This window comes from Semicossyphus pulcher, unplaced genomic scaffold (genome assembly GCF_022749685.1).
Source record: "Semicossyphus pulcher isolate SPU_LCO1_2020_fin unplaced genomic scaffold, fSemPul1.0.p SCAF_23, whole genome shotgun sequence".
Lineage (NCBI taxonomy): Eukaryota > Metazoa > Chordata > Actinopteri > Labriformes > Labridae > Semicossyphus > Semicossyphus pulcher.
The window spans coordinates 15,341,322-15,485,500 of record NW_027211697.1 but is presented as its reverse complement, the minus strand read 5'-3'; the positions used below and the strand labels follow the sequence as shown (position 1 = coordinate 15,485,500).

Sequence of the window (144,179 nt, the reverse complement as noted above, 5' to 3'; positions counted from 1 at the left end):
ACTTTCTCTGTAGTTTCCTCGTGAGTGTGAAATCTAATCAAACCAGCATTACTGTGACTCACATTCATTCAATTATCTGGCAGTGATAGAAATTCCACTGATTGACTCAATGTTGGGATCTTTTTTCATCTCATTCAGCTGAATCTGAAATTCACATTCAACCTGAAAATCAACATTAATATAGAAAGTTGTTTTTTCTCTCATGAAGAAGAGAGCCAGAGAGTCACAATAACACAAACCATCAGCAGAGCTGAACAAAAACCCCTCAGTGCCTGAACACTTGTAACATGAAGCCACCAGAGGAGGAGCCCTCAGACCACTAATGATTATAACAACAGTCTCAGTGGGACAAACAGGCTTTAAATAGTGTATGTAACATTTATATACAGAAGTAATGAAAACATTTGAATGGTTATGTCAGATATAAAAATAAATGTGTTAGTGTATGAATACTTAAAACATGTTTAAATGTAAGAGACTTGTATGAAACTAAACTGACCAGCATCACTTTCTTAAATGGAGGATGTATTTGTTATGACTGAGTCATATTATGAGTCCAGCTGTTGTATTGAGAGTAATGATGTGGCTCTGCCTCCTTGCCTGGGGTGGGTGCTATTGTCTCTCGTTTTGTGTGTGTTTTCTCTCTCGGTGCTGTGTTGCAGGTGGCTGTTTGTGATTGGGGGAAAACTTGTGGCGCCTGTTTTAAAATCGAGCTGCAGAAGTAGACTTTGCCCCGCCTCCTTTCTTCACTCCCAACCCGAACGTAGTGTTGCAGCGTCTTTGAGACAAGTGGATGATCGCTTGAGCGAAATTCTGTAAATATTGTAAATAGAGTAAATATATATTTAAAGTCTGAAAAGCAGGGCCGCTGATTTAGCTCAGCTGGTAGAGCAGGCGTCCCATGTACAGAGGCTACAGCCCTTATTGCACTGATCGCAGGTTAGACTCCCGATCTGCCGATCATTTGGTGCACGTCATCCCCCACCCTCTCCTCCCAATATTTCCTGTCTATCTTCAGCTGTCCAATCTAATAAAAAAAAGCCAAAGAAATAAATAAAAATCTGAAAAGCAGTCCTGGTAATAGTAGGGCAGAGGAGAAGTTACTTTTCACCCTTCTTTTGCTCCTGTTTTCTGTTAGGGAGTTAGGTAAGAACTTTGCATTTTCTTTATTGAGGTGAGAAAAATTGGTTTTGGGTAAGAGGTTCTGTTGGTTGTTTTGGCCTTGCTCTCCCTGAAGATTGTTTATGCTTTGTGTTGGATTAAATAAATCAGAGATTGTGGACTGCATATTGGTTTGACTGGTCTTCCTTGGGAGTGAGGAAAAGGAGGGGGTCACCTGTGTGCTTCAGTTTCCCCTGGGCCGGGCGTGACAGCACTTTTAATGCATGTGGATGTATTATGAAATAATTGAGCATGAACCTGTTACTTCAAACATCATTTCTCCTGTTTGATGAATGTTTTCAGTATTTATCAACAAGTATTTCCAAAATCTGTGAGAATGTGCAGCCTGAAGACACTGCTGTGTATTACTGTGTGCGTGTCAGCTCCACTGTGATACAAACCACCAACACACCTGCACAAAAACTCAGAGACTCAGCTACCTCACTAAATGTTAACTTTATAAAGACAATACTCTCTGATTAGTAGATAAGATAAATGTTTATGTAACTCACAGAATCAGAGAGTTCAATATCTCAAAGTATCAAAGCAGATCTAGTTTCACCTTTACTGCAGCCGACATCAGTACAGAAGAATCAGAGAGAAGCTTCATCTTGTGATACCTAGAAACAGTTTGTTTCTGTTTTTATGGGATGGGGCAGAAATTACCATCTGATAATGTAACTACATAAACATTATAGCTCCCCGTCTCACACAAACAGGAAACTATTTTCCCTTTTGGAAATCGTCAAGATAAAAACAGGCTCTAAACTGCCTAACCATGAGTTAAAGATCGTCAGTGAGGAGAGAAAGGTGTATTCTCCTTCTCAGCTGCTTCAGATATGAGTTGCCAGGACTCTGATATTTTACAGTTTGCTCTGCTGCTGTAGAGATACTCGACTTATGGAAATGTATCTGTGTCACATGTTCCCTTTTAAACCTGCAGAGGGAGGTCCATGCAAACTCTTCCTCTCTTATAAACACACCATCAGTAACCTGTGGCAGAACACCGGGACACTTTAGTTTATTCTGTAACACTGAGATCAGAGAGAACTAAACTACAGGATGGAAAAAACGATTATCTGGAGTTTAGTTTTTGTAGTTTCTATTCATGGTGAGAAAATCAATTCTGCTTCACTTTTTAATGTCCAACCTGTTCTTTACACGTTTGTTTGATAATGATCACTATTCATTTTTCTACAGGAGTTTGGAGTGAGATCAAACTGGAGCAGTCTCCCTCTGAGGTGAAAAGACCTGCAGAGACAGTGAAGATGTCATGTATCATATCAGGTTATAGCATGACAAGCAACAATATGAACTGGATACGACAGAGGCCAGGGAGAGCTCTGGAGTGGATTGGGTGGATGAATACAGGCTATAACTCTGCTAGCTATGCCAGCTCCTTTCAAAGCCGTTTCATCATGACTGAAGATGTGCCCAGCAGCACTCAGTACCTCCAGGTCAACAGCCTGACAGCAGAAGATTCTGCTGTTTACTTCTGTGCTCGACAAGACACAGTGAGTGAAGACAGTGGAGCAGCTGCACAAAAACCTCCACAGGGAAACAGCCATGTGATCTCAATGACATCTGGGTTTACATACCATAATCCTTTTTACCGAGTCATTTGATTTGGTGTAGATTACAAATCAACACTCAGTCCTAATCACTTGTACCTGGAGAAACTCACACATTCACCTGTACAGGCTCTGGACTCAAATTCAGCAGCTGCAGGATGTCCTGGATCAGACAGGCTGCAGGGAAAGGACTGGAGTGAGTTACCAAGATGAATAATGCTGATGGTCAATGCTACTCTCAGAGGGTTCAAGTTCACCATCTTCAGAGACGACAGCAGACAGCCTTACTCATCCCGGACAGAGACATATAATGAGATCGATGTAAAAAGTACATCCAATCCATCTCAAAGGATTCAGGGCTGTTTTAATCCTTTCAGGTGACAATATGTGTGAATGTGTTTGTCTCGTGTTTCAACTTGCTTGTTGAGAATGCAATGAGAAAAGTCCAGTCACCATGAAAAAGACAAAGTGGTTTGGAAGCTTGAAAGAATCCTGGTACCGCTCTACAAACAAAGTTGTGTCTCACGTCAGGCTATAAAACTCATCAGTGCAACGTGTCATTAATTAATGAAAGGGGTTATATGTTGCTTCTACTGTCTGTCTGTCTGTCTGCTGAAATCTGGCACCAAAGACTCGATCCATTCAGTCTGATTTATCGTGCACGTCTTGTCCAACCAGCCCTGAAACCTCCAATAAAAAACAACATGGAAATATGAGGCTAAATCTTCATGCTTCTATTTTCAGCTCTGTGAGGCGGAGTCAATGCAAATCTACATCTCTTCCATCGTTATTAATCTCACTGCAAACTGAGGACAAACCAATCCACCAACCAGACATACAAACACATTTTCACAATGACTTTGGATGTTTTTAGTTTCCATTAGTGCTTATCTTCATTGTTATAGCAGTGCTGATTCTAATAACATTTTCTATTGTCCATGAATGTTAAATTAACATGAAGTAATAATGTTTGTCATTTGAAAATGAACATAATGTTTCAGTATCATATTTCTTTCAATGCAAAACTTTCAGACATTAATATTCTGTAAATGTTGGGACATTTAAATGTAAATGAAAATATCACATGTGAAGCAAAGGTGATTTCCAGGCATGTTTCCACTCGACTGCCCCTCCCTGCTTCACACACATAACATTCATAAAAACGTTTAAATCAAGAATGTCATGAATTAAAATAAAACTATTTAAATAAAGTTATTTAGAGGAACACCAATACACGTATGCATGAAGTAATAATTCTGTAGTGCATTTGAATTTGTGTTTGCAGCTGAGGGGAAATGTAAACTGCAGAAACGAGATAGGCCTGAAAGTATGGCTGACATCTTAACATTAATAAGTCAACATCTGGGTAACATTGTCCATCGACTTTGGCTACAATACAGCCCCAAGCATCACTGATGTAAACACACAGTTTACAATGTGAACAACAGGAGGAGCCCTCAGACCAACAATGATGTCAACATCAGTTCACTGTTACAGCAGCAAGAAAAACTTGAGACTTCATGAAAGAACTCTTCTGTTTCCATCAATAGAACTGATCATTATCAGAATCATGTGAGCATTGGAAACTGAACCAGAAGTCACCTTTATTATTCAAACTACAACAAATGAAGCTTTCAATACCAATCTAAACTCTGGGCAGATACCCAGAAACAAAGGAGACAAAACCTCCCACACATGTCGACAGTGAGATCTATAATGAAAGAACATCACGGGCAGTTAACACCTGATAGAGGTTTATATGGGAGCAGATCTTCTGGTGTCAAACAAGAGAAGAACTTACTGCTTTAGTCTGGTGTGTGAGTGTGTGTTATTTGCCTTCTGTGTTGATGTTGATGGACTTAAGTTCAAGTTAGTGAATTTAAAACAATGAAAGAAGAAACAAGTGGTATCTTAGTCAAATAGTTGTCACCCTCCTGTGAGGAGGAGTCAATGCAAACTGTGATGTCTTCCTCCTCTACTTATGTGACTGCAGAGAGGAGGACAGAGAACAGTGGACACACAGTTTAACATGATGGACTACAGGACAGGACTGCTGCTGTTAACTGTCTGCTGGGCAGGTGAAGATCATCACTATATTCATGTTACATAGCGTATATATCTGTCAGCAGCTGATTTCACTTGATGTTTTTATCCTCTCTCCAGGTGTTGATGGTCAGACTCTGACACAATCTGAACCAGTGGTTAAACGTCCTGGAGAATCCCACAGACTGACCTGTACAGGCTCTGGGTTCTCATTCAGTGGCTCCCACATGGCCTGGGTCAGACAGGCTCCTGGAAAAGGACTGGAGTGGATCGCTTTCATCTACGATGATAGTAGCGGCAAATTCTACTCTCAGTCAGTTCAAGGCCGGTTCACCATCTCCAGAGACAACAGCAGACAGCAGCTGTATCTGCAGATGAACAGTCTGACGACTGAAGACACTGCTGTGTATTACTGTGCCAGAGACACACAGTGAGAGACAATAACAGGAGAGTCGTACAAAAACTACTTCCTCTATTTACAACCATCAACTTTCATTTGTCTCAGCATCACTTTGTAAAAAGGCTACACAACACTGGCTCAACAACTTATATTGGACCAAATGTAAAATCTAAAAGTAAATAAAAATGTAATAATGATCGCAGAGTTGAAGTTCATAGAAAAAGAAAAAATCAGCTGATCGGTCTGCGGCTAAGCAGCCCCATACACAACAATGTGATGCTCTGTGTGTTCTGACACCTGTCTATCAGAACCAGCATCAACTTTTTCAGCAATTTCAGCTACAGTAGCTCTTCTGTTGGATCGGACCACATGGTCCAGCCTTCACTCCCTCCTTGAGCGTACTGACCGCTGCAGACCGGGAACACCCCACAAGAGCTGCAGTTCTGGAGATGCTCTGACCCAGTCATCCAGCCATCACAACTTGGCTCTTATCAAAGTCGCTCACATTCTAACAAATCACCAACTTTTTTTACCTGCTTTCAACACATCAACTTTGAGGACAAAATGTTCCCTTGCTGCCTAACATATCCCACCCACTGACAGGACCCATTGTAACGAGATTATTAATGTTATTCACTTCACCTGTCAGTGGTCACAATGTTATGGCTGATTGGTGAATATTAAATGACCCTTGGCTGCTTGATCTTGAGGAACTTTAGTTACAGATCAAGTCTGTTCCAGCTGTACGTTCTGGTGAGGAGGAGTCAATGCAAAACTCAGATGTATCATATGTAAAGCAGAGGTGATTTACAGTCATGCTTTCATATAGTCAGAGCAACACTGATGCTTCATATGTTTGATTCTATGCAAACTCAGTGAGCTTCCTTGTTACTCGGCTATAAAAGCTTCACATCAGGCTGTCAGTGGAGTTCACAGCACGTCACTTTAACATAAAGCATGTTTTCTGTAGCTCTGCTGCTGCTGTTGGCAGCTGGATGTGAGTCTCTCTGGATTTGTCAAAGTCAACAGTTCTTCTTTTGCACTTTAACTTGATCATTTCTTACAAAACATGTTCTTTATTTTAACAGGTGTGAAGTGTGAACAGTTGACACAGCCAGCCTCTGTGACTGTGCAGCCAGGTCAACGTCTGACCATCACCTGTCAGGTCTCTTATTCTGTTAGCAGCTACTACACAGGCTGGATCAGACAGCCTGCAGTGAAAGGACTGGAGTGGATTGGAATGAGAGCTGGATCAACAACACGCTACAAAGATTCACTGAAGAACAAGTTCAGTATCGACTTAGACTCTTCCAGCAACACAGTGACTCTAAACGGACAGAATGTGCAGCCTGAAGACACTGCTGTGTATTACTGTGCCAGAGAGCCACAGTGAGAGACAATAACAGGAGAGTCGTACAAAAACTACTTCCTCTGTTTACAACCATCACTGGGAACATTCAGTTCTCTCAGCATCACTTCATAAAAACTGAGTGTTATTATCTGTCAGTGGATAAAATGATGGTTATTGAATGTTTTTTCTTTTCTTTTATTTGTTGGAAGGTTTAATTCAGGTCCAACTTCACAAAAACAGTGAAATAATTTCAGTTTTTACTTGTAAGAAATGTTCACAGACACTTATGAAAGATTATGTCCTGTTTCAATGCTGATTAAATTCATTTTAATTAATGTGGTTGAACTGTGTCCATGTGTATTCAACATGTTAAAGCCCTTTATTATTATTACTGCAATATCTACAGTGGAGTGGGCATTTGTGATGGAAATTCTGAGGCTTCCGTTAAAATAAGCAAAATGAAACATAATTCTACACAAAGAAAGTCAAAAACAAACAGTAACCACCTCTTTACAGCGGTTTGAAGAGACATCCAAACATCTAAACACATTTTAAAGAGTGGGAAACTGAGTTTAATTTGATGTTCAGAGAAGAAGAAAGCTGTTAATCTTCAGTTTTCACATGAACTCTTTTAACATCAGTGTTTTTTGTGTTGATTTACTCATGGCTTTGCCCGACCATACTGCTGTTAAAACAGAGGAGAATATGATCAAATATGACTGGTCAATACAAAGAGATGTTCTCTCTGTGAGGAGGAGTCAATGCAAACTGTGATGTCTTCCTCCTCTACTTATGTGACTGCAGAGAGGAGGACAGAGAACAGTGGACACACAGTTTAACATGATGGACTACAGGACAGGACTGCTGCTGTTAACTGTCTGCTGGGCAGGTGAAGATCATCACTATATTCATGTTACATAGCGTATATATCTGTCAGCAGCTGATTTCACTTGATGTTTTTATCCTCTCTCCAGGTGTTGATGGTCAGACTCTGACACAATCTGAACCAGTGGTTAAACGTCCTGGAGAATCCCACAGACTGACCTGTACAGGCTCTGGATTCACATTCAGCAGCTACTGGATGGCCTGGGTCAGACAGGCTCCTGGAAAAGGACTGGAGTGGATCGCTGACATCAAATATGACAGTAGCAGCAAATACTACTCTCGGTCAGTTCGAGGCCGGTTCACCATCTCCAGAGACACCAGCAGACAGCAGCTGTATCTGCAGATGAACAGTCTGAAGACTGAAGACACTGCTGTGTATTACTGTGCCAGAAGAGACACAGTGAGAGACAATAACAGGAGAGTCGTACAAAAACTACTTCCTCTATTTACAACCATCACTGGGAACATTCATTTACTCCAGTAGCTCTTCTTTTTTGTAATAACAGTCGTGATAAACTGTCAGAGCTGGAAATGATAGAGTTGATTGAATAACAGAGTCTTATTTCATCTCATGTGTCTGAATGGTAAATACAATTCTATCATTTTCATTTATTTGTGATGTCACAGTTTCTCAATCATGTGAAGATGTTGCCTCTTCCTGCTCCACACACATAGAACATAAATATAACTATTTAAAGTTAGAATAACATAAATAAAAATGAAACTATATATAAGGTTATTCATATTCACAGACACCTTTACACAGAGAGGATAAATAATGATCTAGTGCATTTCTTAAAATGTCTTCTAGGGGAATGTAAACAGCAGCAACGAGATCGAGCTGAAAATATTTCTGACATCTGAACATTAACAACTCAACATGTGTGAAACATTGTCCATCAGCTTTGACTACATTTGAGCCCCATGTATAATTGATGCAAACACAGTTTACACCAGAGGAGGAGCCCTCAGACCACCAATGGTTTCAACATCAGGTTACTATTATAGCAGAAAGAAAAACTTTACACTTCTTCTGTTTGTGTTTTTATGTTGGAGCAGATCTTCTGGTGTCAAACAAGAGAAGAACTTGCTGCTTCAGTCTGGTGTGTGAGTGTGTGTTATTTGCCTTCTGTGTTGATGTTGATGGACTTAAGTTCAAGTTAGTGAATTTAAAACAGTGAAAGAAGGAACGAGTGGTATCTTAGTCAAATAGTTGTCGCCCTCCTGTGAGGAGGAGTCAATGCAAACTGTGATGTCTTCCTCCTCTACTTATGTGACTGCAGAGAGGAGGACAGAGAACAGTGGACACACAGTTTAACATGATGGACTACAGGACAGGACTGCTGCTGTTAACTGTCTGCTGGGCAGGTGAAGATCATCACTATATTCATGTTACATAGCGTATATATCTGTCAGCAGCTGATTTCACTTGATGTTTTTATCCTCTCTCCAGGTGTTGATGCTCAGACTCTGACACAATCTGGACCAGTGGTTAAACGTCCTGGAGAATCCCACAGTCTGACCTGTACAGCCTCTGGATTCACATTCAGCAGCCACTGGATGGCCTGGGTCAGACAGGCTCCTGGAAAAGGACTGGAATGGATCGCTTACATCAGCAGCGGTGGTGGCAGCACCAAACGCTACTCTCAGTCAGTTCAAGGCCGGTTCACCGTCTCCAGAGACGACAGCAGACAGCAGCTGTATCTGCAGATGAACAGTCTGAAGACTGAAGACACTGCTGTGTATTACTGTGCCAGAGACACACAGTGAGAGACAATAACAGGAGAGTCGTACAAAAACTACTTCCTCTATTTGCCAGCACCACATGGGACACTTGGAACACATTTTTGCAATACTGATTGTGATTAACTGTCATGTTCATTCTAACGGTGCCCCAATTGGTCGGCCACCGATCGTGATCAGCCGATATACATACTAACTGCTTTGATCAGTGGCCTGTATTAAAGGCCGATCATAAGAGCTGATCAGTTGATACAAAAAAACAATTTCTCTAAGCGACACTAAAATGGCGTCACTGGTCTGGCGGTTTTACTTGGTGTCTGAAAAAGATAATAAATTAGTCATTTGCAAGGTGTGTTCCAAGTTAGTACCTCGTGGGGGAACGCAAACGATAACATTCAACACCACAAATCTCAGACGTTTGAGGTTGAGTCACGTCAAAGAATATGACGAGTATTCAAAGTGAGCTTGTAGCACTAAGGAGAGAGAGCAGCTGGCATCAGCAACACTGCCACGACTCACTCAAACATCTGCAGCAGAGACATTTCAATGACAGCAACCAGAGAGCAAGGTCAGAAAGAAATCCACCAAAATAATGGTATTGATCACCAGCCGCTGTCAGTTGTGAAAGACGAGGGGCTCAGATGACTCATGTCATACATGGATCTACGTTACTCTCTGCCGGGGCGTAAATATTTCACAGATGTACGCCAGCCGCAGTTATACCAAACAATCTATACGCTTATCGACAGCCTTATGAAGAACAAGATCACTTTGATAAGTTTCACAAGTGACATCTGGAGATCGAGTGTGTGTCTCATGTCCATGTTGAGCCTAACTGGGCAGTTTATTGATCAAAACTTCAAACTAAACAAAGTTGTTCTTTATCCTCAAGAGTTCTGCAGGTCACACACCACAGTTGCATTCAGTGACATGTTACGAGCAACGGGGATACCGAAGGAAAAAGTGCACGTTATTCATTTTTCACCTGTTTGATTCAGTGTGATCTGTCCTGTTTAATGATCTTTAAATGCCTTAAACCACCAAGACTTTGAAAGCTTCTAGTTTTTCTTTAATATCTTAAAAGTACTTACAAAATGTTGCTATTGTTAGAAAATAAAAAGGTGTTGTACAAAAATGTAGAGGTTGAAACTAATGTAGAAGATTGTGATGCAACAGTTTATTGAATATCATAGCTGACTGAAGAATGGTAATGATGGGACTGATGTTCCACCATCTCTTTCTGTGAGATTCTGAGAAAAACAAAACATTTCATCGACACTTTGAATGATTGAATAAAGTTAGTCAGCTGATTAACTGTCCTGTGTGTGTAAATAAGCCTCCTTGTGTGTTGCCTTATAAGGACATGAAGTCTCTGTTGGACATGATACATTTCATGAATTATTTTATACCTAGAAATGATTAGGCACTATTATTTTTTCCACTCAACAGGGTGGAAATTCAGTTGATAACTATAAAATACTAAAATAATGTGGCTCCCTTTCTCACACAAACAGGAACTCATTTTCCCTTTTGTAAATCATCAAGATGAAAAATAAGCTCTTTTTTTACTTTCTTGGAGATGTACAACATATAGTTAATGTATTATTTCCTCCTCTGTCATTTGCTGAGGTTTGCTGTTGAAGAGATACTCTGCTGAACTAAATGTATCTGGTTCATATTTAAATTTCCCTGTTAAACCTGCAGAGGGAGGTCCATGCAAACTCTTCCTCTCTTATAAACACACCATCAGTAACCTGTGGCAGAACACCGGGACACTTTAGTTTATTCTGTAACACTGAGATCAGAGAGAACTAAACTACAGGATGGAAAAAACGATTATCTGGAGTTTAGTTTTTGTAGTTTCTATTCATGGTGAGAAAATCAATTCTGCTTCACTTTTTAATGTCCAACCTGTTCTTTACACGTTTGTTTGATAATGATCACTATTCATTTTTCTACAGGAGTTTGGAGTGAGATCAAACTGGAGCAGTCTCCCTCTGAGGTGAAAAGACCTGGAGAGACAGTGAAGATGTCATGTATCACATCAGGCTTTGACATGACAAGCAACAATATGCACTGGATACGACAGAGGCCAGGGAGAGCTCTGGAGTGGATTGGGTGAATGAGTACAGGCTATAACTCTGCTAGCTATGCCAGCTCCTTTCAAAGCCGTTTCATCATGACTGAAGATGAGCCCAGCAGCACTCAGTACCTCCAGGTCAACAGCCTGACAGCAGAAGATTCTGCTGTTTACTTCTGTGCTCGAGAAGAAACAGTGAGTGAAGACAGTGGAGCAGCTGCACAAAAACCTCCACAGGCAAACAGCCATGTGATCTCAATGACATCTGGGTTTACATACCATAATCCTTTTTTACCAAGTCATCCGGTGAGTTTATGTAGAAACAGTTTATGTAATATCATAGATGATAAAGAATGGTAATGGACATCTAGTAGGTTGGCGTTCAATATATCAATACAAGAGTATAAAGTAATGTGATTTAAATCAAATGCTTTATACAAACTATAATGCAAAAAAGTAAATGACCTATTTAAAACCTTAAATAGTTCTGCACTGTTTCTTCAGTGCAGGAAACTGTGTTGGGTTTTTGTACGAGGGTTTATCACAGTGTTCTATGGGGTGGGGCACTGAGATACAGAGCCATACAAAAACCTTACAGCAATAATCTCAAACTCAACCATTCATGTGATGGACCAAAGAGCACAGGACGAAATATATCCCTCTAAAAACGTGGTCACTACTGTGTCGATGACTTTGATACGCAGATTTGTGGTTAGAAGTCCGGTTTTTAGTCGTTTACAGCCACAGTTAGTCCACAGATGTAAATGTTACCTCTCAGTAAACCTCTACTTTAAAATAATATTTTGCATCACTCCGAGCCGACGCTTACAAGATGACACCAGGGTTTCACACTGACCGGGACTCCTGACCAGGACTTCTGTCTAATAAGGTTTTAACACATTTTTCTGGTACTTCAGGTTTTTGTTCAAGCTTTGAATGGAGGCGTATCACTGTGACTCCTTTGACTACTGGGGGAAGGGGACTCAAGTCAGCGTTTATTCAGGTAAGTCACATTTAATGTAATATATTTAGAGACTAGTTTCTTTTACTTTTCTTAAAATGATCATTGATGTTTGAGAGGTTCAGCTCAGTTCATATTTAGAAAAATGATTTCACTGCAGCCGTTTCTTAGAAAGCATTTAGAAAAGTTCCTCTTTGGCATTAAAAGTTCATATTTAAGAGATGGTTCGTTTTAATCTTTAAATCCACCCGGCCGATTGAAATCCATAGTTTTTGAGAGGTTTGTGTGTTTGAATACAAGGTCTCGATGCCCTTCAATTAAACTGTGAGTGAAGAGATTATTGAGCTCACACTTAAATAAAATGTTAAATATATATTATAAAGTTTCTTTTGAAATTCCAGGAGCATTGACTTTAATAGGACTATATAATTACACTGAACTGTTGATCAGTTTAAGTTCTGAGAAAACAATTCTCATCAAGTGTTTTATATGTCTTGTTACAATTAAACAATAGACCCACTACATTCTAATAATAAATACTTCAATACTTTATTAAAAGTGATTATTATCATATACGATTATTATGGCCACAGAACAGTGCAGTGACTTCACTGGCTTCACTAGCTTCTAACATTAAGATTTAATACGCAAGTTCATTATGTAAACATTTTTATTTAATCAGTATGTTTTTCTTTATATTACGTTTTATTAAAAATTGTATTATTTAAAGTCTTTTCAGCTTCATGTCTGTGAAATGCTTAAATTTTGTATAAAGATAACAAAATAATTTTAAATTTTAGACAGAAATTGTTCAGTATATCAAATAAGAATTCTTGAACAAAACATTTGGTAGTCGTAGTTTATAGTAGTTTTAGTTTTTAGTGTTTAAGTGTCAGTATCAGAGTCACATCCCTTGAAAGTGTCCACATACTTGGCCGATAAAACTGATTCTGAAATCTGCCGCAATATATTTTATAACAATAGAATAGTTGTTATTTATATATGATTCATATATGATGAGTTGTGATCATTTGTTAATTTCTATTAATTTTATTTTAACCTTATAAAATCTCTCTCTTTGAAAGCCTCTCCACCGACTCTGTTCCCTTTGGTTCCATGCGATTCTGGGACTGGAGACACAATCACTGTTGGCTGTATGGCAGACGACTTCTACCCACAGGGTACTTTGCAGTGGACCGATGCCACAGGGAACAGCTTGACTTCTGTACAATATCCTGCGCTTGTCAAAGACAACAAATATATAGGAGTCAGTTTGGTCAACGTACCAAAATCTGACTGGAACTCCTTCAAGTCTTTGAACTGTTCTGCGACTCATCCTCAAGGCCCCCGAAGTGTGAAAGTTGAAAGTATGTCATTTTTTACCCTCTATCGTGGCTCTCTTATGTGTAGTCTAAACGCATGACCTTGTTTTTATGTTAGCAATTGATTTTCTATTTTAAATTTTTATCTACAAAGTCTACAATGAACAATCTTCTTAACTAATCTTCTTCTGCTTTTTCATTACTACGCGTAGAGGCCTCGACCCCTCCAAAGATAAATCTGGTATCAGTGCCAAGAGGAGACACTCAGGCTCTGGTGTGTACAATTGAGGAATTACCTAACAAAGACCTGTCAGTAAAATGGAAGAAAAATGGAATCAATGTACAAGACTTCACTTCTTGCCCCGCCCAATCATCCGGAGACCTGTATTCATCTGTCAGTGTCCTGAATGTGAAGAACACAGACTGGGACAGTAATGCTGTTTACACATGTGAGATGACGCACAAAGGCACACCATATACAAAGAAGGCCTCTAAAGGTACAGTCATTACTGCTGTACTATTACTCCAAGTAACCTGGTCGTAAAATAACAGTGAACATTGAGCTAAAATAAGCTAAATGTTTTCTCTGTTTATCTCGTTTATGTAGCTGCTGTCACAATGACACTCAAACAACCAAGTCCCAAAGAGCTGTTCAATAACAATCAGGCACAGTTGGAGTGTATCGTTACTGGACAAGACAAGGCCATTGTAGATGTGATGAAGATAACTTGGCTAATTGACGGAAACAATGTGAATGACAACATAACAGAGAAAACAGAATCCAGAAACGGTCAACACAGCAGAACCAGCACGATGACTCGGAGTTTCTCGAAGTGGCAGGAAGTTAACAAAGTGCGCTGTTCTGCTGGAGGAGACAACAGGACACCGGTAATTCAAGAATTCACTGTCCACAAAGGAGGTATGTTACCGAGTGATGGAAACTCATTGATGAAACAGCAAGCTGTGTGTAAAATGAACATTAATCTTGTAGATGAACCTCATTGCTAAAACAAGTGTCTCTTTCAGATCAGACGAAACATACTGTGACAGTCAACATCTTCCAAGAGGATCCACTCACTGTGGTGTGTCTGGTCTCCAGTGACAAAGAGCAGGACTACTACATCACCTGGGCAGAGAATAAAGGAGAGAAGACTGGCAACTATGTTGATGGCTTTGACCTCCCCCCACAGAAGACTCCAAAGGGCTACTTAGTTACAAGTATTTACTATCCAACTGAGAAGACAAATATGTTTGTGTGCAACGTCTGGCCTGCTGGCAGCGAAAGATCCTCCATGATTCCAAAATCAGTGTCTCAGACCAAGGGTAACTCGAGTGAATGCGAAACAGTTTAGATTGCATGTGGTATGTAGTGCTCACGTTTTGTTCTGTCTGTGTGTGTAATCTGTGCTGCGGTAACATGTGCACCCTGTGATGTCACCAGTCTTTGTGATTGTAAAACACAACAGTCAACATGTCAATGTAGTTTTGTTTGTCATCATATGGTGTTTCAAACTGTCTGTCACATTGTCTAACAGCTTGAGAAGCATGCTTATTGTTCCAAATAAATGTTGCATGGAGAAAAGTTTGTTACATGTTCATGAATGACTTCTACATTTTTAAACAAACTGAAAAGCTTGCACAAAGTAACTCAATAAATAGGCTTTAATATTAGATTTATTTTGTACTGTTCAACTGGAGAAACCTCCACACGTGTGATCATAGAGTTAACAATGCTTCACGTTCACACACGCTTCAAAATAACCACCTTTACCTTCCTCTTCTTAGATTGTTTTGCTCTGAACTGCATAGATGATGCCAGTGAAGAGGATGAGTTCAGCAGCCTGTGGTCTACAACCTCCTCTTTCATATTCCTCTTCATATCGTCTCTCTTCTATAGCATGATAATCAGCCTGGTCAAGGTAAACATGGAGGTATTTTCTTCATTTTAGCTTTACTGTGTTATGATCATCATAACGTAAGTTATGAAATAAAGGCCAGTGACATACACAATGGAAATGCTGATGATAAAGGAAAGACACCTCTGACCAACTCATCTTTGCATAAGTGCTCTGAGTGCCACAGTTTCCTCTGATCTTCACAGACAAATATGTGCAGGAGAAGAAAAGACTTGTTCAGAGACATCACTGTGAAAGTTAGTGTAGTCTACGTGAGCTTGTGATGAACTGCAAACTCAAATACAGTATAATAATGGTCTTACTGATTATCAACGATCTGTAAAGTTTACTGGCACCAAATCATACATTGTGATACATTTTATTTTGTTGACGTTGAAGGACACAATTACACAATAAAGTGGTTAGCTCTGTTATGAAGAGTTTCAATGAAAAGCTTCTCCAAACACTTAAAATGTGCTGGTCTGTGCGTTTAAAATGCTCCACAGCACATAATAAGGATTAAACACTGTGCTGAATCAAATGCATTGCAAGTGTTGGAGTTCCTCTTGCATCAAAGCAAACCTTCAGGCAAATTATTCCAAAAGCAATAACAATGAAGGAATCAGTCCAACACTGAACACAACTGTCATTAAACATCAGTCGCCTGCAGCAAATCTGCAGGTCAGAACTGTCTTCTGTCTTGAAGACACTGGTGAACTCCAGTTTGATTAATCAGTCAAATTGTACTATTGATTAACAATCTGTATTGAATAAGTGAAAATAATCTATTGTTTGTAATTGTTTGATGTTTCTTTATTCCTAGATGAGGAGTCAATAAGGGACGAAATTGCTGCACAGCAGAAACAAGTATTTGTCTTCATTTGTTTGTCTTTTTTTTATCAAGTTTTAAAGCAAAGTACATAATGCTACTGCTGTATATCTGCTAAATAAAACTGTCATACATAATGCTTTAAATATTGTTTAAAGTGTACTTATATGTAACCTTTAAAAATATACAGAATATACAGCAGATAATTATTTTGCCATTTTATTTCTGACACTTTTACTGTCATCAAAATGTTGTGTAAGTGAGGTGTAGTGTAACTTTTCATTGGCGCATTAATAAATTGCACTGCAGTGAAAATGGATATATTGTGATGCTTTTTAAATTTTGACTTGAAATCTTTGCTTTCTACAAACACTCACATAATAGACAAAAACATATGAGATTATGGGAGACATAAAACTAAAGGGAGAAGGAATGATGGAGTGCTCATGATTAAAAGCTTTTGAGGATTTTGTTGTCACTCGAGGCCCAACAAAGGAATCTAAGAACAGCATGTGAAGTCAACGTCCTGCAGACTTCTGTTATCAGTTAAGAGCAGAAGGGTTTTCAATTTCCTGCCGCTGCTAAACATATCATCTTTCGAGAGTCACTTCCCCTTTTCTATGCACCTCTGGGACCACACCTGTGGCAATGGAACTTTGTAGAAACTGTCAGAGCTAGAAATACACTTCCTTGAAGTGAGACACTCATCTTTCACTGCATATATTTGCAAATCAGCACGTAACCAAGCGTGAAGAGGCGAATTTGCACACAGCAGACACATCCTCACAGACAAAGATAACATTAAAAAATGTCTAGAGAAAAGTGTTGATGAAAGCTTTTTACACAAACGTGAAGCAGCAGCATAAATCAGATATATCCAATACACAGAATATTGAAAGCTCGTTAAACAGTACAACAGAACATATGTATGTGTGTAGTGTGTTTGTTTTGCTGTGTGGTGAAGAGTTCTTGGTGATATAGAGAAGGATAGTTTCATATAAGCGTTCTTGGTTTGTAGAACATCATGGCAGCACACATCAGACAGAGCTGGAAGCCTCTGAGGTGGTGTTTAATGAGTCTGACCTTCTCACTGGTTCAATTGAGACCAAAGTTAAGAGGCTAGAAATGTGTGATCTTGTAACCAAATTGGCAGATATGAATGGTGATGACAGAGCCAACGAGCAGTTTGCTGCAGTTACTTATAAGGTATGTCATCCAACATTTCTAACAATGTTTAAATATATGTTTAATGAGCGTAATCAGCCTGGTGACAGTAACTTTTGGAAATGAAAGCTCGCTGCATCCCACTTCCTGATGGCACACACAACCTCACGCCGTGTGTGTGCTGCAGGTGAAGCCGCTAAAGAAAACCTTTCGCAGTATGTCCACTCAGTTACCAGCCAGTATCTGTAGCACCGAGACGAGGTGCCGCTGACAAAAGCACGCACCCCAAACGTTTTAGCCCAAACTGGATGAAGATTCAGCTGAGCAATTCATGAAAAAAGCAACTGTGCTTAAAGATGGAAACAACTTCAACATTTAGAAGAACTTCCTATTGCAGAAACGTGGGGTTTAAGCACATCGACGGTATCACCTTTAAGTTCATCACCTTTGTTTACTAAACAAACTCCTTTATTAAAAAGTCATACTTTACTAACCCCAGATACCATAAAAGGTTTGTCTGATATATGATCTGATAAATGCAATGTCACTTCTAACGTAGATGTCAAATTCATTTTGCGCATTCAGAACCTCTTGGGCCACCAGAAGAGCCACTTTTTGTAAACTAATTCAATAAAACTAACTTTAAATCATATTTATTGGGCAGTTTACTTGTATGTTGTTTATTGAATGTTGTACTATGTTTCATTCAAACTCACTACAACAACTATGTCCTCCTTGAGAATCATATCAAACCATCAGATGGACAGTTTCAACCATCAAGAAATGTTTCAGTTTCAGCTTGTTGATATGCAAGAGGGATATTTTGGTTTAAATGCCAGCTCCTTACTAGAAGTGGGAAAAGTAGGTAAAAACCACCATCTAGTGGCAAAAGCATCAAGTGTTCTGTCATATTGCTGCAGCAAATGAAGGGGACACAGTTTACAACTTAAACCTCTCCTATGTGAGAAGATTTTAACATTGTATAACACTGTTAGATTTTACACATTTATGACATTTGTTGTTTAAGAAAACAAATCATTACAAAGATATAAAAAAAAATACCTCTACACTACCACAACATTATTACTAATACTTTGCTGCCATCCACAGGCTTCTACTTTTACTGAACCAGCTGCCCACTCTGCCCGGTGTCACCACTTCACAACACATCATTATCTGACTCGACATGCAACGCTGATTTCCATTCTTTTTTGTAATTGATCTTTTAAAAGCTCAAGTGATGAGATAGATCTGAGATGACCAGCATCAGAGGAAGGGTCTAAATGATACTGAAATTCTCACACACAGAGAAATACATTTAAAAATATGCACTAAGGCTATAATTCATCCACCACTAAGATATTAAAAGCATAGACCTGACACTAACACCAGAAGCAGTGGAAGCAGACGGCACTGATTCAGCCCATATTCTAACATTAGCTGCAGCCAAATGCGTCTTGGTGTATGTTTGATGTTATAAAATATTCAGCTTTATATTCTTGTATTGCGTTCACATCGTTCACATCCTGCTTGAAAAAATCACATAAAACATCAAGAGAATTGCACTTTCATTTATTTTCATATTTTTGTAAAACAATCTCTAAACCATTTAAATTTTTATTTAAAATAAAATCCACTGATTTTCTGACCAAGTCAGAGAACTGTGTTGTCTCCTGCAGATGTGGTGAGGTTTTGTCATGTACTTTTGTCACTGTGGTAACTGATAGCAGCTGGGGTGACGACACAGTGTTACACACTGTAACCAAAACCCTGTTCATACATTCATCTCTCTTTTTAATCGAAATGGCAGCAGAGCTGCTGGTGAATGACCATCAGACTGTCACAGGATTGGTTCAGTAAAAGTACTTATGTTCATTTCAACTATGGAGATTGTAGAAATATAGCAAAAAACATGTTTAAGAGAAGTGAAATCCTGTGTTTATATGCAGAGAATATTGTCTGACTTGACTCTGCATTTACTAAACTGAGTCAGCATAAACGATGTCAGCTATAATGCCCAACCTTTTGCCAAATCTGAACCATGACATGATGAATGGAGATCCTGATAATAGTTGCCAAGTTAAACAGAAAAAGCTTGTAAGCTGTTTTGACATTGCTTCTTGAAGATTCACAACCGAGAATAATTAAAAATCCTCCAGTAAGAACTGAGTCAGAATGACTAAAATCCATATGTTACCTAAACCTAAAAAGTTAATGGACTAAAACATGAGATACTTTCAGTATGGATGTTGTGGATGATTGAGTGGATATGACAGCCCGATATCATAAACCTATATCCATGTCCAAGTAATGCAGCTAAATCAAGTATATCTGGTTATCCACGCTGCAGTAACTGAAGGTGACAGGAGGATGTGATAAAGCTGTACACCAACTGTTGGCAAACACTTAGTTTTATATAAGCCCCACCACAGGAAAGGAATACCTTTAGGGAAGTGGTTAATAAATGGTACATTGGGGATTGCTTTAGTCAGTGAAACATGTTTGCTTTTCATGGTTTTTTTCATTATAAAAATGTATGTTGGTTAAAACTGTACTCAAACTAACATTTAATCTTTAGTTAAAACATAAGATCAGAGTAAATATTACATATATACACTAATTTACTGAGTAAGTACAACAATTTAGAATATGATACAAGCTCCCAAGTATTTTCGTACTATAGTTCAATTGAAACCTCTCCTTACATTTCAAATGTCATTGATATCACATAATTTGACCTCAGTGGCGTGAAAGGCGTCTTTGAGGTGCTTGTTTTTGTATGTTGGATGTGTTGACATATCACACTGTGACAATGCTTTTGACATCTGGGGAAAAGGAACCATGGTGACCGTCACATCAGGTAAAATAATTCATTTTGGTCTTGATAATGACAATTTGGTGATTACACAGTTAAATATAAGGTATTTTGACCTCAGTGGCTTGAAGGGAGTCTTTGAGGTGCTTGTTTTTGTATGTTGGATGTGTTCACATATCACACTGTGACGGTGCTTTTGAGTACTGGGGAAAAGGAACGATGGTTACAGTCACATCAGGTAAGCCAAACACTTATTTTGTCTTTTTAATTTGTTTGTTTGATTTTGAAGCAGAATTAGGAAATCCAGTTTTGACTCCGTAAGTTAATGTATATCTGGAATACTGTATGTTAAAGGTGTTAAAATCCATAGACTCAATTTAAACTGAGCGGATCCAATTTCAAAGTTGGTAATTGCAGAGGCCAATGTAACTATGTAATAGGGTAGATTATTACAAAATCACACACTATGGAACATGTAGATGCTTGAGATCCAGGTTTTTGTATGCAGCGGTTAATTATTTGTTGAACTGTGACAACTGGGCTTTTGACTACTGGGGAAAAGGCACTATGGTCACTGTCACTTCAGGTAAGTGATTTTAATATGTTTGATTAGTGAATGAAACTCCCATTGATCCCATTACTAATGCAATTTCATCTTTTTTCATGTGGTCACAAGTGTTGAACAAGGATATCATAGCCAACAGTATTTTGTAGGCTGGCATAGAATCTCTGATAATATTAAAACTCCTGGCTGGTAGTTCTATGGACAGGTTTATATCTTACTTTGGTTTTGGCAACAGTTCAAATCAACTGTTTGATGAGAAGTTATTATTAAGGGATATTACAGTAAAAAGTAAGTTTTCGTGTTAAGTCCTTATGACTTTCTGAACTGTGACAACTGGGGTGCTTTCGACTACTGGGGAAAAGGCACTATGGTAACGGTGTCATCAGGTAAGATTTGCACTGCTAAATCCCTTTTTAAGTTACATTTAAATTGCTAAAACCTCTAAAGATTTGGAGTGTCACAAAATGAAAGTGTTTTACTATAAGGGTAAAAAAAAAAAAACATCTGTTCGCCGGTAAAAATTCTCTGAAGACACTGGTGAAGATTTATACTAAGTGTATTTTATTTCATTGGAAGAAAATATATGACAAAGCGAGCATTATTAAAAGTTAGAGTAGAGTAGAGTAGCTCTCAACGTTAGTAGACAGCCTTTTCAGACTAGTGGTTCAGTAATTTCAGCGCTGTGTTACTATGAAGCTTTTGACTACTGGGGAAAGGGTACAATGGTAACTGTTACATCAGGTAAGAATACTGTTTAATCTCAAACATATTTGCCTAATTTAAACAAAAGTTAAAGTTAACAAAATGATATGATGCCATAAACTCAGTACTGTATGTTTGTCAAATGTACAGCTACACTCCATTTAACTTTGAAAAAATAACAATGATTATCATCAAAGTTACGGACTAAACTGAACTAGACTGAAGAACTCCTTTGTCCGACTGAAGAACTCCTTTGTCCCTCATGCCATCAGGCTGTACAACTCCTCACTTAGGGGGAGGAGGTAACAGGGACAGACTCTCTCACAAGCGGTAGCCACTAATTCAGCTCACAAAGTTAATAGTAGTTAACTTCTTTTATTCAATAGTAATATTTATTTATTTCTCAAAGGGTCATATGTGCAATAAAAATCTGTCAATGTGCAATAATCTCTCACCACAGTGCAATAACCTAATTTAGTTTAATTGAACTATTACCCACTGTTTACTTGTACATTTTCTTGTTATCTAATTTTGTACTTTTTTTATATATATATATATATATCGATAGATATATATATTTTGATCTTTATTTTTTACCCTCTGTGTGCTGATTCTTTCCTATTGTATTGTACTGTATAAGCTGCTGGAGACTGAATTTCCCAGAGGGAGTCATCCCAAAGGGATCAATAAAGTTGAGTCTAAGTCTAAGTCTAAGTCTAAAAGTTATCGACATTTATATTTTAAAAAGAGTAGACCACAAATGATATTACTGAGGGAGGCTAGTTCATCAAATAACATCTAAAGAAATGTGATAAGATAAAGATGTATGTACGGAGCGCACTTCTCTCATTCAACATATGAAAAGGTTAAGGTATTAAAATGTATCCTTGATTGCAATGCTTTGCTATGCTTTTGATGAAGTAAGCCAACTTCATTCCATTGTTAACTTATGTTTGATGAAAAATATCTTATTTTAAATGTTCACTTCACTTTTTTAACGGCATTTTTGTTTCTACTTTGTTAGCATCTCCTACCAAGCCAACCGTGTATCCTCTGATACAACGTGATTCTGGGACTGGTGACCTGGTCACTCTTGGCTGCCTTGCCACTGGCTTCACACCGTCCTCAGTGACCTACACATGGAACAAACAGGGGTCTGACTTGCCGGAATTCACTCAGTATCCTCCAGTACTGAAAGACAATGTTTATACGGGAGTCAGTCAACTCAAAGTGAGCAGACAGGACTGGGACAACATGAAGCCCTTCCAATGTGTTGTGACAAATACAGCAGGAACAGGACAGGGGACATTCATCAATCCACGTAAGTCTTGTGTTTAGTCATATATAAATGCCTTTATAGTAGTTGATTTGAAATTTAGCAGGTTAACATGGCAGAGCTGTTAACATATTTTAGCATTGTGAAACAATTTAAAAGGTTTTCAAATTGATTGTGATGACACAAAGCGTACATGTATTGCCAGTAGATAACAGTAGAATACAGTACCAAATACATAAGATCCATTTCTTACGGTGCACTAATCAATAATAATAATACATTGATAAATGTTATTGGTTCAATGTGTCTCTACTAGTTGGTTTTATTACTGTGTTCTTTAGAGGTGTTATCAGAGGTAGACTAACCCCGTCATTGTACCTTTATCCTGAGCTGATATTTTGACGTTTGAAGTAAAAGTAAAAGTGAGCCATCACTGTTGTAATTGTTTTACAATATACTCAATTATGAAGGAACGTGAACACAAAGGAGAGCACAAAAAAGAATTTAGCTATTAAAAGGTTAGAGTGTTTCTAAGGTTTCTAATGTCATAATGAGCAGACCTGACCGGTTAACCAAACAGTGTGGTGGAATGAGAAGGTTGGCACTTTCTCGTGCACATACAGCTGCTGACTCAGTCTATATTATCTATTACTAATATTCTGCATGCCCTCTGCACCTGCTGAAGAACAAATTATTGTTGTGTGCTCTGCTTCTTTCCATCTATCTGCATAATCATAGCGATGCAGATAGATTGAACCTTTATGGTGATAATTAACGTTCAACTTAACTCCATGTTTGCTTGCCTGAGCAGTCAATGTATCTGCAGAAGCGAGCATCAGAGCTCTGCTGTTCAATTGTATTTTCCTCGAGTCCTTCTGCGCACTTTAAAAACAAGCTAAAGAGATCCTTTGAGTTTTATCAAACTACATGAACCTCTGCTTCTGCATATATATATTATACACACACACACACACACACACACACACACACATCCCCTGCTTGCGCATACATATATTTGTTTATATCTTTTTTTTTTTCAGATATGCCTTATCAGATACCAGATGTTAAAGTGTTTGTCTCATGTTATGAGGATCAGGAGGTTGCCTTCACCTGCATTGCCAGTGATTTTTCACCAAGTAATCAAAAAGATCAAATGGCTGAAAAATGAAGCACCAATAGCCGATGAAGCAAATGTGATGAAAAGCTCTTCTGCAGAGAAAAAGACAGCTAATGGACTGTACAGTGTTTACAGTGTTCTCAAAGTACCAGCCAGTGAATGGACTGAGAGCATTAATTATACATGCGAGTTTGAAGGGAAAGGTCAAAATGGTGCAACGTTCAATAGATCCACTGTGTCCTACAAACAGACGTCCTCTCCCTCTAGTAAGTAAATGAATACTAATTATTGAAACATTTTGTGTGAATTTCTATGGTTTATATTCTCATTGGTTTGCAGCCATTCCTGTCCAATAATGTTTCCCTTATTCCTCAGCCCCAAAGGTGACGGATGCAGTGAATTAGCTGCTGACGTAGTGATCAAAGACCCTTCACTGGAGGACTTGTTTTCAAAAGGAAAAGGAACAATAGTATGTGAAGTCAAGGTAAATACGCCATCAGTAGAAGAGGTACGTTGGGAGGACGAGGAAGGAACTGAAATCGCTAATGCCAAATCGAAGGACAAAAAAGGACGTGGAGGCCATTACAGAGTACCACTCGAGATCACATTTGAGGACTGGACCCGGGGGATAAAACCCAGCTGTGTTGTTATTCATCCAGATTTACATGAACCGCTCAAGAAACCCTTTGAAAGGAATATTGGTAAGAAAACTGAAGGGCTGTCTTTATTTTTTCTAATCATGCCATCAAATCCAGTGATCTTTCTCAGCTGATTATGGAGCAGAGATTTTCTTCAGCACTGTATGTGTGGCAGGAGGTTTAATGTTTCTCTCATGCTTGCAGGAGGACCGACTCGGCGTCCTTCAGTGTTTATGCTGGCTCCAGTAGAACATACTAGACAAGAAATGGTGACCTTGACTTGCTATGTGAAAGACTTCTACCCTCGTGAGGTTTTGGTGTCTTGGCTTGTTGATGACGAGAAAGCAGATTCAACATACACGTTCCATACCACAGAGCCTGTAGAAAACCAAGGATCCTATTCGGCTTATGGCCAGTTATCGCTCAGCCTTGATCAGTGGAAACAGAGTGATGTAGTGTATAGCTGTGAAGTGTCCCACGAGTCTATGGCTCAACCAAACTCAACCAAAGCTATTGTCAGGTCCATTGGGTACAGAATGCATGAAGGGAACAACCTGGTCCACCTCAACATGTTTCGACACATGCCAAAACTGCCTTTTTAAAATGCGTTGTTGTCTATTGAATTAACTGACCGAACAACTGTTTAAATCTGGTCTTACCTCGAAGGTTATAAAGTATATAACCCTACAAAAAATGACTCAAATACTTTTGAAATCCAAAAACCAACATTTAGCTTTGAACGTTTTACTTAAACTATGAAGGTCATAATTATGAAGATGTCAGACAAGTACTCATTGTGATATTTTATTATACAGTAATGTAGGCCTAACTGGAAAAGCAGGACTTTGATTACTTTGGTGCATTTTCACTCAACATTTGTTTTCTTTGTCTTCACAGGTTAAATGAAACAAGGTGAACTTTCTGTAAGACTTATTTTGTCTGCCTTTTTTTCATTAACTTAAGAGTCATTATTAAGAGTATTGTGTAAGTATTTTCCTTTGTTTTAATTACAAAAGCTTTATGTCTGCTGAACAAAAATGTTTAAATGTCATTAACCATTGATGTTGATCCATTTTTTGCTTTTCCATTTAATTGTTCATACTATCTATTGTCTAAATGTCTATTTCACCAAAACATTTTTTAATACGTAACACTTATTTCTTGTTATTGACATTTTAATTGTTTTATCATGTTATTTATTGCATTACTCTGTTTATCATCTCCATTGCATCAGCAAAAGACAAAAGTTCTCGGTTCTATTATTAAGAGACTTAAACCTTCAGCAGGTCCTGACAAGCAATGCAAAAACTATAGTGCATGTACACTGACATGAGACGACATGAGATATTTAAATGTGCACTCTGTTTCTCTTACTGGCATAACCCCACCTCACACCTGGTGTCTGTGATGCTCCGTTGCTCATAACTTTGTTTCACTTCTGTAATTTGGTACTTTACTAGGGGCGGCTGTGGCTCAGTGCTAGAGCCGGTCGTCTTTCAAACGGAAGGTCGGAGGTTCGATCCCCAGCTCCCTCACGCTCAGGTCGAAGTGTCCTAAATTGCTCCCGGTGGCATAGCCAACGGGTATGAATGTGATATCTGATTGACAGTTGGGCACTTTACGTAGCAGTCCTGCCATCAGTGTGTGTGAATGGTTGAATGTGAAATGTAGTGTAAAAGCAGCTTTGAGTGGTCGCAAAGACTAGAAAAGCACACAAGTACAGTCCATTTACTTTAGTGGGAGCTGGGTGTTACTCAATGCTTCCGCCTGCTGCTTGCCCTGATCACTCTACCCTGTCATGCTGCAACATCTGTGCAACAGACTTCCAGCCTTCTCTCCACCTAACTTTTAGGACACACACCATCTAGCCTAGACACAAAGGTATTACCATTTACAATTCAGGCCCACATAATGTAAAGGTATGTACAACTGCTGATATGATATCAGCTCATTTTTTATAAATAAACATCTAATAGTTAGAAAGAAGCAAGCAAAGGTAAAATAATACTCTCTCTCTCTCTCAGGACCGCAGGTTCTATCTCCAAACATCAATAAAATCAGCAATAAAAAAAAGGTCATAACTTTCTTCAAGGATAGGCTTATACTGCAGTACATTGTTCTCACAATACCAACACCCCTGTGTTACTTAGACTGTCCACAAGAGTGAGACAAAGCTCCACGTACAGCAATGTTGAGCTGCATCCTCTGTGAAACACCAGCTGGGTAGACATTTGATGATTCTGAACTGGACTTGCTAAATGCTAAGACACAGAGGTACATTCACTTGAAGAACAGAGACTGTTTTTCTAACCATTTCTGTTCCTCCATACATACACATGCAGAGTTACTGTCAATGTGTGCACATTCTGTCTTTGAGGTAGAACTGCTTGTTTGTATTGTTTATAGATGCCGATGGTCTCTTTTCCCATTCCCAGTGGAGTGTAGTGCTTTCAGTCTCTTTTCTGCTGCGTCACCATCTGACGTCACAAACGTGCCGGGGACAGGGTTAGTAAAGGTTTTTATTGTACCTATTACTCAGTCTGTTTATCAAACTCGGCACCCACAACTTGGAACGATGTTCGAGCGCTGCTTGGAAGGAGACGGGCGGAAATTGTAGCTGAGTTGACAAGGAGTCACAGAAGTTACCGACGTAGCATGGCATTGCGCCTGAAAGGGGGCGGAGATTAGCGTGTCAACATGGTTTTTGTGTTCCCATCAATGCCGATTGGAGACGAGGCGATAATTACCCGGGTCTACTGCAGAGTCATTTGACCCGGGTCTGAATGTTGATTGTAGCCTTTCCCATTAAGAAAAAAAGATGAGTGTTCCCGGGTGTTAGAGGGTTTTTCGACCAGTGGGGAAAGGGCTTAAGAGAGAGTGTTCAAACATGGTTAGATTAACGTAAGTGGTCCATTCAGGAGACAGGGACTCATATTGGCCCCCGAGCCCACGTTGAGGCACAGATCTTATTCAACATTAAACAGAGCTGAATAAAATTCCAACAAGGTCTTCCACAACATCTATACTTTGATGTTACAAGGGTGATTCCTTTCTTCCTAAACCCTCATTTACAAAAAAACATTGAGATTTCAATTATTTTCATTTTTGGAAATAATATAGTGTAATTATAGTTAATTATAGTGTAATAGTGTGATTAAAAAGCACCTGTAAAGTGCCTTTGAGTGTCATGAAAAGCGCAATATAAATAAAATGTATTATTATTTTAAAATTAAACTGAAATTTAATAAGTGAGCCACTTGTCCCAAACAGTCAAAAAGTACATTTCTATCTGATGCTACTTCAACACACAACCATAAAAATATTGTACCGACAAAAATTGTGACAACTTCAAATCTTCAATACAAAAACAAAAAGACACTTCACCCGTCATAGCTGCAAATGCACAGGTGTTACTCATAAAACTGATAGCTGTTTTATCAGTGTCCCAGTGAGCTGTGATAAAAGAGTCTTTGCTACGTCTTAACTTAAGGATGAGCTCTGTCTCCTCTTGGACCCTTTAACAATATAATGTGATTAAAATGTTTTTCTTGCTCTTTACTTTAATTAACGGGTTTTGCTTTTGCCGAAATTTCAACGTCATGATGCGGATTAGTAAGTAGTAAACATGAAGCTTTGTCAGGTCTGTCCTCAAGAGGAAACTACTTTTACAATGCTGGTTTGTTGAACGGAGGTCGGATTGATCATTTCTTATGCATTTAAAGAAGTCGGGAAATCTAAACACTGAACGGCTTTTGTGACACCGTGTCAGGAAATTTAACTCAAGTTGAATCTTGATCTAGATGTATCTTTAGCTGTTAGCATGATGTCTGTTTATAAAGATTAATAAAACACTAAATCATCGCCAGACAGCCGCTGATGGGAGCCGGGATGTCATCTGCCTGCTTTTGCTCTCCACACAGACTGTTTTTCCTGCATACGCAGCAGCCTGCTGATATGTGATTGGTCACAGCCTACAGATTAATGCAAATATTAGGTCTGTGGGTAACATGAGCTTTTAAAAAGTATGACATATACATGTATATTGACAATATGTTTATACTGATGACATGTTGGCACTGCAGTAAATATTGTTTGAGAAACTGACCTTGCTTGTTTTGTTCATCTTCTCGTTCTTCGGTGGAAAAAAGCAGCCAGAGTGTTAAGTTTATTACTGCCACCAAACCATGGATGCATGTGCTTCCTGGAGTGACCTTTGTTGTTACTCACTCCTGCAGTCCTTCCAGGGTGGATCGAGCAAAGTTCCCTTCAGTTTTTCAGACAAAAGGAACTACACTTGTTGGCTGCGGGGATACCCCAACTCATGGGAGTAGACACATGAAAGGCATCTTATGTGAAGTCTGCAGAAAGTTTGCTCTGAGGCCTTCGTGGAATGGATGAAATGTGGATTTGGAGAGCATTTCTTTGTTGCAGAAGAACAGTGGTAGAAATTCACGGTGGGAAATGACGTTTTTTGTACGTTTTTGGAGTATGTTTGCTTTTTCAAACATAGAAACAAAACAAGCTCCTCAGACTGGATCAAGTTTCCATTTGTTGGTAAGCCTCAGAAAGAAATACCTTAAGCAGCATCAAGAAGCTGCAGCATCTGTTGTCCGAGCGTTTGTTAGACCTACCTGTAGGGTTGCTAGCCTTTAGGGAAGGTGGCCTGTGGGTAGGATAAGTTTGTGGCATAGACTGGCAGGTTTGTTATGTTTAGTGAATCTCACCTGTGTGTCAATTGTAATTAACTTTAATTACTCAACATGTGTGAAACATTGTCCATCAGCTTTGACTACAATTTGATAATGATGATGTATAATTGATGTAAACACAGTTTACACCAGAGGAGGAGCCCTCAGACCACCAATGATTTCAACAGCAGTTTAGTATTATAGCAGAAAGAAAAACTTTAGACTTCTTCTGTTTTTATTTGGGAGCAGATCTTCAGTTCAAGTTAGTGAATTTAAAACAGTAAAAGAAGGAACGAGTGGTATCTTATTCAAATAGTTGTCGCCCTCCTGTGAGGAGGAGTCAATGCAAACTGTGATGTCTTCCTCCTCTACTTATGTGACTGCAGAGAGGAGGACAGAGAACAGTGGACACACAGTTTAACATGATGGACTACAGGACAGGACTGCTGCTGTTAACTGTCTGCTGGGCAGGTGAAGATCATCACTATATTCATGTTACATAGCGTATATATCTGTCAGCAGCTGATTTCACTTGATGTTTTTATCCTCTCTCCAGGTGTTGATGCTCAGACTCTGACACAATCTGGACCAGTGGTTAAACGTCCTGGAGAATCCCACAGACTGACCTGTACAGGCTCTGGATTCTCATTCAGCAGCTACTGGATGCACTGGGTCAGACAGGCTCCTGGAAAAGGACTGGAGTGGATCGCTGCTGATGGTGGTGGTAGCAGCAAATACTACTCTCAGTCAGTTCATGGCCGGTTCACCATCTCCAGAGACAACAGCAGACAGCAGCTGTATCTGCAGATGAACAGTCTGAAGACTGAAGACACTGCTGTGTATTACTGTGCCAGAGACACACAGTGAAAAACAATAACAGGAGAATCGTACAAAAACTACTTCCTCTATTTGCCAGCACCACATGGGACACTTGGAACACATTTTTGCAATACTGATTGTGATTAACTGTCATGTTCATTCTAACGGTGCCCCAATTGGTCGGCCACCGATCGTGATCAGCCGATATACATACTAACTGCTTTGATCAGTGGCCTGTATTAAAGGCCGATCATAAGAGCTGATCAGATGATGCAAAAAAACAATTTCTCTAAGCGACACTAAAATGGCGTCACTGGTCTGGCGGTTTTACTTGGTGTCTGAAGAAGACAATAAATTAGTCATTTGCAAGGTGTGTTCCAAGTTAGTACCTCGTGGGGGAACGCAAACGATAACATTCAACACCACAAATCTCAGACGTTTGAGGTTGAGTCACGTCAAAGAATATGACGAGTATTCAAAGCGAGCTTGTAGCACTAAGGAGAGAGAGCAGCTGGCATCAGCAACACTGCCACGACTCACTCAAACATCTGCAGCAGAGACATTTCAATGACAGCAACCAGAGAGCAAGGTCAGAAAGAAATCCACCAAAATAATGGTATTGATCACCAGCCGCTGTCAGTTGTGAAAGACGAGGGGCTCAGATGACTCATGTCATACATGGATCTACGTTACTCTCTGCCGGGGCGTAAGTATTTCACAGATGTACGCCAGCCGCAGTTATACCAAACAATCTATACGCTTATCGACAGCCTTATGAAGAACAAGATCACTTTGATGAGTTTCACAAGTGACATCTGGAGTTCGAGTGTGTGTCTCATGTCCATGTTGAGCCTAACTGGGCAGTTTATTGATCAAAACTTCAAACTAAATGTGGCAGTGACAGCGAGTGGAAGCGCATTGGAACAATATCTGTCTAATGTTATCAGATCAATTGAATATTTAGTTGCCAAACAACGCCACTCTGGGAGTTTCACCCAGAGAATTATTTAGTTTACCCACACTTAGGACACACAGATTCATATAGTCAGGAGGCCAGAGACGTGGTTCCAATACTTACAATACCAATACTTTATTTTTAAATCAGTTTTTTTTTTAAAGTACTGAAAACACACCATTCACACAAAGGGGGGGGGGGAGGAAAATAAAGAAAAACCTAATCAGGTGCTGAGGCTTACCAGATGGACGAGGGACTAGTGAAGGGCGGAGGGATCCACCAAAACAAACCAAACAAATCACCCAGGCACAAGTGACACACACACGATGGTGAAGTAACTAAATCCCAGGGGAGCACAGCACACAAAGGGGGGGGATACCGCCACCTGGATCACCAGTACCACCACCGGCCCTCAGCAACTGAAAAGGAATAACACATTTAGTGAAGTTGAAACAATAAAACAAACAAACAATATAACAAAACTATACTAACTTATCGGTAGGTTACAAATTAGACAAACTATACAAATTAACTTCCCAAATGAAACAAAACAAACAACTTAAGTTCACACAAAAAGGAAACTACCTACACACCCAAAGGAAAACCCACAAACTACCCAAATTCAAATAAAGGAACTAAGGAACAGGTAATCTGACTAAATCAAAATAATCAAACAACAGGAGTACACTTCTAGAAATTAATCTAAACAAAAAGGGACATAAATCCCCACCACTCGATCACACCATTAAAATGTCCATTAAATGCCAATAAGCGGTGTGGCTGGCATCCGTCTCCCTCTGAAGGAGGAGGTGAAGCAGCCAACTCTAGCAGGTGGCCAGACGAGCAGCATGCAGGGCAAGAGACGGACAACCAAACAACTTCCAAACAGTCAGTCGGATCCTCGAACACAAAGCAGCAGTGTTTCCTCGTCAGCTGATGGTGACGTGACGTATAGCGGCGAAATATTTACAGCCACTCAGTTCAACTTCACCTGTCAGAAATATTAACATTTACCATCTAGCTGACAATGATGCGGTTGCGACCTACAGTGATGGATCTACATACCTCTCAGCAGCAGCAGACCCACACACACACGAGAGGAGGGCAGAAGAGAGAGACCCAGGCAGCTACCGGCATCTCACTTGCGACCACACTAGCATTAGCCAGCTATGAGCATGCACAATAACGCAGAGAGAGATGAGAACACTCACCACAGCAACCCGGAGAGAGACATGCACGCGCCAGGGGCACACCAGTCGCTCTGTCACAGCCGGAAGTGACAGACAGGAGCGCAAAAGAAAGAGGCAGGGGGGAAGTCGCTGCTTAAATGCTTCCCTCTAGTTCAATGATTGGCCACCAGTGGCGCTCCGTTAATTGAAGCCGCACACTGCATAGAGAAATAAATATATTTCTATGCTGCTACATAAACAAAGTTGTTCTTTATCCTCAAGAGTTCTGCAGGTCACACACCACAGTTGCATTCAGTGACATGTTACGAGCAACGGGGATACCGAAGGAAAAAGTGCACGTTATTCTAAGAGATCATGCCAAGAACATGGAAAAGGCCATGAGGGATACGGATTTACCCAGCCTGCCGTACATGGAGCGTACACTCCAGCTTCCCGTTGCCGAAGGAGTTTCGTCACAATGAAGCATCACATTTGAAGCCTTTAATAGCCTCTGAAAGACGCATCGTTGGCCAACACTCCCAGCTTGCCTACTGGCGACTTCAAAGTATCCAGAAACAACTGGGTCAGTCTATCAAAAGACTTGAGCAAGACGTACCCACCCGATGGAACAGTTCGTTATTTATGCTACAGAGTCTACTTGAACAGAAACGTGCACTGTGCGCTTATGGAGCTGACTACAACAGAGTTGTTACTGTTGATCTCAAATCTACTCACGGCTGAAAGGACATTAAATTAAGCTCTCATCAATTTCAAACAATCGTCATTGCATCATTTTTGTTTATCCTTGTTTACAGCCTCTGGATTCACACTCAGCAGCTACTGGATGCACTGGGTCAGACAGGCTCCTGGAAAAGGACTGGAGTGGGTTGCTGCTGATGCTGGCGGCAGCACCAAATCCTACTCTCAGTCAGTTCAAGGCCGGTTCACCGTCTCCAGAGACAACAGCAGACAGCAGCTGTATCTGCAGATGAACAGTCTGAAGACTGAAGACACTGCTGTGTATTACTGTGCCAGAGAGCCACAATAACACAAACCATCAGCAGAGCTGAACAAAAACCCCTCAGTGCCTGAACACTTGTAACATGAAGCCACCAGAGGAGGAGCCCTCAGACCACTAATGATTATAACAACAGTTCACTGTTAAGAACAGAACAGACATATTTAGAAACAGGAAAAGTCAAAGATTATAATGTATAAAAAGATATTTAATATACAGTGAAGTGTCAACATGTGAAATAGTGACATTATTTCTCTTCACAACTCTGTCTCAAAAAGGTTTCCATGAAACAAATGAAACATTAAAGATGGAATTTCTGTCTTTGACTAAATAACATGGGGTTAAATGGCATTTATGTTCTGAGGGCTTACACACGTTTCCTCACTTTGTTGTTGAAGCTTCATTAATATCCACAAATGTTTTCTACACATTTATTCCTGCTGTTTTTTTCCTAATGATGTTCTGAGAAATAAAACTGATGAGAACTCAGTGAGAAAATAAACAACAGAAAGAAAAACTCTGAAGGTTTGATTTGTTGGAAAAACTCACTTTGGCAAAACTTTAAAGTGGCTATATGTAAGATTTTATTTATATTCATCAATCAAATATCTTTTTTTTTTAATTGCCAATGTGTGAAGGGATAGTAGAGGAAGTGAGATACGGCCCGTGGGCCAACTGCGGCCTGTGGTCCATTTCTAATTTGCAGCAATTCCTAAACACAGAATGGAATATGGCCCGCATGAGAAAATAAAGCTTGTGCTTGTCTGTATTGTACGTCTTAGTTTTGACACTAGGCGGCGCTGCTGTCTTGAACAAGGCAGCTTCTCCGTCCTCACAAAACAGGTGCAATCACTCAGAGAAGATTTTGCCACGGGTGATTAAACATGAAAACCAAAGAAACACAAATTAGCAAGTGAGTGCAGAAAGTTTCAGACATGGTGGGAAAATGAATATTTCTTCATGGAAGTCAAGGGGAAGTGTGTCTGTTGGATTTGCATTGAAACTGCTGCAGTGATGAAAGACTACAATGTTCAACGACACGATGAAACCAAGCATCAGTCCGACACGTCCTACACTGGTGCCGAGCCACAACAGAAAGTTAAGCAAATGGCAGCTAGCCTGTTAGCTCAACAACAGTATTTTTTCCATCCTAACAAAACACAAGAAGATGCCACAGTCACCAGATACGAGGTAGCTCAACTCATTGCCCGACACGGGAAACCTTCCTCAGAGGGTGACTTCATAAAACAGTGCCTCACTAAAGTGGCAGGAATAATGTGACCAGAGAAAATGCAGGAATTCAACGTCAGCACGTCCAGAAACACAGTCGCCCAGCGAATCCAAGACTTGTCAGCTGACTTAAAGCATCAAGTGTCAGATGAAGCTCGTGCTTTTGAGTTTTACTTGATTGCATGTGATGAGAGCACAGAGGCCACTTTGTTCTTTTTTTGTTTGCAGGAATTGACGAGAACGTTTGACAATAACTCTGTGCCAAGAAGGTCCAGCTTGGCGACGTGATGAACACTTCTGAAAACATATTTCGAGCTCGAGGGCTCTATCACAGAGAATTCCAGGCTCTCCTAAAATCGATGCTGAATACGGGGACCTAATCTTCCAATGTCCAAAGACCAGTTTGTGCCACAGCTTTACACACACATGAAAGCCTTCTGTGTGAAGCTCCGTCTCTTTGAGACACAATGAGGCAACTTCAATGCTGCACACTTCCCCACGCTGTGTGAAATTAAATCTGCTTTTCCAAAGGCCAACTTCTCTGCTAAGAAAGGGAAATATGTGTCTGGGATCATTTTTCTGCTATTGACAAAGACATCCAGCTGTTCTCTACCTCCTTCTTGATGGATGCAGAAGAAGTGGATGAGAGTCTGCAATTAGAACTGATGGAAATGCAGTGTGAAGACTCTGAAGAATCAACATCAGCTTCTCTTCAAACATGACTTCTACTGGATCTTAGAAGAGGCCAAGTTTCCTCTGATGAGGCGCCAAAAAGAATGATCAGTCTTTTTGTCTCTTCATACAAATGTGAGCAAACTTTAACACACGAGAGGTGAGGTAAATTAAAGTGGCCCAGTTTCTCTCTGTGAGGAGGAGTCAATGCAAACTGTGATGTCTTCCTCCTCTACTTATGTGACTGCAGAGAGGAGGACAGAGAACAGTGGACAGTTTAACATGATGGACTACAGGACAGGACTGCTGCTGTTAACTGTCTGCTGGGCAGGTGAAGATCATCACTATATTCATGTTACATAGCGTATATATCTGTCAGCAGCTGATTTCACTTGATGTTTTTATCCTCTCTCCAGGTGTTGATGGTCAGACTCTGACACAATCTGGACCAGTGGTTAAACGTCCTGGAGAATCCCACAGACTGACCTGTACAGCCTCTGGATTCACATTCAGCAGCCACTGGATGTTCTGGATCAGACAGGCTCCTGGAAAAGGACTGGAGTGGGTCGCTGCTATAACTGGTGGTGGTGGTAGCAACAAATACCACTCTCAGTCAGTTCAAGGCCGGTTCACTGTCTCCAGAGACGACAGCAGACAGCAGGTGTATCTGCAGATGAACAGTCTGAAGACTGAAGACACTGCTGTGTATTACTGTGCCAGAGAGCCACAGTGAGAGACAATAACAGGAGAGTCGTACAAAAACTACTTCCTCTATTTATCACCAGCAGCAACATCATTACAATAATATCTATATATATTTTTTTACATTTGAAGGACATTAATATTAATCCAAATCAATCTCTAAATCTAATCTTGTTTTATTAACATGTTACATGATATTTTAATTGCAGGACTTCAGAGAGTTTTTCAGTGATCATCATCATTAAAGTGCTCAAACATACTTCCTGTTTCTCACTAAAGTTACTTTCTCTGTAGTTTCCTCGTGAGTGTGAAATCTAATCAAACCAGCATTACTGTGACTCACATTCATTCAATTATCTGGCAGTGATAGAAATTCCACTGATTGACTCAATGTTGGGATCTTTTTTCATCTCATTCAGCTGAATCTGAAATTCACATTCAACCTGAAAATCAACATTAATATAGAAAGTTGTTTTTTCTCTCATGAAGAAGAGAGCCAGAGAGTCACAATAACACAAACCATCAGCAGAGTTGAACAAAAACCCCTCAGTGCCTGAACACTTGTAACATGAAGCCACCAGAGGAGGAGCCCTCAGACCACTCATGATTATAACAACAGTCTCAGTGGGACAAACAGGCTTTAAATAATATACAATTATATTCGGAAATAATTTAAAAATGTAATGGTCATATCAGATATTTCCAAAAAGTCTGAATCTTTTCATCAGTGATCATGAATGAAAAATGTACAAATAGAATATAAAATAAAAGTTTTATTCAAATGTGTTAGTGTATGAATTATTAAAACATGTTTAAATGTAAGAGACTTGTATGAAACTAAACTGACCAGCATCACTTTCTTAAATGGAGGATGTATTTGTTATGACTGAGTCATATTATGAGTCCAGCTGTTGTATTGAGAGTAATGATGTGGCTCTGCCTCCTTGCCTGGGGTGGGTGCTATTGTCTCTCGTTTTGTGTGTGTTTTCTCTCTCAGTGCTGTGTTGCAGGTGGCTGTTTGTGATTGGGGGAAAACTTGTGGCGCCTGTTTTAAAATCGAGCTGCAGAAGTAGACTTTGCCCCGCCTCCTTTCTTCACTCCCAACCCGAACGTAGTGTTGCAGCGTCTTTGAGACAAGTGGATGATCGCTTGAGCGAAATTCTGTAAATATTGTAAATAGAGTAAATATATATTTAAAGTCTGAAAAGCAGGGCCGCTGATTTAGCTCAGCTGGTAGAGCAGGCGTCCCATGTACAGAGGCTACAGCCCTTATTGCACTGATCGCAGGTTAGACTCCCGATCTGCCGATCATTTGGTGCATGTCATCCCCCACCCTCTCCTCCCAATATTTCCTGTCTATCTTCAGCTGTCCAATGTAATAAAAAAAAGCCCAAAAAATAAATAAAAATCTGAAAAGCAGTCCTGGTAATAGTAGGGCAGAGGAGAAGTTACTTTTCACCCTTCTTTTGCTCCTGTTTTCTGTTAGGGAGTTAGGTAAGAACTTTGCATTTTCTTTATTGAGGTGAGAAAAATTGGTTTTGGGTAAGAGGTTCTGTTGGTTGTTTTGGCCTTGCTCTCTCTGAAGATTGTTTATGCTTTGTGTTGGATTAAATAAATCAGAGATTGTGGACTGCATATTGGTTTGACTGGTCTTCCTTGGGAGTGAGGAAAAGGAGGGGGTCACCTGTGTGCTTCAGTTTCCCCTGGGCCGGGCGTGACAGCACTTTTAATGCATGTGGATGTTTTATGAAATAATTGAGCATGAACCTGTTACTTCAAACATCATTTCTCCTGTTTGATGAATGTTTTCAGTATTTATCAACAAGTATTTCCAAAATCTGTGAGAATGTGCAGCCTGAAGACACTGCTGTGTATTACTGTGTGCGAGTCAGCTCCACTGTGATACAAACCACCAACACACCTGCATAAAAACTCAGAGACTCAGCTACCTCACTAAATGTTAACTTTATAAAGACAATACTCTCTGATTAGTAGATAAGATAAATGTTTATGTAACTCACAGAATCAGAGAGTTCAATATCTCAAAGTATCAAAGCAGATCTAGTTTCACCTTTACTGCAGCCGACATCAGTACAGAAGAATCAGAGAGAAGCTTCATCTTGTGATACCTAGAAACAGTTTGTTTCTGTTTTTATGGGATGGGGCAGAAATTACCATCTGATAATGTAACTACATAAACATTATAGCTCCCCGTCTCACACTTTTGTAAATCGTCAGGATAAAAACTCTCTAAACTGCTGAACCATGAGTTAAAGATCGTCAGTGAGGAGAGAAAGGTGTATTCTCCTTCTCAGCTGGTTCAGATATGAGTTGCCAGTTGCCATCATACATGTAAAATATAAAGAACGTTGAACATTGTGTATGGGAGTTACAATGATTTTCTGTTTTTGGCCTCAAGCTTGTAATAACTTTGAATATCCAGTGTGTCAATAAACTGAGTTTGAAAAGGATCAGATGAAGTCCCTACGAGGAAGTCGTTAAAGTATGACCACTGTAAATCACCAAAAACAAGCCTTATTTTGAAATTCAAAGCAAAATGGATGACTTCCTGTTGGGTTTGAGGTATGGGTGCAAGAGGCTGTTTTGTGCATCTTGACCTGCTATATATACCTACCAAAAACCATATGTGTACGTCAGAGTAACCTTTATGGGGACCCCTTTTTTTAATTTTCTAGGGGGCGCTATGGAGCCATTTTGCCACGCCCATGTGCATAAAACACAAAATATAAAATTTTTTCGACAGACCTGATGCACAATCCAAATGTGGTGAGTTTTTTGGCATGTTTAAGCTGCGAAATCTGCACTTCATTTGGGGAGAAAAGAAAGGGTCTTTGCACCCATCGGTGCTCGGGCACCAATAATACGAGTGACTCTGGTTCAATTAAAAATGTCAGTAAATATTAGATTCTAGATTAAATTCTGAAAGCTATGTTATTCAACACAGTGAAATTTGAGGTGTTTCATATTCAGGAATAAAAGAAGGAAGATTTCTTTTATGTTCCAAAGAATGAGGAAACTGTACATGATCATTTTCTACATGAAGTTTTCTTGCTTTGCCCGACCACACTGCAGTTAGAACAGAGGAAACATGATGATCAAATATGACTAAATATGTCGAGAACACACAAAGAAAATCTCCCACCTGCCCCCAAAACACTCCTTTTCTCCCTGTGAGGAGGAGTCAATGCAAACTGTGATGTCTTCCTCCTCTACTTATGTGACTGCAGAGAGGAGGACAGAGAACAGTGGACACACAGTTTGACATGATGGACTACAGGACAGGACTGCTGCTGTTAACTGTCTGCTGGGCAGGTGAAGATCATCACTATATTCATGTTACATAGCGTATATATCTGTCAGCAGCTGATTTCACTTGATGTTTTTATCCTCTCTCCAGGTGTTGATGGTCAGACTCTGACACAATCTGAACCAGTGGTTAAACGTCCTGGAGAATCCCACAGACTGACCTGTACAGCCTCTGGATTCACATTCAGTGGCTCCTGGATGGCTTGGGTCAGACAGGCTCCTGGAAAAGGACTGGAGTGGATCGCTGCTATAAACCCTGGTGGTAGCAGCATCTACTACTCTCAGTCAGTTCAAGGCCGGTTCACCGTCTCCAGAGACAACAGCAGACAGCAGGTGTATCTGCAGATGAACAGTCTGAAGATTGAAGACACTGCTGTGTATTACTGTGCCAGAGAGCCACAGTGAGAGACAATAACAGGAGTCGCACAAAAACTACTTCCTCTATTTATCGCCTCTGAACATATTCAGTCGTCTCAGCACTGATACTGTTTGTTATAAACTATAAGTGATGAAAATTCTTAGTTGTGATTGAATGTCTTTTTTATCTTATTTGACTGAAATTGTTTTTTTTGTTTTTTTTTAAAAAGAGACAAATCTAAAAATGTCCATCCATCCGTTATCTTTCGATTATCCGGGGCCGGGTCGCGGTGGCAGCCTACTCAGTAAGGTGACCCAGGCGTCCCTCTCCCCAGCAACATTTTCCAGTTCCTCCTCGGGGATTTCGAGACGTTTCCAGGCCAGACGGGATATATATCCCTCCAGCGAGCTCTGGGTCTGCCCCAGGGTCTCCCCCCAGTTGGACGTGCCCAGAAAACCTCCAAAAGGAGGCGGCAAAGGGGCATCCTAACCAGATGCCCGAACCACCTCAACTGGCTCTTTTCGACGCGAAGGAGAAGCGGCTCTACTCCGAGCTCCCCCCGGATCTCTGAGCTCTGTACCCTATCTCTAAGGCTGAGACCAGCCCTAATTGGTTCATCAATGCCCCTACCAACAAATATGTCCATCCCTTCGCCTGTAGTCCATCACACTCTAAAAATTTACTCACAATTGAGGAAACACTTTAATTTATCAGGTATGTGCCTTTCTAGCCCAGTAGCATTCAATCATCTCTTCTCACCCTCCATACTGGACACGTCATTTAATCTATGGCATGAGAGAGGTCTGAAGAGTTTCAATGACCTTTTTATCAAGGACACATTTTCCTCCTTTGAACAGTTGTCTGAGAAATTTAATATACCAAGGTCACACTTTTTTAGGTACTTACAGATAAGGCATTACATTAAAGGATCAATTACACAGTTTTCCAACTAACCCCCCAACACAATAATCGATTCCATCGTGTCTTTAAACCCGACAGATAAAGGAGCAATTACATCTATATTGAGACTCATCTCTAGATTAGATCAACCCTCCATGTATGGTATTAAGAATGCTTGGGAACAAGATCTGCAGCTGGCAACTAGCGAAGGAATCTGGACTAAGATTTTAAAAACAGTTCATTCCTCCTCAATGTGCGCTCGACACTCCTTAATTCAATTTAAAGTGGCACATAGTGCCCATTTATCTAAATCCAAATTAGCTAAAATATATCCCCAAATCGACCCTACGTGTGACAGATGTAAGTCTGAGGATGCAACATTAATTCACATGTGTTGGTTATGTCCTAACTTGGAAGGATTCTGGAAAGCTATTTTTGATGCCCTCTCCACCATACTATCAGTTAGAATTGATCCAGACCCCCTTCATGCTGCTTCTGGTCAATTATTTATTTATTTATTTTTTATTTATTTATTTTATTTATAGCATCATTTGTACATCAGATTACCTTTGTTATCTAATTGCTTAACTGTTTGAGTGACAGCTAGGGGGAAGGGATTGCCGGGTGTGGGGTGGGTAAAATGTTATGTTCATGTTAATGTATGTGAAAATGTCAAAATTCAGTAAAAAGAACTTTGAAGAAGAAGAGCTGGTCCACTGTTCCACGGCCAGGTCGGAATCCGCATTGTTCCTCCTGTATCTGAGGTTCGACAATCGGCCGGAGCCTCCTTTCAGGCACCCTGGAATAAACTTTCCCCGGGAGGCTGAGTAGTGTTATACCCCGATAGTTGGGACACACCCTCCAGTCCCCCTTTTTGAAAATGGGAACCACAATCCTGGTCTGCCATTCCACAGGTACTGTCCCAGACCTCCACACGACATTGAAGAGATAAAATAATGTACAATATGTTTCAATATTGAACTGTGGTCAACACAATACATTTAAGCATTAATAGTTAATATATAAAAGCAGTGAACAGACTCTTCAATTGGCTCCACTTAAACCAACACTGATGCTTCATATGTTTGATTCTATGCAAACTCAGTGAGCTTCCTTGTTACTCGGCTATAAAAGCTTCACAGCAGGCTGTCAGTGGAGTTCACAGCACGTCACTTTAACATAAAGCATGTTTTCTGTAGCTCTGCTCTGAGACTGTGCAGCCAGGTCAACGTCTGACCATCACCTGTCAGGTCTCTTATTCTGTTGGCAGCTATCACACAGCCTGGATCAGACAGCCTGCAGGGAAAGGACTGGAGTGGATACTAGCTGGACGTGTGGGATACACAACATACTCCAAAGATTCCCTGAAGAACAAGTTCAGTATCGACTTAGACTCTTCCAGAAACACAGTGACTCTAAACGGACAGAATGTGCAGCCTGAAGACACTGCTGTGTATTACTGTGCCAGAGAGACACAGTGAGAGACAATAACAGGAGAGTCGTACAAAAACTACTTCCTCTGTTTATAACCATCACTGGGAACATTCAGTTCTCTCAGCATCACTCTATAAAACCTGATTGTGATTATCTGTCAGTGGATAAAATTCCAAGTAGTGATTGACTGAATATTGGAATCATGTACCACGGTCAGGGTGAATACTTGACTCTGATTGGTTGCAGTTTGTCACTTAATTTCTCACTTTGGATGGTTCTGGCCTCTAAGTCATCCATAAGTTGCCCCCCAAACACTCCCTTTCTCTCTGTGAGGAGGAGTCAATGCAAACTGTGATGTCTTCCTCCTCTACTTATGTGACTGCAGAGAGGAGGACAGAGAACAGTGGACACACAGTTTAACATGATGGACTACAGGACAGGACTGCTGCTGTTAACTGTCTGCTGGGCAGGTGAAGATCATCACTATATTCATGTTACATAGCGTATATATCTGTCAGCAGCTGATTTCACTTGATGTTTTTATCCTCTCTCCAGGTGTTGATGCTCAGACTCTGACAGAATCTGGACCAGTGGTTAAACGTCCTGGAGAATCCCACAGACTGACCTGTACAGCCTCTGGATTCACACTCAGCAGCTACTATATGTATTGGATCAGACAGGCTCCTGGAAAAGGACTTGAGTGGATCGCTGCTATAAGCCATGGTGGTGGTAGCTACAAATACTACTCTCAGTCAGTTCGAGGCCGGTTCACCATCTCCAGAGACGACAGCAGACAGCAGCTGTATCTGCAGATGAACAGTCTGAAGACTGAAGATTCTGCTGTTTATTATTGTGCTCGAGACCCACAGTGACCGGAGGAGGCTGAGCAGCTGTACAAAATCCTGTTTCATATTCTTTATTTTACATTATAAACATTATTTAAATAACAAACAAAATATAGAATCCTTCAAACTGCTCCTAAAATGTTTCTAAGAAACACAATAAAGATCACTGGCTCGAACAGGCCGAACACAAAACAACAGTTTGGTTGCTGAAATTATATTTTGTAATATTTTTTTTATCTTGTTCACACAAGATAATAAAAGATTATTTCCACAAGAGTTCAAACACAAGACACACACAGGGCAGCAAGTTAATACATCTCTGAGAAGATGATCGCATTGTGCGCACAAGATTTGCATCTGGTCTCAGATCCTCTGGCCTGCTTGAAGTTTCTTGTATTTCTGTGTCTTTAAACTGTGATAACACTGACACCTTTAAGAGTCTGTATGCAAACCTGCAAAGCAGCGCTATTAAATATGACTACTATTTACATGATGCTGACTGACGTCACTGTATTTCTGTTAGCAGCAAATGAGTAGAGTTAGTGAGAAAATACATTCATTCATAAATGCTACAATTAGAAACAAAGCTGTTTATAAATGTTCAAAGTCAATCATAAATTTAATGTAGCAGGCGACCGGTGATAAATTCTGTCAGGAAAACTGCTGAAGTAATATTTAAAGTGGATTTTAATCATTTGTAAACTTATTATTAAACTTACTGTAAATGTGGCTCATAAAGTAACAGATAGACAGCTGCTCCTTTAGACTCCATTAGTGCTCATCTTCATTATAGCAATGCTGATTTTAATGAATACATTTTCTATTATCCCTGAATGTTAATGTTAATATTCATAAGAGGAATAATTATCCTTATTGTTGTTCTCAATATGAAAATAAATTACATTATTATTATGTTTCCAGTCTGCAGATATAAAAGCAGTGAACAGACTCTTCTACTGGCTCCACTTAAACCAACACTGATGCTTCATATGTTTGATTCTATGCAAACTCAGTGAGCTTCCTTGTTACTCGGCTATAAAAGCTTCACATCAGGCTGTCAGTGGAGTTCACAGCACGTCACTTTAACATAAAGCATGTTTTCTGTAGCTCTGCTGCTGCTGTTGGCAGCTGGATGTGAGTCTCTCTGGATTTGTCAAAGTCAACAGTTCTTCTTTTGCACTTTAACTTGATCATTTCTTACAAAACATGTTCTTTATTTTAACAGGTGTGAAGTGTGAACAGTTGACACAGCCAGCCTCTGTGACTGTGCAGCCAGGTCAACGTCTGACCATCACCTGTCAGGTCTCTTATTCTCTTAGCAGCTACTACACAGCCTGGATCAGACAGCCTGCAGGGAAAGGACTGGAGTGGATTGGTAGCAGAGCTGGATCCACAACAAGCTACAAAGATTCACTGAAGAACAAGTTCAGTATCGACTCAGACTCTTCCAGCAACACAGTGACTCTAAACGGACAGAATGTGCAGCCTGAAGACACTGCTGTGTATTACTGTGCCAGAGAGCCACAGTGAGAGACAATAACAGGAGAGTCGTACAAAAACTACTTCCTCTGTTTACAACCATCACTGGGAACATTCAGTTCTCTCAGCATCACTTCATAAAAACTGAGTGTTATTATCTGTCAGTGATTAAAATGATGGTTATTGAATGTTTTTTCTTTTCTTTTATTTGTTGGAAGGTTTAATTCAGGTCCAACTTCACAAAAACACTGAAATAATTTCAGTTTTTACTTGTAAGAAATGTTCACAGACACTTATGAAAGATTATGTCCTGTTTCAATGCTGATTAAATTCATTTTAATTAATGTGGTTGAACTGTGTCCATGTGTATTCAACATGTTAAAGCCCTTTATTATTATTACTGCAATATCCACAGTGGAGTGGGCATTTGTGATGGAAATTCTGAGGCTTCCGTTAAAATAAGCAAAATGAAACATAATTCTACACAAAGAAAGTCAAAAACAAACAGTAACCACCTCTTTACAGCGGTTTGAAGAGACATCCAAACATCTAAACACATTTTAAAGAGTGGGAAACTGAGTTTAATTTGATGTTCAGAGAAGAAGAAAGCTGTTAATCTTCAGTTTTCACATGAACTCTTTTAACATCAGTGTTTTTTGTGTTGATTTACTCATGGCTTTGCCCGACCATACTGCTGTTAAAAGAGAGGAAAATATGATCAAATATGACTGGTCAATACAAAGAGATGTTCTCTCTGTGAGGAGGAGTCAATGCAAACTGTGATGTCTTCCTCCTCTACTTATGTGACTGCAGAGAGGAGGACAGAGAACAGTGGACACACAGTTTAACATGATGGACTACAGGACAGGACTGCTGCTGTTAACTGTCTGCTGGGCAGGTGAAGATCATCACTATATTCATGTTACATAGCGTATATATCTGTCAGCAGCTGATTTCACTTGATGTTTTTATCCTCTCTCCAGGTGTTGATGCTCAGACTCTGACACAATCTGGACCAGTGGTTAAACGTCCTGGAGAATCCCACAGACTGACCTGTACAGCCTCTGGATTCACATTCAGTAGCTACTATATGAACTGGATCAGACAGGCTCCTGGAAAAGGACTGGAGTGGATCACTGCTATAAGCAGTGGTGGTAGCGAGAAATACTACTCTCAGTCAGTTCGAGGCCGGTTCACCATCTCCAGAGACAACAGCAGACAGCAGGTGTATCTGCAGATGAACAGTCTGAAGACTGAAGACACTGCTGTGTATTACTGTGCCAGAGAGTCACAATAACACAAACCATCAGCAGAGCTGAACAAAAACCCCTCAGTGCCTGAACACTTGTAACATGAAGCCACCAGAGGAGGAGCCCTCAGACCACTAATGATTATAACAACAGTTCACTGTTAAGAACAGAACAGACATATTTAGAAACAGGAAAAGTCAAAGATTATAATGTATAAAAAGATATTTAATATACAGTGAAGTGTCAACATGTGAAATAGTGACATTATTTCTCTTCACAACTCTGTCTCAAAAAGGTTTCCATGAAACAAATGAAACATTAAAGATGGAATTTCTGTCTTTGACTAAATAACATGGGGTTAAATGGCATCTATGTTCTGAGGGCTTACACACGTTTCCTCACTTTGTTGTTAAAGCTTCATTAATATCCACAAATGTTTTCTACACATTTATTCCTGCTGTTTTTTTCCTAATGATGTTCTGAGAAATAAAACTGATGAGAACTCAGTGAGAAAATAAACAACAGAAAGAAAAACTCTGAAGGTTTGATTTGTTGGAAAAACTCACTTTGGCAAAACTTTAAAGTGGCTATATGTAAGATTTTATTTATATTCATCAATCAAATATCTTTTTTTTTTAATTGCCAATGTGTGAAGGGATAGTAGAGGAAGTGAGATACGGCCCGTGGGCCAACTGCGGCCTGTGGTCCATTTCTAATTTGCAGCAATTCCTAAACACAGAATGGAATATGGCCCGCATGAGAAAATAAAGCTTGTGCTTGACTGTATTGTACGTCTTAGTTTTGACACTAGGCGGCGCTGCTGTCTTGAACAAGGCAGCTTCTCCGTCCTCACAAAACAGGTGCAATCACTCAGAGAAGATTTTGCCACGGGTGATTAAACATGAAAACCAAAGAAACACAAATTAGCAAGTGAGTGCAGAAAGTTTCAGACACGGTGGGAAAATGAATATTTCTTCATGGAAGTCAAGGGGAAGTGTGTCTGTTGGATTTGCATTGAAACTGCTGCAGTGATGAAAGACTACAATGTTCAACGACACGATGAAACCAAGCATCAGTCCGACACGTCCTACACTGGTGCCGAGCCACAACAGAAAGTTAAGCAAATGGCAGCTAGCCTGTTAGCTCAACAACAGTATTTTTTCCATCCTAACAAAACACAAGAAGATGCCACAGTCACCAGATACGAGGTAGCTCAACTCATTGCCCGACACGGGAAACCTTCCTCAGAGGGTGACTTCATAAAACAGTGCCTCACTAAAGTGGCAGGAATAATGTGACCAGAGAAAATGCAGGAATTCAACGTCAGCACGTCCAGAAACACAGTCGCCCAGCGAATCCAAGACTTGTCAGCTGACTTAAAGCATCAAGTGTCAGATGAAGCTCGTGCTTTTGATTTCTACTTGATTGCATGTGATGAGAGCACAGAGGCCACTTTGTTCTTTTTTTGTTTGCAGGAATTGACGAGAACGTTTGACAATAACTCTGTGCCAAGAAGGTCCAGCTTGGCGACGTGATGAACACTGTTGTGAAAACTGTCAACATATTTCGAGCTCGAGCGCTCTATCACAGAGAATTTAGGCTCTCCTAAAATCGATGCTGAATACGGGGACCTAATCTTCCACTCTGACGTGCGCTGGCTAAGTCGTGGCTCCGTGCTGCAGCAGTTTTTATTCCCTGAGATCAGAAATCGACCAGTTTTTGAAAGAGAAGGACCGACCTCTTCATGAAGTGAGTGACCCTCTCTGTTTGGCAGACCTGGCGTTTTTAGTTCATCTGACTGGTCATCTTGACACACTGAACAAGAGCCCACAAGGCAAAGACCAGTTTGTTCCACAGCTTTACACACACATGAAAGCCTTCTGTGTGAAGCTCCGTCTCTTTGAGACACAATGAGGCAACTTCAATGCTGCACACTTCCCCACGCTGTGTGAAATTAAATCTGCTTTTCCAAAGGCCAACTTCTCTGCTAAGAAAGGGAAATATGTGTCTGGGATCATTTTTCTGCTATTGACAAAGACATCCAGCTGTTCTCTACCTCCTTCTTGAGGGATGCTTCTACTGGAGCTTGGAAAAAATGGCGCCGCGGATGGCTGCCTCGATGTGTTGGTGCCATGTTTTGTCTTGTTTTGTTTGTAAATACAATTTTTTGCCAAAACACACGCAGCTCTTACACCAGAGAAGAGCTCATGGACAGAAGGACTACAACACCATCGGACTTATTTCCCTCTTTGCTTATAGAATCCTAGGAATACTTGGACATTCTGGTTAAAGGTGCCCTCACCTTTGCCAATGCAGTGAAATGCAGGAGGAGAGGGAAACGGGCCGGCACGCTCGTGCATCTACGCATCTACATGAGTTTGCATCTACGCATCAACAGGAGTTTGCTTTGAGGACATCAAAAAAGTGGACCAGTGAAGCTGTGGAGGATCTTCAGGTGTGCTTAAACTGCACGGATTGGGACGCTTTCAGGACTGCTACCAACAGTCTGGATGAGTATACAGAGGCTGTGACGTCATACATCAGCTTCTGTAAGGACTGCTGTGTAACATCACGCACCACGGTGAGTTACAACAACGACAAGCCCTGGTTAACAGCCAAACTCAGACGGCTGAGGCAGTTAAAGGGGGAGGCATTAAGGAGTGGGGACAGAGACGGCTACAAACAGGCTAAATACACCTTCAGCCGGGCGGTGAGAGAAGCTAAGCGTCTGTACTCTGATAAATTACAACAGCAGTTTTCAGGCGGAGATGCTGGCTCAGTCTGGAAGGGTCTCGGACAGCTCGGGCAGCTCACCAGGGCAGGCTGCAGCGTATCATCCGCTCTGCAGAGAGGGTGATTGGCTGCAATCTGCCATCTCTCGAGGACCTGTACACCTCCAGGACCCCCTCTGGCAAGAGGCTGCGGTCCATCAGGACGAAAACCTCCCGACACAGGAACAGTTTCTTCTCCTCTGCTGCCAGCCTCGTCAACAAGGCCCCGACCCCACCCCACCCCCCCACGTGACATGGACTCTCATGCAGCCTCTCAGTCACTCAACATTCCACGATTGTTTAAGACTCTAGTTCAGACTATGCGTTACATTAACGCACACTGGACTTTTATATTGTCTATACGCTGCACTATTTTTATTCTTATCTTTAACTTTATACCGCAAGCTTTTGCACTCACTTATATCCTGCACATATGTACAGTTTTTAATTTTTAATTCACACCTGTTGTACATATTTTGTGTTATACGTGTTGTTTTTTACATTTTTATGCTTATTGCCTATTTTTTATCTTATTCTATTGAAGTCTTTTACGTATTTTATTCTAGTTCTGTGTTAATGGTTCTGCACCAAAACCACCAAAACTAATTCCTTGTATGTGTGAACCTACTTGGCAATAAACCTGATTCTGAAAAGGCCAAGTTTCCTCTGATGAGGCGCCAAAAAGAATGATCAGTCTTTTTGTCTCTTCATACAAATGTGAGCAAACTTTAACACACGAGAGGTGAGGTAAATTAAAGTGGCCCAGTTTCTCTCTGTGAGGAGGAGTCAATGCAAACTGTGATGTCTTCCTCCTCTACTTATGTGACTGCAGAGAGGAGGACAGAGAACAGTGGACACACAGTTTAACATGATGGACTACAGGACAGGACTGCTGCTGTTAACTGTCTGCTGGGCAGGTGAAGATCATCACTATATTCATGTTACATAGCGTATATATCTGTCAGCAGCTGATTTCACTTGATGTTTTTATCCTCTCTCCAGGTGTTGATGCTCAGACTCTGACACAATCTGAACCGGTGGTTAAACGTCCTGGAGAATCCCACAGTCTGACCTGTACAGGCTCTGGATTCACATTCAGCAGCTACAACATGGCCTGGGTCAGACAGGCTCCTGGAAAAGGACTAGAGTGGATTGCTTACATCTACTATGATGGTAGCAGCAAATTCTACTCTCAGTCAGTTCAAGGCCGGTTCACCATCTCCAGAGACAACAGCAGACAGCAGGTGTATCTGCAGATGAACAGTGTGCAGACTGAAGACTCTGCTGTGTATTACTGTGCCAGAAGAGACACAGTGAGAGACAATAACAGGAGAGTCGTACAAAAACTACTTCCTCTGTTTACAACCATCACTGGGGACAGTTGGAACATATGTTTGTAATACTGATGTGCCATAATGTAAATTCTTATTATAGATTCAATGTTGAAGTCTTGTTTAATCTCATTCGTCTGAATGTTAAAGTCGTTTCCATCAAGAATTCAACATCATTCATTTGTCATTGCACAACAGAGTTCCACAATGATTCAATGTTTTAGCCCATTCCTGCAACACACAGAACAAAAGGACACATTGTTTAAAGTAGAATAGAAAAAGATACATTGTCATATTTGAGTTATTTAGATACTAATACACTGGTTCATTAGCACAATTAAAATTATAATTCTGTTGCATTCTTTTTGGATTTGTTGTTTGGGGGAATGTAAACAGCAGCAACAAGATAGTGCTGATAACTTTATGCTGAAATCTGAACTTTAAAAACTTGACATCTGGGAAATATTATTAACTTTTACAATATTTGAGCACCAAGTATCATCGATAAAAACAGTTTCTCCCCTTGTGAACACTAACATGAAGCCACCACAGGAGGAGCCCTCAGACCACCAAAGATTTCAACATCAGTTCACTGTTACAGCAACAACAGAAACAGTCTTTAGAACATTGGAAATAATAGACAATGTTCCAATCACTGATAAAATAGTGTATGTTGTCACAGTAACAAACTCCACGATACATTATTAAATATTAAAGCATTCAACAACTTATACAAATGAGGTTGATTACTTTGCTCAGTGTTCCTCGTCTCTGAAAGTCAGTTCCTTTTTGAGAACATACTAAAAAATATCAAACTGATAAGTTATCAGAATCATACGTGCATTAGAGACTGAACCGGTCTTTAGCCAAAGTCATGGTGGTGTTTATTATTTAGGACATAAAACATGTGATTCAAACATCAATCTCATTACGTTTGATATGACTGAAGTTTCACCAACTCTTTCTGTGAGACGGAGAGAAAACATTTTAATAAACTTTACTGTCCCATGGATGTGAATAAGCCTCCTTGTGTGTTGCCTTATAAGGACATAAAGTGTCTTCTCCTCTTGCTGGTTTCTAGTTTCTATTCATGGCTGCTCCTTTAGTTTCCAGTAGTCCTCTTCTTCATTGTTACAGCAACGCTGATTTTAATAAACACATTTTATATTGTCCGTGAATGTTAAAATTGACATTAAGAATCATATTAATGATGCTTTTGGTTGTTTGCAATTTGAACATAAATAAAATAATGTTTCAATATCAAATTTACTGGCTATAAAAGCTTCACATCAGGCTGTCAGTGGAGTTCACAGCACGTTTTACATAAAGCATGTTTTCTGTAGCTCTGCTGCTGCTGAGGAGCCCGGACCTTCTAAACCTTCCAACAAGGACTCTGCAGCCAATACAGTACCAACTCTAACATTAAACTACATAAACATTCTATAATAACTGCACTGATACAATTTTGTCGTGTTACAAAGTGTTCTTCAAACTCTAGAGGGCAGTCTAGGACCGACTGAGTTTGATACAGGTTACTTGATTTGTCTTATGTGACATGAACACGACGACTGATGATGGTTCATTTGTCCAAATCAAGCCCATGTTCCTATGTCACCTGGTCTGATGATGTAAACTACTAATCCATCAAAACACTGACCTACAAATACTAAATGTCTCTTTGGCTGCTTGATTTTGAGTTTCATCAGAACTTTACATCAAACTCTGTGAAAAATTAAAGGAACAGATCAACTCTGATCCAGGTTTATCCTCCCTGTGAGGAGGAGTCAATGCAAACTGTGATGTCTTCCTCCTCTACTTATGTGACTGCAGAGAGGAGGACAGAGAACAGTGGACACACAGTTTAACATGATGGACTACAGGACAGGACTGCTGCTGTTAACTGTCTGCTGGGCAGGTGAAGATCATCACTATATTCATGTTACATAGCGTATATATCTGTCAGCAGCTGATTTCACTTGATGTTTTCATCCTCTCTCCAGGTGTTGATGGTGAGACTCTGACACAATCTGAACCAGTGGTTAAACGTCCTGGAGAATCCCACAGTCTGACCTGTACAGCCTCTGGATTCACATTCAGCGACTACAGCATGAACTGGGTCAGACAGGCTCCTGGAAAAGGACTGGAGTGGATCACTCAAATTCAAGTCACCAGCAAATTCTACTCTCAGTCAGTTCAAGGCCGGTTCACCGTCTCCAGAGACAACAGCAGACAGCAGCTGTATCTGCAGATGAACAGTCTGAAGACTGAAGACACTGCTGTGTATTACTGTGCCAGAGACACACAGTGACTGGAGGAGGCTGAGCAGCTGTACAAAATCCTTCAGGACTCATCTTTACTGCACTGATCGATCAACAATAACCATAGAACTCAAAGGCTGTCTTACAGTAATGATCACTTACTCATGTAACAGACAATAACAGAAAATCCATCTGCTAAAATAATTGTCTAGATATAAATTAAATAAATACTACATGTTTACATTATTGTTGCATTAATGTTTATATTATTTGGCGTCTAAAATCAGTCTCAGTATGAGAGTGAAAATAATAATGCAGTTCTCTTTATAGAAACACTAGATGGCAGTCAGTGTCCAGTCTCTCTCTGCTCTGTTACTGTAATGAGACACTCATGTCTACGGTGGCCAGCAAGGGCAAACGTGCTGCAACAGCCCAAACAATTTTGTTTAGAAGAAATGAGCTGCAAATTCAGAAACGATGTAAATTCAAAAACACAAGCAAAAGTCTAAAACAAATTCAACGACGGAAACGCGCTGCAAATGAAAAAACTGCTGCAAAAAGCCAAAACAAATACATTAACATCAAACACGCTGCAAATACAGAAACGATGCAAAGTCAAAAACACACAAACCCAGAAAACACATGCAAAAGAAAAACGCTGCAAATACAGCCAACACAACGGAAGAGCTCCAGGCCTGTAGGGGGCGCTCTGTGTGACAGGTTAGTATTAACTGGAGAGAGAGGGAGACGAGACAGTGAATTTATTACCTCTCAGACTTTCTCATTTTAGACGCTGCTGGAGCGGAGTGTCTCTGTTGGTCATGTACTACTGACAACTTTAAAATATGAGCAAAGAAATCACACACTTTTGTTGAGACAGGGCTCCCGATCAACTGATAGCTTTACTAAATTAACCGCTGCTAATTGTAGCTTCTGTTAGCCGTGCAGCTAGTGGTTCTTTATGATTACTCTGTCCGGTATCGGGCTCCGAGTACAGTTAAGTGTCCGTGTTAACTCAACTAGCAAAAGGTAGTTTGGGTGTTTGGGGTTATCTCGTCCGCAGCAGAAGTCACGGCCGGGCCGCTACCATATGGCCAGAGACCAACACTGCTCAGTTTGAGAACAGGGAAGACAGTAGCGTGGTGGTTTTCTTGCCGAGTTCGGCACCAGTGAGATTTCCCATCTGAACCCCCACTTAGGCTGTCTTCTGTGTCACGAAGCTGCCTTCTTTAATTAATTATGTCCTAACGACGATATCTTCCACGCTTAATATAGATCCTCAGCTGAGGTTATGTGTATATGGAAAGTATGCGAGCCGTAATTTTACGCATGTAAAGACACAGAATTAAGCCGTGCAGTAGTTTTTGACTTTGCGTCGTTTCTGTATTTGCAGCGTGTTTGATGTTAATGTATTTGTTTTGGCTTTTTGCAGCAGTTTTTTCATTTGCAGCGCGTTTCCGTCGTTGAATTTGTTTTAGACTTTTGCTTGTGTTTTTGAATTTACATCGTTTCTGAATTTGCAGCTCATTTCTTCTAATTGAAATTGTTTGGGCTGTTGCAGCGCGTTTGCCCTTGCCGGCCACCGTACATATCTGCTCATCTCATTGTTCTTAAATATCCGACACACAAACCCTGGACTGAAACAGACTTTCATCCTCCTCTGTGAACCCGCTCCACCACAACACAAACACAACATTGAAGTTGCTGGCTCAACAGTTAATGCAGGTTCATGTGTGGACATCGTTGTTGATCACCATCTCAACAAGCTGCTGCTGACAGCTGGATCCTGTGAGCAGCTTTAAACTAATAAACACATTAGAAACAGGGAATAATCAGATGAATGATGGAGATCATGTTGGTTTGTGTTTCCACAGGTGTGAACAGTATCGACCTCATCCAGCCAGACTCAATGGTTGTGCAGCCTGGACAGTCTTTGACCATCACCTGTCAGGTCTCTGGTTATTCTTTGACTGATAACAACTATGCAACAGGTTGGATCAGACAGCATGAAGGGAAAGGACTGGAGTGGATTTGTAATCGATGGGGAGGAGGAGACTTTTACCAGAATAATGCTCTGAAGAACAAGTTCAGCTACCACACACACACTTCAACGAGCTCGGTTACATTAACTGGACAGAATGTGCAGCCTGAAGACACAGCTGTGTATTACTGTGTGCGAGTCAGCTCCACTGTGATACAAACCACCAACACACCTGCACAAAAACTCAGCAACTCGGCTACCTCACTAAATGTTTATCAGAATCAGAATCAGGTTTATTGCCAAGTAGGTTCACACATACAAGGAATTTCTTTTGGTGGTTTTGGTGCAGAACCATTAACACAGAACTAGAATAAAATAAGTAAAAGACTTAAATATAATAAGATAAAAAACAGGCAATAATAATACAAATATAAAAAGCAATACGTATAATACAAAATATGTACAACAGGTGTGAATTAAAAATTAAAAACTGTACATATGTGCAGGATATGGGGCCTTGTTGACGAGGCTGGCAGCAGAGGAGAAGAAACTGTACCTGTGTCGGGAGGTTTTGGTCCTGATGGAGCGCAGCCTCTTGCCAGAGGGGAGGGTCTCAAAGAGACTGTGTCCGGGGTGAGTAGGGGTCGGCCACAATCTTACCTGCACACCTCAGGGTCCTGGAGGTGTACAGGTCCTCGAGAGATGGCAGATTGCAGCCAATCACCCTCTCTGCAGAGTGGATGGTACGCTGCAGCCTGCCCTTGTCCCTGGCAGTAGCAGCAGCGTACCAGACGGTGATGGAGCAGGTGAGGATGCAATTCTACACCACCATCGTTGTCTTTGGCAGGTTGAACTTCTTCAGCTGCCGCAGGAAGTACATCCTCTGCTGTCCCTTTTTGGATGAGGGAGCCGATGTTCAGCTCCCACTTGAGGTCCTGGCTGATGATGGTCCACAGTGGAACAGTAGAGTCACTGATGCTGATGGGGGGCGGGTGTGGCTGCTTTCTTTCTAAAGTCCACAACCATCTCCACTGTCTTCAGAGCATTACACTCCAGGTTGTTATCACCACACCAGGTCACCAGATGGTCAATCTCCCACCTGTAGGCAGACTCATCACCAACCGGAGATGAGTCCAATGAGGGTGGTGTCGTCCGCTTACTTCAGGAGCTTGATGGACTGATGACTGGAGGTGCAGCTGTTGGAGTACAGGGAGAACAGCAGAGGGGAAAGAACGCAGCCTTGAGGGGAGCCGGTGCTGATGGTCCTGGAGTCAGAGACGTGTTTCCCCAGCTTCACATGCTGCCTCCTGCCAGACAGGAAGTGATCCAACTGCAGGTGGAGTCGGGCACGTTCAACTGGGAGAGCTTGTCCTGAAGCAGAGCCGGGATGATCGTGTTGAAGGCAGATCTGAAATCCACAAACAGGATCCTGGCATAGGTTCCTGCCGAGTCCAGATGCTGGAGGATGAAGTGGAGGGCCATGTTGACTGCATTGTCTACAGACCTGTTGGCTCTGTAGGCGAACTGCAGGGTCTGTGATGTCCTTGAGGTATGAGAGCACCAGGCGCTCAAAAGACTTCATTACCACAGAGGTCAGGGCGACGAGTCTGTAGTCATTAAGTCCTGTGGTCCTTGAAGAGGGGGGGTTTCGGCTTGTAGCAGGTGAGCTGTCTGAGACCCTTCCAGTCTGAGCCAGCATCTCCGCCTGAAAACTGCTGTAGTTTATCAGAGTACAGACACTTAGCAAAATGCTCTCTGATTAGTAGATAAGATAAATGTTTATGTAACTCACAGAATCAGAGAGTTCAATATTTCAAAGTATCAAAGCAGATCTAGTTTCACCTTTACTGCAGCCGACATCAGTACAGAAGAATCAGAGAGAAGCTTCATCTTGTGATACCTAGAAACAGTTTGTTTCTGTTTTTATGGGATGGGGCAGAAATTACCATCTGATAATGTAACTACATAAACATTATAGCTCCCCGTCTCACACTTTTGTAAATCGTCAAGATAAAAACAGGCTCTAAACTGCTGAACCATGAGTTAAAGATCGTCAGTGAGGAGAGAAAGGTGTATTCTCCTTCTCAGCTGGTTCAGTTACTGTATGAATATATAAGTATTTAAGTCGCGGCTCTGTGCTGCAGCGGTTTTTATTCCCTGAGATCAGAAATCGACCAGTTTTTGAAAGAGAAGGACCGACCTCTTCATGAACCGAGTGACCCTCTCTGGTTGGCAGACCTGGCGTTTTAAGTTCATCCGACTGGTCATCTTGACACACTGAACAAGAGCCCACAAGGCAAAGACCAGTTTGTTCCACAGCTTTACACACAAATCATCACTGCTCCCACTGAGTGCAACGCTCTTCACATCTTCCCTGCTGTTTTGAAAATGAGCTGCCAGAAAAGAACGAAGGACACAAGCTACAATTTTAGGCCATTTTATTAAAGTCATGGACCACCGAACCCGCCCTCTTTTCTGTCACCTTCCTGAGACATTCATATTCCAACCCTTTGTGCTCAGGAACAAATGAAAACCATTCATGGAAAGCTGTGATGGAGGCTGTTTGTTTCTTTAAGCATATTCAATTACCAAGCATATCTTACCTTCATTGGATTGGTTTCACTAACTTTAATACACTAGAGTTGAGGTATGTTAAAGTCTGCAACTCTGGACCTGAAAGTTCCTGCTGTCTGCGCCTCTCCAATCTGTCCTCCTGTTTAGCTCTTGGCTCTGCTACAACCTCTTCCCCAAGGAATGGCATTAGCTGCATTGTGTCTATCTAATTGTCTAGTGTGCTTGGTAGTGAGGCTGTTGCTGACACTTCCTCAGGTGCAATGTGAGGGTCTGCCTGCTGTGCTCCTGAACACACTGCTGGCAGTCGTACAGAGACTGGAGCAACTGCAACCTGCTTTGCCTTGAAACGAGTTACTGCACCACAGAATATTTCCCATACTGTAGTGAATGAGATCATACAAGACTGGCAAATCTGAACCTAGCAGGATGGGACAGGTGAAGACCATCACTATATTCATGTTACATAGCGTATATATCTGTCAGCAGCTGATTTCACTTGATGTTTTTATCCTCTCTCCAGGTGTTGATGCTCAGACTCTGACAGAATCTGAACCAGTGGTTAAACGTCCTGGAGAATCCCACAGTCTGACCTGTTACGCCTATGGATTCACACTCAGTGGCTACCATGGGTTGGATCAGACAGGCTCCTGGAAAAGGACTGGAGTGGATCGCCTGGATTAGCACTGGTAGTAGCGGCAAATCCTACTCTCAGTCAGTTGAAGGCCGGTTCACCATCTCCAGAGACAACAGCATACAGCAGCTGTATCTGCAGATGAACCGTCTGAAGACTGAAGACACTGCTGTGTATTACTGTGCCAGAGAGCCACAGTGAGAGACGATAACAGGAGAGTCGTACAAAAACTACTTCCTCTATTTACCACCTCTGAACATATTCAGTCGTCTCAGCACTGATACTGACTGTGATTAACTATAAATGATAAAAATTCTGAGTTGTGATTTAATGTCTTTTTTATCTAATTTGACTGAAATTGGTTATTTTTAAAAGAGACATAAATGTAATTGAAGATTAAGAAAATAAATGTGTGTGATGTAAAAAGATTATTTCTTGTTTTATACAATGCTGCTGAATAAATTATTTGTATGAGTGTAACTGTGTCTACATGTCATCAGTACATAGCGTATATATCTGTCAGCAGCTGATTTCACTTGATGTTTTTATCCTCTCTCCAGGTGTTGATGGTCAGACTCTGACACAATCTGAACCAGTGGTTAAACGTCCTGGAGAATCCCACAGACTGACCTGTACAGGCTCTGGATTCACATTCAGCAGCTACAGCATGCATTGGATCAGACAGGCTCCTGGAAAAGGACTGGAGTGGATCGCTTTTGTACACACTGGTGGTAGCCTCAAACACTACTCTCAGTCAGTTGAAGGCCGGTTCACCATCTCCAGAGATGACAGCAGACAGCAGCTGTATCTGCAGATGAACTGTCTGAAGACTGAAGACACTGCTGTGTATTACTGTGCCAGAGAGCCACAGTGAGAGACAATAACAGGAGAGTCATAGACATTTGAACACAGAGAAGATTAAAAACAACAGACAAGTGATACAAGCGACTCCTGTTCAAATAAAATGTCAGTAAATATTTGATTGCAGATTAAATACTGAGATTGTTCAACACGTAGTGAAAATTGAAGTGTTTTATATTCAGGAATAAAAGAAGGAGATTTATTTTATGTTCCAGAGAATGAGGAAACTAAATGATCATTTTCTACATGAAGTTTTCTTGCTTTGCCCGACCACACTGCAGTTAGAACAGAGGAAACATGATGATCACATATGACTAAATATGTCGAGACCACACAAAGAAAATCTCCCACCTGCCCCCAAAACACTCCTTTTCTCCCTGTGAGGAGGAGTCAATGCAAACTGTGATGTCTTCCTCCTCTACTTATGTGACTGCAGAGAGGAGGACAGAGAACAGTGGACACACAGTTTAACATGATGGACTACAGGACAGGACTGCTGCTGTTAACTGTCTGCTGGGCAGGTGAAGATCATCACTATATTCATGTTACATAGCGTATATATCTGTCAGCAGCTGATTTCACTTGATGTTTTTATCCTCTCTCCAGGTGTTGATGGTCAGACTCTGACAGAATCTGAACCAGTGGTTAAACGTCCTGGAGAATCCCACAGACTGATCTGTACAGCCTCTGGATTCACATTCGGCAGCTACTATATGGCCTGGTTCAGACAGGCTCCTGGAAAAGGACTGGAGTGGATCGCAGCTATAAGCACTGATAGTAGCGGCAGCAAATCCTACTCTCAGTCAGTTCAAGGCCGGTTCACCATCTCCAAAGACAATAGCAGACAGCAACTGTATCTGCAGATGAACAGTCTGAAGACTGAAGACACTGCTGTGTATTACTGTGCCGGAGACACACAATAACACAAACCATCAGCAGAGCTGAACAAAAACCCCTCAGTGCCTGAACACTTGTAACATGAAGCCACCAGAGGAGGAGCCCTCAGACCACTAATGATTATAACAACAGTCTCAGTGGGACAAACAGGCTTTAAACAACCCTGATCGCTGTACGAGAAGCACTGAAGCATGTCGGGCTTTAAAAACATTTCCCCTTCAACAATGAAGAATTAACACTGACGCACATTTGATCAATGAAAGTGTGTTTGTCAGCATGTTGGGACAGTTCATCATGACTCACAGCAACAGCTGCATTTATGTAAATACATCATCAATACGACTGAACAGAGAACTGTACTTTAAAAAGCTCTATCACATTATATTCTGTTTTTCTACATAAACCTACAAATACATCTCCACATAAACTTTTACAAGTTTAAACACATTTTCACTGTATGACTCAAATCAGAGCGGCCCTACAAGTTTGATATATTAACCATCTAGATGGTGACATTTCATAAAGAAATAACAAATAAAAAATGACATTTGTTTATGTTCATTTGAGTATTTTATGTACAATGTGACAATTTCTGTTTGTCCTATTAATTGTCTTTTTCGGTGAGCTGAAGACATTATTCATTGCTAAATATTTATTGTTGCATTAATGTTTATATTTTTTGGCATTTAAAATCAGTCTCAGTACGAGAGTGAAAATAATAATTCAGTTCTCTTTATAGAAACACTAGATGGCAGTCAGTGTCCAGTCTCTCTCTTCTCTGTTACTGTAATGAGATCTGCTCATCTCATTGTTCTTAAATAACCGACACACAAACCCTGGACTGAAACAGACTTTCATCCTCCTCTGTGAACCCGCTCCACCACAACACAAACACAACATTGAAGTTGCTGGCTCAACAGTTAATGCAGGTTCACGTGTGGACATCGTTGTTGATCACCATCTCAACTTTTCTCACTCTCTCAAAAATGCAAACGTGAAAAATAAAACAGTTAAAAAAGTAAAAACAGTGGATGACATGTGTCGTCTGTAACTCTCTCTCTCTCTCTGAGGTCATTTCTCCTGTTTGATGAATGTTTTCAGTATTTATCAACAAGTATTTCCAAAATCTGCGAGAAATTCAAATTGATAAATTGATGCACAAGCTCCGCCCATTCTGCCGACACAATATAAATCCCTCATAGTGGAGGAGAAGAGCTCACATCAGTCCAGCTTCATCATCAGCCATGTTCTCTGTAGCTCTGCTGCTGCTGCTGACAGCTGGATCCTGTGAGCAGCTTTAAACTAATAAACACATTAGAAACAGGGAATAATCAGATGAATGATGGAGATCATGTTGGTTTGTGTTTCCACAGGTGTGAACAGTATCGACCTCATCCAGCCAGACTCAATGGTTGTGCAGCCTGGACAGTCTTTGACCATCACCTGTCAGGTCTCTGGTTATTCTTTGACTGATGACAGTTATGCAACAGGTTGGATCAGACAGCGTGAAGGGAAAGGACTGGAGTGGATTTGTAATCGATGGGGAGGAGGAGACTTTCGCCAGAATAATGCTCTGAAGAACAAGTTCAGCTACCACACACACACTTCAACGAGCTCGGTTACACTAATTGGACAGAATGTGCAGCCTGAAGACACAGCTGTGTATTACTGTGTGCGAGTCAGCTCCACTGTGATACAAACCACCAACACACCTGCACAAAAACTCAGCAACTCGGCTACCTCACTAAATGTTTATCAGAATCAGAATCAGGTTTATTGCCAAGTAGGTTCACACATACAAGGAATTTCTTTTGGTGGTTTTGGTGCAGAGCCATTAACACAGAACTAGAATAAAATAAGTAAAAGACTTAAATATAATAAGATAAAAAACAGGCAATAATAATAAAAATATAAAAAGCAATACGTATAATACAAAATATGTACAACAGGTGTTTATTAAAAATTAAAAACTGTACATATGTGCAGGATATGGGGCCTTGTTGACGAGGCTGGCAGCAGAGGAGAAGAAAGTGTTCCTGTGTCGGGAGGTTTTGGTCCTGATGGAGCGCAGCCTCTTGCCAGAGGGGAGGGTCTCAAAGAGACTGTGTCCGGGGTGAGAGGGGTCGGCCACAATCTTACCTGCACACCTCAGGGTCCTGGAGGTGTACAGGTCCTCGAGAGATGGCAGATTGCAGCCAATCACCCTCTCTGCAGAGCGGATGATACGCTGCAGCCTGCCCTTGTCCCTGGCAGTAGCAGCAGCGTACCAGACAGTGATGGAGCAGGTGAGGATGCACTTCTACACCACCATCATTGTCTTTGGCAGGTTGAACTTCTTCAGCTGCCGCAGGAAGTACATCCTCTGCTGTCCCTTTTTGGATGAGGGAGCCGATGTTCAGCTCCCACTTGAGGTCCTGGCTGATGATGGTCCACAGTGGAACAGTAGAGTCACTGATGCTGATGGGGGGCGGGTGTGGCTGCTTTCTTTCTAAAGTCCACAACCATCTCCACTGTCTTCAGAGCATTACACTCCAGGTTGTTATCACCACACCAGGTCACCAGATGGTCAATCTCCCACCTGTAGGCAGACTCATCACCAACCGGAGATGAGTCCAATGAGGGTGGTGTCGTCCGCTTACTTCAGGAGCTTGATGGACTGATGACTGGAGGTGCAGCTGTTGGTGTACAGGGAGAACAGCAGAGGGGAAAGAACGCAGCCTTGAGGGGAGCCGGTGCTGATGGTCCTGGAGTCAGAGACGTGTTTCCCCAGCTTCACATGCTGCCTCCTGCCAGACAGGAAGTGATCCAACTGCAGGTGGAGTCGGGCACGTTCAACTGGGAGAGCTTGTCCTGAAGCATAGCCAGTATGATCGTGTTGAAGGCAGAGCTGAAATCCACAAACAGGATCCTGGCATAGGTTCCTGCCGAGTCCAGATGCTGGAGGATGAAGTGGAGGGCCATGTTGACTGCATTGTCTACAGACCTGTTGGCTCTGTAGGCGAACTGCAGGGTCTGTGATGTCCTTGAGGTATGAGAGCACCAGGCGCTCAAAAGACTTCATTACCACAGAGGTCAGGGCGACGAGTCTGTAGTCATTAAGTCCTGTGGTCCTTGAAGAGGGGGGGTTTCGGCTTGTAGCAGGTGAGCTGTCTGAGACCCTTCCAGACTGAGCCAGCATCTCCAGCATCGCCAGCATCTACATAAACATTATAGCTCCCCGTCTCACACTTTTGTAAATCGTCAAGATAAAAACAGGCTCTAAACTGCTGAACCATGAGTTAAAGATCGTCAGTGAGGAGAGAAAGGTGTATTCTCCTTCTCAGCTGGTTCAGTTACTGTATGAATATATAAGTATTTAAGTCGCGGCTCTGTGCTGCAGCGGTTTTTATTCCCTGAGATCAGAAATCGACCAGTTTTTGAAAGAGAAGGACCGACCTCTTCATGAACCGAGTGACCCTCTCTGGTTGGCAGACCTGGCGTTTTTAGTTCATCCGACTGGTCATCTTGACACACTGAACAAGAGCCCACAAGGCAAAGACCAGTTTGTTCCACAGCTTTACACACAAATCATCACTGCTCCCACTGAGTGCAACGCTCTTCACATCTTCCCTGCTGTTTTGAAAATGAGCTGCCAGAAAAGAACGAAGGACACAAGCTACAATTTTAGGCCATATTATTAAAGTCATGGACCACCGAACCCGCCCTCTTTTCTGTCACCTTCCTGAGACATTCATATTCCAACCCTTTGTGCTCAGGAACAAATGAAAACCATTCATGGAAAGCTGTGATGGAGGCTGTTTGTTTCTTTAAGCAGTCCATCGTAGTGGTAAGTCCCTGGACCCCTGTGTGCCAAGACATAGGTGTCAACAATGTTGGCTCCCTCTGCCGCTGTCTCAGGGTTGCACTCTCTGACCCAGGTCTTCATCTCTGGATAGAGGACTCTGAGGTTCCGCTACAGGTCCATCTTCTCAAAGATTTCCTCCTTGCTGGCAGCAGCAAAGTTCACCCATTTGTAAAACACTTACAAGATGAATATACAGCTCCTGGGGGGACTCGTCTGCTGGCATGTCGAGGTTATGGAAGTGCTGGCATTAAGAGTCTCTGTTTACTTCATACTTCTTTAGAATTGCCTGCTTCAGTCTTACATAATCTTGAGTATGGGCTGGTTCCATGGCTTCTTCAAGAGCCCCCCCTGTGGCACCCCCTTCCTCCGGAGGCTCTGCTGGCTGCTTCTGCTGCTGCTGACTTGACTGCTGCTTGCTGGGAGGCATCCTGACCTTTTCTTCTGACACCATATGTAAGGATGGCCTCGTGGTTAAGGCTCAGAAATGAATAAAAAAAAAATCCAAAAATACAGCCCGAGTGAATTTATTTGCAGTGAAAAATCCAACAATCACGAAAATAACATTTGAAATAAATTAACAAAACACAAACAAAGAAACGATGGCTCTAGACAAGGCCCCAAAGTCTGGTTGCAGCTTCACTTCAGACAACCAAACTTCTGCTACAGCTCCTGCCACCACTCAACTGCCTCAAGGATTCTTCTTCTTTTGGATTGGCAGACTAGATGTGGCATTGATGTGGCAATGTCTCTGTCTGCCCACATTGACATTTCCCATCAGGATGTTTTTTAATCAGGGCCAGCCCTCTCTTAAACCCAGTGTCCTACTCTCAGCCTCAGGAGCTTTACCTGGTCCTCTTCCTGCCTCAAGGATCTCCAGACTTATCTTTTATAAGAGCTGGGGTATACCAAGAGTCAACAATTGACAATTCAAAATCAGCTAATGAGATAATAAAGGAGATATATATGCAGTCTGTTACATAACAAAATACACGCAGTAGCAATATACAGCCTACCAAACACATTTGAAGTAAGTTATTATTCAAAATGCATTTAAAATAACATTTCTTATTTCAACAATACAAAAACACCCCTCCACCTCTACCACATTTGGAGCCTTCCACTGGGAACACCCCCTTTTAAGCCACCGGCAGGTTTCCCTTCTGTTTGGCTGTTCCTGGTCTGAACAGTGGAGGGTGGCACAGGGGGAAACATGTATCAAACAAGTGTACACATGACAAACATGTGACACGGTAAAATACTTTTTATAACAAAATGGTCTTAGTGTGTTTTCGTTCCTTAAGCTACAGTCTTTGTGTTTTTCTTCCCATATGGTATTTTCAGGTGTAGAATAATGGTGACAATGCTAAGTTATGCTATGCTAACATTATCTCAGTTCTCCCAGCTGGCTTGATGTTGGCAATTATGAGAGGAGCTGTGTAGAATCATGTCAGTGTGCACCTAACTTTAGAGGACACAGGGTTGCCCTGTGACTGACATATCAGACATATTTAGAAACAGGAAAAGTAAAAGATTCTAATATATAAAAATGATGAACATATGTTCACAACTCTGTCTAAAAAATCTGTCTTTGACTAAATAACATGGGGTTAAATGGCATCTATGTTCTGAGGGCTTACACACGTTTCCTCACTTTGTTGTTAAAGCTTCATTAATATCCACAAATGTTTTCTACACATAAAAACCTCCATCATGCAGCTGAAGCTCGATAACAGAGCAACCAACTTAAAAATGCTTTAGTCAACATATCGCAGAAATGAAGCTGAAACATGAGAGGAACGACTCATCACACTGAACATTCATTCTCCTGTTTCATTAAACAGTAACTGAGATCCAAGTTAAACCCAGGTTCTCTCTGTGAGGAGGAGTCAATGCAAACTGTGATGTCTTCCTCCTCTACTTATGTGACTGCAGAGAGGAGGACAGAGAACAGTGGACACACAGTTTAACATGATGGACTACAGGACAGGACTGCTGCTGTTAACTGTCTGCTGGGCAGGTGAAGATCATCACTATATTCATGTTACATAGCGTATATATCTGTCAGCAGCTGATTTCACTTGATGTTTTTATCCTCTCTCCAGGTGTTGATGCTCAGACTCTGACAGAATCTGAACCAGTGGTTAAACGTCCTGGAGAATCCCACAGACTGACCTGTACAGCCTCTGGATTCACATTCAGCGACTACTGGATGCACTGGATCAGACAGGCTCCTGGAAAAGGACTGGAGTGGATCGCTTATATAAGCAGAGGCAGTTCTTATATCTTTCACTCGAGTTCAGTCCAGGGCAGATTCACCATCTCCAGAGATGACTCCAGCAGTAAGCTGTATCTGCAGATGAACAGTCTGAAGACTGAAGACACTGCTGTGTATTACTGTGCCAGAGAGACACAGTGAGAGACAATAACAGGAGAGTCGTATAAAAACTTCTTTGTCTATTTCCCACCTCTGAACATATTCAGTCGTCTCAGCACTGATACTGTTTATTATTAACTTTACATGAGTTGAGATTAATGTTTTCTTTTATTATTTGACTGAAATAAAAAAAAAGTGACAAAACTAGCAGATATTTTGCTGTTAAAACGTGTTGAAAACATTTCCCCTTCAACAATGAAGAATTAACACTGTGTGTTTGTCAGCATGTTGGGACAGTTCATCATGACTCACAGCAACAGCTGCATTTATGTAAATACATCATCAATACGACTGAACAGAGAACTGTACTTTAAAAAGCTCTATCACATTATATTCTGTTTTTCTACATAAACCTACAAATACATCTCCACATAAACTTTTCCAAGTTTAAACACATTTTCACTGTATGACTCAAATCAGAGCGGCCCTACAAGTTTGATATATTAACCATCTAGATGGTGACATTTCATAAAGAAATAACAAATACAAAATGACATTTGTTTATGTTCATTTGAGAACAAAATAGAACCTTAACCGATTCAAATTTAACTGAGATTACTTAAAAATATGCAAATATATGTAACTTGTACTTAAAGGTGTGTTTGTGTCAGAGAGAGAAGAGCTCACATCAGTCCAGCTTCATCTTCAGCCATGTTCTCTGTAGCTCTGCTGCTGCTGCTGACAGCTGGATCCTGTGAGCAGCTTTAAACTAATAAACACATTAGAAACAGGGAATAATCAGATGAATGATGGAGATCATGTTGGTTTGTGTTTCCACAGGTGTGAACAGTATCGACCTCATCCAGCCAGACTCAATGGTTGTGCAGCCTGGACAGTCTTTGACCATCACCTGTCAGGTCTCTGGTTATTCTTTGACTGATGACAACTATGCAACAGGTTGGATCAGACAGCGTGAAGGGAAAGCACTGGAGTGGATTGGAATTAAATACACTGGTGCTTCACTCTACAAAGATTCACTGAAGAACAAGTTCAGTATCGACTTAGACTCTTCCAGCGACACAGTGACTCTAAACGGACAGAATGTGCAGCCTGAAGACACTGCTGTGTATTACTGTGCCAGAGAGACACAGTGAGAGACAATAACAGGAGAGTCGTACGAAAACTACTTCCTCTGTTTACAACCATCAGTGGAAACATGTATGTCCCAGCATCACTTTGTCATAACAATAAAATTCATAATACTCAGCCTCACTCTTTAGCTAATGACTCTGTTTTTGTGTCAGAAATTCAGTTAAAACGGAGGAAACATGAAGATCAAATGTGACTAAATATGTCAAAGACACACAACGCAAAGCTCCCACCTGGAGAATCCCACAGACTGACCTGTACAGGCTCTGGATTCACATTCAGAGACTACTATATGCATTGGATCAGACAGGCTCCTGGAAAAGGACTGGAGTGGATCGCTTTCGTACACACTGGTGGTAGCCTCAAATACTACTCTCAGTCAGTTGAAGGCCGGTTCACCATCTCCAGAGACAACAGCAGACAGCAGGTGTATCTGCAGATGAACAGTCTGAAGACTGAAGACACTGCTGTGTATTACTGTGCCAGAGAGCCACAGTGAGAGACAATAACAGGAGAGTCGTAGACATTTGAACACAGAGAAGATTAAAAACAACAGACAAGTGATACAAGCGACTCCTGTTCAAATAAAATGTCATTAAATATTTGATTGTAGATTAAATACTGAGATTGTTCAAAACGTAGTGAAAATTGAAGTGTTTTATATTCAAGAATAAAAGAAGGAAGATTTATTTTATGTTCCAGAGAATGAGGAAACTAAATGATCATTTTCTACATGAAGTTTTCTTGCTTTGCCCGACCACACTGCAGTTAGAACAGAGGAAACATGATGATCACATATGACTAAATATGTCGAGACCACACAAAGAAAATCTCCCACCTGCCCCCAAAACACTCCTTTTCTCTCTGTGAGGAGGAGTCAATGCAAACTGTGATGTCTTCCTCCTCTACTTATGTGACTGCAGAGAGGAGGACAGAGAACAGTGGACACACAGTTTAACATGATGGACTACAGGACAGGACTGCTGCTGTTAACTGTCTGCTGGGCAGGTGAAGATCATCACTATATTCATGTTACATAGCGTCTATATCTGTCAGCAGCTGATTTCACTTGATGTTTTTATCCTCTCTCCAGGTGTTGATGCTCAGACTCTGACACAATCTGAACCAGTGGTTAAACGTCCTGGAGAATCCCACAGACTGACCTGTACAGCCTCTGAATTACACTTCAGCAACTACTATATGAACTGGGTCAGACAGGCTCCTGGAAAAGGACTGGAGTGGATCGCTCTCATCTACCATGACAGTAGCAGCAAATCCTACTCTCAGTCAGTTCAAGGCCGGTTCACCGTCTCCAGAGACAACAGCAGACAGCAGGTGTATCTGCAGATGAACAGTCTGAAGACTGAAGACACTGCTGTGTATTACTGTGCCAGAAGAGACACAGTGACTGGAGGAGGCTGAGCAGCTGTACAAAATCCTTCAGGACTCATCTTTACTGCACTGATAGACACTAGGAAACAGTTTAATACTAATATAACATATTTAATTAAACTGGCCTTGTAGAACATCACCAACAATAACCTTTAATCTCATAACTTAAAAGCTGTCTTTGTGTAATAATCACTTATATAACCAGCTTTTGAAAACAGACTCTGCTGTTCATTATTGTGCGACTCATGGACTGAGTTACAGCACTGCCATTATATATATCTAGATCAATGTAAATAATAATAAGAATTAACTTTATTTATATAGCACCTTTAAAAACAAGAGTTTACAAAGTGCTTTGACAGCCAAGCAAACAAAGTAAAGCAGAGAACAAGCAGATCATAAAACCAGCAAATCACAAAACCAGCAACTCACTCAGGACCAGCAAATCACACAACAAGCAAAGCACAAAACCCAATACCCAATAGGCAGCAGGAGAACCCACACAACCAAGACCAAGGGGACGAAGAAGTAGCAAGAGTAAATACAATAAAATAAAAATACCTAAAAGAGATAAAGAAAGAAAATAATGCAAAAAGAAATAAAAGCTGTAAAAGCAATAGGAGAGATAGAAACCAGTAAAAGGCAAAAAAAACAATAAAAGAGCTAAAACAATACAAGCAATAAAAAGGAATCAAATCAGTCATTTTCCCTTTTGTAAATCATCAAGATGAAAAATAAGCTCTTTTTTTACTTTCTTGGAGATGTACAACATATAGTTAATGTATTATTTCCTCCTCTGTCATTTGCTGAGGTTTGCTGTTGAAGAGATACTCTGCTGAACTAAATGTATCTGGTTCATATTTAAATTTCCCTGTTAAACCTGCAGAGGGAGGTCCATGCAAACTCTTCCTCTCTTATAAACACACCATCAGTAACCTGTGGCAGAACACCGGGACACTTTAGTTTATTCTGTAACACTGAGATCAGAGAGAACTAAACTACAGGATGGAACTACTGGATGTTTGATAATGATCACAATTCATTTTTCTACAGGAGTTTGGAGTGAGATCAAACTGGAGCAGTCTCCCTCTGAGGTGAAAAGACCTGGAGAGACAGTGAAGATGTCATGTATCATATCAGGCTTTGACATGACGAGCTTCTTTATGCACTGGATACGACAGAGGCCAGGGAGAGCTCTGGAGTGGATTGGGTGGATGAGTACAGGCTCAAACTCTGCTAGCTATGCCAGCTCCTTTCAAAGCCGGTTCATCATGACTGAAGATGTGCCCAGCAGCACTCAGTACCTCCAGGTCAACAGCCTGACAGCAGAAGATTCTGCTGTTTACTTCTGTGCTCGAGAAGAAACAGTGAGTGAAGACAGTGGAGCAGCTGCACAAAAACCTCCACAGGCAAACAGCCATGTGATCTCAATGACATCTGGGTTTACATACCATAATCCTTTTTTACCAAGTCATCCGGTGAGTTTATGTAGAAACAGTTTATGTAATATCATAGATGATAAAGAATGGTAATGGACATCTAGTAGGTTGGCGTTCAATATATCAATACAAGAGTATAAAGTAATGTGATTTAAATCAAATGCTTTATACAAACTATAATGCAAAAAAGTAAATGACCTATTTAAAACCTTAAATAGTTCTGCACTGTTTCTTCAGTGCAGGAAACTGTGTTGGGTTTTTGTACGAGGGTTTATCACAGTGTTTTATGGGGTGGGGCACTGAGATACAGAGCCATACAAAAACCTTACAGCAATAATCTCAAACTCAACCATTCATGTGATGGACCAAAGAGCACAGGACGAAATATATCCCTCTAAAAACGTGGTCACTACTGTGTCGATGACTTTGATACGCAGATTTGTGGTTAGAAGTCCGATTTTTAGTCGTTTACAGCCACAGTTAGTCCACAGATGTAAATGTTACCTCTCAGTAAACCTCTACTTTAAAATAATATTTTGCATCACTCCGAGCCGACGCTTACAAGATGACACCAGGGTTTCACACTGACCGGGACTCCTGACCAGGACTTCTGTCTAATAAGGTTTTAACACATTTTTCTGGTACTTCAGGTTTTTGTTCAAGCTTTGAATGGAGGCGTATCACTGTGACTCCTTTGACTACTGGGGTAAGGGGACTCAAGTCAGCGTTTATTCAGGTAAGTCACATTTAATGTAATATATTTAGAGACTAGTTTCTTTTACTTTTCTTAAAATGATCATTGATGTTTGAGAGGTTCAGCTCAGTTCATATTTAGAAAAATGATTTCACTGCAGCCGTTTCTTAGAAAGCATTTAGAAAAGTTCCTCTTTGGCATTAAAAGTTCATATTTAAGAGATGGTTCGTTTTAATCTTTAAATCCACCCGGCCGATTGAAATCCATAGTTTTTGAGAGGTTTGTGTGTTTGAATACAAGGTCTCGATGCCCTTCAATTAAACTCTGAGTGAAGAGATTATTGAGCTCACACTTAAATAAAATGATAAATATATATTATAAAGTTTCTTTTGAAATTCCAGGAGCATTGACTTTAATAGGAATATATAATTACACTGAACTGTTGATCAGTTTAAGTTCTGAGAAAACAATTCTCATCAAGTGTTTTATATGTCTTGTTACAATTAAACAATAGACCCACTACATTCTAATAATAAATACTTCAATACTTTATTAAAACTGATTATTATCATATACGATTATTATGGCCACAGAACAGTGCAGTGACTTCACTGGCTTCACTAGCTTCTAACATTAAGATTTAATACGCAAGTTCATTATGTAAACATTTTTATTAAATCAGTATGTTTTTATTTATATTACGTTTTATTAAAAATTGTATTATTTAAAGTCTTTTCAGGTTCATGTCTGTGAAATGCTTAAATTTTGTATAAAGATAACAAAATAATTTTAAATTTTAGACAGAAATTGTTCAGTATATCAAATAAGAATTCTTGAACAAAACATTTGGTAGTCGTAGTTTATAGTAGTTTTAGTTTTTAGTGTTTAAGTGTCAGTATCAGAGTCACATCCCTTGAAAGTGTCCATATACTTGGCCAATAAAACTGATTCTGAAATCTGCCGCAATATATTTTATAACAATAGAATAGTTGTTATTTATATATGATTCATATATGATGAGTTGTGATCATTTGTTAATTTCTATTAATTTTATTTTAACCTTATAAAATCTCTCTCTTTGAAAGCCTCTCCACCGACTCTGTTCCCTTTGGTTCCATGCGATTCTGGGACTGGAGATACAATCACTGTTGGCTGTATGGCAGACGACTTCTACCCACAGGGTACTTTGCAGTGGACCGATGCCACAGGGAACAGCTTGACTTCTGTACAATATCCTGCGCTTGTCAAAGACAACAAATATATAGGAGTCAGTTTGGTCAACGTACCAAAATCTGACTGGAACTCCTTCAAGTCTTTGAACTGTTCTGCGATTCATCCTCAAGGCCCCCGAAGTGTGAAAGTTAAAAGTATGTCATTTTTTACCCTCTATCGTGGCTCTCTTATGTGTAGTCTAAACGCATGACCTTGTTTTTATGTTAGCAACTGATTTTCTATTTTAAATTTTTATCTACAAAGTCTACAATGAACAATCTTCTTAACTAATCTTCCTCTGCTTTTTCATTACTACGCATAGAGGCCTCCCCTCCAAAGATAAATCTGGTATCAGTGCCAAGAGGAGACACTCAGACTCTGGTGTGTACAATTGAGGAATTACCTAACAAAGACCTGTCAGTAAAATGGAAGAAAAATGGAATCAATGTACAAGACTTCACTTCTTGCCCCGCCCAATCATCCGGAGACTTGTATTCATCTGTCAGTGTCCTGAATGTGAAGAACACAGACTGGGACAGTAAAGCTGTTTACACATGTGAGATGACGCACAAAGGCACACCATATACAAAGAAGGCCTCTAAAGGTACAGTCATTACTGTTACTCCAAGTAACCTAGCTGCTGTCACAATGACACTCAAACAACCAAGTCCCAAAGAGCTGTTCAATAACAATCAGGCACAGTTGGAGTGTATCGTTACTGGACAAGACAAGGCCATTGTAGATGTGATGAAGATAACTTGGCTAATTGACGGAAACAATGTGACTGACAACATAACAGAGAAAACAGAATCCAGAAACGGTCAACACAGCAGAACCAGCACGATGACTCGGAGTTTCTCAAAGTGGCAGGAAGTTAACAAAGTGCGCTGTTCTGCTGGAGGAGACAACAGGACACCGGTAATTCAAGAATTCACTGTCCACAAAGGAGGTATGTTACCGAGTGATGGAAACTCATTGATGAAACAGCAAGCTGTGTGTAAAATGAACATTAATCTTGTAGATGAACCTCATTGCTAAAACAAGTGTCTCTTTCAGATCAGACGAAACATACTGTGACAGTCAACATCTTCCAAGAGGAGGATCCACTCACTGTGGTGTGTCTGGTCTCCAGTGACAAAGAGCAGGACTACTACATCACCTGGGCAGAGAATAAAGGAGAGAAGACTGGCAACTATGTTGATGGCTTTGACCTCCCCCCACAGAAGACTCCAAAGGGCTACTTAGTTACAAGTATTTACTATCCAACTGAGAAGACAAATGTGTTACAGTGCAACGTCTGGCCTGCTGGCAGCGAAAGATCCTCCATGATTACAAAATCAGTGTCTCATGCCAAGGGTAACTCGAGTGAATGCGAAACAGTTTAGATTGCATGTGGTATGTAGTGCTCACGTTTTGTTCTGTCTGTGTGTGTAATCTGTGCTGCGGTAACATGTGCACCCTGTGATGTCACCAGTCTTTGTGATTGTAAAACACAACAGTCAACATGTCAATGTAGTTTTGTTTGTCATCATATGGTGTTTCAAACTGTCTGTCACATTGTCTAACAGCTTGAGAAGCATGCTTATTGTTCCAAATAAATGTTGCATGGAGAAAAGTTTGTTACATGTTCATGAATGACAAAGTAACTCAATAAATAGGCTTATATTTAAGGCAAATTTAAGGCAATCAATTGCCTTAATTTTTTTAAGTTTATCAACTTAAAAGTCAAGTGTTTTCAGAGCTTAAATATTTGGATTACATGCTACACATACCTTTTGATTACAGTTAAATTAAAGTGCTTATTAAGCCAACTCAAATATTTTTTGTTCATGTGACTTAAAGTTTTGATTCACCTATCCCAAGGGATTAAGTTAACAGAACTTTAACAAAATGAGTACACAAACAAACTCTTTTTTTGTTAACAAAACTCAGTATTTATTAGTCTCTTTTGTCATTATTCTTAATTAATCTCAACACAAACACATTGGTTGTGAAACTTAAAACCATGTGACTCAAAACTTAAAAACTTTGTGGCAAGTGATTGCCTCAATTACATCGAGTAAAACCAACTTTAACAGTTTGAGTAAATGTCTTCTATTGAACAGTATTTTCTTGCCCACTTCCATTTTACACACTGTTACGCCACGGTTAATAGGGATAAGACACAGAAAGACATTTTAGTAGAAAATGTGAGTACATTTTAGAGTAGATCTGGTCCTTGATCTTGGATAGGTGCGGTATAGTGCACAAATGAGTCCAATCATTACCAGGAGCAAGTCTGGTGAGGCTGACCACAATGTCTCTTTGTGACGACACAGATGACGACAGAGATTTTCACCACTTAGCAGTGAACTGGACTTGTGTCATTATCACTGATGACGGTATGGATGGCCACAGAAACATCTCCAAGCTCTGGCTCATCAGACTCGTCCTGAATGAAGGAAAGAGAGATACTAATTACAAACTAGTCCAGCTAGTATGAAGGTAGTTTAAAAAGAAAAAAACAAAATATGCACACTTTACTACGCAGTACTTTTGGGGTGTTTCAGATCAACAGATTTACTTTCACATTCAGACAGTTAGATTCTAAAAATTCATCAGTCAGTGTCCCAAAAAAAGTAGACCACAGTTTCCTTATTTGAGACTCGTTAAGTTGTTAAAAAGGAGGTGTCCATTGAAGCCACTTGACTCCTTAAGGTGGGTCGTAGTGTAGAAAAAAAATCAAACATGTTCATTCAAAAATGTTTGCTAAGCAAAAACAAAGCTCTACCCAACAACATCTTCCTATGTTGCTATATTTTTTGACTCCAACCTTTGGAGTTATGTTTGTAAGTTATATTTTAGTTAAAAATGTTTTTGAGAGTTGTGTTGTGAGATGGACCGATGCTAAGCTCAGCATATATTTGGAAATGTTTTACCAGACCTCCGTATTGCTGTGAACAAAACAACACTGATCTCATTCATTAGTAATGGGAAGACCAAATATATGGACAGACAGACTGAACAAGGGTAAGTGAGAAAATGTGCATTTTGATGAACTGTTCACTTAATATAGAGTGGTATTGGTAATCATTCAAGGAGACTCACTGTGCAGGTTCTGAAAGACTTCCTCACACAGATACAGAGGCAGGGCATGGAGAAGGGTGGTACACCTTGTGTGGATGTCATGAAGTCCCTAAAACAATAGGGAGAATAGAATAGAAGTGAAGTTTACTGAATAAACCTCATTTTAAACAGTCCAATCAGAATATATATCTACACTAAAAACCTACTCACATATTTATCAGTCGGGGAAGATGGGGGTCAAGCTCAGCGTAGAATGTGCTGGGCAGGCTCTGGCTTGTGATGTTTAAATTCTGCATTCACCTAAATTTAAAAACAGAGCGGAAGGACAATACAGCAATATCAATAAGTCAGTTCAAGAGTAATATAACTAGGTTAATGTGATAGTTGTGGTTCTTCCCCAAACAGTGGTACTTGTTCCTCCATACAAGTGTAATAAATACTCCAAGTTTGACCTGTCAACTCTTTCCCTGTGGCGAGAACGAGAGCATCACCTGTACTGTCAAACAAACATGTAGCGCTTCTTAGTGATTCAGAGACAAAGCGGTTCCACCACTTTGAAAGCAAGAGGGCTGGAAAAGAGCATTGATAATGAACTCCAGACAAATGTGTATTATTGTGTATCCTCAAAAACATCTTTCAGCTCAAACTTGTGGTGGAGTCAAACATGGAGGATCTATCACACTCCTATAAAGTAGTAACTAGCCACTAAGTGAGTAAGAACCACAACTATCACTTTAACCTCCACAGAATGTGACATATGTTATCAACAAAGAAAAACAGGTAAAAGAGCTAATCCGTATTACCTCAGACTCCATTTTGAGAGCAGCCAAGAGGTCCATGAGCTCTGCGATGATTTTTTAAAATGCTTTCTGAAATGACAGAAGAGAACAGATTCAGAAAAATGATGCTGAAATGTGCATTTAAAGGGCATATAAATGACAGGGCTGACCATGCTCTGCATCACTGATAACTCTGCCTGGGTAGTATCTTCTTTTTTTTTGCATGTCACCGTAGTATATGGTATATGACGGGATTTGTGTAAAAACAACAACAACAGGCTGAGCTGCTGCTGTCATTAAAATGAGAATAGCTGTTCCACCTTAAAGGTCAGTCCACCTTAAGTGAGACTGGCCTGAAGTTGTCGCTAGATTCGGAGCTAACCCCCTTCACTTTAAACGGAGTTATAGCATTTATTCACCGACAAATAGCCTAGACTGTACACACACTGACACTGCACCGCTATGTTTACAGCTAACGTTACTGCTAACTTTATACTTAACGTCACCCGCACTGTCTCTCTCTCGCTGACGTTACCCAGTGCGCATTTTCCCGTTGAAAATATGTCTAAAAATAGACGTTTAATTATCTTCAAATAGTCGATGAAAAACGTAAAATTTTCAACCAGTTTTGAAAGTCTTGAACGGAAAAATACGCACTGGACAGGTTCATTACTGTCTGGTTTCAAAGCATCACCAACTGTGGCCCCGGTTTCCCTGAAGTTAGGAATACAATGCTACTTTAAACCATCTTCTGCAAGCAGTCATAATTCCTTCCTCTAATGTTTCATTACTCTCAAACTAACATTTGGACGTATATTACAAGTTTATATTCTACAGTACCTTTGTGCAAATAATTCAAGCATTAATGTGAATCTCCTGACTCAACTGCTGGCTAATGTTAGCTAGCAATTATCAACACAAGCTCAACATTATCGATCCCAAAATATCAACAAATGCTTTAAAATATAAAGACATATAAATATTTAACACTTACGGTGAGAGAAATGCTGATTACTGCCGATAAGAGCGTAGTTCCACCTTACTGCAGGCATTTGTGGAGCTTTCTTGACTTCCGAGCCCCGCGTTCCCACAGCCTATCGTTACTGACGTTGATGACGTCAGACGCACGCATTTAAATTGAAACAATAGAAATAAGTACAGTGAAATTATACTTTTAGAGTGGTGCTTAATTAATCCGCAAGATAATTCAAGTAAATCAAAAATGATGAGTTTAGCTAACTCAAAAAGGAAGAAAAAGTCACAGGAACTGAAAATATTTAAGTTAGTAGAACTTTTTCCAATAATTAAGTTTACACTAGTTAATGTTTTTAATTAATTTGAACGTTTGGGTTTACAGTGCTGCAGTGAAAATTGATATATTGTGATGCTTTTTAAATTTTGACTTGAAATCTTTGCTTTCTACAAACACTCACATAATAGACAAAAATATATGAGATTATGGGAGACATAAAACTAAAGGGAGAAGGAATGATGGAGTGCTCATGATTAAAAGCTTTTGAGGATTTTGTTGTCCTGCAGACTTCTGTTATCAGTTAAGAGCAGAAGGGTTTTCAATTTCCTGGCGTTGCTAAACATATCATCTTTCGAGAGTCACTTCCAATTTTCTATGCACCTCTGGGACCACACCTGTGGCAATGGAACTTTGTAGAAACTGTCGGAGCTAGTGAGACACTCATCTTTCATTGCATATATTTGCAAATCAGCACGTAACCAAGCGTGAAGAGGCGAATTTGCACACAGCAGACACATCCTCACAGACAAAGATAACATTAAAAAATGTCTAGAGATAAACGTGAAGCAGCAGCATAAATCAGATATATCCAATACACAGAATATTGAAAGCTTGTTAAACAGTACAACAGAACATATGTATGTGTGTAGTGTGTTTGTTTTGCTGTGTGGTGAAGAGTTCTTGGTGATATAGAGAGGGATAGTTTCATATAAGCGTTCTTGGTTTGTAGAACATCATGGCAGCACACATCAGACAGAGCTGGAAGCCTCTGAGGTGGTGTTTAATGAGTCTGACCTTCTCACTGGTTCAATTGAGACCAAAGTTAAGAGGCTAGAAATGTGTGATCTTGTAACCAAATTGGCAGATATGAATGGTGATGACAGAGCCAATGAGCAGTTTGCTGGAGTTACTTATGAGGTATGTCATCCAACATTTCTAACAATGTTTAAATATATGTTTAATGAGCGTAATCAGCCTGGTGACAGTAACTGTTGGAAATGAAAGCTCGCTGCATCCCACTTCCTGATGGCACACACAACCTCACGCCGTGTGTGTGCTGCAGGTGAAGCCGCTAAAGTAAACCTTTCGCAGTATGTCCACTCAATAACCAGCCGAGACGAGGTGCCGCTGACAAAAGCACGCACCCCAAACGTTTTAGCCCAAACTGGATGAAGATTCAGCTGAGCAATTCATGAAAAAAGCAACTGTGCTTAAAGATGGAAACAACTTCAACATTTAGAAGAACTTCCTATTGCAGAAACGTGGGGTTTAAGCACATCGACGGTATCACCTTTAAGTTCATCACCTTTGTTTACTAAACAAACTCCTTTATTGATTGGGTTATTGAATGATTGTGGCTGCTGACTGTGTGAATGAACACAAGGAATATTGGGCGGTGTTATTTGAACCAGATCGCTACAAGAGCTTAAAGGGACACCTTCCGATGTTTCGGTTTGCCCAACCTTTTGCCAAATCTGAACCATGACATGATGAATGGAGATCCTGATAATAGTTGCCAAGTTAAACAGAAAAAGCTTGTAAGCTGTTTTGACATTGCTTCTTGAAGATTCACAACCGAGAATAATTAAAAATCCTCCAGTAAGAACTGAGTCAGAATGACTAAAATCCATACGTTACCTAAACCTAAAAAGTTAATGGACTAAAACATGAGATACTTTCAGTATGGATGTTGTGGATGATTGAGTGGATATGACAGCCCGATATCATAAACCTATATCCATGTCCAAGTAATGCAGCTAAATCAAGTATATCTGGTTATCCACGCTGCAGTAACTGAAGGTGACAGGAGGATGTGATAAAGCTGTACACCAACTGTTGGCAAACACTTAGTTTTATATAAGCCCCACCACAGGAAAGGAATACCTTTAGGGAAGTGGTTAATAAATGGTACATTGGGGATTGCTTTAGTCAGTGAAACATGTTTGCTTTTCATGGTTTTTTTCATTATAAAAATGTATGTTGGTTAAAACTGTATTCAAACTAACATTTAATCTTTAGTTAAAACATAAGATCAGAGTAAATATTACATATATACACTAATTTACTGAGTAAGTACAACAATTTAGAATATGATACAAGCTCCCAAGTATTTTCGTACTATAGTTCAATTGAAACCTCTCCTTACATTTCAAATTTCATTGATATCACATAATTTGACCTCAGTGGCGTGAAAGGCGTCTTTGAGGTGCTTGTTTTTGTATGTTGGATGTGTTGACATATCACACTGTGACAATGCTTTTGACATCTGGGGAAAAGGAACCATGGTGACCGTCACATCAGGTAAAATAATTCATTTTGGTCTTGATAATGACAATTTGGTGATTACACATTTAAATATAAGGTATTTTGACCTCAGTGGCTTGAAGGGAGTCTTTGAGGTGCTTGTTTTTGTATGTTGGATGTGTTGACATATCACACTGTGACGGTGCTTTTGACATCTGGGGAAAAGGAACGATGGTTACAGTCACATCAGGTAAGCCAAACACTTATTTTGTCTTTTTAATTTGTTTGTTTGATTTTGAAGCAGAATTAGGAAATCCAGTTTTGACACCGTAAGTTAATGTATATCTGGAATACTGTATGTTAAAGGTGTTAAAATCCATAGACTCAATTTAAACTGAGCGGATCCAATTTCAAAGTTGGTAATTGCAGAGGCCAATGTAACTATGTAATAGGGTAGATTATTACAAAATCACACACTATGGAACATGTAGATGCTTGAGATCCAGGTTTTTGTATGCAGCGGTTAATTATTTGTTGAACTGTGACAACTGGGCTTTTGACTACTGGGGAAAAGGCACTATGGTCACTGTCACTTCAGGTAAGTGATTTTAATATGTTTGATTAGTGAATGAAACTCCCATTGATCCCATTACTAATGCAATTTCATCTTTTTTCATGTGGTCACAAGTGTTGAACAAGGATATCATAGCCAACAGTATTTTGTAGGCTGGCATAGAATCTCTGATAATATTAAAACTCCTGGCTGGTAGTTCTATGGACAGGTTTATATCTTACTTTGGTTTTGGCAACAGTTCAAATCAAACTGTTTGATGAGAAGTTATTATTAAGGGATATTACAGTAAAAAGTAAGTTTTCGTGTTAAGTCCTTATGACTTTCTGAACTGTGACAACTGGGGTGCTTTCGACTACTGGGGAAAAGGCACTATGGTAACGGTGTCATCAGGTAAGATTTGCACTGCTAAATCCCTTTTTAAGTTACATTTAAATTGATAAAACCTCTAAAGATTTGGAGTGTCACAAAATGAAAGTGTTTTACTATAAGGGTAAAAAAAACAAAAATCTGTTTGCCGGGAAAAATTCTCTGAAGACACTGGTGAAGATTTATACTAAGTGTATTTTATTTCATTGGAAGAAAATATATGACAAAGCGAGCATTATTAAAAGTTAGAGTAGAGTAGAGTAGCTCTCAACGTTAGTAGACAGCCTTTTCAGACTAGTGGTTCAGTAATTTCAGCACTGTGTTACTATGAAGCTTTTGACTACTGGGGAAAGGGTACAATGGTAACTGTTACATCAGGTAAGAATACTGTTTAATCTCAAACATATTTGCCTAATTTAAACAAAAGTTAAAGTTAACAAAATGATATGATGCCATAAACTCAGTACTGTATGTTTGTCAAATGTACAGCTACACTCCATTTAACTTTGAAAAAATAACAATGATTATCATCAAAGTTACGGACTAAAAGTTATCGACATTTATATTTTAAAAAGAGTAGACCACAAATGATATTACTGAGGGAGGCTAGTTCATCAAATAACATCTAAAGAAATGTGATAAGATAAAGATGTATGTACGGAGCGCACTTCTCTCATTCAACATATGAAAAGGTTAAGGTATTAAAATGTATCCTTGATTGCAATGCTTTGCTATGCTTTTGATGAAGTAAGCCAACTTCATTCCATTGTTAACTTATGTTTGATGAAAAATATCTTATTTTAAATGTTCACTTCACTTTTTTAACGGCATTTTTGTTTCTACTTTGTTAGCATCTCCTACCAAGCCAACCGTGTATCCTCTGATACAATGTGATTCTGGGACTGGTGACCTGGTCACTCTTGGCTGCCTTGCCACTGGCTTCACACCGTCCTCAGTGACCTACACATGGAACAAACAGGGGTCTAACTTGCGGGAATTCACTCAGTATCCTCCAGTACTGAAAGACAATGTTTATACGGGAGTCAGTCAACTCAAAGTGAGCAGACAGGACTGGGACAACATGAAGCCCTTCCAATGTGTTGTGACAAATACAGCAGGAACAGGACAGGGGACATTCATCAAGCCACGTAAGTCTTGTGTTTAGTCATATATAAATTCCTTTATAGTAGTTGATTTGAAATTTAGCAGGTTAACATGGCAGAGCTGTTAACATATTTTAGCATTGTGAAACAATTTAAAAGGTTTTCAAATTGATTGTGATGACACAAAGCGTACATGTATTGCCAGTAGATAACAGTAGAATACAGTACCAAATACATAAGATCCATTTCTTACGGTGCACTAATCAATAATAATAATACATTGTTGTTATTCATCCAGATTTACATGAACCGCTCAAGAAACCCTTTGAAAGGAATATTGGTAAGAAAACTGAAGGGCTGTCTTTATTTTTTCTAATCATGCCATCAAATCCAGTGATCTTTCTCAGCTGATTATGGAGCAGAGATTTCCTTCAGCACTGTATGTGTGGCAGGAGGTTTAATGTTTCTCTCATGCTTGCAGGAGGACCGACTCGGCGTCCTTCAGTGTTTATGCTGGCTCCAGTAGAACATACTAGACAAGAAATGGTGACCTTGACTTGCTATGTGAAAGACTTCTTAAAATGCGTTGTTGTCTATTGAATTAACTGACCGAACAACTGTTTAAATCTGGTCTTACCTCGAAGGTTATAAAGTATATAACCCTACAAAAAATGACTCAAATACTTTTGAAATCCAAAAACCAACATTTAGCTTTGAACGTTTTACTTAAACTATGAAGGTCATAATTATGAAGATGTCAGACAAGTACTCATTGTGATATTTTATTATACAGTAATGTAGGCCTAACTGGAAAAGCAGGACTTTGATTACTTTGGTGCATTTTCACTCAACATTTGTTTTCTTTGTCTTCACAGGTTAAATGAAACAAGGTGAACTTTCTGTAAGACTTATTTTGTCTGCCTTTTTTTCATTAACTTAAGAGTCATTATTAAGAGTATTGTGTAAGTATTTTCCTTTGTTTTAATTACAAAAGCTTTATGTCTGCTGAACAAAAATGTTTAAATGTCATTAACCATTGATGTTGATCCATTTTTTGCTTTTCCATTTAATTGTTCATACTATCTATTGTCTAAATGTCTATTTCACCAATAAATGTTTTAATACGTAACACTTATTTCTTGTTATTGACATTTTAATTGTTTTATCATGTTATTTATTGCATTACTCTGTTTATCATCTCCATTGCATCTGCAAAAGACAAAAGTTCTCGGTTCTATTATTAAGAGACTTAAACCTTCAGCAGGTCCTGACAAGCAATGCAAAAACTATAGTGCATGTACACTGACATGAGAGGACATGAGATATTTAAATGTGCACTCTGTTTCTCTTACTGGCATAACCCCACCTCACACCTGGTGTCTGTGATGCTCCGTTGCTCATAACTTTGTTTCACTTCTGTAATTTGGTACTTTACTAGGGGCGGCTGTGGCTCAGTGCTAGAGCCGGTCGTCTTTCAAACGGAAGGTCGGAGGTTCGATCCCCAGCTCCCTCACGCTCAGGTCGAAGTGTCCTAAATTGCTCCCGGTGGCATAGCCGACGGGTATGAATGTGATATCTGATTGACAGTTGGGCACTTTACGTAGCAGTCCTGCCATCAGTGTGTGTGAATGGTTGAATGTGAAATGTAGTGTAAAAGCAGCTTTGAGTGGTCGCAAAGACTAGAAAAGCACACAAGTACAGTCCATTTACTTTATTGGGAGCTGGGTGTTACTCAATGCTTCCGCCTGCTGCTTGCCCTGATCACTCTACCCTGTCATGCTGCAACATCTGTGCAACAGACTTCCAGCCTTCTCTCCACCTAACTTTTAGGACACACACCATCTAGCCTAGACACAAAGGTATTACCATTTACAATTCAGGCCCACATAATGTAAAGGTATGTACAACTGCTGATATGATATCAGCTCATTTTTATAAATAAACATCTAATAGTGAGAAAGAAGCAAGCAAAGGTAAAATAATACTCTCTCTCTCTCTCAGGACCGCAGGTTCTATCTCCAAACATCAATAAAATCAGCAATAAAAAAAGGTCATAACTTTCTTCAAGGATAGGCTTATACTGCAGTACATTGTTCTCACAATACCAACACCCCTGTGTTACTTAGACTGTCCACAAGAGTGAGACAAAGCTCCACGTACAGCAATGTTGAGCTGCATCCTCTGTGAAACACCAGTTGTGTAGACATTTGATGATTCTGAACTGGACTTGCTAAATGCTAAGACACAGAGGTACATTCACTTGAAGAACAGAGACTGTTTTTCTAACCATTTCTGTTCCTCCATACATACACACGCAGAGTTACTGTCAATGTGTGCACATTCTGTCTTTGAGGTAGAACTGCTTGTTTGTATTGTTTATAGATGCCGATGGTCTCTTTTCCCATTCCCAGTGGAGTGTAGTGCTTTCAGTCTCTTTTCTGCTGCGTCACCATCTGACGTCACAAACGTGCCGGGGACAGGGTTAGTAAAGGTTTTTATTGTACCTATTACTCAGTCTATTTATCAAACTCGGCACCCACAACTTGGAACGATGTTCGAGCGCTGCTTGGAAGGAGACGGGCGGAAACTGTAGCTGAGTTGACAAGGAGTCACAGAAGTTACCGACGTAGCATGGCATTGCGCCTGAAAGGGGGCGGAGATTAGCGTGTCAACATGGTTTTTGTGTTCCCATCAATGCCGATTGGAGACGAGGCGATAATTACCCGGGTCTACTGCAGAGTCATTTGACCCGGGTCTGAATGTTGATTGTAGCCTTTCCCATTAAGAAAAAAAGATGAGTGTTCGCGGGTGTTAGAGGGTTTTTCGACCAGTGGGGAAAGGGCTTGAGAGAGAGTGTTCAAACATGGTTAGATTAACGTAAGTGGTCCATTCAGGAGACAGGGACTCATATTGGCCCCCGAGCCCACCTTGAGGCACAGATCTTATTCAACATTAAACAGAGCTGAATAAAATTCCAACAAGGTCTTCCACAACATCTATACTTTGATGTTACAAGGGTGATTCCTTTCTTCCTAAACCCTCATTTACAAAAAAACATTGAGATTTCAATTATTTTCAGTTTTGGAAATAATATAGTGTAATTATAGTTAATTATAGTGTAATAGTGTAATTAAAAAGCACCTGTAAAGTGCCTTTGAGTGTCATGAAAAGCGCAATATAAATAAAATGTATTATTATTTTAAAATTAAACTGAAATTTAATAAGTGAGCCACTTGTCCCAAACAGTCAAAAAGTACATTTCTATCTGATGCTACTTCAACAGACAACCATAAAAATATTGTACCGACAAAAATTGTGACAACTTCAAATCTTCAATACAAAAACAAAAAGACACTTCACCCGTCATAGCTGCAAATGCACAGGTGTTACTCATAAAACTGATAGCTGTTTTATCAGTGTCCCAGTGAGCTGTGATAAAAGAGTCTTTGCTACGTCTTAACTTAAGGATGAGCTCTGTCTCCTCTTGGACCCTTTAACAATATAATGTGATTAAAATATTTTTCTTGCTCTTTACTTTAATTAACGGGTTTTGCCTTTGCCGAAATTTCAACGTCATGATGCGGATTAGTAAGTAGTAAACATGAAGCTTTGTCAGGTCTGTCCTCAAGAGGAAACTACTTTTACAATGCTCGTTTGTTGAACGGAGGTCGGATTGATCATTTCTTATGCATTTGAAGAAGTCGGGAAATCTAAACGCTGAACGGCTTTTGTGACACCGTGTCAGGAAATTTAACTCAAGTTGAATCTTGATCTAGATGTATCTTTAGCTGTTAGCATGATGTCTGTTTATAGAGATTAATAAAACACTAAATCATCGCCAGACAGCCGCTGATGGGAGCCGGGATGTCATCTGCCTGCTTTTGCTCTCCACACGGACTGTTTTTCCTGCATACGCAGCAGCCTGCTGATATGTGATTGGTCACAGCCTACAGATTAATGCAAATATTAGGTCTGTGGGTAACATGAGCTTTTAAAAAGTATGACATATACATGTATATTGACAATATGTTTATACTGATGACATGTTGGCACTGCAGTAAATATTGTTTGAGAAACTGACCTTGCTTGTTTTGTTCATCTTCTCGTTCTTCGGTGGAAAAAAGCAGCCAGAGTGTTAAGTTTATTACTGCCACCAAACCATGGATGCATGTGCTTCCTGGAGTGACCTTTGTTGTTACTCACTCCTGCAGTCCTTCCAGGGTGGATCGAGCAAAGTTCCCTTCAGTTTTTCAGACAAAAGGAACTACACTTGTTGGCTGCGGGGATACCCCAACTCATGGGAGTAGACACATGAAAGGCATCTTATGTGAAGTCTGCAGAAAGTTTGCTCTGAGGCCTTCGTGGAATGGATGAAATGTGGATTTGGAGAGCATTTCTTTGTTGCAGAAGAACAGTGGTAGAAATTCACGGTGGGAAATGACGTTTTTTGTACGTTTTTGGAGTATGTTTGCTTTTTCAAACATAGAAACAAAACAAGCTCCTCAGAGTGGATCAAGTTTCCATTTGTTGGTAAGCCTCAGAAAGAAATACCTTAAGCAGCATCAAGAAGCTGCAGCATCTGTTGTCCGAGCGTTTGTTAGACCTACCTGTAGGGTTGCTAGCCTTTAGGGAAGGTGGCCTGTGGGTAGGATAAGTTTGTGCCATAGACTGGCAGGTTTGTTATGTTTAGTGAATCTCACCTGTGTGTCAATTGTAATTAACTTTAATTACTCAACATATGTGAAACATTGTCCATCAGCTTTGACTACAATTTGATAATGATGATGTATAATTGATGTAAACACAGTTTAAACCAGAGGAGGAGCCCTCAGACCACTAATGATTATAACAACAGTTCACTGTTAAGAACAGAACAGACATATTTAGAAACAGGAAAAGTCAAAGATTATAATGTATAAAAAGATATTTAATATACAGTGAAGTGTCAACATGTGAAATAGTGACATTATTTCTCTTCACAACTCTGTCTCAAAAAGGTTTCCATGAAACAAATGAAACATTAAAGATGGAATTTCTGTCTTTGACTAAATAACATGGGGTTAAATGGCATCTATGTTCTGAGGGCTTACACACGTTTCCTCACTTTGTTGTTAAAGCTTCATTAATATCCACAAATGTTTTCTACACATTTATTCCTGCTGTTTTTTTCCTAATGATGTTCTGAGAAATAAAACTGATGAGAACTCAGTGAGAAAATAAACGACAGAAAGAAAAACTCTGAAGGTTTGATTTGTTGGAAAAACTCACTTTGGCAAAACTTTAAAGTGGCTATATGTAAGATTTTATTTATATTCATCAATCAAATATCTTTTTTTTTTAATTGCCAATGTGTGAAGGGATAGTAGAGGAAGTGAGATACGGCCCGTGGGCCAACAGCGGCCTGTGGTCCATTTCTAATTTGCAGCAATTCCTAAACACAGAATGGAATATGGCCCGCATGAGAAAATAAAGCTTGTGCTTGACTGTATTGTACGTCTTAGTTTTGACACTAGGCGGCGCTGCTGTCTTGAACAAGGCAGCTTCTCTGTCCTCACAAAACAGGTGCAATCACTCAGAGAAGATTTTGCCACGGGTGATTAAACATGAAAACCAAAGAAACACAAATTAGCAAGTGAGTGCAGAAAGTTTCAGACACAGTGGGAAAATGAATATTTCTTCATGGAAGTCAAGGGGAAGTGTGTCTGTTGGATTTGCATTGAAACTGCTGCAGTGATGAAAGACTACAATGTTCAACGACACGATGAAACCAAGCATCAGTCCGACACGTCCTACACTGGTGCCGAGCCACAACAGAAAGTTAAGCAAATGGCAGCTAGCCTGTTAGCTCAACAACAGTATTTTTTCCATCCTAACAAAACACAAGAAGATGCCACAGTCACCAGATACGAGGTAGCTCAACTCATTGCCCGACATGGGAAACCTTCCTCAGAGGGTGACTTCATAAAACAGTGCCTCACTAAAGTGGCAGGAATAATGTGACCAGAGAAAATGCAGGAATTCAACGTCAGCACGTCCAGAAACACAGTCGCCCAGCGAATCCAAGACTTGTCAGCTGACTTAAAGCATCAAGTGTCAGATGAAGCTCGTGCTTTTGAGTTTTACTTGATTGCATGTGATGAGAGCACAGAGGCCACTTTGTTCTTTTTTTGTTTGCAGGAATTGACGAGAACGTTTGACAATAACTCTGTGCCAAGAAGGTGCAGCTTGGCGACGTGATGAACACTTCTGAAAACATATTTCGAGCTCGAGGGCTCTATCACAGAGATTCCAGGCTCTCCTAAAATCGATGCTGAATACGGGGACCTAATCTTCCAATGTCCAAAGAGCAGTTTGTGCCACAGCTTTACACACACATGAAAGCCTTCTGTGTGAAGCTCCGTCTCTTTGAGACACAATGAGGCAACTTCAATGCTGCACACTTCCCCACGCTGTGTGAAATTAAATCTGCTTTTCCAAAGGCCAACTTCTCTGCTAAGAAAGGGAAATATGTGTCTGGGATCATTTTTCTGCTATTGACAAAGACATCCAGCTGTTCTCTACCTCCTTCTTGATGGATGCAGAAGAAGTGGATGAGAGTCTGCAATTAGAACTGATGGAAATGCAGTGTGAAGACTCTGAAGAATCAACATCAGCTTCTCTTCAAACACGACTTCTACTGGAGCTTAGAAGAGGCCAAGTTTCCTCTGATGAGGAGGAGTCAATGCAAACTGTGATGTCTTCCTCCTCTACTTATGTGACTGCAGAGAGGAGGACAGAGAACAGTGGACACACAGTTTAACATGATGGACTACAGGACAGGACTGCTGCTGTTAACTGTCTGCTGGGCAGGTGAAGATCATCACTATATTCATGTTACATAGCGTATATATCTGTCAGCAGCTGATTTCACTTGATGTTTTTATCCTCTCTCCAGGTGTTGATGGTCAGACTCTGACACAATCTGGACCAGTGGTTAAACGTCCTGGAGAATCCCACAGACTGACCTGTACAGGCTCTGGATTCACATTCAGCAGCTACTATATGTATTGGATCAGACAGGCTCCTGGAAAAGGACTGGAGTGGATCGCTGCTATAAGCCATGCTGGTGGTAGCAGCAAATACTACTCTCAGTCAGTTCAAGGCCGGTTCACCATCTCCAGAGACGACAGCAGACAGCAGCTGTATCTGCAGATGAACAGTCTGAAGACTGAAGACACTGCTGTGTATTACTGTGCCAGAGAGCCACAGTGAGAGACAATAACAGGAGAGTCGTACAAAAACTACTTCCTCTATTTGCCAGCACCACATGGGACACTTGGAACACATTTTTGCAATACTGATTGTGATTAACTGTCATGTTCATTCTAACGGTGCCCCAATTGGTCGGCCACCGATCGTGATCAGCCGATATACATACTAACTGGTTTGATCAGTGGCCTGTATTAAAGGGCGATCATAAGAGCTGATCAGATGATGCAAAAAAACAATTTCTCTAAGCGACACTAAAATGGCGTCACCGGTCTGGCGGTTTTACTTGGTGTCTGAAGAAGATAATAAATTAGTCATTTGCAAGGTGTGTTCCAAGTTAGTACCTCGTGGGGGAACGCAAACGATAACATTCAACACCACAAATCTCAGACGTTTGAGGTTGAGTCACGTCAAAGAATATGACGAGTATTCAAAGTGAGCTTGTAGCACTAAGGAGAGAGAGCAGCTGGCATCAGCAACACTGCCACGACTCACTCAAACATCTGCAGCAGAGACATTTCAATGACAGCAACCAGAGAGCAAGGTCAGAAAGAAATCCACCAAAATAATGGTATTGATCACCAGCCGCTGTCAGTTGTGAAAGACGAGGGGCTCAGATGACTCATGTCATACATGGATCTACGTTACTCTCTGCCGGGGCGTAAATATTTCACAGATGTACGCCAGCCGCAGTTATACCAAACAATCTATACGCTTATCGACAGCCTTATGAAGAACAAGATCACTTTGATGAGTTTCACAAGTGACATCTGGAGTTCGAGTGTGTGTCTCATGTCCATGTTGAGCCTAACTGGGCAGTTTATTGATCAAAACTTCAAACTAAATGTGGCAGTGACAGCGAGTGGAAGCGCATTGGAACAACATCTGTCTAATGTTATCAGATCAATTGAATATTTAGTTGCCAAACAACGCCACTCTGGGAGTTTCACCCAGAGAATTATTTAGTTTACCCACACTTAGGACACACAGATTCATATAGTCAGGAGGCCAGAGACGTGGTTCCAATACTTACAATACCAATACTTTATTTTTAAATCAGTTTTTTTTTTAAAGTACTGAAAACACACCATTCACACAAAGGGGGGGGGGGGGGGGGGGGGGGGGAAATAAAGAAAAACCTAATCAGGTGCTGAGGCTTACCAGATGGACGAGGGACTAGTGAAGGGGGGAGGGATCCACCAAAACAAACCAAACAAATCACCCAGGCACAAGTGACACACACACGATGGTGAAGTAACTAAATCCCAGGGGAGCACAGCACACAAAGGGGGGGGATACCGCCACCTGGATCACCAGTACCACCACCGGCCCTCAGCAACTGAAAAGGAATAACACATTTAGTGAAGTTGAAACAATAAAACAAACAAACAATATAACAAAACTATACTAACTTATCGGTAGGTTACAAATTAGACAAACTATACAAATTAACTTCCCAAATGAAACAAAACAAACAACTTAAGTTCACACAAAAAGGAAACTACCTACACACCCAAAGGAAAACCCACAAACTACCCAAATTCAAATAAAGGAACTAAGGAACAGGTAATCTGACTAAATCAAAATAATCAAACAACAGGAGTACACTTATAGAAATTAATCTAAACAAAAAGGGACATAAATCCCCACCACTCGATCACACCATTAAAATGTCCATTAAATGCCAATAAGCGGTGTGGCTGGCATCCGTCTCCCTCTGAAGGAGGAGGTGAAGCAGCCAACTCTAGCAGGTGGCCAGACGAGCAGCATGCAGGGCAAGAGACGGACAACCAAACAACTTCCAAACAGTCAGTCGGATCCTCGAACACAAAGCAGCAGTGTTTCCTCGTCAGCTGATGGTGACGTGACGTATAGCGGCGAAATATTTACAGCCACTCAGTTCAACTTCACCTGTCAGAAATATTAACATTTACCATCTAGCTGACAATGATGCGGTTGCGACCTACAGTGATGGATCTACATACCTCTCAGCAGCAGCAGACCCACACACACACGAGAGGAGGGCAGAAGAGAGAGACCCAGGCAGCTACCGGCATCTCACTTGCGACCACACTAGCATTAGCCAGCTATGAGCATGCACAATAACGCAGAGAGAGATGAGAACACTCACCACAGCAACCCGGAGAGAGACATGCACGCGCCAGGGGCACACCAGTCGCTCTGTCGCAGCCGGAAGTGACAGACAGGAGCGCAAAAGAAAGAGGCAGGGGGGAAGTCGCTGCTTAAATGCTTCCCTCTAGTTCAATGATTGGCCACCAGTGGCGCTCCGTTAATTGAAGCCGCACACTGCATAGAGAAATAAATATATTTCTATGCTGCTACATAAACAAAGTTGTTCTTTATCCTCAAGAGTTCTGCAGGTCACACACCACAGTTGCATTCAGTGACATGTTACGAGCAACGGGGATACCGAAGGAAAAAGTGCACGTTATTCTAAGAGATCATGCCAAGAACATGGAAAAGGCCATGAGGGATACGGATTTACCCAGCCTGCCGTACATGGAGCGTACACTCCAGCTTCCCGTTGCCGAAGGAGTTTCGTCACAATGAAGCATCACATTTGAAGCATTTAATAGCCTCTGAAAGACGCATCATTGGCCAACACTCCCAGCTTGCCTACTGGCGACTTCAAAGTATCCAGAAACAACTGGGTCAGCCTATCAAAAGACTTGAGCAAGACGTACCCACCCGATGGAACAGTTCGTTATTAATGCTACAGAGTCTACTTGAACAGAAACGTGCACTGTGCGCTTATGGAGCTGACTACAACAGAGTTGTTACTGTTGATCTCAAATCTACTCACGGCTGAAAGGACATTACATTAAGCTCTCATCAATTTCAAACAATCGTCATTGCATCATTTTTGTTTATCCTTGTTTACAGCCTCTGGATTCACACTCAGCAGCTACTGGATGAACTGGGTCAGACAGGCTCCTGGAAAAGGACTGGAGTGGGTCGCTGCTGATGCTGGCGGCAGCACCAAATCCTACTCTCAGTCAGTTCAAGGCCGGTTCACCGTCTCCAGAGACGACAGCAGACAGCAGGTGTATCTGCAGATGAACAGTCTGAAGACTGAAGACACTGCTGTGTATTACTGTGCCAGAGAGCCACAATAACACAAAGCATCAGCAGAGCTGAACAAAAACCCCTCAGTGCCTGAACACTTGTAACATGAAGCCACCAGAGGAGGAGCCCTCAGACCACTAATGATTATAACAACAGTTCACTGTTAAGAACAGAACAGACATATTTAGAAACAGGAAAAGTCAAAGATTATAATGTATAAAAAGATATTTAATATACAGTGAAGTGTCAACATGTGAAATAGTGACATTATTTCTCTTCACAACTCTGTCTCAAAAAGGTTTCCATGAAACAAATGAAACATTAAAGATGGAATTTCTGTCTTTGACTAAATAACATGGGGTTAAATGGCATCTATGTTCTGAGGGCTTACACACGTTTCCTCACTTTGTTGTTAAAGCTTCATTAATATCCACAAATGTTTTCTACACATTTATTCCTGCTGTTTTTTTCCTAATGATGTTCTGAGAAATAAAACTGATGAGAACTCAGTGAGAAAATAAACGACAGAAAGAAAAACTCTGAAGGTTTGATTTGTTGGAAAAACTCACTTTGGCAAAACTTTAAAGTGGCTATATGTAAGATTTTATTTATATTCATCAATCAAATATCTTTTTTTTTTAATTGCCAATGTGTGAAGGGATAGTAGAGGAAGTGAGATACGGCCCGTGGGCCAACAGCGGCCTGTGGTCCATTTCTAATTTGCAGCAATTCCTAAACACAGAATGGAATATGGCCCGCATGAGAAAATAAAGCTTGTGCTTGACTGTATTGTACGTCTTAGTTTTGACACTAGGCGGCGCTGCTGTCTTGAACAAGGCAGCTTCTCTGTCCTCACAAAACAGGTGCAATCACTCAGAGAAGATTTTGCCACGGGTGATTAAACATGAAAACCAAAGAAACACAAATTAGCAAGTGAGTGCAGAAAGTTTCAGACACAGTGGGAAAATGAATATTTCTTCATGGAAGTCAAGGGGAAGTGTGTCTGTTGGATTTGCATTGAAACTGCTGCAGTGATGAAAGACTACAATGTTCAACGACACGATGAAACCAAGCATCAGTCCGACACGTCCTACACTGGTGCCGAGCCACAACAGAAAGTTAAGCAAATGGCAGCTAGCCTGTTAGCTCAACAACAGTATTTTTTCCATCCTAACAAAACACAAGAAGATGCCACAGTCACCAGATACGAGGTAGCTCAACTCATTGCCCGACATGGGAAACCTTCCTCAGAGGGTGACTTCATAAAACAGTGCCTCACTAAAGTGGCAGGAATAATGTGACCAGAGAAAATGCAGGAATTCAACGTCAGCACGTCCAGAAACACAGTCGCCCAGCGAATCCAAGACTTGTCAGCTGACTTAAAGCATCAAGTGTCAGATGAAGCTCGTGCTTTTGAGTTTTACTTGATTGCATGTGATGAGAGCACAGAGGCCACTTTGTTCTTTTTTTGTTTGCAGGAATTGACGAGAACGTTTGACAATAACTCTGTGCCAAGAAGGTGCAGCTTGGCGACGTGATGAACACTTCTGAAAACATATTTCGAGCTCGAGGGCTCTATCACAGAGATTCCAGGCTCTCCTAAAATCGATGCTGAATACGGGGACCTAATCTTCCAATGTCCAAAGAGCAGTTTGTGCCACAGCTTTACACACACATGAAAGCCTTCTGTGTGAAGCTCCGTCTCTTTGAGACACAATGAGGCAACTTCAATGCTGCACACTTCCCCACGCTGTGTGAAATTAAATCTGCTTTTCCAAAGGCCAACTTCTCTGCTAAGAAAGGGAAATATGTGTCTGGGATCATTTTTCTGCTATTGACAAAGACATCCAGCTGTTCTCTACCTCCTTCTTGATGGATGCAGAAGAAGTGGATGAGAGTCTGCAATTAGAACTGATGGAAATGCAGTGTGAAGACTCTGAAGAATCAACATCAGCTTCTCTTCAAACACGACTTCTACTGGAGCTTAGAAGAGGCCAAGTTTCCTCTGATGAGGAGGAGTCAATGCAAACTGTGATGTCTTCCTCCTCTACTTATGTGACTGCAGAGAGGAGGACAGAGAACAGTGGACACACAGTTTAACATGATGGACTACAGGACAGGACTGCTGCTGTTAACTGTCTGCTGGGCAGGTGAAGATCATCACTATATTCATGTTACATAGCGTATATATCTGTCAGCAGCTGATTTCACTTGATGTTTTTATCCTCTCTCCAGGTGTTGATGGTCAGACTCTGAAACAATCTGAACCAGTGGTTAAACGTCCTGGAGAATCCCACAGACTGATCTGTACAGCCTCTGGATTCACATTCAGCAGCTACTATATGTATTGGATCAGACAGGCTCCTGGAAAAGGACTTGAGTGGATCGCTGCTATAAGCCATGGTGGTGGTAGCTACAAATACTACTCTCAGTCAGTTCAAGGCCGGTTCACCATCTCCAGAGACGACAGCAGACAGCAGGTGTATCTGCAGATGAACAGTCTGAAGACTGAAGACACTGCTGTGTATTACTGTGCCAGAGACCCACAGTGAGAGACAATAACAGGAGAGTCGTACAAAAACTACTTCCTCTATTTGCCAGCACCACATGGGACACTTGGAACACATTTTTGCAATACTGATTGTGCTTAACGGTCATGTTCATTCTAACGGTGCCCCAATTGGTCGGCCACCGATCGTGATCAGCCGATATACATACTAACTGGTTTGATCAGTGGCCTGTATTAAAGGCCGATCATAAGAGCTGATCAGATGATGCAAAAAAACTATTTCTCTAAGCGACACTAAAATGGCGTCACTGGTCTGGCAGTTTTACTTGGTGTCTGAAGAAGATAATAAATTAGTCATTTGCAAGGTGTGTTCCAAGTTAGTACCTCGTGGGGGAACGCAAACGATAACATTCAACACCACAAATCTCAGACGTTTGAGGTTGAGTCACGTCAAAGAATATGACGAGTATTCAAAGTGAGCTTGTAGCACTAAGGAGAGAGAGCAGCTGGCATCAGCAACGCTGCCACGACTCACTCAAACATCTGCAGCAGAGACATTTCAATGACAGCAACCAGAGAGCAAGGTCAGAAAGAAATCCACCAAAATAATGGTATTGATCACCAGCCGCTGTCAGTTGTGAAAGACGAGGGGCTCAGATGACTCATGTCATACATGGATCTACGTTACTCTCTGCCGGGGCGTAAATATTTCACAGATGTACGCCAGCCGCAGTTATACCAAACAATCTATACGCTTATCGACAGCCTTATGAAGAACAAGATCACTTTGATAAGTTTCACAAGTGACATCTGGAGTTCGAGTGTGTGTCTCATGTCCATGTTGAGCCTAACTGGGCAGTTTATTGATCAAAACTTCAAACTAAACAAAGTTGTTCTTTATCCTCAAGAGTTCTGCAGGTCACACACCACAGTTGCATTCAGTGACATGTTACGAGCAACGGGGATACCGAAGGAAAAAGTGAACGTTATTCTAAGAGATAATGCCAAGAACATGGAAAAGGCCATGAGGGATACGGATTTACCCAGCCTGCCGTACATGGAGCGTACACTCCAGCTTCCCGTTGCCGAAGGAGTTTCGTCACAATGAAGCATCACATTTGAAGCATTTAATAGCCTCTGAAAGACGCATCGTTGGCCATTTCGAACACTCCAAGTATCCAGAAACAACTGGGTCAGCCTATCAACAGGCTTTGAAGAGCTCACACAACAGATCAGCTCATTAACGGCATCTGCTGCAGATGTGATAACATTCATCAGAGCTTTAACTCGTCTTGAGAAAAACTGCAGATTCTGACCATGAAGTAAAAACATCGAGAGCCACATTGTTGGAAGCAGTCCAGAGGAGATTTAGGGACATTGAATCTGAGCGCCTGTATACCATCGCTACAGTCCTAGATCCGAGGTGAGAAAACCTCATGAGCGCATGTGCGTTTGTGTGTGTCCAGTGCTTATGTCGCTCTGAGCGAATTAAAGAACAGGAAAGAAAGCAAGCAAAATGAGTAGGCTATTGAAAATGTTTAGATTCAGAAGCAATGTAAATTAAAACGTATTCATTGCTTTGATAAAAATATGACAAATCAAAACAAGACTTATGAACAATCTTCGAAATTCATAAAATTATTGTTTACATTTATTTTTTTAAATAAAAAGGTCTAAAGAGATATTTTCCCGACACACTAAAGCCAAAGATACGTGGGCTGTTTTCTGAAGTCCTAGCTGCCCAAACGGAGCAACAGAATAGTCAGGCGAGTTCAGAAGCAAGTGGCTCCAAGCCCCCAGAGAAAGTACCACGAGCTAGGTCCTAGCATGCTATGTATTCTGAATTGTTGGATGAAGATGGGGAACATGGTGGCGGCGGCATCGTCAGCCCAACATCATCACAGATGAACCTCTGCCTATTGGAACAAGTTATCCCACGAAGCCGGCAGCCACTTGTTTTTTAAGCAGGACAATAAAAGTCGCTTCCCTGCTCTTGCACAAGCAGCACGAGCCTACCTCGGTGCACCATGCACAAGTGTAGATAGCAAAAGACTTTTCAGCACAGCAGGGGATAGTGTTGATGACAAGAGGAAGAAGCGGTCTGCCAAAAATGCAGAGATGCTTATATTTATAAAGAAAAATTTGCCATTGATGCCAAATCAATAAGCTTAGAGAGACACTGATCTCCACCCCCCACCACCACCACCTTTCACCCTCTAAACATGCACCAAACTGCCTCAGCTTTACAGAACAAAAGAACAGGACTGTATTATTTACTTGTGATGCCAAAGTCATCATAATGTTGGAAACATGTTTGAAACTTTATAATCAAATGTTTTAGAGTTGAAGTTATATATCCATAAGATTTATAAATGAAATGTTTTAAAAGTTAAAGGTCTTATAGTCTAATCCCTTAAAATTAACTTTCCTATAGTCTAATGCCTTTATAGTTAAAATGTCTTAAAGTTAACTTTTCTATAGTCTAAAGCCTTAAAGTTTTACAGTCAAATGTCTTAAAGTTAAAGTTTTAAAGTCAAATGTTTTATAGTTAAGGTTTTTCAGTCAAATGTTTTAAAATAAGTTTTTATAATCTAAAGTGTTAAAACTTTAAAAATAGAATCCTAAGCTGAGAAACTCGCTGGGCTCAGTATAAAAGCCAGGTGCAGGGTGGGCAGCTGGCCAAGAAAAACAGGTGTCCCCCCGAGCCCCCCCCCCTTATCTGTTGTACAGTGCATGAACGTGCCTAATTTATTTATTTATTTATTTATTTATTCCTTCCTTCCTTTCATGAAAAATGCACAACATACCACAAAACCGGTACACAAATCCACAATACACATTTCAAATAAAAAATCCATGCCCTTCATGTCTGAAAAGGAAAGGAAAGGAAAGGAGCAGAAAGAAGAATATAATTCTTGTTATTTATCTGCCCCTTATTAGAACACAATACATCTTAGATGGTCTGTCATTTCCAATAACCTACACCATTATCTACACCCTTGGTTACAACATCATTAAACAAAATAACCTATAAAGTAAAAAAATTACAGGCACAAAAGAAATAAAGTTAAGGTTCATTTGCATATTGTCTAATTTGTAAATTTTTTTAAACTGAAAGATATTTATACAACCTTTTAAATCCTATTGAGAATTCCAAAGTTTCACACCAACAACAGAAACACACATTTGTTTTAAAGTGGTCCGAGCAACTTGATGCTTAAAATCAAATCTCCTTCTGTGATGATCATCATCTGAGGCAAACACAAACAGTTTTTGCATGTTCTCTGGCAATACTCTGTTTTTAGCCTTGAACACAACTAATAATGTCTGCAATTCTATTATTTCTTTGAATTTCAATCATCTTGACTCAATAAATAATCTATTAGTGTGCTCTCTATATTCAACTTAATGCATAATTCTAAGTGCTCTTTTCTGTAATAAAAACAATGGCGTTATATTGCTTATATACGTGTTACCCCACACTTCTACACAGTAAATAAAGTAAGGCAGTATAAGTGAACAGTACAACATTGTCATTGTGTTACAATCTAAAACATGCTTAGCTTTGATCAAAATAAAAATATTCTTAGACACTTTTTTTTTAACATATGATATATGGGATTTCCATGTCAGTTTTTCATCCACTATAACTCCCAAAAATCTAAACTCAGGTACTTTCTCAATGTTAACTCCATCAATAGATAATAAGACTTCATCCTTTCTTTTATTAGCAAAAATCATGAACTTAGTTTTTTTTTATTTAACAAGAACTTATTTTCATCAAACCAAGATTTTAGTTTAACCATTTCATTTTCAATATTTTCAGATAACATTTTTAAATTATCTCCTGAACAGAAGAAATTTGTGTCATCTGCAAATAAAACAAAATGCAATAACTTTGAAACTTCACAAATGTCATTAATATATAAAATAAAAAGTTTCGGCCCCAAAAACGAACCTTGTGGAACCCCACATTTTATTTTCATACAGTTTGACGTTTTACCAGCAAATTGCACATATTGTTGTCTGTTGTTTAAATAACTAGTTAACCAGTTTAGAGCAACCCCTCTCACACCATATGTATTTAACTTAGAGATTAAAATTGAATGATCTATTGTGTCGAATGCTTTCTTTAAATCAATGAATACCCCTATTGTAAATTTATGTCTATCAATTGCTGTTGTGATTTCTTCTAATATTTTCATTATTGCTAGACCTGTAGACCGGTTTTTCCGAAAACTATATTGAGTCTCACTCAATAAATTATTGTTTTCCATAAAACTATCAAATTTTTGAACAAACAATTTTCCTAGTACTTTTGAAAATTGTGATAGCCTTGATACTGGTCTATAATTGTCAAAACTGTGTTTATCTCCTGCTTTAAAAAGTGGAATGACCCTAGCTATTTTCATGCTATCCGGAAAAACACCAGTTCTAAATGAAAGATTACAAACATAACTTAATGGTTTAATTATACAATCAATAGTCTTTTTTACTATGTTCATGTCAATTCCATCACTATCAGTTGATGTCTTGTTTTTTGTTTTAGCTACCACAGATAGTATTTCACTTTCACTCACCTCTCCTAGAAACATTGACTGCAGCACCTTATTTTCCCCTTTCCAACTACTTCCTGTTTGTCCATGTTTTTTTGTAATGTCATTAGCCAAGCTAGGCCCAATGCTTACAAAAAAAGAATTAAATTCATTAGCCACTTCATTCATGTTTTTAATCACCTTATTGTCTTTTACAAAATGACTGGGTAGATCTGTTGATCTAATTTTGTTCCCTATTACATTATTTAGAATGTTCCATGTACCCTTAATGTTATTTTTATTTACATGTAAAATCTTATTATAATATTCCTTTTTCGCTTTTCTCAATATGTTGGTTAACTTATTTTTGTACAATTTGTATCGTTTTCCAGCAGTCTCTGTTCTAGATTTCCCTAGAAGTCCCTATACAGTTTGTTTTTCTTTTTACATGCATTTTGTAAACCTTTTGTTATCCAGGGTTTTTTATTATATCTATGTTTATGCTTACATAAAACTGTTGGACACTGTTTGTCATAGAGAGCCAAATAACAATTTAAGAATGAATTTATGAATGAATTAAGAGTATATAAGACCCGAGCGGCTGAGCCGTGGGCAGTCTCATCCGGATGGACTCAGGTTTTTTTCGTTGTATTTATATGAGAATAGGAGTGCTTCTAAGAGCAGGACCAATATGTTGGGCATGTTACCTGCCTGTTTAAATAAACAGTTGGCAGTACACGGTTCTCTCTCATCTCTTAATTTTAAGACATTATATACAATTTTGTCAAATAAATGAATAGATCATGTTAAAACAATAAATAGAGCTACACAATCCATCCAGGGCTTCAAAAAGACCCTGTGATCGGCATCGGCAGATCCTGCATCCGGTGATTGGCCTGAAAACTCAGGATCGGAGCACCCCTCTTAAATCCATACTATAGATTCAATGTTGAAGTCTTGTTTAATCTCATTGGTCTGAATGTTAAAGTCGTTTCCATCAAGAATTCAACATCATTCATTTGTCATTGCACAACAGAGTTCCACAATGATTCAATGTTTTAGCCCATTCCTGCAACACACAGAACAAAAGGACATTTTGTAAAGTAGAATAGAAAAAGAAAAAAGAAATTGTTATATCTGAGTTATTTAGATACTAATACACTGTTTCATCTGCACACTTAAAGTTATAATTATGTTGCATTCTTTTTGGATTTGTTGTTTGGGGGAATGTAAACGGCAGCAACAAGATAGTGCTGATAACTTTATGCTGAAATCTGAACTTTAAAAACTTGACATCTGGGAAATATTAACTTTTATTATTATTTATTATTATTTAACAATATTTGAGCACCAAGTATCATCGATAAAAACAGTTTCTCCCCTTGTGAACACTAACATGAAGCCACCACAGGAGGAGCCCTCAGACCACCAAAGATTTCAACATCAGTTCACTGTTACAGCAGCAAGAAAAACTTGAGATTTCATGAAAGAACTCTTCTGTTTCCATCAATAGAACTGATCATTATCAGAATCATGTGAGCATTGGAAACTGAACCAGAAGTCACCTTTATTATTCAAACTACAACAAATGAAGCTTTCAATACCAATCTAAACTCTGGGCAGATACCCAGAAACAAAGGAGACAAAACCTCCCACACATGTCGACAGTGAGATCTATAATGAAAGAACATCACGGGCAGTTAACACCTGATAGAGGTTTATATGGGAGCAGATCTTCTGGTGTCAAACAAGAGAAGAACTTACTGCTTCAGTCTGATGAACTGAAAATAACAGAGATAAAAGTCAAATGATATTCCTCCCTGAGGAGGAGTCAATGCAAACTGTGATGTCTTCCTCCTCTACTTATGTGACTGCAGAGAGGAGGACAGAGAACAGTGGACACACAGTTTAACATGATGGACTACAGGACAGGACTGCTGCTGTTAACTGTCTGCTGGGCAGGTGAAGATCATCACTATATTCATGTTACATAGCGTATATATCTGTCAGCAGCTGATTTCACTTGATGTTTTTATCCTCTCTCCAGGTGTTGATGCTCAGACTCTGACAGAATCTGGACCAGTGGTTAAACGTCCTGGAGAATCCCACAGACTGACCTGTACAGCCTCTGGATTCACATTCAGTGACTACAATATGCATTGGGTCAGACAGGCTCCTGAAAAAGGACTGGAGTGGGTCGCTTACATCTACGCTGATGGTAGCAGCAAATTCTACCCTCAGTCAGTTCAAGGCCGGTTCACCATCTCCAGAGACAACAGCAGACAGCAGGTGTATCTGCAGATGAACAGTCTGAAGACTGAAGACACTGCTGTGTATTACTGTGCCAGAGAGCCACAATAACACAAACCATCAGCAGAGCTGAACAAAAACCCCTCAGTGCCTGAACACTTGTAACATGAAGCCACCAGAGGAGGAGCCCTCAGACCACTAATGATTATAACAACAGTCTCAGTGGGACAAACAGGCTTTAAATAATATACAATCATATTCGGAAATAATTTTAAAAATGTAATGGTCATATCAGATATTAACAAAAAGTCTGAATCTTTTCATCAGTGATCATGAATGAAAAATGTACAAATAGAATATAAAATAAAAGTTTTAATCAAATGTGTTAGTGTATGAATTATTAAAACATGTTTAAATGTAAGAGACTCACATTAAATTAAATTGACCTGCTTCAGTTTAATAAATGGAGGATGTATTTTAAATGGATGTGTTATGAAATGATTGAGCATGAACCTGTTACTTCAAACATCCAGCATAGATGGACAATCAGCTACATGAAATGTTGAATTGAACTCTAACAGTGCTGAGTTCAGGAGCCACTCCCTCTTGATGCAAATGTTCAGTGTGTGCAGAGTACTTGTGTCCTGCTGACTGCTCTCGTCCTCTGTGTGGAGCTTCAGAGGTCACATCTCCAGCCTCAGGATGATGAACACACTCACTCTTCTGCTGGTTGCTCTCTCTCTGCCCTGTGAGTTCTCCTGCTTCTTGCTCTTTAATATTTTATCAGACAACATCGCCTGATGGTCAGTCAGTGATTCCAGATCCCCGTCTCACTTTCTCCTGTGGTTCCTGTCTGCTTTCCTCTCATCAGGTTGTACAGGTCAGAGTATGGAGTCCATTCCTTCCAGTTCAGTGGTGAAAATGCCCGGGGAGACTCTCAGTCTCTCCTGCAAGGGATCTGGCTTCACTTTTAGCTGCTGTGTCATGAGCTGGATAAGACGACCTGCAGGAAAAGCCCTGGAATGGATAGGGAGCAGTTTCTCTGATGCCAGCAGTAACACTTATGCCAGCAGTGTGCGAGGACGTGCAGAAGTCAGCAGAGATGACAGCAGCAGCATGGTGTATCTGAGACTGTCCAACTTAAAGCCAGAGGACTCTGCTGTGTATTACTGTGCCAGAGACACACTGTGAGAGACAATAACAGGAGAGTCGTACAAAAACTACTTCCTCTGTTTACAACCATCACTGGGGACAGTTGGAACATATGTTTGTAATACTGATGTGCCATAATGTAAATTCTTATTCGAGATTCAATGTTGAAGTCTTGTTTAATCTCATTCGTCTGAATGTTAAAGTCGTTTCCATCAAGAATTCAACATCATTCATTTGTCATTGCACAACAGAGTTCCACAATGATTCAATGTTTTAGCCCATTCCTGCAACACACAGAACAAAAGGACACATTGTTTAAAGTAGAATAGAAAAAGATACATTGTCATATTTGAGTTATTTAGATACTAATACACTGGTTCATTAGCACAATTAAAATTATAATTCTGTTGCACTCTTTTTGGATTTGTTGTTTGGGGGAATGTAAACAGCAGCAACAAGATAGTGCTGATAACTTTATGCTGAAATCTGAACTTTAAAAACTTGACATCTGGGAAATATTATTAACTTTTACAATATTTGAGCACCAAGTATCATCGATAAAAACAGTTTCTCCCCTTGTGAACACTAACATGAAGCCACCACAGGAGGAGCCCTCAGACCACCAAAGATTTCAACATCAGTTCACTGTTACAGCAACAACAGAAACAGTCTTTAGAACATTGGAAATAATAGACAATGTTCCAATCACTGATAAAATAGTGTATGTTGTCACAGTAACAAACTCCACGATACATTATTAAATATTAAAGCATTCAACAACTTATACAAATGAGGTTGATTACTTTGCTCAGTGTTCCTCGTCTCTGAAAGTCAGTTCCTTTTTGAGAACATACTAAAAAATATCAAACTGATAAGTTATCAGAATCATACGTGCATTAGAGACTGAACCGGTCTTTAGCCAAAGTCATGGTGGTGTTTATTATTTAGGACATAAAACATGTGATTTAAACATCAATCTCATGACGTTTGATATGACTGAAGTTTCACCAACTCTTTCTGTGAGACGGAGAGAAAACATTTTAATAAACTTTACTGTCCCATGGATGTAAATAAGCCTCCTTGTGTGTTGCCTTATAAGGACATAAAGTGTCTTCTCCTCTTGCTGGTTTCTAGTTTCTATTCATGGCTGCTCCTTTAGTTTCCGTTAGTGCTCATCTTCATTGTTACAGCAACGCTGATTTTAATAAACACATTTTATATTGTCCGTGAATGTTAAAATTGACATTAAGAATCATATTAATGATGCTTTTGGTTGTTTGCAATTTGAACATAAATAAAATAATGTTTCAATATCAAATTTACTGGCTATAAAAGCTTCACATCAGGCTGTCAGTGGAGTTCACAGCACGTTTTACATAAAGCATGTTTTCTGTAGCTCTGCTGCTGCTGAGGAGCCCGGACCTTCTAAACCTTCCAACAAGGACTCTGCAGCCAATACAGTACCAACTCTAACATTAAACTACATAAACATTCTATAATAACTGCACTGATACAATTTTGTCGTGTTACAAAGTGTTCTTCAAACTCTAGAGGGCAGTCTAGGACTGACTGAGTTTGATACAGGTTACTTGATTTGTCTTATGTGACATGAACACAACGACTGATGATGGTTCATTTGTCCAAATCAAGCCCATGTTCCTATGTCACCTGGTCTGATGATGTAAACTACTAATCCATCAAAACACTGACCTACAAATACTAAATGTCTCTTTGGCTGCTTGATTTTGAGTTTTATCAGAACTTTACATCAAACTCTGTGAAAAATTAAAGGAACAGATCAACTCTGATCCAGGTTTATCCTCCCTGTGAGGAGGAGTCAATGCAAACTGTGATGTCTTCCTCCTCTACTTATGTGACTGCAGAGAGGAGGACAGAGAACAGTGGACACACAGTTTAACATGATGGACTACAGGACAGGACTGCTGCTGTTAACTGTCTGCTGGGCAGGTGAAGATCATCACTATATTCAGGTTACATAGCGTATATATCTGTCAGCAGCTGATTTCACTTGATGTTTTTATCCTCTCTCCAGGTGTTGATGGTCAGACTCTGACAGAATCTGAACCAGTGGTTAAACGTCCTGGAGAATCCCACAGACTGACCTGTACAGGCTCTGGATTCACATTCAGTGAGTACTGGATGCACTGGGTCAGACAGGCTCCTGGAAAAGGACTGGAGTGGATCGCCTGGATTGAAACTGATAGTAGCGAAAAATACTACTCTCAGTCAGTTCGAGGCCGGTTCACCATCTCCAGAGACGACAGCAGACAGCAACTGTATCTGCAGATGAACAGTCTGAAGACTGAAGACACTGCTGTGTATTACTGTGCCAGAGAGCCACAATAACACAAACCATCAGCAGAGCTGAACAAAAACCCCTCAGTGCCTGAACACTTGTAACATGAAGCCACCAGAGGAGGAGCCCTCAGACCACTAATGATTATAACAACAGTCTCAGTGGGACAAACAGGCTTTAAACAACCCTGATCGCTGTACGAGAAGCACTGAAGCATGTCGGGCTTTAAAAACATTTCCCCTTCAACAATGAAGAATTAACACTGACGCACATTTGATCAATGAAAGTGTGTTTGTCAGCATGTTGGGACAGTTCATCATGACTCACAGCAACAGCTGCATTTATGTAAATACATCATCAATACGACTGAACAGAGAACTGTACTTTAAAAAGCTCTATCACATTATATTCTGTTTTTCTACATAAACCTACAAATACATCTCCACATAAACTTTTACAAGTTTAAACACATTTTCACTGTATGACTCAAATCAGAGCGGCCCTACAAGTTTGACATATTAACCATCTAGATGGTGACATTTCATAAAAACAGAACAAATAAAAAATGACGTTTATGTTCATTTAAGAAGAAAACAGAACCTCCAACTGATTCAAATTAAACTGAGATTATTTAAAAATATGCAAATATATGTAACTTGTACTTAAGGGCGTGTTTGTGTCAGAGAGAGGACAGAAGATCTCTACCTCACTAAATGTTAACTTTATAAAGACAATACTCTCTGATTAGTAGATAAGATAAATGTTTATGTAACTCACAGAATCAGAGAGTTCAATATTTCAAAGTATCAAAGCAGATCTAGTTTCACCTTTACTGCAGCCGACATCAGTACAGAAGAATCAGAGAGAAGCTTCATCTTGTGATACCTAGAAACAGTTTGTTTCTGTTTTTATGGGATGGGGCAGAAATTACCATCTGATAATGTAACTACATAAACATTATAGCTCCCCGTCTCACACTTTTGTAAATCGTCAAGATAAAAACAGGCTCTAAACTGCTGAACCATGAGTTAAAGATCGTCAGTGAGGAGAGAAAGGTGTATTCTCCTTCTCAGCTGGTTCAGTTACTGTATGAATATGTAAGTATTTAAGTCGCGGCTCTGTGCTGCAGCGGTTTTTATTCCCTGAGATCAGAAATCGACCAGTTTTTGAAAGAGAAGGACCGACCTCTTCATGAACCGAGTGACCCTCTCTGGTTGGCAGACCTGGCGTTTTTAGTTCATCCGACTGGTCATCTTGACACACTGAACAAGAGCCCACAAGGCAAAGACCAGTTTGTTCCACAGCTTTACACACAAATCATCACTGCTCCCACTGAGTGCAACGCTCTTCACATCTTCCCTGCTGTTTTGAAAATGAGCTGCCAGAAAAGAATGAAGGACACAAGCTACAATTTTAGGCCATTTTATTAAAGTCATGGACCACCGAACCCGCCCTCTTTTCTGTCACCTTCCTGAGACATTCATATTCCAACCCTTTGTGCTCAGGAACAAATGAAAACCATTCATGGAAAGCTGTGATGGAGGCTGTTTGTTTCTTTAAGCATATTCAATTACCAAGCATATCTTACCTTCATTGGATTGGTTTCACTAACTTTAATGCACGAGAGGTGAGGTATGTTAAAGTGGGCCAGTTTCTCTCTGTGAGGAGGAGTCAATGCAAACTGTGATGTCTTCCTCCTCTACTTATGTGACTGCAGAGAGGAGGACAGAGAACAGTGGACACACAGTTTAACATGATGGACTACAGGACAGGACTGCTGCTGATAACTGTCTGCTGGGCAGGTGAAGATCAGCACTATATTCATGTTACATAGCGTATATATCTGTCAGCAGCTGATTTCACTTGATGTTTTTATCCTCTCTCCAGGTGTTGATGCTCAGACTCTGACAGAATCTGAACCAGTGGTTAAACGTCCTGGAGAATCCCACAGACTGACCTGTACAGGCTCTGGATTCACATTCAGCAGCTATCAGATGAACTGGGTCAGACAGGCTCCTGGAAAAGGACTGGAATGGATCGCTGCTGATGATGGTGGTAGCAGCAAATACTACTCTCAGTCAGTTCAAGGCCGGTTCACCGTCTCCAGAGACAACAGCAGACAGCAGCTGTATCTGCAGATGAATTGTCTGAAGACTGAAGACACTGCTGTGTATTACTGTGCCAGAAGAGACACAATAACACAAACCATCAGCAGAGCTGAACAAAAACCCCTCAGTGCCTGAACACTTGTAACATGAAGCCACCAGAGGAGGAGCCCTCAGACCACTAATGATTATAACAACAGTCTCAGTGGGACAAACAGGCTTTAAGTGTATTTAGGTGTTAAACACTGCAAAATAGTTTATAGTGGTAGTATCAGACCCTCCCATCAAAATCAGAGTTTCTGCATGTATAAAATATAAGCCATAAAATTTGCACAAATTACCATAAAAATGGTGCATGTAGTTGAAAATTGTGCTTCTGAAACATCCTTTAGCTGAATCCTTGTTCTTGTAAAACGTCTTCACTTAACCTCAGTGAGATGTGAACCAAAACTACAAGTTAACGTGTCTTCATGATTCAATAAAAATAAAAACAAAAATAAAGATTAAGTTCATGTGAATAAACTTAATCTTTATTTCGTCACCTGTCAATACTTGACTCTGATTGGTTGCAGGGTGTCACTTCTTTTCTCACTTTGGATTGTTCTGGCCTCTAAGTCGTCCATAAGTTCCTCATAATGGAAACATCATCAGAGAATGTCCCTTTCTTAGTTTTTTAAGAGAACAGTGTTTATTCTTTTCTCTCGATTATAAGCATTATTAACAGGCAATATAAAAAGTCTATCTCTGTTTCTAACTATGCTGATTAAATCATTTGTATTTCTGTCATGAAACAGTATAATAAACAAGTCTTACTGCAGCAAAGAAATCAGTAGCAATGAAGTTCTTATTCTCAGGCTTCTTTTAATAATTGGTCTATTTTCATGTCAGAAATTCATGTTGTCTCTGATTCAATCATCAGAAAAATACACTGATAGACATTTGAACACAGAGAACATGAAAAACAGCAGACAAGTTACAGCCGCAAGCGGCGATGAACGGGCCCTCGCACCCATGGCCACGTTGGGGAGTGTCGCGGCTACGGGGTGTGAGGCAGCCTCGGGGCGTGCTGCAGCACCAGGGTGTGCATGAGCCACAGCATGTGCTGCAGCCAGGAGCTGTTAACCAGTAGGTGGTGCTATCAGCATGACCCAAATTCCTATGTAGATCTGTTCAGGCCGAGACTTTAATCAAGCAAATGAAATTTGAAGCTGATTGAAAAATGTATATGAGAGTTACTACTGCCTCTTTCCACTAGGTGGTGCCAAGAGTGAGTGAAAATGTATATGCAGATCTGTTCAGGGCAGTACCCTCGTGAAAAATTTGTGAGGAGATTGGACAATGCATATGAGGGTTGATACAGGCTGTCACCAGTGTGTGGCACTATAGCTATCATGAAAAAATGACTCTGTTCAGGGCGGGACTCAAGCATATGAAATTTGGTGCAGAGATGATGAAGTACAGCCACGTTATCAAAGCCTTGATATTAGGCGACGCATCATGGCGAAGGTTATCTTCGCCACGGCACCAGGGTCACGACGTCTGTTGAAACCTCACCGTGTTCTTCACAAATCTTGATCAAGGTCTTAAGGCTTTCCTGGCCAAAGTTTGTTGTTGATGTGTCTTACCACCTTGGAGGAGAAGCTTGGAGAGTAAAACATGTCATTTCCTGTTTCCAGTAGGGGGCGCTAGGCCCGATGGGAAATGTTTTCATGTAGTTGTGTTCAGGCAGGGGCTGTTATCATACATGTAAAATATGAAGAACATTGAACATTGTGTATGGGAGTTACAATGATTTTCTGTTTTTGGCCTTCGACCCCCCGCCAAGGCCCCGCCCTTTGATGAAAACTCAAGCTTGTAATAACTTTGAATGTCCAGTGTGTTGTCAATACACTGACTGAGTTTGAAAAGGATCAGATGAAGTCCCTACGAGGAATTCGTTAAAGTATGACCACTGTAAATCACCAAAAACAAGCCTTATTTTGAAATTCAAAGCAAAATGGATGACTTCCTGTTGGGTTTGAGGTATGGGTGCAAAAGGCTGTTTTGTGCATCCTGACCTGCTATATATACCTACCAAAATCCATATGTGTACGTCAGAGTAACCTTTATGGGGACCCCTTTTTGAAATTTTCTGGGGGCGCTATGGAGCCATTTTGCCACGCCCATGTGCGTAAAACACAAAATATCAAACATTTCGTCAGACCAGGGGTCCGTTTCACAAAGCAGGTTTATTGAAAACTCTGAGTCTGTTAACCCTGAAATGAGGGAAACTCTGAGTTTTCCGTTTCACAAAGGGAGGTAACTCAAACCAGAGAAAGAGGGGTAACTCTAGCCTGTTTCACAGAGAGAGGTAACTTAAGCTCTCGGTCAGTAACCGTAGTAACAGCCTCTATGAACCTAACCTGGTCGGGAGCAGGTTTTTCTCAATGAACCTCGAGTTTCTCTCTGTCTCCGCCCTCTTTCAGCCACACACGGTATTTGATTTACTCATTCATTGAGTCAGCAGGCGAGTTTTGGCGTAGCAAAGTTCTGCCGTCTGTTATTTAAAAAAATCAGTCAGTAGGCTTATATTAGGCCATAGGCACAGTAGGTGGCGACTTTTTCCACTAACATGGCATGTCCGTTTGACAACGATCCCGTGGATGAAGGTGCAGCATTACTGCGCAGAGAATTAAATATTCGTCGGGAGATGGTTATCAGACCGCGCATAGATGTTCTCGCATTTCCAGACAATTATCTTTTTGAGCGGTACCGTTTCACGTCACAGTCCATCATCTACATACACAACCTAATCCGTCCTTACATTTGCAACATTACCAACCGTAGCCATGCTCTCACATCCCAACAGATATTGTGTGTTGCGCTGCGTTTCTTCGCAAATGGGAGTTTTTTGTATAATGTTGGAGATGCAGAGCACCTGAGTAAGGCAACTGTATGCAGGGCGGTCAGAAAAGTGTGCCTCGCCCTGAAACGGCTATTATCCATCTTCGTTGTTTTCCCTGGACATAAACCTGTCAGAGCCATCAAGGAGGAGTTTCACAGGATTGCAGGTGAATGATGTAGAGATCCGTTCAATGAATTTTAAATTATATTCTGTTAATGACATTGTGCTGCAACCTCATACTGGGATTAGTCATTTTAATTTCTTTTAGGATTTCCCAGTGTGATTGGCTGCATAGATGGCACACACATCCCCATCACGGCTCCGTCACATAATGAAGCAGATTATGTGAATAGGAAGTCAATTCACAGTATAAATGTGCAGGTACATGAAGATTGACTACTGTTTCAAAATGTTAAAGAGTGCATCATAGTTCAACATCTGTCATTCTCTGCACTGTCAAGATCATATGTGATGCTGCATACATAATTTCCAATGTGGTGGCCAAGTGGCCTGGGTCTGTTCATGACTCAAGGATTTATCGCGAGTCTAACCTGAGCAACAGACTGCAACGTGGTAAGCAGCCTAAAGATTTGCACAATATAATTCACTCGTCTCCCTCATTTAATATACTCTAATGTATCCACTATACATTACAGGAGAGTTTGATGGCCTTCTGCTGGGTGACAGGGGTTACCCATGCCAACCTAGGCTGCTGACCCCTTACCCTGACCCTGAACCAGGCCCCCAACAGAACTTCAACCGGGCTCACTGCAGGACGAGAGCCCGGGTGGAGATGACCATAGGCCTGCTGAAAGCCCGTTTCCAGTGCCTACGTCACCTTAGGGTGACCCCTGAGAGGGCCTGTGATATTATTGTGGCATGTGTTCTTCTTCATAATATTGCCACTATTAGAGGAGAGCAACACCCTGCCCTACAAATCGAAGACCTTGATGATGACCCCATCCACCTGCCAGCTATGCAGGACGGCAGAGCAGTCAGAGACACCATATGCCATAACCACTTCAGAGACTAATCATCACCATCATCACCACCACCACAGCAGTCAAATAAAGACATAATACAAATTTCATTTGGTCTTCTTTATTTCCTACAAATACAAGGGCTAGTTTAGTTAATGTTCCACTAGTTAACATAATTAACATAATTCAGCTGTGACCATGCACCTACCTCTAACTTGTGCTCCAGTATTTCAATTTCTAGGTCTGCCCTCCTAATCTGGCGGTCCGAGTATTGCATTTCTTTGTCGGTTTTTTGAATTTTTTTCAGCAGGTGAATTTTGTAAATGTCTTTTACTGGTAACTGGGAAAACATAAAGACATTAAATTATACAGTTACACATGAATTCCACAGAATGAACCTCTGGTGTTTACTGAACATCCATCTCACTGTGTCAATCTGTGCAGTGGAAGTTGAGGGACCCTCCTGCTGCTGCCCAGCCATGCCCTGTTAAAAAGGATGAGAATGTGTTACTTCAGTGTAGGCTAAATGTCACACTCTATATTCCACCAGAATGTTAAGAAATGTGAATGAGAAGAGAACTATCAATAACATATCAAGATGTTACCTCTATAGGCCTTTCTGGATCCCCCTCTGTAAAGGCAGCAGACACAGTTTCCTCATACTCTTCTTCCTGGATGAGTGATATGTTTCAGTATACTTAAACTACCATTTGGCAAAATATTTGGAGTATTGCCTACTTACAGTTACAAGGTATGTTGTGGCGTGAGGGGGCTCCACCAGGCAGATAGCACCATCAGAATCTGTTTGGACAAAAGGAAAAAAAAAGACATGAAAGGGAAATACATATTTGTATGAATAGGCTTAAAAAAGGTATATAGGCCTAGGCATATTACATTTTATAAAGGCACTTGTGTCTTGAGGGGTGGGCTCAGAGGATGAGCTCCCTCCAGGGATTCCCTCAGCCACTGGCCTTCCTAAATTCTGGCTAAGGGCCAGCTTCTCTGCCTCTGTTAGAGGTGGCGGTGCTGGGCCACCACCCGTTTTACGGGCATCTGCCTTCTTTCTGTTGGCTGAGTAGAAGTCTGTGTTAGTTTAAATAGGCTTAATTATTTAACAGAACATGATATAGATAAGAAGACATTTATGTTTGTGAAAACAGCATTATGTTGGGGATAAAACAACTGCACAGTCAAACAGCCACTTAATATTTACTTTACAATGTAAAACATGATCAGAATGAGGTACCCCCATGAGGTTATGCCGAGGTCTTACCTGTTTGAACAATGTTTTTATATTTCATCTTAAGCTGCTGCCAAGTGCGCTTCTCCCCCGCGGGATTGCACCTAAATGAAATAAATTAATAGGCTACCATTGAAGCAGTTTTCCCCTGTAATATTATTGTGATTGCAAAGGACTACATTTAAACTTACGCATTGACCCGAGCAGCGATGTTCTCCCACGCCATCTCCCTCTCTTTTGCAGCTGCAGCGGTGTTGCACTTCCTTCTAAAAACATGTTCAAACTCGCCGTATGAGCGCATTAAAATGTCCAGTTTAAGTGGGGTGAAAAACGCAGCCCTCCCCTTCCCCATTGCCATGGTGACTCGTCGAATCGGGGCTCCACTGATGCTGTCTTTTTATAGTTGTGGTGCACGCGCTTAACTCCAGGTGAAACTACTCTGAGTTGATCAAACTAACTCAAATCAGCTGTTCTGGAACCGGAAAACTCAGAGTAGATCAACTCAGAGTTCAGGGTTAGACTCAGAGATGGTGAACCTGCTTTGTGAAACGGACCCCAGATGCACAATCCAAATGTGGTGAGTTTTTCGGCATGTTTAAGCTGCGAAATTTGCGCTTCATTTGGGATAAAAAGAAAGGGTCTTTGCACCCATCGGTGCTCGGGCACCAATAATACGAGTGACTCTGGTTCAATTAAAAATGTCAGTAAATATTAGATTCTAAATTAAATTCTGAAAGCTATGTTATTCAACACAGTGAAATTTGAGGCGTTTCATATTCAGGAATAAAAGAAGGAAGATTTATTTTATGTTCCAGAGAATGAAGAAACTGTAAATGATCATTTTCTACATGAAGTTTTCTTGCTTTGCCCGACCACACTGCAGTTAGAACAGAGGAAACATGATGATCACATATGACTAAATATGTCGAGGCCACACAAAGAAAATCTCCCACCTGCCCCCAAAACACTCCTTTTCTCTCTGTGAGGAGGAGTCAATGCAAACTGTGATGTCTTCCTCCTCTACTTATGTGACTGCAGAGAGGAGGACAGAGAACAGTGGACACACAGTTTAACATGATGGACTACAGGACAGGACTGCTGCTGTTAACTGTCTGCTGGGCAGGTGAAGATCATCACTATATTCATGTTACATAGCGTATATATGTCAGCAGCTGATTTCACTTGATGTTTTCATCCTCTCTCCAGGTGTTGATGGTCAGACTCTGACACAATCTGAACCAGTGGTTAAACGTCCTGGAGAATCCCACAGACTGACCTGTACAGGCTCTGGGTTCACATTCAGTGGCTCCCACATGGCCTGGGTCAGACAGGCTCCTGGAAAAGGACTGGAGTGGATCGCCTGGATTCAAACCAGTAGTAGCAGCAAACACTACTCTCAGTCAGTTCAAGGCCGGTTCACCATCTCCAGAGACGACAGCAGACAGCAGCTGTATCTGCAGATGAACAGTCTGAAGACTGAAGACACTGCTGTGTATTACTGTGCCAGAGACCCACAGTGAGAGACAATAACAGGAGAGTCGTACAAAAACTACTTCCTCTATTTGCCAGCACCACATGGGACACTTGGAACACATTTTTGCAATACTGATTGTGATTAACTGTCATGTTCATTCTAACGGTGCCCCAATTGGTCGGCCACCGATCGTGATCAGCCGATATACATACTAACTGCTTTGATCAGTGGTTTCACAAGTGACATGTGGAGTTCGAGTGTGTGTCTCATGTCCATGTTGAGCCTAACTGGGCAGTTTATTGATCAAAACTTCAAACTAAACAAAGTTGTTCTTTATCCTCAAGAGTTCTGCAGGTCACACACCACAGTTGCATTCAGTGACATGTTACGAGCAACGGGGATACCGAAGGAAAAAGTGAACGTTATTCTAAGAGATAATGCCAAGAACATGGAAAAGGCCATGAGGGATACGGATTTACCCAGCCTGCCGTACATGGAGCGTACACTCCAGCTTCCCGTTGCCGAAGGAGTTTCGTCACAATGAAGCATCACATTTGAAGCATTTAATAGCCTCTGAAAGACGCATCGTTGGCCATTTCGAACACTCCAAGTATCCAGAAACAACTGGGTCAGCCTATCAACAGGCTTTGAAGAGCTCACACAACAGATTAGCTCATTAACGGCATCTGCTGCAGATGTGATAACATTCATCAGAGCTTTAACTCGTCTTGAGAAAAACTGCAGATTCTGACCATGAAGTAAAAACATCGAGAGCCACATTGTTGGAAGCAGTCCAGAGGAGATTTAGGGACATTGAATCTGAGCGCCTGTATACCATCGCTACAGTCCTAGATCCGAGGTGAGAAAACCTCATGAGCGCATGTGCGTTTGTGTGTGTCCAGTGCTTATGTCGCTCTGAGCGAATTAAAGAACAGGAAAGAAAGCAAGCAAAATGAGTAGGCTATTGAAAATGTTTAGATTCAGAAGCAATGTAAATTAAAACGTATTCATTGCTTTGATAAAAATATGACAAATCAAAACGAGACTTATGAACAATCTTCGAAATTCATAAAATTATTGTTTACATTTATTTATTTGAATAAAAAGGTATAAAGAGATATTTTCCCGACACACTAAAGCCAAAGATACGTGGGCTGTTTTCTGAAGTCCTAGCTGCCCAAACGGAGCAACAGAATAGTCAGGCGAGTTCAGAAGCAAGTGGCTCCAAGCCCCCAGAGAAAGTACCACGAGCTAGGTCCTAGCATGCTATGTATGCTGAATTGTTGGATGAAGATGGGGAACATGGTGGCGGCGGCATCGTCAGCCCAACATCATCACAGATGAACCTCTGCCTATTGGAACAAGTTATCCCACGAAGCCGGCAGCCACTTGTTTTTTAAGCAGGACAATAAAAGTCGCTTCCCTGCTCTTGCACAAGCAGCACGAGCCTACCTCGGTGCACCATGCACAAGTGTAGATAGCAAAAGACTTTTCAGCACAGCAGGGGATAGTGTTGATGACAAGAGGAACAAGCTGTCTGCCAAAAATGCAGAGATGCTTATATTTATAAAGAAACATTTGCCATTGATGCCAAATAAATAAGCTTAGAGAGACACTGATCTCCACCCCCCACCACCACCACCTTTCACCCTCTAAACATGCACCAAACTGCCTCAGCTTTACAGAACAAAAGAACAGGACTGTATTATTTACTTGTGATGCCAAAGTCATCATAATGTTGGAAACATTTTTGAAACTTTATAATCAAATGTTTTAGAGTTGAAGTTATATATCCATAAGATTTATAAATTAAATGTTTTAAAAGTTAAAGGATAACATAATGCTTTTGTGACTCTGTGGCTTTGCAGAAATAGCTGTGGCTGTATTCTTATGTATTATTTTCCCATTGCATTGAGTTCATGTTCATTTTATGAAAACACTGTAAACATTGTTTAAACATTAATTTACCTAAAAAAATACTGAACTCTTCATCAATGATGAAGATGAAGGATGATGGTAAGACCATGATAACAAAGTTAAATCTTTCATTTGTAATTTCAGTTGTCAGTTAAATTGTAGTAAATATTATATAGAAAAGAAAGTGGGCTACCATTAATTATAAATGGTACTGTATAGCATAGCACAAATACAATTCAGTATTGTGTCATTACTCTCGTGCACATGAGATAGTAAATCGTGGCCTCGTTTTAAATAATGGTCATAGATTCTCGAAGCTGCAGCTTCGCTCTCATCCTGATGGAGCTCAATTCTGCCACATAGGCACTTTGTACGTCTACTGCCCAAACTTTGCTGTGTTTTAGCCCAGACGCCCGCTCTACGTATAGACGGCAATTAGACTTCTATTAGCTGCAAAATTGCTTGCTGGGTAATTCCGTGAGTGAAACCTTAAGAAGTCCAAACTGTGCAGTCGGCTGACGCACGGACATCTAAGTGACATAATGAAAATAGCCACTGCTCAGAAAGTAGTTCCTGATGTCGACAGGCTGGTAAGAGCCAAAAGTGTCGGGTGCAAGTGAAAATGCGAGTGTACAGCATTCATCCGCGTTGTACGTCTTGTTTTGAAAGTGTGTCTGTATGTGCGGGGGGTAAACCTTGGACAGCCTGTACTGATTTAACACCTGGTATTAACAATAATAGTAATGTCTTAATGACTTCACAGTAAACTGGTGAGAGGTGCCTCCTCCCCATCCAGCTCATCATCTGTGAGAGTGGAGGTGCGGACAGCTCCTCTCCTCAATCATACATAAACTAAGAGCAAAGTGCACGGAGAAGAGAAACTTTATGCTTGTGTTTGTGCTTGATTATCATTAACACAATATGCTTTGGGAATTGGACCTTGAGACAGGCCTGACCTAACCCAGCAAGCAAAAGCCGTCATTTAAACAGATGGGCTCGATATAGGCCTGATTTAGTCTGGCTATGTGTAGCAAATTTCAGCCCGAATTTTAATGAAGTAGATTAGTTAGTTAGTACTGTTATGACATCAACGTGTCAGAAACACATTTTTGTTTAATCATTTTGTTAATTTGTTCATCAAAGCAATGAAAGGGTGATGAAAGTAATGACATAGCTTCATTTCTCAAAAATCATTTGGCAGTGGTATGTGAAATACGCTCCACACAAAGATGTAATTTCAACACATTTTATTTTACATACAAAAACCATAAACACCGCGCTTTATGGGCTGTGTGATGTTAATAATTACATTCAGAGACATCATAAAGGGAACAGTTTGGAACTTTTTCCACAGAAGAAGAAAAAAGAAGAGTGCGCATGCTCAGGTTCTTTGGCTGTGCAGCTCTGACTGTGAATGCTGAACGATCCCTGGATGCTGACGTAGTTCATTAATACCTAAGGGACATGTGATTAGACAAAGTGTCCGGTAGCCGACAGGGATAAGAGCTCAGCTTGAATACATGCATGCAGTGATGGAATCCCAGTCGATCCTTTTCTGCAACATTTTTTTGGGTTACTGTGATGCACTGCTCACTTACATAATCATTTTAGCCACTATGAGACTTGAAAGTTGCTGTAAATGTGTGTCAATGTGTGATGAATCTTGTGACAGAAGCAGGTGAAATCTGGTCCAAACACAAACGTTTAATCAAAGTCTTCAAATAGACGTCTACTGAATTATCACGGACAGCCCAAATTTTGCCGTGTATTAGCCCAGACGCCAGGTCTACGCAAAAGATATGAGAATTAAATGTGGTCTGTTAAAGCTGCAGTAGGTAGCTGTAATAATGAACTTAATCTGGCATTGTTAATACAAAGCCCTGAACAAGGACATGATACATCTCCTCTATTCCGTTGGTAAAGAAGCCTAAATAAACCCTAAAATATTACAGAAATAGAAAAGAGAACACCTTCCACTGACTGTTAAATATTTGATTATTATTACTTATGCATTGATGTAGTTGGAAGATGTGGAGTTCATTTTAAACTATTTTGTAATAGTTTTTTTATTATAGGAATGTTGTCACAATAATATAGAGTCTAGCAGGTTTGAATAAATATAAAAATGTGGGGTGCCAGTCAGAGTCAAGTCTGACAAATACCAAAAATAAAGAACAAAAATAGTTTTCTGGTAAGCTGGCGTTCCTCTCCTCCACTCAACAAACAACACATTAGCCTCTGACATACAGTATATAAAGATATGTCTGGGTTTTCCACTGCATGGTTATTTTGGGAGGGTGTGATTGGGTTATTGAATGATTGTGGCTGCTGACCGTGTGAATGAACACAAGGAATATTGGGCGGTGTTATTTGAACCAGATCGCTACAAGAGCTTAAAGGGACACCTTCCGATGTTTCGGTTTGCCCAACCTTTTGCCAAATCTGAACCATGACATGATGAATGGAGATCCTGATAATAGTTGCCAAGTTAAACAGAAAAAGCTTGTAAGCTGTTTTGACATTGCTTCTTGAAGATTCACAACCGAGAATAATTAAAAATCCTCCAGTAAGAACTGAGTCAGAATGACTAAAATCCATACGTTACCTAAACCTAAAAAGTTAATGGACTAAAACATGAGATACTTTCAGTATGGATGTTGTGGATGATTGAGTGGATATGACAGCCCGATATCATAAACATATATCCATGTCCAAGTAATGCAGCTAAATCAAGTATATCTGGTTATCCACGCTGCAGTAACTGAAGGTGACAGGAGGATGTGATAAAGCTGTACACCAACTGTTGGCAAACACTTAGTTTTATATAAGCCCCACCACAGGAAAGGAATACCTTTAGGGAAGTGGTTAATAAATGGTACATTGGGGATTGCTTTAGTCAGTGAAACATGTTTGCTTTTCATGGTTTTTTTCATTATAAAAATGTATGCTGGTTAAAACTGTACTCAAACTAACATTTAATCTTTAGTTAAAACATAAGATCAGAGTAAATATTACATATATACACTAATTTACTGAGTAAGTACAACAATTTAGAATATGATACAAGCTCCCAAGTATTTTCGTACTATAGTTCAATTGAAACCTCTCCTTACATTTAAAATGTCATTGATATCACATAATTTGACCTCAGTGGCGTGAAAGGCGTCTTTGAGGTGCTTGTTTTTGTATGTTGGATGTGTTGACATATCACACTGTGACAATGCTTTTGACATCTGGGGAAAAGGAACCATGGTGACCGTCACATCAGGTAAAATAATTCATTTTGGTCTTGATAATGACAATTTGGTGATTACACATTTAAATATAAGGTATTTTGACCTCAGTGGCTTGAAGGGAGTCTTTGAGGTGCTTGTTTTTGTATGTTGGATGTGTTCACATATCACACTGTGACGGTGCTTTTGACATCTGGGGAAAAGGAACGATGGTTACAGTCACATCAGGTAAGCCAAACACTTATTTTGTCTTTTTAATTTGTTTGTTTGATTTTGAAGCAGAATTAGGAAATCCAGTTTTGACTCCGTAAGTTAATGTATATCTGGAATACTGTATGTTAAAGGTGTTAAAATCCATAGACTCAATTTAAACTGAGCGGATCCAATTTCAAAGTTGGTAATTGCAGAGGCCAATGTAACTATGTAATAGGGTAGATTATTACAAAATCACACACTATGGAACATGTAGATGCTTGAGATCCAGGTTTTTGTATGCAGCGGTTAATTATTTGTTGAACTGTGACAACTGGGCTTTTGACTACTGGGGAAAAGGCACTATGGTCACTGTCACTTCAGGTAAGTGATTTTAATATGTTTGATTAGTGAATGAAACTCCCATTGATCCCATTACTAATGCAATTTCATCTTTTTTCATGTGGTCACAAGTGTTGAACAAGGATATCATAGCCAACAGTATTTTGTAGGCTGGCATAGAATCTCTGATAATATTAAAACTCCTGGCTGGTAGTTCTATGGACAGGTTTATATCTTACTTTGGTTTTGGCAACAGTTCAAATCAAACTGTTTGATGAGAAGTTATTATTAAGGGATATTACAGTAAAAAGTAAGTTTTCGTGTTAAGTCCTTATGACTTTCTGAACTGTGACAACTGGGGTGCTTTCGACTACTGGGGAAAAGGCACTATGGTAACGGTGTCATCAGGTAAGATTTGCACTGCTAAATCCCTTTTTAAGTTACATTTAAATTGCTAAAACCTCTAAAGATTTGGAGTGTCACAAAATGAAAGTGTTTTACTATAAGGGTAAAAAAAAAACATCTGTTTGCCGGTAAAAATTCTCTGAAGACACTGGTGAAGATTTATACTAAGTGTATTTTATTTCATTGGAAGAAAATATATGACAAAGCGAGCATTATTAAAAGTTAGAGTAGAGTAGAGTAGCTCTCAACGTTAGTAGACAGCCTTTTCAGACTAGTGGTTCAGTAATTTCAGCGCTGTGTTACTATGAAGCTTTTGACTACTGGGGAAAGGGTACAATGGTAACTGTTACATCAGGTAAGAATACTGTTTAATCTCAAACATATTTGCCTAATTTAAACAAAAGTTAAAGTTAACAAAATGATATGATGCCATAAACTCAGTACTGTATGTTTGTCAAATGTACAGCTACACTCCATTTAACTTTGAAAAAATAACAATGATTATCATCAAAGTTACGGACTAAAAGTTATCGACATTTATATTTTAAAAAGAGTAGACCACAAATGATATTACTGAGGGAGGCTAGTTCATCAAATAACATCTAAAGAAATGTGATAAGATAAAGATGTATGTACGGAGCGCACTTCTCTCATTCAACATATGAAAAGGTTAAGGTATTAAAATGTATCCTTGATTGCAATGCTTTGCTATGCTTTTGATGAAGTAAGCCAACTTCATTCCATTGTTAACTTATGTTTGATGAAAAATATCTTATTTTAAATGTTCACTTCACTTTTTTAACGGCATTTTTGTTTCTACTTTGTTAGCATGTGTTTCCAAGCCAACCGTGTATCCTCTGATACAACGTGATTCTGGGACTGGTGACCTGGTCACTCTTGGCTGCCTTGCCACTGGCTTCACACCGTCCTCAGTGACCTACACATGGAACAAACAGGGGTCTAACTTGCTGGAATTCACTCAGTATCCTCCAGTACTGAAAGACAATGTTTATACGGGAGTCAGTCAACTCAAAGTGAGCAGACAGGACTGGGACAACATGAAGCCCTTCCAATGTGTTGTGACAAATACAGCAGGAACAGGACAGGGGACATTCATCAATCCACGTAAGTCTTGTGTTTAGTCATATATAAATGCCTTTATAGTAGTTGATTTGAAATTTAGCAGGTTAACATGGCAGAGCTGTTAACATATTTTAGCATTGTGAAACAATTTAAAAGGTTTTCAAATTGATTGTGATGACACAAAGCGTACATGTATTGCCAGTAGATAACAGTAGAATACAGTACCAAATACATAAGATCCATTTCTTACGGTGCACTAATCAATAATAATAATACATTGATAAATGTTATTGGTGCAATGTGTCTCTACTAGTTGGTTTTATTACTGTGTTCTTTAGAGGTGTTATCAGAGGTAGACTAACCCCGTCATTGTACCTTTATCCTGAGCTGATATTTTGACGTTTGAAGTAAAAGTAAAAGTGAGCCATCACTGTTGTAATTGTTTTACAATATACTCAATTATGAAGGAACGTGAACACAAAGGAGAGCACAAAAAAGAATTTAGCTATTAAAAGGTTAGAGTGTTTCTAAGGTTTCTAATGTCATAATGAGCAGACCTGACCGGTTAACCAAACAGTGTGGTGGAATGAGCAGGTTGGCACTTTCTCGTGCACATACAGCTGCTGACTCAGTCTATATTATCTATTACTAATATTCTGCATGCCCTCTGCACCTGCTGAAGAACAAATTATTGTTGTGTGCTCTGCTTCTTTCCATCTATCTGCATAATCATAGTGATGCAGATAGATTGAACCTTTATGGTGATAATTAACGTTCAAGTTAACTCCATGTTTGCTTGCCTGAGCAGTCAATGTATATGCAGAAGCGAGCATCAGAGCTCTGCTGTTCAATTGTATTTTCCTCGAGTCCTTCTGCGCACTTTAAAAACAAGCTAAAGAGATCCTTTGAGTTTTATCAAACTACATGAACCTCTGCTTCTGCATATATATATTATACACACACACACACACACACACACACACACACACACACACACACATCCCCTGCTTGCGCATACATATATTTGTTTATATCTTTTTTTTTTTCAGATATGCCTTATCAGATACCAGATGTTAAAGTGTTTGTCTCATGTTATGAGGATCAGGAGGTTGCCTTCACCTGCATTGCCAGTGATTTTTCACCAAGTAATCAAAAAGATCAAATGGCTGAAAAATGAAGCACCAATAGCCGATGAAGCAAATGTGATGAAAAGCTCTTCTGCAGAGAAAAAGACAGCTAATGGACTGTACAGTGTTTACAGTGTTCTCAAAGTACCAGCCAGTGAATGGACTGAGAGCATTAATTATACATGCGAGTTTGAAGGGAAAGGTCAAAATGGTGCAACGTCCAATAGATCCACTGTGTCCTACAAACAGACGTCCTCTCCCTCTAGTAAGTAAATGAATACTAATTATTGAAACATTTTGTGTGAATTTCTATGGTTTATATTCTCATTGGTTTGCAGCCATTCCTGTCCAATAATGTTTCCCTTATTCCTCAGCCCCAAAGGTGACGGATGCAGTGAATTAGCTGCTGACGTAGTGATCAAAGACCCTTCACTGGAGGACTTGTTTTCAAAAGGAAAAGGAACAATAGTATGTGAAGTCAAGGTAAATACGCCATCAGTAGAAGAGGTACGTTGGGAGGACGAGGAAGGAACTGAAATCGCTAATGCCAAATCGAAGGACAAAAAAGGACGTGGAGGCCTTTACAGAGTACCACTCGAGATCACATTTGAGGACTGGACCCGGGGGATAAAACCCAGCTGTGTTGTTATTCATCCAGATTTACATGAACCGCTCAAGAAACCCTTTGAAAGGAATATTGGTAAGAAAACTGAAGGGCTGTCTTTATTTTTTCTAATCATGCCATCAAATCCAGTGATCTTTCTCAGCTGATTATGGAGCAGAGATTTCCTTCAGCACTGTATGTGTGGCAGGAGGTTTAATGTTTCTCTCATGCTTGCAGGAGGACCGACTCGGCGTCCTTCAGTGTTTATGCTGGCTCCAGTAGAACATACTAGACAAGAAATGGTGACCTTGACTTGCTATGTGAAAGACTTCTACCCTCGTGAGGTTTTGGTGTCTTGGCTTGTTGATGACGAGAAAGCAGATTCAACATACACGTTCCATACCACAGAGCCTGTAGAAAACCAAGGATCCTATTCGGCTTATGGCCAGTTATCGCTCAGCCTTGATCAGTGGAAACAGAGTGATGTAGTGTATAGCTGTGAAGTGTCCCACGAGTCTATGGCTCAACCAAACTCAACCAAAGCTATTGTCAGGTCCATTGGGTACAGAATGCATGAAGGGAACAACCTGGTCCACCTCAACATGTTTCGACACATGCCAATACTGCCTTTTTAAAATGCGTTGTTGTCTATTGAATTAACTGACCGAACAACTGTTTAAATCTGGTCTTACCTCGAAGGTTATAAAGTATATAACCCTACAAAAAATGACTCAAATACTTTTGAAATCCAAAAACCAACATTTAGCTTTGAACGTTTTACTTAAACTATGAAGGTCATAATTATGAAGATGTCAGACAAGTACTCATTGTGATATTTTATTATACAGTAATGTAGGCCTAACTGGAAAAGCAGGACTTTGATTACTTTGGTGCATTTTCACTCAACATTTGTTTTCTTTGTCTTCACAGGTTAAATGAAACAAGGTGAACTTTCTGTAAGACTTATTTTGTCTGCCTTTTTTTCATTAACTTAAGAGTCATTATTAAGAGTATTGTGTAAGTATTTTCCTTTGTTTTAATTACAAAAGCTTTATGTCTGCTGAACAAAAATGTTTAAATGTCATTAACCATTGATGTTGATCCATTTTTTGCTTTTCCATTTAATTGTTCATACTATCTATTGTCTAAATGTCTATTTCACCAATAAATATTTTAATACGTAACACTTATTTGTTGTTATTGACATTTTAATTGTTTTATCATGTTATTTATTGCATTACTCTGTTTATCATCTCCATTGCATCTGCAAAAGACAAAAGTTCTCGGTTCTATTATTAAGAGACTTAAACCTTCAGCAGGTCCTGACAAGCAATGCAAAAACTATTGTGCATGTACACTGACATGAGACGACATGAGATATTTAAATGTGCACTCTGTTTCTCTTACTGGCATAACCCCACCTCACACCTGGTGTCTGTGATGCTCCGTTGCTCATAACTTTGTTTCACTTCTGTAATTTGGTACTTTACTAGGGGCGGCTGTGGCTCAGTGCTAGAGCCGGTCGTCTTTCAAACGGAAGGTCGGAGGTTCGATCCCCAGCTCCCTCACGCTCAGGTCGAAGTGTCCTAAATTGCTCCCGGTGGCATAGCCAACGGGTATGAATGTGATATCTGATTGACAGTTGGGCACTTTACGTAGCAGTCCTGCCATCAGTGTGTGTGAATGGTTGAATGTGAAATGTAGTGTAAAAGCAGCTTTGAGTGGTCGCAAAGACTAGAAAAGCACACAAGTACAGTCCATTTACTTTAGTGGGAGCTGGGTGTTACTCAATGCTTCCGCCTGCTGCTTGCCCTGATCACTCTACCCTGTCATGCTGCAACATCTGTGCAACAGACTTCCAGCCTTCTCTCCACCTAACTTTTAGGACACACACCATCTAGCCTAGACACAAAGGTATTACCATTTACAATTCAGGCCCACATAATGTAAAGGTATGTACAACTGCTGATATGATATCAGCTCATTTTTTATAAATAAACATCTAATAGTTAGAAAGAAGCAAGCAAAGGTAAAATAATACTCTCTCTCTCTCTCAGGACCGCAGGTTCTATCTCCAAACATCAATAAAATCAGCAATAAAAAAAAGGTCATAACTTTCTTCAAGGATAGGCTTATACTGCAGTACATTGTTCTCACAATACCAACACCCCTGTGTTACTTAGACTGTCCACAAGAGTGAGACAAAGCTCCACGTACAGCAATGTTGAGCTGCATCCTCTGTGAAACACCAGTTGGGTAGACATTTGATGATTCTGAACTGGACTTGCTAAATGCTAAGACACAGAGGTACATTCACTTGAAGAACAGAGACTGTTTTTCTAACCATTTCTGTTCCTCCATACATACACATGCAGAGTTACTGTCAATGTGTGCACATTCTGTCTTTGAGGTAGAACTGCTTGTTTGTATTGTTTATAGATGCCGATGGTCTCTTTTCCCATTCCCAGTGGAGTGTAGTGCTTTCAGTCTCTTTTCTGCTGCGTCACCATCTGACGTCACAAACGTGCCGGGGACAGGGTTAGTAAAGGTTTTTATTGTACCTATTACTCAGTCTGTTTATCAAACTCGGCACCCACAACTTGGAACGATGTTCGAGCGCTGCTTGGAAGGAGACGGGCGGAAATTGTAGCTGAGTTGACAAGGAGTCACAGAAGTTACCGACGTAGCATGGCATTGCGCCTGAAAGGGGGCGGAGATTAGCGTGTCAACATGGTTTTTGTGTTCCCATCAATGCCGATTGGAGACGAGGCGATAATTACCCGGGTCTACTGCAGAGTCATTTGACATTGAGATTTCAATTATTTTCATTTTTGGAAATAATATAGTGTAATTATAGTTAATTATAGTGTAATAGTGTAATTAAAAAGCACCTGTAAAGTGCCTTTGAGTGTCATGAAAAGCGCAATATAAATAAAATGTATTATTATTTTAAAATTAAACTGAAATTTAATAAGTGAGCCACTTGTCCCAAACAGTCAAAAAGTACATTTCTATCTGATGCTACTTCAACAGACAACCATAAAAATATTGTACCGACAAAAATTGTGACAACTTCAAATCTTCAATACAAAAACAAAAAGACACTTCACCCGTCATAGCTGCAAATGCACAGGTGTTACTCATAAAACTGATAGCTGTTTTATCAGTGTCCCAGTGAGCTGTGATAAAAGAGTCTTTGCTACGTCTTAACTTAAGGATGAGCTCTGTCTCCTCTTGGACCCTTTAACAATATAATGTGATTAAAATGTTTTTCTTGCTCTTTACTTTAATTAACGGGTTTTGCCTTTGCCGAAATTTCAACGTCATGATGCGGATTAGTAAGTAGTAAACATGAAGCTTTGTCAGGTCTGTCCTCAAGAGGAAACTACTTTTAAAATGCTCGTTTGTTGAACGGAGGTCGGATTGATCATTTCTTATGCATTTGAAGAAGTCGGGAAATCTAAACGCTGAACGGCTTTTGTGACACCGTGTCAGGAAATTTAACTCAAGTTGAATCTTGATCTTGATGTATCTTTAGCTGTTAGCATGATGTCTGTTTATAGAGATTAATAAAACACTAAATCATCGCCAGACAGCCGCTGATGGGAGCCGGGATGTCATCTGCCTGCTTTTGCTCTCCACACGGACTGTTTTTCCTGCATACGCAGCAGCCTGCTGATATGTGATTGGTCACAGCCTACAGATTAATGCAAGTATTAGGTCTGTGGGTAACATGAGCTTTTAAAAAGTACGACATATACATGTATATTGACAATATGTTTATACTGATGACATGTTGGCACTGCAGTAAATATTGTTTGAGAAACTGACCTTGCTTGTTTTGTTCATCTTCTCGTTCTTCAGTGGAAAAAAGCAGCCAGAGTGTTAAGTTTATTACTGCCACCAAACCATGGATGCATGTTCTTCCTGGAGTGACCTTTGTTGTTACTCACTCCTGCAGTCCTTCCAGGGTGGATCGAGCAAAGTTCCCTTCAGTTTTTCAGACAAAAGGAACTACACTTGTTGGCTGCGGGGATACCCCAACTCATGGGAGTAGACACATGAAAGGCATCTTATGTGAAGTCTGCAGAAAGTTTGCTCTGAGGCCTTCGTGGAATGGATGAAATGTGGATTTGGAGAGCATTTCAGAATGTGTCCAAAGTGAAGAGACATTTACGAGACAGAACTGATGAATGTCATTCAGGTTTACTAAAAAAATAAATCACACCGACACATTACTGCTTATGTTGGCATTAGAGTATTTGTCAACTAGCTACCATGCATTTTGGACTGCAGGCAGATAGCATTGTTGACTATTATAGACTCATTACACTCTATTTAAACAGTTTTACTCAGACCCTAAACATTACATGTAGAACCGTGCACATGCTCTCAGAGATGGAGAATGCAGTAAACACAGCACTGATCATTGGTCACATGACTCTTTATACATATATCAAGCCTGTAATCTTGGTTGTTGAAATAAAATCTATGAATCCAGGATCCTTTTAAGCATTTCTATGTTTTTAACATAGACACCAAAAGCAATCTCACTAGCTGGCTTTTATCAAGCCAGCTAGCTTGACCCACCTGGCCTTACCTTTGTGCCCTTAAAGGTCAGCTTTGTTGCAGAAGAACAGTGGTAGAAATTCGCGGTGGGAAATGACGTTTTTTGTACGTTTTTGGAGTATGTTTGCTTTTTCAAACATAGAAACAAAACAAGCTCCTCAGAGTGGATCAAGTTTCCATTTGTTGGTAAGCCTCAGAAAGAAATACCTTAAGCAGCATCAAGAAGCTGCAGCATCTGTTGTCCGAGCGTTTGTTAGACCTACCTGTAGGGTTGCAAGCCTTTAGGGAAGGTGGCCTGTGGGTAGGATAAGTTTGTGCCATAGACTGGCAGGTTTGTTATGTTTAGTGAATCTCACCTGTGTGTCAATTGTAATTAACTTTAATTACTCAACATGTGTGAAACATTGTCCATCAGCTTTGACTACAATTTGATAATGATGATGTATAATTGATGTAAACACAGTTTAAACCAGAGGAGGAGCCCTCAGACCACCAATGATTTCAACAGCAGTTTAGTATTATAGCAGAAAGAAAAACTTTAGACTTCTTCTGTTTTTATTTGGGAGCAGATCTTCAGTTCAAGTTAGTGAATTTAAAACAGTAAAAGAAGGAATGAGTGGTATCTTATTCAAATAGTTGTCACCCTCCTGTGAGGAGGAGTCAATGCAAACTGTGATGTCTTCCTCCTCTACTTATGTGACTGCAGAGAGGAGGACAGAGAACAGTGGACACACAGTTTAACATGATGGACTACAGGACAGGACTGCTGCTGTTAACTGTCTGCTGGGCAGGTGAAGATCATCACTATATTCATGTTACATAGCGTATATATCTGTCAGCAGCTGATTTCACTTGATGTTTTTATCCTCTCTCCAGGTGTTGATGCTCAGACTCTGACAGAATCTGAACCAGTGGTTAAACGTCCTGGAGAATCCCACAGACTGACCTGTACAGGCTCTGGATTCACATTCAGCAGCCACTATATGGCCTGGGTCAGACAGGCTCCTGGAAAAGGACTGGAGTGGATCGCTTACATCAGTGATGGTGGTAGCTACAAATACTACTCTCAGTCAGTTCAAGGCCGGTTCACCGTCTCCAGAGACAACAGCAGACAGCAGCTGTATCTGCAGATGAACAGTCTGAAGACTGAAGACACTGCTGTGTATTACTGTGCCAGAGAGTCACAGTGAGAGACAATAACAGGAGAGTCGTACAAAAACTACTTCCTCTATTTATCACCAGCAGCAACATCATTACAATAATAACTATATATTTTTTTTACATTTGAAGGACATTAATATTAATCCAAATCAATCTCTAAATCTAATCTTGTTTTATTAACATGTTACATGATATTTTAATTGCAGGACTTCAGAGAGTTTTTCAGTGATCATCATCATTAAAGTGCTCAAACATACTTCCTGTTTCTCACTAAAGTTACTTTCTCTGTAGTTTCCTCGTGAGTGTGAAATCTAATCAAACCAGCATTACTGTGACTCACATTCATTCAATTATCTGGCAGTGATAGAAATTCCACTGATTGACTCAATGTTGGGATCTTTTTTCATCTCATTCAGCTGAATCTGAAATTCACATTCAACCTGAAAATCAACATTAATATAGAAAGTTGTTTTTTCTCTCATGAAGAAGAGAGCCAGAGAGTCACAATAACACAAACCATCAGCAGAGCTGAACAAAAACCCCTCAGTGCCTGAACACTTGTAACATGAAGCCACCAGAGGAGGAGCCCTCAGACCACTAATGATTATAACAACAGTCTCAGTGGGACAAACAGGCTTTAAACAACCCTGATCGCTGTACGAGAAGCACTGAAGCATGTCGGGCTTTAAAAACATTTCCCCTTCAACAATGAAGAATTAACACTGACGCACATTTGATCAATGAAAGTGTGTTTGTCAGCATGTTGGGACAGTTCATCATGACTCACAGCAACGGCTGCATTCATAGGAAGACAACTGTCCTGTAAATACATCATCAATACGACTGAACAGAGAACTGTACTTTAAAAAGCTCTCTCTCACCTGTTATGTCTCTGGTTAGTCTTTGACTGACAGCAGATGTGCAACAGGTTGGATCAGTCAGTATGAAGGAAAACCAATGGACGGGATTTTTCATCAGTGGGGGGAGGAAACTTTCACCAGAATAATGTTCTGAAGAACACTACAGCAGAGACACTTGTGCTCGAACAGTGACTCTAACCAGACAGAATGTGCAGCCTGAAGACACTGCTGTGTATTACTGTGCCCGACAGCCACAGAAAGAGACAATAACAGGAGAGTCGTACAAAAATCACTTCCTCTGTTTACAACCATCAGTGGAAACATTTATTTGTCTCAGCGTCACTTCGTCTTAGCAATACAATTCTTTATACTCAGACTCCCTTCAGCTAATTTGTCTGTTTGTGTCACAAATTCATGTTGTCTCCGTTTCAATCATCACAGAAATACACCAAAACATATTTGAACTCAGAGAAGGTTAAAAACAGAAGAGAAACGATACAAGTGACTCCTGTTCAATTAAAAATGTCAGTAAATATTAGATTCTAGATAAAAGTCTGAAATCTGTTGTTTAACACTTAGTGAAAAATGAAGTGTTTTATATTCAGGAATAAAAGGAGGAAGCTTTCTTTTGTGTTCCAGAGTGTTACGTGCCGTAGTTTTGTCTCATGTTTCCTGTGTGCGTCTCTCTCCTGTGTGCTCCTCAGGTGCTGCTCTCCCCTCACTGCAGGTGATTGAGCTCACCTGGGTCTCATTCAGCAATCAGGAGAAGGCATAAAGAGCAGCAGAGGGGAGACAGCCAGGGCCAGTGGGCCATTCGGTTGCACGTGTGTTGGACGTCAACTAGCTTGTGTATATTCCTATTGTGGAAGGAAGGGGTTCTGTCTTCGAGGCCTTCATGTTTGTTAGTCGTCATTTTGGGTTTAATAGTCTTGATTTATGTTACAGCTTCTCTTTTGTTGGTTTTGAAAGAAGCTCGCTTTGTGTTCCATTTTTTCTTAATTTGTGAATAAATTCCTTTAAATTTGCAGATACTTTGTTCCTCCCTTCTTTTTCCTGGATTATAATTTATCGTTACTCCCCTCATCACCTAACCATCCTCGGGGAACGTAACAGAGAGAATGAGAAAAGTGTAAATGATCATTTTCTACATGAAGTTTTCTTGCTTTGCCCGACCACACTGCAGTTAGAACAGAGGAAACATGATGATCAAATATGACTAAATATGTCGAGGCCACACAAAGAAAATCTCCCACCTGCCCCCAAAACACTCCTTTTCTCCCTGTGAGGAGGAGTCAATGCAAACTGTGATGTCTTCCTCCTCTACTTATGTGACTGCAGAGAGGAGGACAGAGAACAGTGGACACACAGTTTAACATGATGGACTACAGGACAGGACTGCTGCTGTTAACTGTCTGCTGGGCAGGTGAAGATCATCACTATATTCATGTTACATAGCGTATATATCTGTCAGCAGCTGATTTCACTTGATGTTTTTATCCTCTCTCCAGGTGTTGATGCTCAGACTCTGACACAATCTGAACCAGTGGTTAAACGTCCTGGAGAATCCCACAGACTGACCTGTACAGGCTCTGGATTCTCATTCGGCAGCTATGAGATGGCCTGGGTCAGACAGGCTCCTGGAAAAGGACTGGAGTGGATCGCTTACATCTACTCTGGTGGTAGCAACACATTCTACTCTCAGTCAGTTCAAGGCCGGTTCACCATCTCCAGAGACAACAGCAGACAGCAGCTGTATCTGCAGATGAACAGTCTGAAGACTGAAGACACTGCTGTGTATTACTGTGCCAGAGACACACAGTGAGAGACAATAACAGGAGAGTCGTACAAAAACTACTTCCTCTATTTACAACCATCAACTTTCAGTTGTCTCAGCATCACTTTATAAAAAGGCCTCTACAACTTATATTAGACTAAATGTAAAATATAACAAATAAAAATGTAATAATGGTCGCAGAGTTGAAGTTCATTGATAAAGAAAAACAGCTGATCGGTCTGCGGCTAAGCAGCCCCATACACAACAATGTGATGCTCTGTGTGTTCTGACACCTGTCTATCCGAACCAGCATCAACTTTTTCAGCAATTTCAGCTACAGTAGCTCTTCTGTTGGATCGGACCACATGGTCCAGCCTTCACTCCCTCCTTGAGCGTACTGACCGCTGCAGACCGGGAACACCCCACAAGAGCTGCAGTTCTGGAGATGCTCTGACCCAGTCATACAGCCATCACAACTTGGCTCTTATCAAAGTCGCTCACATTCTAACAAATCACCAACTTTTTTTACCTGCTTTCAACACATCAACTTTGAGGGCAAAATGTTCCCTTGCTGCCTAACATATCCCACCCACTGACAGGAGCCATTGTAACGAGATAATTAATGTTATTCACTTCACCTGTCAGTGGTCACAATGTTATGGCTGATTGGTGAATATTAAATGACCCTTGGCTGCTTGATCTCGAGGAACTTTAGTTACAGATCAAGTCTGTTCCAGCTGTACGTTCTGGTGAGGAGGAGTCAATGCAAAACTCAGATGTATCATATGTAAAGCAGAGGTGATTTACAGTCATGCTTTCATATAGTCAGAGCAACACTGATGCTTCATATGTTTGATTCTATGCAAACTCAGTGAGCTTCCTTGTTACTCGGCTATAAAAGCTTCACATCAGGCTGTCAGTGGAGTTCACAGCACGTCACTTTAACATAAAGCATGTTTTCTGTAGCTCTGCTGCTGCTGTTGGCAGCTGGATGTGAGTCTCTCTGGATTTGTCAAAGTCAACAGTTCTTCTTTTGCACTTTAACTTGATCATTTCTTACAAAACATGTTCTTTATTTTAACAGGCGTGAAGTGTCAACAGTTGACACAGCCAGCCTCTGTGACTGTGCAGCCAGGTCAACGTCTGACCATCACCTGTCAGGTCTCTTATTCTGTTAGCGACTACTACACAGGCTGGATCAGACAGCCTGCAGGGAAAGCACTGGAGTGGATTCTAGCTGCACGTGTGGGATACACAACATACTCAAAAAAGATTCACTGAAGAACAAGTTCAGTATCGACTTAGACTCTTCCAGAAACACAGCGACTCTAAACGGACAGAATGTGCAGCCTGAAGACACTGCTGTGTATTACTGTGCCAGAGAGCCACAATAACACAAACCATCAGCAGAGCTGAACATAAAACCCACAGTGCCTCAGCCCCTTGATTCACACTCAGTAGCTCCACTATGGTCTTGGTCAGACAGGCTCCAGGAAAAGGACTGGAGTGGATCTCCCTCATAGGCACATCTAGTTCTCCAATTCGTTACTCGAGTTCAGTCCAGGGCAGATACATCATCTCCAGAGATGACTCCAGCAGTAAGCTCTATCTGAAGACACTGCTGTGTATTACTGTGCAAGAGAGACGCAGTGAGAGACAATAACAGGAGAGTCGTACAAAAACTACTTCCTCTGTTTACAACCATCACTGGGGACATTCAGTTGTTTCAGCATCACTCTATTAAAACCTGATTGTGATTATCTGTCAGTGGTTAAAATTCCAAGTAGTGATTGACTGAATATTGGAATCATGAACCACGGTCAGGCTGAATACTTGACTCTGATTGGTTGCAGGTTGTCAGTTAATTTCTCACTTTGGATGGTTCTGGCCTCTAAGTCATCCATAATTTCCTGATAATGGAAACATCATCAGGGGGGTGTCCCTTATTGATTTTATTCTCAGGCTTCCTTTAATAATTGGTCTGTTTTCATGTCAGAAATTCATGTTGTCTCTGTTTCAATCATCAGAAAAATACACTGATACACATTTGAACACAGAGAACATGAAAGAAAGACAAATAATAGGAGTGACTCCTGTTAAAATAAAATGTCAGTAAATATTTGATTCTAGATTAAACGCTGAGATCCATATTGTTCAACACGTAGTGAAAAATTAAGTGTTTTGTATTCAGGAATAAAAGAAGGAAGCTTTCTTTTATGTTCCAGAGAATAAGAACACTAAAAAATCATTTTCTACATGAAGTTTTCTTGCTTTGCCCGACCACACTGCAGTTAGAACAGAGGAAACATGATGATCAAATATGACTAAATATGTCGAGGCCACACAAAGAAAATCTCCCACCTGCCCCCAAAACACTCCTTTTCTCTCTGTGAGGAGGAGTCAATGCAAACTGTGATGTCTTCCTCCTCTACTTATGTGACTGCAGAGAGGAGGACAGAGAACAGTGGACACACAGTTTAACATGATGGACTACAGGACAGGACTGCTGCTGTTAACTGTCTGCTGGGCAGGTGAAGATCATCACTATATTCATGTTACATAGCGTATATATCTGTCAGCAGCTGATTTCACTTTTATCCTCTCTCCAGGTGTTGATGCTCAGACTCTGACACAATCTGAACCAGTGGTTAAACGTCCTGGAGAATCCCACAGACTGACCTGTACAGGCTCTGGATTCACATTCAGCAGCTATGAGATGAACTGGGTCAGACAGGCTCCTGGAAAAGGACTGGAGTGGATCGCTTACATCAGCACTGGTGGTGGCTACAAATACTACTCTCAGTCAGTTCAAGGCCGGTTCACCGTCTCCAGAGACGACAGCAGACAGCAGCTGTATCTGCAGATGAACAGTCTGAAGACTGAAGACACTGCTGTGTATTACTGTGCCAGAGACCCACAGTGAGAGACAATAACAGGAGAGTCGTACAAAAACTACTTCCTCTATTTATCACCAGCAGCAACATCATTACAATAATAACTATATATTTTTTTTACATTTGAAGGACATTAAAATTAATCCAAATCAATCTCTAAATCTAATCTTGTTTTATTAACATGTTACATGATATTTTAATTGCAGGACTTCAGAGAGTTTTTCAGTGATCATCATCATTAAAGTGCTCAAACATACTTCCTGTTTCTCACTAAAGTTACTTTCTCTGTAGTTTCCTCGTGAGTGTGAAATCTAATCAAACCAGCATTACTGTGACTCACATTCATTCAATTATCTGGCAGTGATAGAAATTCCACTGATTGACTCAATGTTGGGATCTTTTTTCATCTCATTCAGCTGAATCTGAAATTCACATTCAACCTGAAAATCAACATTAATATAGAAAGTTGTTTTTTCTCTCATGAAGAAGAGAGCCAGAGAGTCACAATAACACAAAACATCAGCAGAGCTGAACAAAAACCCCTCAGTGCCTGAACACTTGTAACATGAAGCCACCAGAGGAGGAGCCCTCAGACCACTAATGATTATAACAACAGTCTCAGTGGGACAAACAGGCTTTAAATAGTGTATGTAACATTTATATACAGAAGTAATGAAAACATTTGAATGGTTATGTCAGATAGAAAAATAAATGTGTTAGTGTATGAATACTTAAAACATGTTTAAATGTAAGAGACTTGTATGAAACTAAACTGACCAGCATCACTTTCATAAATGGAGGATGTATTTGTTATGACTGAGTCATATTATGAGTCCAGCTGTTGTATTGAGAGTAATGATGTGGCTCTGCCTCCTTGCCTGGGGTGGGTGCTATTGTCTCTCGTTTTGTGTGTGTTTTCTCTCTCGGTGCTGTGTTGCAGGTGGCTGTTTGTGATTGGGGGAAAACTTGTGGCGCCTGTTTTAAAATCGAGCTGCAGATGTAGACTTTGCCCCGCCTCCTTTCTTCACTCCCAACCCGAACGTAGTGTTGCAGCGTCTTTGAGACAAGTGGATGATCGCTTGAGCGAAATTCTGTAAATATTGTAAATAGAGTAAATATATATTTAAAGTCTGAAAAGCAGGGCCGCTGATTTAGCTCAGCTGGTAGAGCAGGCGTCCCATGTACAGAGGCTACAGCCCTTATTGCACTGATCGCAGGTTAGACTCCCGATCTGCCGATCATTTGGTGCGTGTCATCCCCCACCCTCTCCTCCCAATATTTCCTGTCTATCTTCAGCTGTCCAATGTAATAAAAAAAAGCCCAAAAAATAAATAAAAATCTGAAAAGCAGTCCTGGTAATAGTAGGGCAGAGGAGAAGTTACTTTTCACCCTTCTTTTGCTCCTGTTTTCTGTTAGGGAGTTAGGTAAGAACTTTGCATTTTCTTTATTGAGGTGAGAAAAATTGGTTTTGGGTAAGAGGTTCTGTTGGTTGTTTTGGCCTTGCTCTCTCTGAAGATTGTTTATGCTTTGTGTTGGATTAAATAAATCAGAGATTGTGGACTGCATATTGGTTTGACTGGTCTTCCTTGGGAGTGAGGAAAAGGAGGGGGTCACCTGTGTGCTTCAGTTTCCCCTGGGCCGGGCGTGACAGCACTTTTAATGCATGTGGATGTATTATGAAATAACTGAGCATGAACCTGTTACTTCAAACATCATTTCTCCTGTTTGATGAATGTTTTCAGTATTTATCAACAAGTATTTCCAAAATCTGTGAGAATGTGCAGCCTGAAGACACTGCTGTGTATTACTGTGTGCGTGTCAGCTCCACTGTGATACAAACCACCAACACACCTGCACAAAAACTCAGAGACTCAGCTACCTCACTAAATGTTAACTTTATAAAGACAATACTCTCTGATTAGTAGATAAGATAAATGTTTATGTAACTCACAGAATCAGAGAGTTCAATATTTCAAAGTATCAAAGCAGATCTAGTTTCACCTTTACTGCAGCCGACATCAGTACAGAAGAATCAGAGAGAAGCTTCATCTTGTGATACCTAGAAACAGTTTGTTTCTGTTTTTATGGGATGGGGCAGAAATTACCATCTGATAATGTAACCACATAAACATTATAGCTCCCCGTCTCACACAAACAGGAAACTATTTTCCCTTTTGGAAATCGTCAAGATAAAAACAGGCTCTAAACTGCTGAACCATGAGTTAAAGATCGTCAGTGAGGAGAGAAAGGTGTATTCTCCTTCTCAGCTGGTTCAGATATGAGTTGCCAGTTGCCATCATACATGTAAAATATAAAGAACGTTGAACATTGTGTATGGGAGTTACAATGATTTTCTGTTTTAGGCCTCAAGCTTGTAATAACTTTGAATGTCCAGTGTGTCAATAAACTGACTTCAAAAATCAGATGAAGTCCCTACGAGGAAGTCGTTAAAGTATGACCACTGTAAATCACCAAAAACAAGCCTTATTTTGAAATTCAAAGCAAAATGGATGACTTCCTGTTGGGTTTGAGGTATGGGTGCAAAAGGCTGTTTTGTGCATCTTGACCTGCTATATATACCTACCAAAATCCATATGTGTACGTCAGAGTAACCTATATGGGGACCCCTTTTTGAAATTTTCTAGGGGGCGCTATGGAGCCATTTTGCCACGCCCATGTGCATAAAACACAAAATATAACATTTTTCCATCAGACCTGATTCACAATCCAAATGTGGTGAGTTTGTCGGCATGTTTAAGCTGCGAAATTTGTGCTTCATTTGGGGTAAAAAGAAAGGGTCTTTGCACCCATCGGTGCTCGGGCACCAATAATACGAGTGACTCTGGTTCAATTAAAAATGTCAGTAAATATTAGATTCTAGATTAAATTCTGAAAGCTATGTTATTCAACACAGTGAAATTTGAGGCGTTTCATATTCAGGAATAAAAGAAGGACGATTTATTTTATGTTCCAAAGAATGAGGAAACTGTACATGATCATTTTCTACATGAAGTTTTCTTGCTTTGCCCGACCACACTGCAGTTAGAACAGAGGAAACATGATGATCAAATATGACTAAATATGTCGAGGCCACACAAAGAAAATCTCCCACCTGCCCCCAAAACACTCCTTTTCTCTCTGTGAGGAGGAGTCAATGCAAACTGTGATGTCTTCCTCCTCTACTTATGTGACTGCAGAGAGGAGGACAGAGAACAGTGGACACACAGTTTAACATGATGGACTACAGGACAGGACTGCTGCTGTTAACTGTCTGCTGGGCAGGTGAAGATCATCACTATATTCATGTTACATAGCGTATATATCTGTCAGCAGCTGATTTCACTTGATGTTTTTATCCTCTCTCCAGGTGTTGATGCTCAGACTCTGACAGAATCTGAACCAGTGGTTAAACGTCCTGGAGAATCCCACAGACTGACCTGTACAGGCTCTGGATTCACATTCAGTGGCTCCTGGATGAACTGGGTCAGACAGGCTCCTGGAAAAGGACTGGAGTGGATCACTCTCATCTACGGTGATAGTAGCGGCAAATTCTACTCTCAGTCAGTTCAAGGCCGGTTCACCATCTCCAGAGACAACAGCAGACAGCAGCTGTATCTGCAGATGAACAGTCTGAAGACTGAAGACACAGCTGTGTATTACTGTGCCAGAGAGCCACAGTGAGAGACAATAACAGGAGAGTCGTACAAAAACTACTTCCTCTATTTATCACCAGCAGCAACATCATTACAATAATAACTATATATTTTTTTTACATTTGAAGGACATTAATATTAATCCAAATCAATCTCTAAATCTAATCTTGTTTTATTAACATGTTACATGATATTTTAATTGCAGGACTTCAGAGAGTTTTTCAGTGATCATCATCATTAAAGTGCTCAAACATACTTCCTGTTTCTCACTAAAGTTACTTTCTCTGTAGTTTCCTCGTGAGTGTGAAATCTAATCAAACCAGCATTACTGTGACTCACATTCATTCAATTATCTGGCAGTGATAGAAATTCAACTGATTGACTCAATGTTGGGATCTTTTTTCATCTCATTCAGCTGAATCTGAAATTCACATTCAACCTGAAAATCAACATTAATATAGAAAGTTGTTTTTTCTCTCATGAAGAAGAGAGCCAGAGAGTCACAATAACACAAACCATCAGCAGAGCTGAACAAAAACCCCTCAGTGCCTGAACACTTGTAACATGAAGCCACCAGAGGAGGAGCCCTCAGACCACTAATGATTATAACAACAGTCTCAGTGGGACAAACAGGCTTTAAACAACCCTGATCGCTGTACGAGAAGCACTGAAGCATGTCGGGCTTTAAAAACATTTCCCCTTCAACAATGAAGAATTAACACTGACGCACATTTGATCAATGAAAGTGTGTTTGTCAGCATGTTGGGACAGTTCATCATGACTCACAGTAACGGCTGAATTCATAGGAAGACAACTGTACTGTAAATACATCATCAATACGACTGAACAGAGAACTGTACTTTAAAAAGCTCTCTCTCACCTGTTATGTCTCTGGTTAGTCTTTGACTGACAGCAGATGTGCAACAGGTTGGATCAGTCAGTATGAAGGAAAACCAATGGACGGGATTTTTCATCAGTGGGGGGAGGAAACTTTCACCAGAATAATGTTCTGAAGAACACTACAGCAGAGACACTTGTGCTCGAACAGTGACTCTAACCAGACAGAATGTGCAGCCTGAAGACACTGCTGTGTATTACTGTGCCCGACAGCCACAGAAAGAGACAATAACAGGAGAGTCGTACAAAAATCACTTCCTCTGTTTACAACCATCAGTGGAAACATTTATTTGTCTCAGCGTCACTTCGTCTTAGCAATACAATTCTTTATACTCAGACTCCCTTCAGCTAATTTGTCTGTTTGTGTCACAAATTCATGTTGTCTCCGTTTCAATCATCACAGAAATACACCAAAACATATTTGAACTCAGAGAAGGTTAAAAACAGAAGAGAAATGATACAAGTGACTCCTGTTCAATTCAAAATGTCAGTAAATATTAGATTCTAGATAAAAGTCTGAAATCTGTTGTTTAACACGTAGTGAAAAATGAAGTGTTTTATATTCAGGAATAAAAGGAGGAAGCTTTCTTTTGTGTTCCAGAGTGTTACGTGCCGTAGTTTTGTCTCATGTTTCCTGTGTGCGTCTCTCTCCTGTGTGCTCCTCAGGTGCTGCTCTCCCTTCACTGCAGGTGATTGAGCTCACCTGGGTCTCATTCAGCAATCAGGAGAAGGCATAAAGAGCAGCAGAGGGGAGACAGCCAGGGCCAGTGGGCCATTCGGTTGCACGTGTGTTGGACGTCAACTAGCTTGTGTATATTCCTATTGTGGAAGGAAGGGGTTCTGTCTCCGAGGCCTTCGTGTTTGTTAGTCGTAATTTGGGGTTTAATAGTCTTGATTTATGTTACAGCTTCTCTTTTGTTGGTTTTGAAAGAAGCTCGCTTTGTGTTCCATTTTTGCTTAATTTGTGAATAAATTCCTTTAAATTTGCAGATACTTTGTTCCTCCCTTCTTTTTTCTGGGTTATAATTTATCGTTACTCCCCTCATCACCTAACCATCCTCGGGGAACGTAACAGAGAGAATGAGAAAAGTGTAAATGATCATTTTCTACATGAAGTTTTCTTGCTTTGCCCGACCACACTGCAGTTAGAACAGAGGAAACATGATGATCAAATATGACTAAATATGTCGAGGCCACACAAAGAAAATCTCCCACCTGCCCCCAGAACACTCCTTTTCTCTCTGTGAGGAGGAGTCAATGCAAACTGTGATGTCTTCCTCCTCTACTTATGTGACTGCAGAGAGGAGGACAGAGAACAGTGGACACACAGTTTAACATGATGGACTACAGGACAGGACTGCTGCTGTTAACTGTCTGCTGGGCAGGTGAAGATCATCACTATATTCATGTTACATAGCGTATATATCTGTCAGCAGCTGATTTCACTTGATGTTTTTATCCTCTCTCCAGGTGTTGATGGTCAGACTCTGACACAATCTGGACCAGTGGTTAAACGTCCTGGAGAATCCCACAGACTGACCTGTACAGGCTCTGGATTCACATTCAGCAGCTACTATATGTATTGGATCAGACAGGCTCCTGGAAAAGGACTGGAGTGGATCGCTGCTATAAGCCATGCTGGTGGTAGCAGCAAATACTACTCTCAGTCAGTTCAAGGCCGGTTCACCATCTCCAGAGACGACAGCAGACAGCAGCTGTATCTGCAGATGAACAGTCTGAAGACTGAAGACACTGCTGTGTATTACTGTGCCAGAGAGCCACAGTGAGAGACAATAACAGGAGAGTCGTACAAAAACTACTTCCTCTATTTGCCAGCACCACATGGGACACTTGGAACACATTTTTGCAATACTGATTGTGATTAACTGTCATGTTCATTCTAACGGTGCCCCAATTGGTCGGCCACCGATCGTGATCAGCCGATATACATACTAACTGGTTTGATCAGTGGCCTGTATTAAAGGCCGATCATAAGAGCTGATCAGATGATGCAAAAAAACAATTTCTCTAAGCGACACTAAAATGGCGTCACCGGTCTGGCGGTTTTACTTGGTGTCTGAAGAAGATAATAAATTAGTCATTTGCAAGGTGTGTTCCAAGTTAGTACCTCGTGGGGGAACGCAAACGATAACATTCAACACCACAAATCTCAGACGTTTGAGGTTGAGTCACGTCAAAGAATATGACGAGTATTCAAAGTGAGCTTGTAGCACTAAGGAGAGAGAGCAGCTGGCATCAGCAACACTGCCACGACTCACTCAAACATCTGCAGCAGAGACATTTCAATGACAGCAACCAGAGAGCAAGGTCAGAAAGAAATCCACCAAAATAATGGTATTGATCACCAGCCGCTGTCAGTTGTGAAAGACGAGGGGCTCAGATGACTCATGTCATACATGGATCTACGTTACTCTCTGCCGGGGCGTAAATATTTCACAGATGTACGCCAGCCGCAGTTATACCAAACAATCTATACGCTTATCGACAGCCTTATGAAGAACAAGATCACTTTGATGAGTTTCACAAGTGACATCTGGAGTTCGAGTGTGTGTCTCATGTCCATGTTGAGCCTAACTGGGCAGTTTATTGATCAAAACTTCAAACTAAATGTGGCAGTGACAGCGAGTGGAAGCGCATTGGAACAACATCTGTCTAATGTTATCAGATCAATTGAATATTTAGTTGCCAAACAACGCCACTCTGGGAGTTTCACCCAGAGAATTATTTAGTTTACCCACACTTAGGACACACAGATTCATATAGTCAGGAGGCCAGAGACGTGGTTCCAATACTTACAATACCAATACTTTATTTTTAAATCAGTTTTTTTTTTAAAGTACTGAAAACACACCATTCACACAAAGGGGGGGGGGGGGGGGGGGGAAATAAAGAAAAACCTAATCAGGTGCTGAGGCTTACCAGATGGACGAGGGACTAGTGAAGGGGGGAGGGATCCACCAAAACAAACCAAACAAATCACCCAGGCACAAGTGACACACACACGATGGTGAAGTAACTAAATCCCAGGGGAGCACAGCACACAAAGGGGGGGGATACCGCCACCTGGATCACCAGTACCACCACCGGCCCTCAGCAACTGAAAAGGAATAACACATTTAGTGAAGTTGAAACAATAAAACAAACAAACAATATAACAAAACTATACTAACTTATCGGTAGGTTACAAATTAGACAAACTATACAAATTAACTTCCCAAATGAAACAAAACAAACAACTTAAGTTCACACAAAAAGGAAACTACCTACACACCCAAAGGAAAACCCACAAACTACCCAAATTCAAATAAAGGAACTAAGGAACAGGTAATCTGACTAAATCAAAATAATCAAACAACAGGAGTACACTTATAGAAATTAATCTAAACAAAAAGGGACATAAATCCCCACCACTCGATCACACCATTAAAATGTCCATTAAATGCCAATAAGCGGTGTGGCTGGCATCCGTCTCCCTCTGAAGGAGGAGGTGAAGCAGCCAACTCTAGCAGGTGGCCAGACGAGCAGCATGCAGGGCAAGAGACGGACAACCAAACAACTTCCAAACAGTCAGTCGGATCCTCGAACACAAAGCAGCAGTGTTTCCTCGTCAGCTGATGGTGACGTGACGTATAGCGGCGAAATATTTACAGCCACTCAGTTCAACTTCACCTGTCAGAAATATTAACATTTACCATCTAGCTGACAATGATGCGGTTGCGACCTACAGTGATGGATCTACATACCTCTCAGCAGCAGCAGACCCACACACACACGAGAGGAGGGCAGAAGAGAGAGACCCAGGCAGCTACCGGCATCTCACTTGCGACCACACTAGCATTAGCCAGCTATGAGCATGCACAATAACGCAGAGAGAGATGAGAACACTCACCACAGCAACCCGGAGAGAGACATGCACGCGCCAGGGGCACACCAGTCGCTCTGTCGCAGCCGGAAGTGACAGACAGGAGCGCAAAAGAAAGAGGCAGGGGGGAAGTCGCTGCTTAAATGCTTCCCTCTAGTTCAATGATTGGCCACCAGTGGCGCTCCGTTAATTGAAGCCGCACACTGCATAGAGAAATAAATATATTTCTATGCTGCTACATAAACAAAGTTGTTCTTTATCCTCAAGAGTTCTGCAGGTCACACACCACAGTTGCATTCAGTGACATGTTACGAGCAACGGGGATACCGAAGGAAAAAGTGCACGTTATTCTAAGAGATCATGCCAAGAACATGGAAAAGGCCATGAGGGATACGGATTTACCCAGCCTGCCGTACATGGAGCGTACACTCCAGCTTCCCGTTGCCGAAGGAGTTTCGTCACAATGAAGCATCACATTTGAAGCATTTAATAGCCTCTGAAAGACGCATCATTGGCCAACACTCCCAGCTTGCCTACTGGCGACTTCAAAGTATCCAGAAACAACTGGGTCAGCCTATCAAAAGACTTGAGCAAGACGTACCCACCCGATGGAACAGTTCGTTATTAATGCTACAGAGTCTACTTGAACAGAAACGTGCACTGTGCGCTTATGGAGCTGACTACAACAGAGTTGTTACTGTTGATCTCAAATCTACTCACGGCTGAAAGGACATTACATTAAGCTCTCATCAATTTCAAACAATCGTCATTGCATCATTTTTGTTTATCCTTGTTTACAGCCTCTGGATTCACACTCAGCAGCTACTGGATGAACTGGGTCAGACAGGCTCCTGGAAAAGGACTGGAGTGGGTCGCTGCTGATGCTGGCGGCAGCACCAAATCCTACTCTCAGTCAGTTCAAGGCCGGTTCACCGTCTCCAGAGACGACAGCAGACAGCAGGTGTATCTGCAGATGAACAGTCTGAAGACTGAAGACACTGCTGTGTATTACTGTGCCAGAGAGCCACAATAACACAAAGCATCAGCAGAGCTGAACAAAAACCCCTCAGTGCCTGAACACTTGTAACATGAAGCCACCAGAGGAGGAGCCCTCAGACCACTAATGATTATAACAACAGTCTCAGTGGGACAAACAGGCTTTAAATAATATACAATCATATTCGGAAACAATTTAAAAAATGTAATGGTCATATCAGATATTTCCAAAAAGTCTGAATCTTTTCATCAGTGATCATGAATGAAAAATGTACAAATAGAATATAAATAAAAGTTTTATTCAAATGTGTTAGTGTATGAATTATTAAAACATGTTTAAATGTAAGAGACTCAGATTAAATTAAATTGACCTGCTTCAGTTTAATAAATGGAGGATGTATTTTAAATGGATGTGTTATGAAATGATTGAGCATGAACCTGTTACTTCAAACATCCAGCATAGATGGACAATCAGCTACATGAAATGTTGAATTGAACTCTAACAGTGCTGAGTTCAGGAGCCACTCCCTCTTGATGCAAATGTTCAGTGTGTGCAGAGTACTTGTGTCCTGCTGACTGCTCTCGTCCTCTGTGTGGAGCTTCAGAGGTCACATCTCCAGCCTCAGGATGATGAACACACTCACTCTTCTGCTGGTTGCTCTCTCTCTGCCCTGTGAGTTCTCCTGCTTCTTGCTCTTTAATATTTTATCAGACAACATCGCCTGATGGTCAGTCAGTGATTCCAGATCCCCGTCTCACTTTCTCCTGTGGTTCCTGTCTGCTTTCCTCTCATCAGGTTGTACAGGTCAGAGTATGGAGTCCATTCCTTCCAGTTCAGTGGTGAAAATGCCCGGGGAGACTCTCAGTCTCTCCTGCAGGGGATCTGGCTTCACTTTTAGCTGCTGTGTTATGAGCTGGATAAGACGACCTGCAGGAAAAGCCCTGGAATGGATAGGGAGCAGTTTCTCTGATGCCAGCAGTAACACTTATGCCAGCAGTGTGCGAGGACGTGCAGAAGTCAGCAGAGATGACAGCAGCAGCATGGTGTATCTGAGACTGTCCAACTTAAAGCCAGAGGACTCTGCTGTGTATTACTGTGCCAGAGACACACTGGTTACAAGAAGCACAGAGGCTTTACAAAAACGTCTCAGACAGTGTTTTAACAAAGACCTACAGGTGGCAGCAGAACACATGAAGTCAGATGACTCTAAGGAGAGTGTAACACACTCTAAAACACACATGCAGGAACACACTGAAGGCAACAGCTGTAGTTGTGGTTTGTGACTTCCTGTTTCTTAGTGTCACATTAAACGAATGTTGACCCTGACCCTGCAGACCCTGACTCAGTCTGGACCAGTGGTTAAACGTCCTGGAGAATCCCACAGACTGACCTGTTACGCCTCTGGATTCACATTCAGCAGCCACTGGATGCACTGGATCAGACAAGCTCCTGGAAAAGGACTGGAGTGGGTCGCTGCTATAACTGATGGTGGTGGTAGCAACAAATACTACTCTCAGTCAGTTCGAGGCCGGTTCACCATCTCCAGAGACGACAGCAGACAGCAGCTGTATCTGCAGATGAACAGTCTGAAGACTGAAGATTCTGCTGTTTATTATTGTGCTCGAGACCCACAGTGACCGGAGGAGGCTGAGCAGCTGTACAAAATCCTGTTTCATATTCTTTATTTTACATTATAAACATTATTTAAATAACAAACAAAATATAGAATCCTTCAAACTGCTCCTAAAATGTTTCTAAGAAACACAATAAAGATCACTGGCTCGAACAGGCCGAACACAAAACAACAGTTTGGTTGCTGAAATTATATTTTGTAATACTTTTTTTTATCTTGTTCACACAAGATAATAAAAGATTATTTCCACAAGAGTTCAAACACAAGACACACACAGGGCAGCAAGTTAATACATCTCTGAGAAGATGATCGCATTGTGCGCACAACATTTGCATCTGGTCTCAGATCCTCTGGCCTGCTTGAAGTTTCTTGTATTTCTGTGTCTTTAAACTGTGATAACACTGACACCTTTAAGAGTCTGTATGCAAACCTGCAAAGCAGCGCTATTAAATATGACTACTATTTACATGATGCTGACTGACGTCACTGTATTTCTGTTAGCAGCAAATGAGTAGAGTTAGTGAGAAAATACATTAATTCATAAATGCTACAATTAGAAACAAAGCTGTTTATAAATGTTCAAAGTCAATCATAAATTTAATGTAGCAGGCGACCGGTGATAAATTCTGTCAGGAAAACTGCTGAAGTAATATTTAAAGTGGATTTTAATCATTTGTAAACTTATTATTAAACTTACTGTAAATGTGGCTCATAAAGTAACAGATAGACAGCTGCTCCTTTAGACTCCATTGGTGCTCATCTTCATTATAGCAATGCTGATTTTAATGAATACATTTTCTATTATCCCTGAATGTTAATGTTAATATTCATAAGAGGAATAATTATCCTTATTGTTGTTCTCAATATGAAAATAAATTACATTATTATTATGTTTCCAGTCTGCAGATATAAAAGCAGTGAACAGACTCTTCTATTGGCTCCACTTAAACCAACACTGATGCTTCATATGTTTGATTCTATGCAAACTCAGTGAGCTTCCTTGTTACTCGGCTATAAA

At 40.5% G+C, this 144,179-nt stretch overlaps 2 protein-coding genes, 1 long non-coding RNA gene, 2 pseudogenes and 2 gene segments (V, D, J or C); 6 read left to right on the top strand and 1 right to left on the bottom strand.

Moving 5' to 3' along the window:
• Positions 1 to 25,120, top strand: part of LOC138602596 (immunoglobulin gamma-1 heavy chain-like) — a 25,817-nt pseudogene extending 697 nt beyond the window's left edge.
• LOC138602771 (immunoglobulin heavy constant mu-like) lies at positions 11,789 to 16,622 on the top strand. The segment is given in 6 exon segments: positions 11,789 to 12,237; positions 13,281 to 13,562; positions 13,730 to 14,014; positions 14,125 to 14,436; positions 14,544 to 14,840; positions 15,303 to 16,622. Coding segments are annotated over 6 exon segments (1,407 nt in total).
• Positions 25,121 to 56,904: 31,784 nt separating the features above from the next.
• LOC138602595 (Ig heavy chain V region 914-like) lies at positions 56,905 to 58,694 on the top strand. The segment is given in 2 exon segments: positions 56,905 to 57,041; positions 58,442 to 58,694. Coding segments are annotated over 2 exon segments (390 nt in total).
• Positions 58,695 to 64,480: 5,786 nt separating this feature from the next.
• On the top strand, positions 64,481 to 80,756 carry LOC138602594 (uncharacterized). The gene is made up of 13 exons (XM_069674083.1): positions 64,481 to 64,529; positions 64,615 to 64,924; positions 65,558 to 65,640; positions 65,727 to 66,036; positions 67,226 to 67,370; positions 68,432 to 68,794; positions 69,542 to 69,602; positions 70,646 to 70,927; positions 71,095 to 71,721; positions 71,829 to 72,128; positions 79,905 to 80,201; positions 80,455 to 80,496; positions 80,638 to 80,756. Exons 1-13 carry the CDS (start codon positions 64,481 to 64,483, stop codon positions 80,754 to 80,756), a joined length of 2,988 nt encoding a protein of 995 aa, XP_069530184.1.
• On the bottom strand, positions 73,105 to 74,708 carry LOC138602776 (uncharacterized). Its single transcript, XR_011309217.1, has 4 exons — positions 74,642 to 74,708; positions 74,049 to 74,138; positions 73,860 to 73,947; positions 73,105 to 73,203 (listed from the first exon to the last, which is right to left on the bottom strand). It is a non-coding gene; the product is annotated as an uncharacterized lncRNA (long non-coding RNA).
• Positions 80,757 to 102,856: 22,100 nt separating the features above from the next.
• Positions 102,857 to 125,053, top strand: LOC138602593 (immunoglobulin gamma-1 heavy chain-like; annotated as a pseudogene).
• LOC138603188 (putative nuclease HARBI1) lies at positions 107,971 to 109,276 on the top strand. Its single transcript, XM_069674891.1, has 4 exons — positions 107,971 to 108,409; positions 108,512 to 108,624; positions 108,705 to 108,816; positions 108,900 to 109,276. Exons 1-4 carry the CDS (start codon positions 107,971 to 107,973, stop codon positions 109,274 to 109,276), a joined length of 1,041 nt encoding a protein of 346 aa, XP_069530992.1.
• Positions 125,054 to 144,179: the final 19,126 nt, after the last annotated feature.

Excerpts from the sequence above, each read along its gene's own strand:
- LOC138602594 (XM_069674083.1), top strand. The coding sequence starts at position 64,481 with ATGATGGACTACAGGACAGGACTGCTGCTGTTAACTGTCTGCTGGGCA. Across the intron at positions 72,129-79,904 it reads ATCAGTGTCTCATGCCAAGG|CATCTCCTACCAAGCCAACC; the intron begins GTAACTCGAGTG and ends CTACTTTGTTAG. Across the intron at positions 80,202-80,454 it reads GGGGACATTCATCAAGCCAC|ATTTACATGAACCGCTCAAG; the intron begins GTAAGTCTTGTG and ends TTATTCATCCAG.
- LOC138603188 (XM_069674891.1), top strand. The coding sequence starts at position 107,971 with ATGGCATGTCCGTTTGACAACGATCCCGTGGATGAAGGTGCAGCATTA. Across the intron at positions 108,625-108,704 it reads TTCACAGTATAAATGTGCAG|ATCATATGTGATGCTGCATA; the intron begins GTACATGAAGAT and ends TGCACTGTCAAG. Across the intron at positions 108,817-108,899 it reads GAGCAACAGACTGCAACGTG|GAGAGTTTGATGGCCTTCTG; the intron begins GTAAGCAGCCTA and ends TATACATTACAG.